This window comes from Meriones unguiculatus, chromosome 3 (genome assembly GCF_030254825.1).
Source record: "Meriones unguiculatus strain TT.TT164.6M chromosome 3, Bangor_MerUng_6.1, whole genome shotgun sequence".
Lineage (NCBI taxonomy): Eukaryota > Metazoa > Chordata > Mammalia > Rodentia > Muridae > Meriones > Meriones unguiculatus.
Genome location: NC_083351.1, coordinates 136,957,542 through 137,101,720, shown reverse-complemented (window position 1 = coordinate 137,101,720; position 144,179 = coordinate 136,957,542). Strand labels below are relative to the sequence as shown.

The 144,179-nt window shown below is 40.9% G+C and overlaps 1 protein-coding gene and 1 pseudogene across 7 annotated transcripts; one reads left to right on the top strand and one right to left on the bottom strand.

The window, feature by feature from the left end:
- Positions 1 to 46,561: 46,561 nt before the first annotated feature.
- LOC110563895 (high mobility group protein HMG-I/HMG-Y-like) lies at positions 46,562 to 46,851 on the bottom strand (annotated as a pseudogene).
- Positions 46,852 to 70,193: 23,342 nt separating this feature from the next.
- On the top strand, positions 70,194 to 125,808 carry Wac (WW domain containing adaptor with coiled-coil). 7 transcript variants are annotated; one of them, XM_021661122.2, is made up of 14 exons: positions 70,194 to 70,327; positions 71,255 to 71,291; positions 72,827 to 73,022; positions 102,799 to 102,905; positions 106,983 to 107,098; positions 107,637 to 107,755; positions 112,037 to 112,345; positions 116,394 to 116,639; positions 117,641 to 117,763; positions 118,578 to 118,726; positions 120,495 to 120,613; positions 121,348 to 121,534; positions 121,879 to 122,006; positions 124,818 to 125,808. In XM_021661122.2, the coding sequence occupies exons 3-14, from the start codon at positions 72,884 to 72,886 to the stop codon at positions 124,885 to 124,887; spliced, it is 1,812 nt and encodes a 603-aa protein (XP_021516797.1). In that variant the 5' UTR covers positions 70,194 to 70,327; positions 71,255 to 71,291; positions 72,827 to 72,883; the 3' UTR covers positions 124,888 to 125,808. The 7 variants fall into 7 exon arrangements, with proteins under 7 accessions (XP_021516797.1, XP_060236605.1, XP_021516801.1 ...); XM_060380622.1 differs by having other exon boundaries at positions 71,255 to 71,292; positions 72,810 to 73,022; XM_021661126.2 differs by lacking the exon at positions 70,194 to 70,327 and adding an exon at positions 70,736 to 70,912.
- The last annotated feature ends 18,371 nt before the right edge of the window (positions 125,809 to 144,179 follow it).

The window sequence follows — 144,179 nt, the reverse complement described above, 5'->3', positions numbered from 1 at the left end:
CATTCTTTCCTTTGAAGAATTCCCTTAAAGCTAAGGTGTTTATAAACAGAATATAAAATAGGAAAAGCAACCTCACTTGCATATTTTAAGCCCTTCCTCCACAAGATTATTTTACAAGGGTGCAACAAACATAATGCTGTTTATTTGGGGAGCAAAAAGTAATTTAAAATATTGAAAAGTACTCATTTCTTTGTTCTGTTTTTAATAGACCCAAGTTTTAAAATGAACTAAAGACGAATAAGAGAAAGAAAAATAAGCACAGATGCTGGTTCTTTGGGGTGGGGAAGACTTTCTAGGGGATGTATCACCACCCCGTGTGGTAAGAGCAGCTGAAGTTTAAACAGACTCGGTTTTTAAATAGGCAGAAGGGGGACTAAGGTTTTCTAAAGCTATCCAGAATTTTATTTTCAAATTTCTTTAACCGGGTTACATGTTCAAATTCTCAGCACCGAAGGATAACCTGGATTCTGCCCCTGTGCTATAGATATCTGCCTCAGCCACGTCAGTAGTCCAGGAGACAGACACCACATGTGGACTAAAGCACAGCGTTAAAGTTTTACTACTAAACTGGAATTAGAGCAAATATTACAAAACAGTTCTGCAAGAAACTGAAAATGAAGCATTTTTCTAAAATATTTAACTAACCTACTGAAGCTTGTAAACATTAAAGATGAATAGCGTGACACAGAGAAATGGGGTACTGACAACAAACATGATAGCTGCACCTGACCCGGAAACGCTTGCCTCTTCAAATGACTCATCTGTAGTAATTGCCCAAAAAGACACTGTATAGGATGTAGCTTGACATAGCTTTTCAGGGCACCACTAACAGGTATGAGCACAGTTCAGCAAATGCTAGTAACTCCACGGGTATGAACATTTCATCATAACACATGACATTTGTCTTTTCTTAACGTTTAAAAAGTACTGTGAGTAACAAGGGGAAGTCAGCTCTCAGGGCAAGCTTATCTATCCCTCCTCTCCATCACACCATCACATCTGTGTTTCAGCAAACACCAGTACTTTCAGATTTGTAGATTAAAGTTAGAGAAAGCATCAATATTATCTTCTGTAGCTTAAATATAATTATATTTAAATATAATCAAATAGAATATCCCTGTATTCTCCCTGTATTGTAGTCATCAGTTCACGTGTCTTCGATGAAGGCATAAGATTAATCATCACAGCAAATAATGCAATGGCATGGAAACTTCCGTACTACCTGTGATAACATTTAACTACGCTGGAGTGGCAGAGTATTGTTTAGCATTTGCAAAACAACAAGAACTAAATACCACTCACAGCTAGCCACTGACCCACAGTACCCATACCTTCCCACTGACCCACAGAATCCACACCTCGCCACAGTATCCGCACATATCAGGAGACACAGACTGACTGACTGACGTGTGTTTCTGAGTAGCAGCTTTTTAAAAATAACCACACAGGCAAGCTGAAGACCCTATTCATTTTTTTTTTTCTGCCACTTTCTGTCTTAGTTAGGGTTTCTAGAACTGACCGGAAACATCATCACCAAATAGCAAGTTGGGGAGGGAAGGATTTATTGACTTAGACTTCCACATTGCGGTTCATTGCCAAAGGAAGTCAAGACAGTATTCAAGCAGTGCAGTGACCTGGAGGCAGGAGCTGAGGAAGAGGCCGTGGAGGGGTGCTGCTCACTGCCTTGCTCCTCATGGCTTGCTCAGACTGCTTTCTCGTAGAAGCTGGGACCACCAGACCAGGGATGGTGTCACCCACAATGGGCTGTCCGCCCCCATCAATCACTAATTAGGAAAACGCCTTAGAGCTTGCTCTTAAGGAAGCATTGTCTCAGCTGAGGCTCCCTCCATGAAGGTAAGTCCAGCTTGTGTCAAGTTGCCACACGACTAGCCAGCACACCATCTCCTATCATCTGTGTTTCTAGATGAGTTCAGTGGCAGCCTGCCCTGGAGGCTGAAATGTGAGGTGCAAGTGTGTTCCTTCAGTTCTTGCTAGCTTTTTAAAAGAAGGGCATTCCCACCTGACTTGAGGCATATAGGGCCGACATCAGTGTGGATAAACATCATTAGCCACATGGCCTCTAGCAATCCCACTTTGTCCACTCATTTTTGGATTTTTTTTTTTTTTTTTTGTGTGTGTGTGTGTGTATGCTGTTGTTTCTGACAGGGTCATGTTTATCCCAGGCTGGCTGGAACTCTCGATATAGCTGAGGATAATCTTGAATTTCTAATCGCCCAGCCTCTACCCCTTAATGCTGAGATTACACATGTGTGACACCAGATGTAGTTCTTTTCATCTTGGGGCACCAAACCTGCTTTGTATATGCTCGCCAACCACTCTACCAGCTGAGCTGCATCCAAGCCCCAGCCAACTCATTCCGTATTTCCACCCCAGCACCCTTGCTGTGTACCTCCACATCATCCTCTCAGTGGTTACTCTTCCATCATTTCCTGCTTTCTTCGTCCACGATGAGGATGCTGGGCTTGATTGGCTGCACCAAGGTCCAGCTACTGAGACAACGTGGAAGCTCTCTCCTGTTACTATTTCACTGACTCAGTGTAAGGCGGCCCCGGGCTTGTCAACTACTGGAAGGCAGAGCCTAGGCTCCCCACTGAGGATCTCCTAAACCTCTTGGAAGATTGATATTGTGCCTTCCAGGTTTGTGATAGGACAAAGGTGGATTTAGCCAGCAGCTTAGGAAGATGTGTCTGGTTCCCCTAGCTTCCTCAAATTTCCTTTCTTCTCTTTAAGTTGATCGAACCAAGTTTCAGAACTGTTAATTCCTATCCTTGTTGAGCTGATTTCAATAAGAACCTATGTTCCCTTCCTTTAGCTTCTAAGTCCGTGGCTTTGTAAGGTGAGCATTTTCTTTCTCAGCCAGGTCTGCTCCTCGAAAACCAAAAGCACTCAGCTTTCAGACCATGCATTAGCTCTGGAGTTAAAAACCTCATTTTGAAACTCAATGCTGAGTGACGACGGCTTGTGAACACCCTTCCTCCAGGAACAACATGTAACATTTTTACTGATGGGAAGATAATAGAGTAAAAGAAGAGAAAAACATGACTTAATAGCAATACTTTCCCCTGAAGTGCCTATTTTACCCACTGCACTCTGTGCTTTTAGAATGCAATACCACACACACAAACTGGAATGTTTACACAAGCCAGAGATGAACAGACATGGAGCCGTGACAGTGAAGGTCCAAGTACCATCTCATTGCACAGAACTTCCTCCTGTGCCCACTGCTAGAGACCCTGATGATGCTGAATAATCCATTTCCTATTTTCCTTTGCAGTGGAAACACATGCTAGAAAGTGTCTACACAGGTTCCTGCCTTCTGAATGAAAGAGACCGGTAGGCATGGCTCATAACAAACCTCTCCTTTAGTCTTACCGTCAGCAATAGGAAAAATTCCCCATCACCCTCCAACCTGTGGAGGAAGGATGCCTGGAGAAGGACCAAGTGAAAACCTTCTGAGTCTTTTCTCTCTAGTGAAAGATTTCTAAGAACAATGGGATGTTTCTGAAACTCTATGGGAATTGTTACATTTGCCAAAGCCTTGAAGGGTGTAGAAGTGGTTATTTCACCTTAATCCCTATCCAATTCCTCCATAGATATACAAAGAAAAGATAGCTTATATGTATATAAATTGGCATTCCCAATGCCAAAACATAGCCTTCATCATTTGCATTTGAAAAGTTATCTATTTGTTAAAATATGCTGTAATTCTAAAATCAGTACTGATAGCACTTGCATGCTTACTTAAGGACACGTGCAGGATGGTCAAAAAACAATTTTAGGTATCCTGTGTATACATTTCTAGCTCAGGCTGAATAGGTGATTCTCTACTCTCTTGTTCCAGATCAACTACTATAATAAGCATCATTTGTGGCCTATGTAGTCTTATGTTTATTGACATTTCTGTGTTCTTCGTTGATTTTGCTACTTATAGTGGTACCCAAACAGAGAGATGTCAGGCTGTCTATTGTTCTTGGGTACAAGAGTGTTATAGGCTTGCAGAGAATTCACAAGGGTCCATTCAGGCATTAGTTACAATGCTGTTGGCCATGAGGTCCATGTTAAGGAATCAACACTATGTATGTCAAGAAAAAGAAGAACTGATCTCTGTTGTATATGTCAGCTTTTGGAAAAAATAAATTGTGTTTACATTGCTCCAGGGAGTATGATTTCCTACAGAAATAGAGCCAACAGGAAATATCTACAGTCTATCAGGAAATACTGTCTGTCTGTCTATCATCTAAAGAAAGATTAAAACTAATCGACTCCTGCAAATGTGCAGACTCAGGAGTCTAGGTGTAGGAGCACCGATGGTGTGATTCTAGACTCTCCGAGACCCAGGAGAGCTGCTGGTGTAGGTTCCCTTCAAAACCAGTGACAACAGAAAACAGTGTTTTTGGCCTAAGGACAGTGCGGCAGAGCAGGGAATTCTTCCTTGTTCGGTAACCCACTTTACTAGATCTAACTGGCACAATGGTAACAAAAAAACTTGCAGACAATCAGAGCCAAGCAGCTGGCACCCCATTGCCCAACCATGTTGACACATAGAATTAATATCACATGTAGGGTCAAGAAAATATGAAACTAGGGAGGCAGAGGCAGGTGAATCTCTGTGAGTTTGAGGCCAGCCTGGTTGACAAAGCAAGCCTAGGACAGCCAGGGCTATACAAAGAAACTCTGTCCTGAGGATATCTTAGGGCCCTGAAAATACCCAGTTACAGGAAGCAGCAGAGCTGTTATCACAGATTCTTTTCCTGAGTTCTCTTTTAGCTTCTAGTTGCTTCCGGCTCTGAGCTGCCTCTGGTTGGTAGGAAACATGTTTGGAAGCATTCTGCAACAACATATGAGAAAACTCACAGGAGAACAGGGAGACATAAGAGGAAAACAAGAGTACAAGAGTAACACAGGAGACACAGACAGTGGGAAAACAGGAACAAACAGGCAAAAGGAAGTAAAGCGAAGGTTTTCTTCCATCTCCATGACCCATATCTGGGCAACAACAGTAAATCAAACTAATATGATTTATCAAAACTCACATTAAGTCATTTAATAATTTTATAACAAAGGGCTTGATTGACTATTTCCCAAAACAGAAAGACAATCTCAATGGAAAGAGAAAGTCATTCCTATCTTTCATGTTCTTCTTTTGAAAAACCAGCAGAGGGCGAGCATGGTTATCAGGGACACAAGCGGTGCCCGCTGGCTGGTTGGAGCTTCTTCTACTCCTCAGGCCAAATGGCAATCTGAGAGCTTGGGCGTGAGCAATGTGGCTGCATATGCTGATTTGTCTTAACCATGGCATTACTGCTGTCAGGTTCAGTCTGTGGTACAGGTTCAAGCCCTTACAATATGGACCTTACAAGGTGTTCTGAATAGAGATGGGAGACACACAGAGGAAAGAACACAACTCACATTGTACCAATTAGGTTTCTGTACTCCTCACAGCCAGTTCCTGACTCCTCTCAGCAAGGAAGTATTGCCAAAGGCTGCAGAATGTAGTCAGAAGAAAATCAAGGGAGGTCAAGTGTATTTTCTCATACATCCTCAGTTCAAAATAAAGGCACAAAGTAGCACTGTGGAGATGAAAAATGACACTGTTGTAAACCTCAGTGTTATGACAAGAATGAGAAATTTCCACTAAAATTTAGAAATGAATAATCAGGGCATCCATGCAGTTTGGTTGACTGAAGGGCCTTTCTGGGTAAAGCCTTTTTTATACTACAGTTCAGTAGGTCAGAGATAGGGTCTATAAACCAAGTCAATGGAAAAAAATCCAAATTATTTACTTTATGTAGGAGCACAAAAATGAGTCATTGTGTAGGACAATGGCTGGAGAGTAAGCTGGTGCAAGTTTCAGAAAGCAGTTAGGCAACGTTTATCACAAATTAAACTGGTCATCCTACGTGCTTGCTTATTCTCTCTTTGGTCTGTAAAAACACCAGTGTTCACAAACATGAGCATCAATGGTTGGGGAGATGCCTCAGCCGGTAAAGTTCTTGCTATACAAGCATAGGGACCAGAATTCAAACTCCCAGAATCCACGTAGAAATCTGAGTACAAAGGCACATGGCTTCTACCACTGTGGAAGAAGGCAGAGACGGGTAGACCCTTGGAGCTTAAATTCTACCATCTGTACCGCTCCTTCACACATGCCGGAAGGGCTGGACATCCTTCTCACAGACCCCTGTTCAGCTGTGCTCATTGTCACTCTGTCCACAATGGCTAAGAAATGCAAACAACCTAAATGCGCTTCAGCTGGCGAATGAAAACATGGCACACGCTCACTATGGAACTCTAGTCAACTGTAAAGAAAAAAGGAAATCCTGAACCTTGTGGGTGAATTGATGGAACGGGAAAAGATGGTGTTGAGTGAGGTAAAGCAGACCCAGGAAGACAAACACACCTTCTCAGTCATCTGAAGTTCCTAACTCTGAAACTTCAGATGTGAGTACAATAATCAGAAAGAAGAGAAGCAAAAGGGGACTCTGAAGGAGAGAGACACATCAGCAGCATACAAGTGATTTAAAGGAGCCAATTGTAAAATGAGACTTAACTTGGGGAAGGGGAGGGATATAAGTACAGGAGGAAAGAAGAGAGAAAAAGAACAGCAACTATGTCTGAGAAAGTCACATGAATCATATTATTATGTATCCATCTAATACTACATACATTATACAACATTATGTGTACACATAATTTAAACAGAAATTTTCCAAGGCATGTCTAACTAAAACCCCAATGCCAAAATAAGAAGCATCCTTTTGAACTGTAGGTCAGGGTTGTCCAAGAGACCACAAAAACCTTATAGTTTATTGCTGTTTCCCTAGGCTACCCCACAGAGATGTAAGGTAAGTCTCTATTGCTGAGGACAACATGTACCTCAGACACAGGGGACCTGAACTGTAACATACTTAAAACTTTCATCCCTGAGGACCAGCTTTCATAGTACTGGAAGGCACCATGCAAACTTCCATCTGAGAAGAGCAACCGATCATTCTACCCAGATATGATGCCTATGAACCTAGAACCGTAAAGGCACAGTGGCATACGTTGGAGGTGACCAACAGCTCTCTAACTGGGCTTAAGGCTTGCTCAACAAACAGAAAATTGTGCCTACCTAACCTAGAGAAGTCATGGCTCCTGAAGGAGAAGCCGTAACTGCCACTCCAGTAACACAGCATAACTAACTGTATTCTAAGCATTTGTACTCGCACCCTCAGGTAAGCGTACTGCTCGCCCCTTTTCAGGAAACTTCTGTTTGCAACAAACACCTTCATAGAAGACCACAGCTGATAGAAGTGCAGAGAACGAGAGATCGTGCGGGCCCCAGTCCAGATTTACAGACTTACAACACAACTTCTGCACCCAGGACTCAGGGATCATTCCGGAAAAGGCAGCTAAGAGAGTGTAAGTGCCAAAGGGAAGGAAGAGATTGTGTGAAGAGCGGTGAGATTGTGTCCGCAAGAAGTATCAGGGAAGCCACGCCCATGGAGTTTCATCAACATGGCTGGCTAATGAGACCTGATCAATGATGACGTCAACGATAACGCTGGGATGGGGGTGCTTAGGAGGCCTACCGTAGGCGAAGAAGTACAGTCAACTAGGGGATGCTGAGCCGGAGAAACAGTATTTCCGTGGAAGAGCCGCCCGGTGGGTTATCCAGGATCCAGTGGTCAGCCCTGAAGTCATATGCATACAAGTCATATGCATATATGAACTGGGACACTTGCATTTACACATTAGGAATATATCTATAGCTATCTATATAAATCTTGGTGTACTATGGATCAGGAATATCAAGAGTATATACATGGACACATATATATATATATATTTACAACAATTAAAGGAAAAGAGGCCATGAATTCAAGAATGAAAAGGGAGTATTTGGGAGGGGTTGGATGGAAGAAAAAAAAAAGGAGGGAAATGATATAACTATATAATAATTTCAAAAAAATTAAAAATTAGATTGCAGTTGAACACCCATCATATAAAAATAAAATTTGGCAGGGAGCAGTGAGGTGGGTGATTCTCTGCATCTCTTGCCTTCAGTCTTCCATTGCCTCTCACCTGCTCACAAGTGTGACACGTCTATCTTTCTTTAATTCAAACCCCCAAACCACAGACTGTCTGCTCAATTCCAACAGTCCCAATCCCCAAATGAACTCCAAGCACCTTCACTGTGTGTTTACACTTTCTATTCCAGAGAGCCTGGGACATCTTAATAGTGAGTGTTTCCATTTTCTATCCAAGAGAGCCATCCCAATCTGTGGGCAAATCCTCTTCTGCTTTTCTAAGTACGAAAACATGCCCAGTGACATAGCCATGCCTAGCTACGCACTAGGAGACGGCAGCGATGAGGTTTGAACAGGAGCAGTGTACTTTATCAGGGGATGACTAATTCCTCCGACTGACTCTCAGGGCGTGAATGATTTTGGCCACTCACTCTTTTAGCTTCAAGTTCAAATTTTTCTCCTTTCTATTCAGATATGTTCCTTACAATAATCATATTCATCCTTCCTCGTCCAATTAGAACCAGATAGGTGTACACACCCATAGACCATTTTGGTAGGCAAAGTAAGTTTGTCTCGGCAAAGCCATCATGGGGCTGGGAGGGTGGCTCAGCTGCAGAATGTATGGTTAGCAAGCCCAAGGCTCTGAGTTCCGTGCCAGCATCACAGCAAACACAAAGTAAAAGAAAACTCTCAAATTGGTTTCTAATACTTAGAAAAATATTCTAAGTACTAAACTTTTATTCTGGCATCACTGTTCCTCTGTCTGGATGCCTGCTTTATACAATAAACATCTATAATATTCATAATCATCTCCATGCTTACCTAAACAGATAATATAATAAATGTTTAGAGTGGTTTTATATAGTGCAGTTTTTACATTAAAATAATAAAAATCTCTGCCTTCTCTTGGAATACAAGCATCACTGAAACATACAATAATCACACATTTAAAAATGTCCTTGATGATTAGTGATGATGGACCAACATGTCTTCCTTGGGAAAAAAAAAAAAGACAACAAAAACATCGCTGTTCTAGTCTAGCACCCATTTTAAAATCAGGCTATTTTTTTTTTATTCTTTGAGCTGCCTTTTACCGATTATTTCCCTTGCATCAGAAAAGCTTTTTAGCTCAGTGTAATTCCACTGGTTCACTCTTGCTTCCTTGTGCTTCTGGTGTCATAACTAATAAATAGTCAAGATAATGTTCCATGGCTTTCCCAGCGCTTCTAAGAGTCTCACAGCGGCACACCTCATGTTATAGCTTTGGTTCATTTTGAGTCAGCCGCAGCCTCCTCCCTCCTCTCCATCAGGTCCGACCCTCCTCTTCCCCCTAACACCCTCCCCTTCTACTCAGGAAAGGGGAGCCTCCCCACCCCATAGAAACTCACTCCAGCACAACAAGTCGCATAAGTGCATCCTCTTCCACTGAGGCAGCCCACCTAGGGGAAGCAGAGTCCATGTCAGAGACATCCCCTGCTCCACTTGCTGGGGGATCCACATGAAGACCAAGCTGAACATATGCTACATGTGTGCATATGGGCCCAAGTTAGTTGACTGTGATGGTCTTGTAGAGTTCTTGCCCCCTTTGGGTCATTCTATAGTTCCCTCCACTCTTCCACAAGATTCCCGTTGCTCCACCCAATATTTGGCTGTGGGTCTCAGTATCTGTTTCTATCCAATGCTGGGTGGAGCCTCTCAAGAACAAGTCTGCTAGGCTCCTGTCTGCAAACATAGCAAAGTGTCATTACTAGTGTCAGGAGTTGATTCTTGGAGTGGGTCTCAGGTTGGGCCAGTCATGGTTGGGCCAGTTCCTCAATCTCTGCTCCATATTTATCAAACATTTTTATGGTTGGTTGTTTTAAGAATTAAGGTATTTTGTTTAAATAAATAAATAAATAAATGGGAGAGGAGAGAGAAATTTCAATTATATTCAGGATCTATTGTGGTTAAATACGAAATGCAGTGATTTTTATTTTCCTTCAAAGATGTAATTGTGAGTCTGGAAGAGTTGTGTTAAAATAGATGTCTTAGCAATGCAAAGTCCGCCCATCCATGAACATGAAATATTCTTCCATTCATTTGTTTTGCTGGTAACTTATTTCAATGATGTTTTATAGTTTTCCATGTATAAGTTGTTTTCCTCTTTAAATTTTTCTCTCAGTATCATATTCTTTAGCAAAATTTTAATTAATTTAAAAATTAATTCATTGTAGTATTTTGTGCATGTCATTACTCTTTGTTCTTATTCATCTGCTATCCCATAGTCCTTCCCCGTTTCACGTGCTGCCCCTTTGCTGGTCTCTGTCCTTCTAATAGTCCATCAGCTGTTCCCTTGTCACACGAATGACATTATCCTCTCTTTTCCAACCCACCACCACGTTACACACATGCACACACACACACACACACACACACACACACACAGAGGGGTGGGGAGAGAACTTAAGATTGCAAACAAGGAAAAATATGGTCTTTGTCTTTCTGTGTCTAACTTATTTCACCCAACGTAATGATTTCTGATTCCATTCATTTGGGGGCAAATGATTTCCTTTTTACCTAAGGCTGAAAATAGTCACACTGCTGCCGCGAACAGGGTTTCAGAGCATGGTTGTGCGTGTCTCCGTGGTAAGCTGACTTAGGAGTGCTTATGTATGCCAGAGTAGGGTAGCTGGGTCATGTAGCAATTCTACTTTTAGGTGAAGTCACATTTATTTGTTCTCTCCCTGTGGACATGTGTCCATGTTAGCATGTGCATTGAGGTCAGGGGACCACTTGTGGGAGTCAGTTCTCTCGTCCACCATGTGGATCCTGTAGACTGAACTCACTATGACAGGGTTGGCCCAAGGGCCTTTCTCCACTGAGCACTGTCACTGGCCTTTCTGCACTGAGCACTATCACTGGCCTTTCTGCACTGAGCACTGTCACTGGCCCCCTATTCATACTTCTATGAGGAACCTACCCAGTGTCTTCCATGTTGCCTGAACGGGGTACAAGGGTTTATCTTCCCGCGCACCCTGACCAGCATCTGTTGTTTTCTTGATGTTTTGATTTGCATTGAAGGAAGGATAATGATAGTGAGCCCATTCATTGACTGGATGGTTTGTGGGGCTGGTATTTTAACTTTTGTAATCCCTTAAATATCTGGATGTTAGTAAGGACCTGCTTGATATGCAGTTGGCAACAGTGTCCTCCTCACCCCGTGGGCTGTGTCTTCACACTGCTGATGATTTCCCTGGTTGAGCAGAAGGTTCTAACTTCCTGTAGTCCCATCTGTCAACTCTCGGGTTATTTCCTGTGCTACTGGAGTCTTGTACAAGGGGTTTCCCAACCCCTTGATCTTAATGTTTTCTATTCCACATCTTCTAGCAATTCTGGGTCTTACGTTAAGGGCTTTGATCAGTTTCTATTTGATTTAATTTTAGAGTAAGGTGAGAGACAAGGGCTAGGGTTGCTCTTCTGTTATATGTACATAATCAATTTTCTCACCACTGTTTGTTCAAGAGGCTGTCTTATATTCTTCTTTTTCTTGCTATTGTAAAAGATTTTGTTTTATTTTCAGTAGCATATGTTAATTTTACTAAAAGTGGGTTTTGTGTAGGTGTGTGTCACTAGGGATGGAACCCAGAGCTTGTGTTCCACCTGTAGCCGGGGAGTGGGTTTCACTGTGACATTTTTGTGTGTGTAAATCATGTGGTTGATCATATTCACCCCATACTCTTATTCCCTCTTGGTCTGCTCCAGTCTCCCACTGGGCTTCTCCTTCTTAATAGTCATAAATGAGATTTTTTTCCCCTTAATTTCTGTTCCAGATCACAGTGTATACAGTTCATTAATTTCACCGGGATTTTTTCCTTTTTTCCCCCCTCAGTCTTGGACCCATAGCCTATGACTTCAGCCATGCTTGGCAAGTATTGCACTGCCAAGTTCAAGGTTTTCCTCTTGATCACATTGAACATAGGCAAGGGAGTGATTCCCAAGCTTTGCCTTAGTTCTCAGCGTCCTTTAGCTGGTGCCTCTTCACAGCCAACAGTCCCATCACAGCCCCTGGAATCTCTGAGCACTGGACATGTGTTTCAGTCATCTCCTTCCCCAGGGAGATGTGGGATCTGGGAGTTTTCTCCTGATCACCACATGCTAAGCCAGGAGAGAGTCAGTGCCACAAATCTCCCACTAGGCTTCCATGAAGCTGGCCTGCAGTGTGTATCCACATTGGCTTCTAGACTTCTCAGGAGGAAATGCCCCTGTTACAATAGAATCAGTGTCTCATGGGGTAAGGAGAGTGAGGGACTTCCTATCCACCATCTTACTGATATCTAAACCCCTTTGCTTTTCCCTTCCAGTTCCCTAACTGCTAACATGGAAGCCCTTTTCCCGTGCCACCTGTCTGTGTGTATATAAGCATGTTTGTATACATATGCACACATATATGCATATGTGATTCTGGGGATTGACCCACTGCCAAGCACATACTCTACTCAGGAACTACAAGGCTAGTCTGGAACTCACTGTTAAGTTCAGGCTGCCTTTGAAGTGCTGAGACTACAGGAATGAGCCACCATGTTCACTCAACACTTTAAGAGTTTTGTTTGTTTGTTTTCTAGACAGCATCTCGCTGTGCAGCCTTGGCTTGCTAGAACATCACTATGTAGGGGTAAACAGGGAGGTTTTGGTGAATTTAGAGTTCGAGTTTAGCAAGATGAAAGAGAGTTTAAGATTGGTTGAACAATGTGATACTGTCTGAACTGAAAAGTTAAATACTGTTAAGACTGGTTGTCGCAAATTTAAAAGGTATGGCCTAACAAATGTTTATAATTAGGCTATAATTATTACAGTGGTATTATTTAAGCCGTTGTCACAATTAATAAGACACAGACACCTGTTAGATTTTATAATTGCCTTATCTACCTTGCGCCAGGCAGATATTCTACTTACCATCCATCTCCCAGCCCCCATCCAAAGCCACCCACCTTAACCACTTCCATCTGGGCTGCCTTCCATCAATCATCCCAAGACACTTGCTCATATTTTTCATCTTGGTGTTTCCTCCATCCCACGACGTCCTTGGAGTCCTTCCTCCCAGCCTACGTGGTCCCTTTTCCATGCTAACCCATCGTGGTGTCCTCCTGCCACCTCTCTTCTGTCCCTGTTTTTTGTGATTCTCTTGAACCCAAAGCCTGGGAACCCATTCTGCCCTGCCCAGGTTTTAGGCCTTTAATCCACTGCTCAGGTGTGATGTCTCAGGCAGGTTTACACTCCAAGGACAGGTGTATCCAGGCAATAACCAGATCTTGAGGGCCAGTAATTAGCATCAATCTACAAGCACCAGAACAACCTCCGACAATTGGTGAAACACAATTTCACATGTATTTTATCACAGTTTTAAAATTTTAACAATCATTATCACTCCTATTTGAAGAAGTATGCAGACAAGAAATAAAAGTAGGGCTGGAGATATGGCTTAGCAAGTGTCCTTATTCAGGATTCCTGTTGCCATGATGAGACACCATGAGCAAAGAGACTTGGAGAGGAAAGTTTTTTTTTTTGTTGTTGTTGTTGTTGTTGTTGTTTTCCAGCTCACACCTCCACATCACAGTTCATCAACAAAGGAAGTCAGAACAGGTGCCAGTCAGAGGCCAGGAGGTTGCAACTTCCTGGCTTGCTCCACAGGGTTGCTCCACAAAGGTTGCTCAGCCTGCTTTCTTATAGAACCCAGGACCACCAGCTTAGAGGTGGCACTGCCGACAATGGGCTGGGCCCTCACCCACCAACTGCTAACTAAGAAAATGCCCTACTGTCTTTTATAAAGTCCTATCTTAGGAGGCTTTTCTTAATTGAGGTTGCCTCATCTGAGATGACGTTAGCTTGTGTCAAAATAACATAAAACTACCCAGCACAGGAAGTATGAGTGCTTGTGCCCAGGTGGATGGTGGCAGTGTACACTTTTAATCCCAGCACTTGGGGAAACAGAGGCAGGCAGATTTCTGGGATTGAGGCCAGCCTGGTCTACAGAGCTAATTCCAGGACAGCCAGTGCTACACAGAGAAACCCTGTCTCAAACAAAACAACACAAAACAAAACAGAACAAAAAGTTTCCACTCAGTCCTGCTGCAACTTGATGTGCTAGGGTTGGCTGGTACCCATGGTGGGGGGGCTCCCCTTCATTGACAAGGGAAAGGGACAAGGAGGAGAGGAGAGAGGGTCTATGATCAGGCTATAAAAATGATTAAATAAATTAATTAACAAAAGAGAAAAAATCTTCAAAAAATATGTTTCTCCTTTCCACCAAAATTAGAAAATAAAATTTCTCATTAATATGCTGAAAAAAGAGTGCTTGTGTACAAGTTCAAATCCTTAGCACCCATGTGAAAACAAGAGCAGCCATGCCTGGAATCCCAGCACTGTGGGGTGAAAGCAAGAGGACTGATTCGTCTTGCAGGCCACTAGTGCCATGCTTACTAGTACAGCTCAAGGGACTTGACCTGACTAGGCAGCAAAGGGGTGAGGAAAAGACAGACACTCAGACACAGAAAAGACTGTGATCAGGCAGCTGGCCTCTCTGATGCAGAAAGCCCAGCCCCCAGGAAGCATGTGTATTATATAGAGCTGGGCAAGAAGGCAGGGTTATTACATACAGATAAACAAAGAGCCGGGCTTAGTTAATCTCAGTAGAAGCAGTCTCTGTTGGAGAGCAGGGGGCTCTGGTGGACAGTTTCTGGACTTCACACCAATTGACACCTGAGGAAGGCTTCATCAAACCTCTGAGTTTCACTTGGTAAAGGCTTGGCCACTTCTGTGGGGCTTGTGCTCCTGTCAACACAGGATGCCTAGTTCAAGCCCTGAATCTTCCATTACTAGGGCCACCCTCATAGGTGCCATGAAGTTTCCTCTGCACACCTTAACTTCCCCCTATTCCAGTCACCTCTCCCCCCTATTCCTGTACTCCCTCTGCTCCTCCCTCCCCCACCTAATCCCTCCTGTTCCCATCTGTGCCAGGCCCCAGTCCATCTGCAGGATCTACTCTGTTTCCCCTTCCCAGGGTGACCCATGCAACTCCCTAGAGCTCTGCTTCCTACTTAGCCTGTCTGGGTCTGTGGATTGTAGCGTGATTACCCCCTATATAACAGCTAATATCCACTTATACATGAGTACATGCCATGCTTGTCTTTCTGGGTCTGGGTTGCCTCACTCAGGATGATTTTTTTTTTTTTATCTAGTTCTAGTCATTTGCTGCAAATTTCGTGATGTCGTTTTTTTTGTTTTGTTTTGTTTTGTTTTTTGTTTTTCCCCCTCTAACACCTCAGTAATATGCCATTGTGTAAATATACCACAATTTCTTTAGCCATTCTTTAGTTGAGAGATATCCTTTAGTTGGTTGTTTCCAGTTTCTGGCTACTATGAATAGTTTCTGTGAACATGGTTGAGCAAGCTGTTTTATTGTGTATTTCCAGTTTCCTTAGAAAAAAATTCAGGTGTCCATAGGTGTATGGATTCATGTCTGGGCCTTTGATTTAAGTCCATTGATCAACCTGTCTGTTTTTATGCCAATATCATGCCTTTTTATTGCTATTACTCTAGAATATTGCTTTAGATCAGGGATGGTGATACCTCCAGAAGTTCTTTTATTGTGCAAGATTGTTTTAGCTATCCTGTTGTTTTTTTTTCCATATGAGGCTGAGTATTATTCTTTCAAGGTCTGTAAAGAATTGTGTTAAAATTCTGATGGAGATTGTATTGAATCTGTAGATTGCTTTTGATGAGATAGCCATTTTTACTATGTTAATCCTACTGATCTTTCCATCTTCTGATATCTTCTTCAATTTCTTTTCTTCATAAACTTGAAGTTTTCGTCATGCATGTCTTTCACTTGCTTTGTTAGAGTTACCCCAATATATTTTATATTATTTGGGGCTATTGTGAACATTGTTGCTTCCCTGATTTCTTTCTAGGGCTTTTGTTTGTATAAAAGAGAGCTGATGATTTTTTTTGAGTTAATCTTGTATTCAGCCACTTTGCTGCAGGTGTTTATCAGCTCTCAGAGATCCCTGGTAGACTATTTGGGGTCAGTTATGTGGTATTATATCGTCTTGTGAATAGTGATGCTTTGACTTCTCTCTTCCAGTTTGTATCCCCTTGATTTCTTTCAGTTGTCTTATTGCTCTACCTAGGACTCCAAGTACCGTAATGAATAGATATGGAGAGAGTGAACAACCTTGTCTTATTTCTGATTTTAGTGGAACTGCTTTGAATTATATTTGATGTTGGCCAGACACTCGCTGTAAATAACCTTTATTGTATTAAGTATGTCCCTAGTGACCCTGATCTCTCCAAGATTTTTATCACGAAGGAGTGTCGGATTTTGTGAAAGGCTTTTTTTGGCATCTAATGAGATTATCATGTGATTTTAGTTTTCTTTCAGCTTGTTTAGATGGTAGATTTCATCGACTGGTTTTTATATGTTGAGCCACCCCCTGCATCTCTAGGATGAAGCCTACTTGATCCTGGTAGATGATCTTTTTGATGGGTTCTTGGTTTCAGTTTGTGTGTATTTTATTGAGTATTTGTGCATTGATGTTCATGACGGAAATTGGTCTGTAATTCTATTTCTTTGTTGGGTCTCTGTGTGGTTTGTGCATCAGGGTGACTGTGGTCTCAGAAATGAATTTGGCAGTGTTTCTTCTGTTTCTAGTTTGTGGAATAATTTGAGGAGTGTTGCTGTTAGCTCTTCTTTAAAAATCTGGCATAATTCTGCACTAAAGCCATCTGGCCCTGGGCTTTTTGGGTTGGGAGACATTTAATGATTGCTTCCATTTCTTTAGGGCTTGTAAGTCTATTTAAATTGTTTATCTGATCTCAATTTAACTTCAGTAAATGGTATCTACTGAGAAAATGGTCCATTTATTTTAGATTTTTCTGATTTTGTGGTATAGATTTTTAAATAATAACCTAACGATTCTTTGGATTTCCTCACTGTGTGTTGTTATGTCCCCCTTTGATTTTGTTAATTAGATATCGTCTCTCCATCTTTTAGCTGGATTGAATAACAGTTTGTCTGTCTTGTTAATTTTTTCAAAGAAGGGATGCTAGCTCACTCGAGCATGTGGCTCTGGAGGCTTTGCCCTTCTCCCCATTCCTCTGCCTTGCTGAAAAACTGTTAGATTATATTGCTAAAGCTAGCGCCAGGGTCCTTATTTGTCCCTTATTTGTCCACTTCCTCCCTCTGAGGCTGACTACCAAGCTATCAAAGAATTGAAGTCTAGCAATAACCCCCCCCCTTTGGCTCACCTAATTAACATGTCCAAAAAAATTAAACACCTCATTCTAACAAGGAGTTTTCCCGTGTACCTTTATAAACAGCCATTTTCCTATGAACCACATCTGTCCCCTCTCTTTCCAGAGATAGTCCTTTGTCCTGTGGGACAACCATCCCTGCTCCCTCTCGCTTGTTCCCTTTTTCCTATCCCTCATTCTCTATCTCCTGTCTCTGTCTATTATTTCTGCCCTTTAGCCCTCTGGGGCAAATAAATCTCCTTTTTGCTGAGAATTTGGTCTTGGGGGTCCTGAGACAATAACTATCCTTTCACCAACTTTTTGTTTCATTCATTCTTTATATTGCTGTCTTTGTTTCTATTTTATTAATTTCAGCCCTGAGTTTTATCATTTCCTGCCATCCATCCTCTTGGGCAAGTATTCTTTCTGTTCTAAGCTCTTAAGCGAGCTGTTAAGTTGTCAGTATGAGGGTACTCAGAGCTATGAACTTTCCCTTAACACTGCTTTCACTGTGCCCCATAAGTTTGGGCACGTTGTGCATTCATTTTCATTAAATTAAAAAAACTCTTTCATTTCTGTCTTTAATTCTATCTTGACCCAGCAATCATTCAATAGAGTTGTTTGGTTTCTATGAATTTGTAGGTTTTCTGTTTTTTAAACTTTTTGCCCTATCTATATCTATCTATCTATCTATCTATCTATCTACCTATCTGAAGCATCATAAAATCAGGCTGACCAGTGAAGGTCAAGATCAGTGCTCTGGGTGAGATGACAGTGGCTTTGATTATTGTGACAAAGGAAGTTTGGGATCTGTCCTAAAGAGCAGCAAGCACTTCCTGGGTAGGAATATTGGGAATGAGAAAGAAGAAATGGCCTTTGAACTAGACCTGAGCAATAGAGTGACTGAGTGTGAGATTCAGTGGCATAAAGAAGCTGGGCAAGAAGTCAGCTTATACTAGCCAGCTTCCACAGGGGTGGGGAATGCGTTGTTCCTCTTGGAGTAGCCTCTTATTCCACAGCTGGAATTGGTTTCTTTAGCTGCCATCACTCTGCTGCTAGCAGTCTCCCTGTGGATTCGTTAGATGGCTTATATGCCCTCATGGTCTCCCACACAGTATTACTTCACATGAAAGAACCCATTTTATAGTGAAAATGTAAGTAAGTGGGCTGGTGCTGATCTTACCACCACAGGCAGGTAGCATGGGAGAAGAGAGGATTTCCTGTCCCAGCTGTCAAGACCCTTGCAGCCATACCATCGTGTGTTCTTCAGTGTGCTGTGCCTTCTCTCTTTGCTAAGGGATGGAAGAGGCGGTGCATGGAGAATGTCTCAAAATTGTGCAGGCTAACTTAATGAAATAATTTGTCTCCTTACCCAAAATTCCACTGGGGAATGTTAGTACACAGAAGAACCACCTTTCACCTGGAGACAGTCATTCAACAGTGACCAACTAGGATATCCTGTAAAAAAAAGCAAAACAAAACAAAACAAAACAAAACCAAAACAACATTGATTGAGCCAGATTTGACTCTACTGACCCTTTCTCCAAACCACAACTGCGTGGCCAAGGGTGAGGATAAGCCAGACAGGAGAGTCCTGGGTCCCTCTACATGGAGATCAAGGTGGGGTATGGGCTGCATAGCTTTCCCCTTCTAGCCTGAAGCACTGTTTGCTCAGGAACTCAGAAAAGAGATTTTAAATCCTTTCTTTTCCTTCATGTCTTCCTTTTCTGGTTCACCTGTTCAGCAGGTGAAGGCAGTGCTGGCCAGTCCTGAGGTCCTGAGTTCTAGCCACGGAGCCCACATGGTGGAAGAGGAGAACAAACTACTGCAAACTGTTCTGTCAACTCTACAAGTGGGGATGGGGATGCGGGAACGAGAGAGGCTGAAGGGGGGGCAAGAGAGAGAGAGGAGCTGGCAGGAGACAGTTCTCACCCGCAGCTGAGCTAGAGATCTAACTCGGGCCATCAGGGAACAGCCATGTTCTGAACTAATATCTCTACGTGGCAGAAGACTCCTATGGTCACTGAGCCATCTCCACAGCCTAGTACATGGAGTTTCAAACATTTGGAGTCATTAGTATCAAGCACTCGGCCTTGAACAAGTCATAGCATTAACTTTTGTGCCACAGATTCTGAATTGGAAAAACCAGGCTCTAATGGTAAAAGCTACGCTGTTTAATCCAAGTTGGAACAGAAATTCTCAAGGCCGGAAGGGAAGAGTTAGAGAGGAAATAAATTTGATTCTGTGGCACGTGGGTCACTGGCTGATGGAACACTCAGAGAGGAAGGAGAAGCATGTGTAGTTATGCTGGGGCCACTGTCACAAAGGAGGATGGCCGCGGAGATCAGCTCTAATGCAGAGTGCTCCGAAGTAACGGCTGTTCCACGTCCCCACACCTTGCCCAAGGACAAGTGCAACTGAGGGTTTGGCATGCCTGGGGCATCTGAGAGGAGTGTGCGGGTCCCTCTAGGCCTGTACCAAGCCTCAGCTGTGCAAAGTCTCCCTGGTTCCCTGACCGTCTTGGGGTAGCAGTGTCTGCAATGTCTGGCTGCACCACGGGGGAGGAAGGAGCTTGATGCAATGTCCTCCGCAGCAACCTGTCGCGGAAGAACAGCCAAATGTTCTCTCTGCCTCCAAAGGGTCAGCGCTAGCTGAGGCAGAGCCAAGCCTGGCAAGGCTGTACCCAAGAGCTGTGCACAGGCCAACGAGGACCAGATGGGAGAGCACAGGCCCCACAGGACTCGTAAGAGTAGAGGACTACAAGAGAAACAAAGCCTCACCCCATTCCCTACCAGCACCCCTTTGTCTTCCAGCTCAACCATCAGTCCTCAGGGGTGCAATGAACAGAATTCACCGAAACGCCCCTACATAACTGCAACTGGCTCAGGTACAAGCATCGTGAGCCTTGACGAAAAATGAAATGGTGTATCGAGCAGTATCTCACCTCAAGCACCTGCCTAGGGTTTCGGGTTCTAGACGTAGGCTACTTCTTGATTTTAAACAAAAATGTAATCTTTAACAGTGCTGCCTTGGAGGCTGGGAAGATCTACCACACAAGGAGCTCTGGTGTTCCGATCCCCAGAAGCTGTGTAAAAGCTGAGCAGGGGTGGTGGACACCTGTAATCCCAGCACTCAGGAGGCAGAGGCCGGGGAGTCCCAGGGCAAGCAGGCTATGTGGACTATCCAGAATTGGCAAGCTCTGTGTTTGGCAGAAGACCAGGTTCAGTAAATAAGGTGGAAAGTGATCAAGGCTGAGGCTGACATAACGGTAAGCCCCTTCCCATGCAATTGCCATACACGAAACACGCATATGTACAGGCATGTAAGCCACACATACAGAGCAAAACAAGAAATAAACTGAAACATTTCGTTTCTAGTACTCCTTGGCATCCCATAATACACACAGAGGTATCTGCACATAGGGAAGTTCTGGACCTCAGGGAAGGCATTTCCATTGTGTATAAGAAAATAAAATAAAAAGGGCTGGGTTCAGGGGAGAGCCTGCACTTAGCAGAAAGAAGGTGTCAAGCTTGATGGTCAACGTAATTAAGTACCTGAACTCACCCGGTGTTGTATTTTGCAGCATCTCAGAGGATCAGTTCTCACGCACACTGAAAGGAAGGTAAGTATTTTCCCTTATGTGGTCTATGCTACTGAAGAACTGGAAATACCTTGCCGGTCAATAGAATCATCACGCGGCAGTGTCTACACTCCGGAAGAAGAGGCAAAGGGATTTCTAAGTTGTGTGTCAGTCTAAATAGTTCAAAAGCAAGAAAAACCCTCAGGACATAACTTGAAAAAATAGGTAGAGAAAAATGCAGACGGCATAAAACACACACAAACACGAACATGCACACACACCTCACAAACAAACATAAGTGTTTACACTAGTCTTTACAAGCTTGGTGAAGAAATGCTAAGACAAAGATCTGGAAAAAATTCATCAAACTGAGAAAGAGATGGATTATAGGTGATTTAAGTGAAAATAGAGCTATATCACTTTGTCATACTTTTTCCTTTTCTTTCTCTCCTCCTCTTCTTTTGATACAGGATCTCTGGAACTCAATGTATACACTAGACTCTCCTGTAACTCACAGAGTATCATCTGCCTCTGCCTTGTGAGTTCTGGGGTTAAAGGTGTGTGCCATCACACCCAGCCAATATTTTTTAAATATATTTTTATGTATTATAATTTATTCACTTTATATCCCAGCTGTAGCCCCCACCCTCATCTCCTCCCAATATCACCCTCAATCCCTCCCTCATCTCCTCCCATGCCCCTTCCCCAGTGCACTGATAGCAGAGGACCTCCTTCCCTTCCATGTGACCCTAGCCTAGCAGGTCTCATCAGAACTGTCTTTCATAGTCTTCCTCTGTGGCCTGGTAAGGCTGCCACCCGTCTCAGAGGGAGATGATCAAAGAGCCAGCCACTGAGTTCATGTCACACACAGCCCCTGTTCCCCTAATTAGGTGGTCCATTTGGAGACTGAGCTGTCACGGGCTACACCTGTGTAGAGGTTCTAGGTTATCTCCATGAATGGTCCTCAGTTGGAGTATCAGTCTCAGAAAAGACCCCTGGGCACAGATTTTTTTGGTTCTGTTGCTCTTCTTGTGGAGCTCTACACACTTTCAGGTCTTTCTATCTCCCTCTTCTCTAATAAGAATACCTGCACTTTGCCCAAAGTTTGGCTATGAGTCTCAGCATCTGCTTTAATACCCTGCTGGGTAGGGTCTTTCAGAGGCCCCCTGTGGTAGGTTCCATCTTGTTCCTTGTTTTCACCTTCTTTCGATGTCTGTCCCGTTTGCCTTTTTGAATGAGGATTGAACATCTTAACCCGGGTCCTCCTTCTTGATTAGCTTCTTTAGGTTGTACAGATTTTAGTGTGATTAGCCAATATTATAAGTCTAATATCCACTTATAAGTGAGTATATACCATGTGAATCTTTCTGCTTCTGGGATACCTCACTCAGGGTGATCTTTTTTAGATCCCACCATTTGCCTGCAAATTTCATGATTTCCTTGCTTTTAATTGCTGACTGATATTCCATTGTGGAAATGTACCACAATTTCTGTATCCATTCCTCCATTGAGAGATATCTGGGTTGCTTCCAGATTCTGGCTATTGTGAATATTCTGGCTATTACATGGTTGAGCAAATGTCCTTGTTGTATACTTGAACATATTTTGGATATATGCCTAGGAGTGGTATAGCTGGATCTTGAGGTAGCACTATTCTTAAATTGTCTGAGAAAGTGCCAGATTGGTTTCCAAAGTAGTTGTACAAGTTTATATTCCCGCCAGCAATGGAGAAGGGTTCCCCTTTCTCCAAAACCTCTCCAGCATGTGTTGCCACTTGAGTTTTTGATCTTAGCCATTCTGATGGGTGTAAGGTGAAATCTCGGGGTAGTTTTGATTTGCATTTCCCTGATGATTAAGGATGTTGAGCATTTCTTTAAGTGTTTCTCTGCCATTCAGTATTCCTCTATTGAGAATTCTCTGTTTAGCTTTGTACCCAATTTTTTAATTGGATTACTTGATTTGTTGCTGTTTAACTTCTTGAGTTCTTTATATATTCTGGATATTAGCCCTCTGTCAGATATAGGGTTGGTAAAGGTTCTTTCGAAGTCTGTAGGCTGTTGTTTTGTTTTGAAGACAGTATCCTTTGCTTTACAGAAGCTTTTCAGTTTCATGAGGTCATATTTATTGATTGTTGATCTTAGAGTCTGTGCCCTTGATGTTCTGTTCAGGAAGTTGTCTCCTGTGCCAGGAGCTCAAGGCTCTTCTCCACTTTTTCTTCTAACAGGCTTTATGTTGAGGTCTTTGATCCACTTGGATTTTAGTTTTGTGCATGTTGATAAGTATGGATCTATTTGCATTTTTCTACATGTAGACATCCAGTTAGACCAGTTTTTTGAAGATGCTATCTTTCTTCCATTGTATGGTTTTGGCATCTTTGTCAAAAATCAGGTTTCTATAAGTGTGTGGGTTTATTTCTGGGCCTTCTATTCGATTCCATTGATCCACCAGCTTGTTTCTATGCCAAGACCATGCAGTTTACTGTTGCTCTATAGTACAGCGTGAGATCAGGGATGGAGATAGCTCTAGAAGATCTTTTATTGTAGAGGATTGTTTTAGTGATTCTGGGTTTCTTGTTATTCCGTATGTCTTCTGTATACAGGAGGGCTACTGATTTTTTTTTTTAATTAATTGTGTATCCGGCCACTTTGCTGAAGGTGTTGATTAGCTGTAGGAGTTCCCTGGTAGAATTTTAGGCCTCACTCACGTATACTATCATATCATCTGCAAATGGTGATACTTTGATTTCTTCCTTTCCAAAATGAACCCCCTTAATCTCCTTTTATTTGTCTTATTGCTCTAGCAAGGACTTCAAGAACTATGTTGAAGAGATATGGAGAGAGGGCAGCCTTGCCTTGTCCCTGATTTCAGTGGGACTGATTTAAGTTTCTCTCTGTTTAGATTGACATTGGCTATAGGCTTGCTGTATATTGCCTTTACTATGTTTAGGCATGTGCCTTGTATCTCTGATCTCTCCAGGACTTTAAAGATAAATGAATGTTGGATTTTTATCAAATGCTTTTTCAGCATTCAAGATTATCACGTTTTTTTTTTTAATTTTAGTTTGTTTATGTGGTGGATTACATTGATGGATCTCCATATATTGAACCACCCCTGCATATCTGGGGTGAAGCTTACTTGGTCATAGTGGATGATATCTTTGATGTGTTCTTGGATTCAGTTTGTCAGTATTTTGTTGAGTATTTTTGAATCAATGTTCATAAGGGAAATTGGCTTGAGGTTCTCTTTCTTTGTTGGTTTTTGTGAGGTTTAGGTATCAAGGTGACTCTGGCTTCATATAATGAGTTTGGTAATGTTCCTTCTGTTTCTATTTTGTGGAATAATTTGAAGAGTATTGGTGTCAGCTCTTCTTTGAAGGTCTGGTAGAATTCTGTGCTGAAACCATCTGGCCCTGGGCTCTTTGGGATGGGAGACTTTTGTTGACAGCTTCTATTTCCTTAGGGAATATAGGGCTATTTAATTTATTCACCTGGTCTTGATTCAGCTTTGGTAAGTGGGATCGATCAAGAAAATTGCCCATTGCACTTAGATTTTCAAATTTTGTGAGTTCAATTCCCAGCAACCATCTAGAATGGGATCTGGTGCCCTCTTCTGGCCTGCAGGCCTACATGTAGGCAGAACATTGTAAACATAATAAATAAACCTTAAAAAAAATCCACAGCTTCATAAAATATTAGTAATTCCTTCCTAAAGGGAGACACAGAGGTGCATCTTCCAACGGCTGCAGGCGTTGTGGACCCTGACTGCCAACACATGTAAGCTTCTCTATTCGTTTTTGCTGCTTGTCCTCTTTAAAAAAACTGTTTTTTATTGTACAATCAATTGCCTTTGTAGAATCAATTTTCTTTGTTTTATACGTTTTGCGTTCTGCTCGCCTTCTGCCTTGTTCTGGGGGCAAGGTATAGAGAAGACAGAATGATTTCACAGGCAACAGGCTACCTGTCTCGGCTGATCACTTAAAGCAGCAGCACGGCTAGATGTGCCGTCTCTCTTGTTGTTGCCTGTCTGCACAAGTGTGATGCTCAGCTTCCCCACGGAACACTAGCTATGGCTTGGAGCAGCATGGCTTTGTGGGTGGGCAGAACAGGAAATTCGGTTACAGTCATTTTATGTCCACATTTCTGAAACCTCTGACTACCCATCAATCCTGTGCATGGAGAACCCACTCTGTCCCGTGGATTGGTGGGGGGGTCTCAGATCTGAGTCTCCCCCCTCATCAGATAGCTAGAGGCAGTCTGGCCGTGAGGGCACGCCTGGATGCTGTGCTCTCCTCTTCTCAGCTTGCTCTGTCAGCAGCTGCTGGGTCTGCAGAGCCCAGGCTATTGGAGGCTGATTTCTGGCTCTTTCCTTCCACTGTGTCCTGGGACTAATGTTCGGCTTCACAGTGGGGGAAAGGGCCTCACATGGAGCATTCTAGATCTTCTCTCTTGCCAACTCAGGCATCTATTTCCCATCCCTCCAAAGAAAAATAGTATGAATAGGGTTTTTGGGAAATTGAGCCCCTTATCACTATATGATAAAGCTTGGTCCAAGAAGGGAGTCATGGATCAGTTCCCAGAGTCTTGTTTCAGTTTAAACCTAACTGTCTCCTTGATACTCCTTGGGTATCGAGGAGTCTGTGGTGGAGGCTGGGAACAGTTCCTAGACTCCAGGCTAGATGACATTTTCTTTGGTGTATCTTATTATCATCACTATTGTTGTTGTAAGTATTATTATTATATTCACTCTTTTTGTAGGTCTTTTGAAGGACTTTTTAGAGGTCGTTTAACACAACACTGCCAATTTCAGCATGTGCCAACACCACTGCCAATGATCCCTCCCCATCCCACCAAATGGACAAAGTGGAATGTGTTCAGCCAGTTTCCAGCTGGCAGGCCTCTAGGGGATTTTCAGCTTGTTGCTGTTATTATGATGCTAGGAGTGTGGAAGGAGAGACGGTGGGGGGTTGAGAGCATTAGCTGTTTTTCTAAGAGGAGCCAGCATTCAATTCTAATTCTACACGGAGGCTTATAACTGTAACTCCAGTTCCAGGGACCAGTTCTCTTCTGCCTTCCTCAGACAAGGCATGTACTTGTTGAGCATGCACTCATGCAAGTAAATCATTCACATGGAGTAAATAAGTTTTGTGCTTAAATATACTTATGTGTCTAATATCTCTTTATTTCATAGCTAACTGTAGCTATAATCATTTATTTGGCGAGTTGTATTTATCAGTGATGACAGCAGTTTACCTAAAGTTTACCCCTTCTTAACGCTGCCTTAGCTTTTCAGTTAGGGTGTACTAAATAAGACTACCATCTTCCTTGCTGCACTCTGGAACACTCTTCACTGTCTCTTTCCAGCAGACCCTATGGTGATCTGCATCAACTAATGTGCACATCAAGCAATGTGACTGTCCTACCAGGAAGATTCAATGTCCTCACTGATGACTTCCTGTACATCCTCTTGTGGTCCTTGCGCCTCACACTGCTTCTTGCACTATTCTCTATGCATCCTGCCATTCCCAGCTGTTCTGAACCACACAAGTCTGTGGCTTGAGATCCATTTCCACCAAGACTTTTCATCTCTCAGTGATCAGTGTGAATAGGGGTCAGCCATTTGCTCATCAAAACAGAACATTGCGCATACACACACACACACACACACACACACACACTTATACAAACACACTTGCCAAAACCTTGAAGTATAAATGTCAGAAAACAGAAATAAGTAACATGTGTCAACCAAACCTTGAAGACCACTTGCTTGACAACTCTGTTATGTTCACTGAAATTCACACTTCCAGACCACTCTGCAGGCATTTTGAATGAAACCTTAGGGGGTAAAGTCCAGATATCCATGCTTTGTTGAGCTTCCTGAAGGTTCTTAAACTCATATAATTGTAAAGAGTTCTATCATGTACAAGAATTCTTATACTGAAGTTAAAGTCTTCATAATTTGGCATTTCATCTCTAGTCCCATCATGATTTTTATTTTTTAACTTAAAAATTATTTTATTTTACATGTTATGGCTGCATGTTATGTCTATGCACCATGCTCATGCAGAGCCTGGGGAAGAGGTCATCAGATGCCTCTGGAACTTGAGTTAAGGTTGTGAGCCTCCGTGTGGGTGCTGGGAATTGAACTGCAGACAAGTGGAAAAGTTGGCTAGGGCTCTTACCCACTGAGCCATCTTTTCCTTCTCCCCACCATGCTCCTCCTTAACAACCCCGTGTGTTTCTAAGCTGATTACAACACTGGCTAAATGGTATGCTATACCATTGATTCTTTTCCAGATAGATGCTAAAGTAGAAGTTGGAGAATGACCATGTTTTGTATGGCTTTCTTTTGTAAGTCTTCATTGAAGGGTTCTTGACAGCTCTGGTTTGGGGCTGTGAGGAAGATTTAAGTCGTGAGTCATCATCCCATGCCTCACTTGTGGTTCCCTTGGAGACATCTCCGAGCGGGTGGCAAACAAGACAGTGAAATCCATGTAAGCCGGGTGTCTCATGGCTTGTGGAACAAAACTCCTATTGATTTCTAATAGCTATGCAGCTTCACATGCAAGTAAGTCACAGAGATCTTAAGATTATTTGTCATTACAGTATGACCCGTCTTATTCTGCCCAATCAAACCAAAACCTCTATGCATTGTTTGTGTATACCTGAGTGCCTTGGGCTAACTTTAAGTAAAAAGTAAGAAGTATTCATTACTGGAGAAGTAGCTCAGTCCGTAAATAACTTACGTAGCATGCAGAAAGCCCTGGAGTCCACCACTGGTACTATATTAACTGGGCACAGTGGCTCACACCTATAACTGCAGAACTCGGAAGGTAGATGCAGGAACATCAAAGTTTCAAGGTCACTGTCAGCTACCTAATGTGTTCCTGGGCCAGCCTGAGACACGCGAGAACCTGCGTCAGCAAACAGTATTGTTTAGTTCCGTTAGCCTTGTATGCTTAGATTTTTCAGAAACCTACATTATTTAGGGTTCTTAAACGCTTCCAACCCACTGACCAAACGTAAGGGAGAAAGAAGGTTATTAGGAAAAGGGGACACGATTCCTTGGAGAGTTCCACTCTTTGTTGTCCAGCTACCAGCAGTTCAGTCAAACAGCAAACACCAAGCAGCAGCAGGAATGAAGAGCAGAGGCTTGGTTCAGCAGAAAGAGCAAGACTCCCAAGAATCGCCACTGGTCGGCGAAAGAGCCAAGGCCCAGCCAGAGGGCCAGGAGAAGAGCAGGGAAGAGAGGGTACCACTGCACAGCGTGGCAATGTGGAAAAGCTTCTACTTATATTCCCCGAGTCCCCACAGGGCTGTTTGTCCAGCTGGCAAAAACCATTTGCCTTGCACGGGACAACTTCCAGCAAAGCATCAGGAGCCATGTCTGCTTTCAGGTGACCAACATCACGCGCCCTCTCATGAGCTTGTTTTCAGCTGAGGATGAACTAAAAACATTTCCACACCCCAACTTTGGGACCAAGGCAAAAAATGCATAAAAGAAATAAAAACTTTCACTACACAACCTGACACTTATTAAGGGGCTGGTCTCTTAAAACCGTGTCCTCATTTTGTGGCGGTTGAGTTTATGCATGTGAGAAGGAACTCTATGTGCTGGGTCTGAGGAAGCAGGAGAGCAACAGCTTTGAAACAGGAATGGGGGCAAAGGTGAACTAGCCTGCCCCGTTCTGGGGCAGGACTGAAAACTTACTCTGCTCTCTTAGCTTCTCTTTATCCATGTCCCTGAAGTGACGCCAAAGTTCAAAAATTTTTAAATGTGAATTGCACACGTTTGGCTTTGTGGGGAGGGGGCTACTGAGAGTTGAATCAAAAGGTCACATATGCTGAGCAAATGTTCTGTCGGTGAGCGCAGCCCCTGACAAGATCCGTCAGTAAGTTTGCTAAGTCACTTATTAATGAGTCAGATCTGATGATCTTGTTCAGCTCTAGTGCAGCTCAGCTGTGCTGTACACCTAACGTTTAAACTCAGTGCGAGCCTTAAAAAATGACACCAACACCTCCACCTACTGAGAGTAAAGGTGTCTTTCCTGACATCCCAACCCAACCCTACTGTCTGCAGACTGAGGAAGGAAGGGTCTGTATCCTGGCTTCATTTTTTGTTGCTGTGATAAAATATCTTGACAAAGAGAAAATTAGGAGAGAAAGGAGTTTATTTTGTCTTACAATTTCAGGTTCTAAACTGATAATGTGAGAAGCCAAAGTGGCCGGAGCTAGACCCTTGATCCTGCCAGTCACATCTCATCCACAGTTAAGAACAGAGAGAAATTACACCTGCATCCCCTCTCAGCTCAATTTACCTACTTTTGTACACTTTGGGGATGCCTGCCTAAGGTGTGGTGCTGCCCACAGTGGGCTGTGTCTTCCCACATCGACTACCTTGAGATCCCATGGACACAGGCTGACCTAATGTAGATAATCCCTAGCTGGCATGCCTCCCCAGGTGATCTAGATCGAGTCCAGTCAGAAATTCAAGCTAACCAAGATCCCAGTCTTAGACTAAATAAAATGGAAAAGGAAAGCTGAGCTTTCTGCTTCCTGACCACAGACACAGTGTGATGATCCAGCTGCCTCACACTCTTGCTTGTATGACTTCCCCGCCTTGATGTATTAAGTCCAAAATCACCACACGGAGACCACCATTCACATATTCACTTAGCAAGGGTGTTTTATCTCCAAAAATTCTGCATGCAGGGATCAAACAATTTTAAAACAGAGTAGGAACTCTGAAACACAATTGTTCTCTTATCAGCAGAACAGAAATTCAAGTCCTCAACATGGTGCGTTAGGATGAAGGGGACTTCCTGGTTCCTCCCAAGGACTATTTCTTCTTTGTCTTTGGAGATGCATTCACAGTTTCCTGGATACCTGTCTCCTTTTCTCACCTTACCGTCTGGTACTAGCTCTGTGTTCTCTTTCATTACTTTGTTGGCTGTTTTATTTTTTAAGAACAGGATCTGTTGTGTAATACTCTTCCTGGAGAGACATGAACAGATGTCTATTCACCTCAGATAGAGAACCAAGGAGACTAGGTATCACTGGTGAACCATGAGTTTTATTGGGGCTACCTGAGGAGCAGGGATGACTCAAAAGCAGCTGCATCCCCAAAGCACATCCCTGCATGGGCAAAGACTCATGAGAGCTGGCAACCAGAAGTTCCCTGCAGAGCCGGCAGAAAGCACTTCTTCTGGGCATCTTAGTGGGCCTGAGCCTCTTGCAGTCAGCTTGAGTGTTCTCTCTTCCAGGCACATTGGTCAGTCTCTGTCTCCTATGCAGTCCACAGGAAGGGAGGAGCCTTGGGCATACTGTCCGTTCCAGGGACTTCCAGAGACTGCTGAGTGGTTTACTTCCTGAGTCTTAGGGACATATATGAATGTTACTGGTACGTTTGTGGCTTGTTTATTTTACTTTGCACAATGGTTCTCAGCCATTCTAATGCTACAGTCCTTTAATACAGTTCCAAATGTTGTGATGACTCCCATCCATGAAATGATTTTCATTGCTATTTTATAACAGTAGTTTTGCTTCAGAGAGGTGTCTCTATTCCTGAAACCATTGGGAACAGGTGTTTTCCCATGGTCACGACCCACAGGTTGAGAACCGCTGCATTAGCAAATGTCTTCATACTTTATCTACTAGGAGAAAAAGTCAGCATTTTCTTCCAAATCATTAAAGATGAACACTGTTCTTTTGCATGTGTTCCTATTAGTATTTTGCCAAGTTGACACACATGACAGCCATTTGGGAAGAGGGAATCTCAACTGAAAAAAGGCCTGCACATTATCAACCTATATGCAAGCCTGTGAGACATTTTCTTAATTAGGAATTGACATGGGAGGGCCTATTCCTGGTCAGGTGATGCAAGACTGTATAAGTAAGCAGGCTGAGCAAGCCATGAGGAGCAAGCCAGTAAGCAGCACTCTTCCATGCTTTCTGTATCAGTTTCTTTCTTGAGTTCCAGCCCTGACTTCCTTCAGTGATGGGCTGTGATGAAGAAGAGTATGCCGAAGTAAACCTCTCCTCCCAGGTTGCTTTTGGTCATGGTGTTTTATCACAGCATCAGAAATCCTAAGACAACACCATATTTTGTTTATTCATTTGTCTGGCAACTCGAGTTATTCCTGCCTTTAGGCTACCGTGATGACTGCTGCCAAGAGCATGGGTATACGGATATGGCTTCAAGATCTTGTTTTTAATTCTTTCCGTTAAACCCTAGAGGTAGAATTGGAAGATAATATGACAATATTGGTTTCCCCATTTTCGGGATCTCCCAAACTGTTTGCACAGTGGTTGACCTACTTTTCATTCCCACTGTTGGTGCACGTGGGAATTAGCCTCCCTGGTTTTTTATAGTGGTCACTGTAATGGGCATGAAGTAAGATTTCACTTTTGAGGCAAAAAGATTTCAGCTTCTAGCTTTGGTGTATCTGGGTCTCTGTCTCTCACGACTTCACTCTGGAGAAAGTGACCTCCTTCCTTGGAGGAATGACCTGAAGAGAAGGCAGCCAGTTGAAATGTTCTGAAGACACCCAGGCAGCCTGTTGAGAGTCCCATGCAATGAAGAAGTGAGGCTGTTAGCCAAAAAGATACATTGTATGAGTCAGTCCTGAGGTGTGTGAAACCCTGTGAGAGATCCCAGCCCAAATGGCAACAGAGGAAACACATTCTGTTTTAAGGCATAAGGTTTAGGGTAATTAATTATGTCGCAACAAATAACAACCAATAAAGCAAAGATTAACATACGGTGTCAGTCAACACTCTAACACGCATGCATTTACTGAGTTTGTCCAGGCATTGCTGTAGTCATTAATGCTGTCTTATGGAACAAAAAGAGGAAAGGTCTGCCCGCTGGCGCTTGTTTCTAAATGCAACAGGAGTTCAGATGTCTAGAAGCCCACATAAATGCCAGGTGGTCACAGAGGCCCATCTGTAACTCCAGCTCCAGAAGAGCAACAGCAAGCTGGCCAGAAGAATGGTCACACTGATGAGCTCGGGGTTTGGCTGAAAGACCCTGCCTCAGTGAATAAACAGAAGATCAATGGAGGATGAATCCCAACATCACTCCCCAGCCTTCACATGCATGCACACATATACATGTATTCATGCCTACATGCATGCACACGTAAACACGCATAGACATACATTCACCGAGTTTGTCCAGGCATTGCTTTAGTTACTGATGCTGCCACACAGAACAAAAAGAAGAAAAGTCTGCTGCCTCAGATATAACAGGAGTTCACACATCCACACACACTGATGAGGTGGGGGATTAGCTAGGCCACACCCACTAACCATCCTTCAGTAGAATTCAAGTCAGGGAGAAAAGACGAATTGAGTTCCCGCTGTGTGGCTGGTTCTAAATTATAAATTTTGTGTTTGTTATTCAATACTCATAACCCTGAAAGACATTACTTTAAGGTTCAAAACAAAGCTTCAGCTATATTACATGATTTGGGCACGGTCCCACAGCACAAAGAAACGGAGAAAAGATTTGAACCAAGTATTTTGTTCAAAGTTCAGGGAAAATGGTTTTTTGTTCTTACTGCCTGAGGTGGTTTTAATAGAATCCTTCATTAAAAAGTAACTATTGGGGGCCTGAGAGATGGCTCAGTGGATAAGAGCACTGTCTGCTTCCCCAGAGGTCCTAAGTTCAATTCCCGGCAACCACATGGTGGCTCACAACCATCTATACTGAAATCTGATGTCCTCTTCAGATAGAACACTGATACATAAAATAAATAAATAAAATATTTAAAAAAAGTAACTATGAAAGCCAGTCAGTGCTGGTGCACACCTTTAATCCCAGACCATGAAGGCAGAGGCAAGTAGATTCCTTAGTTCAAGTCCAGCCTGATCTACAGAGTGATTTCTAGGACAATTAGGGCTACAAAAAATAATTCTGTCTCAAAAAGAAAAAAGAAGTAACTATTACATTTTATTTAACACACATGACCTTGGGTGCTTTGTTACCGAAGCCTGAGCAGACTAATACAGTGTCTGTGATAGTTACCTCTATATTACTATACTAAAACACCATGAGCGCAGCCACCTATAGAGGAAAGTGTGTGACTGGCGTAGAGCTCCAGAGGATCGCTGAGTTTGAGGCCAGCCTGGTCTACAGAGTGAGTTCCAGGACAGCCAGGATTATGCAGTGATACTGTGTCTCAAAAAAAAAAAAAGAAAAGAAAAGAAAAAAGAAAAAGTAAAATATATATAAATAAAAATAAGAAACTTTAGAGTGGGATGGAGAGATGGCATGGTGGTTAAGAGCACTCGTTGCTCTACCAGAGGACCTGGGTTCGATTCTCAGCACTCACATGGTGGCTCACATCTGTCTGCAGCTGCAGTCTAGGTGATCCAATGCCCTCTTCTGACCTCCAAGAACACAGGACATGTAGTACACAGACACTCATGGAGCCAAAACATATATAAAATAGTAAAATAAGTAGGGTTTTTATTTTTTTAATAGATTCTTTCTCAAAAAAAAAGGAAGATTCTTACCAACACCTGAGCTGTCTATGACCTCCATGAGTGCTATGCAAGTGAGTGCCTACCCTAATACACATGAGAATGCACATGCATGCACATGCACACACACAATGCACATGCAAACAAAGCTTTTAAAGTTTTGTAAATGAAAGCGACTGCACACTATAATCTAGCAACACAAAGGAACCTTCCTCAAGACTCCAGCAGACGAAACCTCTGTGGGGTCACACCGCACTGCCGAGAGTGTGCATTTAGCTTGCATGAAGCCATGTATTCAATCTTTAGTGCCAAAGTAAGGAAGGAGACTAAATTTTTATCTTTGTTTGTATGCCTTTTTCAAACAGGGTCTCTCATCGCCCTGGCTGTCCTAGACTCACTCTGTAGGCCAGGCTGGCCTCGAAGTCACAGAGGTTCACCTGCCTCTGCCTCCCGAGTGCTGTGATTAGAGGCATGTTCTACCATGCCCAGCAGACAACTAGATTTCTTAATTGTTTTCTTTTTTTTTCTTTTTTTAGTCTCTCCCAGTAACAGTATTATTAGAACTGTTCATGAAAACGACAACAATAATTCCGATGTCATGTCACAAAGACACACAGGAGATGGCTCCAAAGCACTTTGACAAGCCAGATCCAGCACAACGTAAACTTCAGCGTCATAAAGTGTGTCAGTATACTTTGAACCACCTGGGATAATCCATATTTAGAATAATGGTGCTGTAGTGCCGGCAAGGTGGCTCAGCGGGTCAAGAGGCTTGTGGCCAAGACTCATGGCCTGAATTTCATCCTGGAAATCCAGCATGTGGAAGAAAAGGGGCAACCTCCATAAATTACCTTCTCATCTCCTCTCATGTGCCCAGGTGTTTGTGTGCCGCCTCAAAAAGTAAATAAATAAAGTGTAAAAAGTAGACTAGGTTAGTGCCAATGAGAGGAAGGTAAATCTGAGGAATATCAGGGGGGAAAGGGCCTCCTCTGAAGCCTTGCTGGAAATTGTGGCTTGTGGTTATACTGAATGTATTTTGCATTATGAGACTGGCTGTGGGCCTGTGGGGATAAAGGGTGGAGGACTGTGGTTTTAAGGTGATGTTTTTGGTTATCAGGTTGGCCTGGATAGTTACTACTGACGAGCTCCACAGTCACCAAGATACTTACCTGTGAGAGATCATCTAGGTGGTTAACTGAGATGCTCACAGCACACCCCCTGCCTGCAGCCCTAGAGTACATAAGAGAGAGAACTAGCTGAGCACCTGCGTTCATCTCTTCCTGCTCCCTGGCTGTTCACGTCCATGACCAGGTATCAGGCAACCAAGATCGGATGAGTGACAGAGCAGGAGGGCAGAGCAGCTAGAAGGGATGGGGCAGAGCAGTCTAAGCCTTCAGCATGCTACTCAGAGTGGAGTCCATTTCAGAGTTATGAATCATCTGTTTCTGGAGCTTTTTCATATTACAATTCACTGCAAGAAAGAGATCAAAACCTTGGAAAGCAAAACCTCAGATAAACTGGATGGTTGTATTTACAAGGCAGTACAAGTCAGAGCCAGGGAAATGGTTCAGTGGGTAGAGGAGTTTGTTGCCACCCATAATTCCCAGCACCCACATGGTGAAAAGAGAACCAACTCCCACTGACGTGTTCCTAGTTTATTTCTTTTAATGGATTTAATTCTATTTGGCAAGTCTCATGCGGAGTGGCGTTTCTAGTTACAGGCATGTATGTTTATCTCTACACGGTAATTTTAGTGCTTCTTTAAACTTCCGCTCAACGTTTTCCCCTACAGAATAGAAACAGCAACGGAGTACAGCAGGGGCCTGGTGTGCTCTGTGGAGCTTGAAACAGTTTTAGGAAATATTGTCTATAGATAAGGAACCAAAGTGGGCTGTGCTTATGTTTTTCAGAGATTTAACTAAATGGCTCTGAAAACAGCCCTGCCAACGTCACTCTATAGCTCTCTGCAGAAATACAGCAATGATTCTTAGAGCAAAAGCCATGAATCTGTTCTTTTAAGGAAGCAGACGTTAGAGAGTTGAGTTCCCCAAGTAACACCGTCAGATATTTTGTCAAAGCTGACATATAATCATGAAATAAATTATGGTAGTTGTGACAGCTAGGCTAGCAGGGCCAATTCCATACCCAACAAAATCAGTAACCAAGGGAAATTTGGGAAGAACAGGGCCCAAAATAGCCAAGCACAGTCAGCAAAGAGTCTCCAGGGAATAATCTCGACAAAGGTGACTGAATGCCAACAGAAGAGCCATCTAGCTCAAACAGCAAAACAGATTTTTTATTTTAGATTTTTTTTAAAAAGATTTATCAAATTATATATACAAATGCTCTATTAGCAATTATGCTTGCGTGACAGAAGGGGGCATCAGATTCCATTACAAATGGTTGTGAGCCACCATGTGCTTGCTGGGAATTAAACTCAGGACCCAAGTTAACCCGCTGAGCCATCCCTCCTGCCCAGGAAAACAGGATTTTACAAGGCAGTTAGAATCCCCCTGTCTGTGAGGTCTGGGCAGCTCCCAGCTTCCGGAGAGAATCAAAACAATGCGTCATGTTTGTATTTTTTCCGGGGGAAAAGCTGGAGATGAGCTCGGGAGAGTGGGGCTGCTCCTTTCCTCATCAGCAATTTGTAGCAGAGAAAGAAAGAATCCTGGCAGCCGCAAGCGGCGATGACGCTGTAAGGGCTGTGTGACTCCACCTGAGAGCCGCCTGCCGACCCGGAGCCCGAAGCGGTGAGGCGCACGGTGTGAAGAGTTCTTGGTGAGGCAGCGAGAGAGCTGGGGCACAGCAGAGCCTGAAGTGGGGTCTCACAGTGCCCAGGAGTCCTGGGGCTGACCTTGCTGTGGGCAGCCGTTTAGGAAAGCTGCCTGCTGTGGGGTGTCGGGAGCCCATGGTCCTTGGTGCACTGTACTCTCAGGAGATTCAGAGTGAGTGACATGGGATGGGTCCAGGTCCAGGCCAGGGTGGGCAGGTAGGTGGACAGGTAGATTGTCAGACTGCCAGAAGAGGTCCTTGAGCAGATACCCACCGAGGAGGAAGCTGGGCGGGAGTCCGCAGAGGAGCTTGAACGACAGGTCCAGGCAGCTCACTGAGCAAGAGGCTTATGAAGGGGGCTACCCATAGAAACCAGATACCTGAAGTATATGTGTGATGTGTGTGATCAGACACCAGATACTGAGCAGCGGTATGGCCAGCCCCTGGCACGCCATCTACAAATGCCTCCTGCTAATCAAACCCCACCATAATCCAGTCTCCTGAGGTAGGCTGAGAGGTGAGAACAGGTCTTCCCTTGGGTCCTCTGCAAGAGCAGCAAGCACTCTTGAGGACAGAGATATCACTCTGTCCTCAGCAGCCATCAGACTCCCAGAGCTGGGAGGCCTCCAGATGTGAGTGCCGGCAACTGAGCCTGGGTCCTCTGCGAGAGCAGCAAACACTCTTAACCACTGAGTGTGGATGTGGTATATGTGCATGTGATGTGTGTGTGTGTGGTATGTGTGGTGTGTGCATGTGATGTGTGTATGTGTGTGGTATGTTTGTGTGGTGTGTGCATGTGATGTGTGTGGTATGTTTGTGTGGTGTGTGTATGTGTGTATTCCAGGCTAGTCGAGAGGAAGGCACCTTCACCTGCTAAGCTGTTGTGTTGAGCCCAGGCCTGCCATACTTTGTTCAGTGGTGTGTAACTACCGGGAAGTAGTTCACTCTTCCATGAATAGCTTTTCATGAACTACACGCAGGCCTAATGAAGCTCTGCAGGTCATCAGAAACGAAGGCCACACAAAAGCAAAAGGAACCGACTGGAAGAGAAAGGAGGTGAGCAGGAGTGACAGGGAAGCGAATGAGGGTAACTTTAGAAGGCAGATATGAAGTACAGTATATATGAAAACCTCACAATGAAGCCTATTGTGTATAAGGTGGTCCACACTGACAAAGTTTTAAAGATAGAATACAAAGTCTACCTAAAAATGGAGGTTGACACAATGTTCTCTCTGACCGAAAAAAAAAAAAAAGTGTTCGACATCATTAGCCACCAGAGAAATGTAAATTAAAAGGACTTTGAGATTCCATCTTGCTCAGTCAGAATGGCTATCATCAAGAAAAGAAATGACAGCAAATGTAGAGAGGATATGGAAAGGGGGACCTGTCTTCATTCCTCAGGTACAGCCACTATAGAGGCCAGAGTGGAGGCTTCCCAAAAATGTAAAAACAGAACTACCAACTGGCCCGGCTGGACCGTTTCTGAGCATGGGCTCAAGTGACTGTGTGTCTTACCACAGAGGTGCTTATTCGGTCTTGTTCATTGCTGCTCTATACACGATAGCCAGAAAATGGAATCAGCCTATAAATCCACCCACAGGTGAATGGATAATGAAAATATGGTTCCTATATAAAATGGAATTTATTTGGCTATAAGTAAAAATGAGAATATGAAATTTGTAGATAAATGTGGACAGTCCAGGTTCAAGAAAACAAATCTCGCTTGTTCTCTCCCCTATGAGGTTCCTGGCTTCTAATCCTTCTGCAGATGTACCTATGCAGAAGTGAGTGTGTGTTCAGATCAGGAAGCGAGAAAGTGGGCTGCAAAGGGGGTAAGGGGGTTGGAGGGAGAAGCATTGAGAAGGCATTAGTGTATGCATCTTGCCGGGGCCAGCTGGGCAGAGTCGAATGGTTCTTGAGTTGGGTGTGAGGATTAAAATTAATAAAATAAACACACAGCACACAGGAAACTTTTTAAAGGTCCAGACTCAACAGCTTTTGCAAAAGGCAGACTGCTGCACCAAGCAGCAAGTCTCAAAAAAGTGCTGCCTCATCCTCTGCCTCCAGCCTCCTGACCACTTTAGTGTTTGAGTAGTTCCTTTTTGTCAGTCAAACATCTCAGAACAATAGGTTAATTTGCACAAGGAGCCTGAGGAAGAGGTGTAACCCTCACAAGCTATCCCACCTGTTGTCACAAACAAAAGGAGATGGACTTGCAAGTTCTCCTCTGCCATTAGTAAAGGCCTGCAAAAAACCATCTCTCTGCCGAGATTTAAATATCAAAGCAGGCCACTGAGTCATGGCTCCCAGACATGTCCCTTTTTTATATTATTAAAATTGGCCATAACTTAATAGTTATGGAGCAGAAGATTGTGCCTGTCTTAGGTTGTTTCTCTCGAAAGGTATATATTTTTTATTCATGTCCCCATTTTTGGGTCAATATTTGTACATGAATTTTCATACACCCCAGAGAAAACTTACCCGTCTTTGACTACCAACCTCTGCTAGGGTGGACACTGTGATATGATCTTGTGCAGATCAGCTCAGCTTTGACACACCAAAAGGCCTTCAGGCAGATTTTAGTTGTCACTGATAGGAGCAAGCCAAGTCCAAAGTAACACTCCAAAAGTGACTACCAGGTGACTCCCTGTGCAAACTACCACACCTGGGAAACATTTAGAGGAACCACAGTAAAAGGCTGTGGAGTAAACAGAACCATTTGAAAGCTTAACATCTCCAAGCAGCAAAACAAAATAATTTACATAGGCAGTTACAGGCCCCCCCAAGAGTTCCTGAAGCAAGTCTGTTTTGCTCTGCTGAAAACCAGAGCCAGATTAAAGTTTCACAGTTAGTTCTCTCTTGATTTTGTTGAAGTTTGTAGCAAAACAGTCAAGTCCAGTTTATTATATAAGAGGTTTTTCTTCATGATGTCTTCTCCCAGGAGCAGAAGGAAGCAAAAGCGGGGTCAGGAGCTCAGGTATAACGCAGCTTTTCAGTCTAGGTCAGGGCAGAATTTATGACTGTCTGCAGCGGGAACATCTTTCTGGGGAACAACTGCAAACCGTACCAGCCTCTCTGGATCCACCTGGCTCCCTCTGCGTCCTGTGGAAAAACACAAACATGCCCTCTTCCCCACATTAATACAGGGTCGGGGCCCTGCCATATTCCAGTAGTTGGATCTTTCCATTTTACTTGGGCAAAATTATCTTTGGTTTTAGGATGCCACAATCGATCAGCCGCAGAACGGCCTTGTGTATCCACATTCAAAAAATTTAAAATAAAGAGAGCATGATTAATATAATTCTGTGGTGTTTGGGGATATAGCTCCCCCCTTTTTATTTTTTGCAATTGGTTTTTAAGAGATCCATGGGCTCGTTCCACAATTCCCTGGCCCTGGGGGTTATAAGGAATTCCCAATTTAAGATTTATATTCATTTGTACACAAAAACGCTGAAAAGCTAGACTCATATATCCCGAGCCATTGTCAGTTTTTATAATGGAAGGGATACCAATTGCAGCAAAACACTTTAAGCAATGACTTATAACATGTTTGGTGGCTTCCCCTGTTAAGGGAGTTGCCATGATAAATCCTGAAAAAGTGTCAATTGTTACATGAACATATTTTAGTTTCCCAAATTCTGGGACATGAGTTACATCCATTTGCCACAAATGATTGGGAGTCAAACCTCTAGGGTTGACACCATAATGAGGTACATTAAAATGTTCAGGGCAAGAGGAACATGATCTTACAATTTGTCTAGCGGCTTCTCTGGTAATATTAAATTGTTTTCTTAAGCTCTTGCTATTTTGATGATGTAATGCATGAGAATTTTGAGCCAATTCTTGTTGAGTTAATCCAACCAAACGTGTGGCTAGATCTGCTAGATCATTTCCTAAAGTTAAAGGTCCAGGAAGCCCTGAATGAGCTCTAATATGTCCTATGTAACAAGGCTGCACACGGCTCCAAATACTTTGTTGAATCTCTCTAAATAGATCTTGTATTTGTTTATTAGCTGTATTAACATATGTTACAGTCTCTAGGACTTGTAAAGCTTTAGCTATATAGTGGCTATCAGTATACAAGTTGAAAGAGGTAGATGCCAAATTTTTAAAGACTGCAGCAACAGCTCGTAATTCTACAACTTGAGCTGAGGCTGGCAATGTTTACAAAACAAGTTTGTCCCTCTAGTACATAAACAGCTTTTCCGTTTGAAGATCCATCAGTGAATACTGTTGGACCTTGAGGTAATGGCTTTTGTTTAATTATTTTAGGAAATACAAAAGCATGTTCATTGGCAAATTGAAGTAATTTATGTTTTGGATAATGATTATCAATACGTCCTAAATAATGAGCAAAAGCTATCGCCCAACAATCTGCATTTTGAAATAACCAATCTACTTGCTGTTTGGTAAAAGGGACTCCAATTAAGGAGGGCTCACTACCAAAATATTTACGAGATTTTGAGCGAGCCATTTGAACTAAACTAGCCACTGCTTCATAATATGGTGTCCGAACTCGAACAGGAGATACAGGCAGGTGCAACCATAATAATGGTCCTTCTTGCCACAATACAGCAGTTGGAGTATGAACAGTAGCCAAAATATATGCACCCCATTCTTTTGAATAATCAATATATTGAACATGCTGCTTTTTAATAGCTAATTCTATCTTTTGTAAAGCATCACGAGCTTTTTTGGTAAGTTTCCTTTTTTGACAAAGGATTAGCCTCTCCTTTTAAAATGTCAAAAGGTGGTTTTAGTTCTCCTGTTGTTAATTTTAAATGGGGTCTTAGCCAATTTACGCTGTAACAAACAAAGCCCAGTTGATTATTTTAGTTGAAGTTCAATAAATTGGCGGACCCTTACCAGAAAGAACTGACAAATACCTTGCAGCCAGAGAGCTTTGAATTTTAGCTGTTATTAACCTAATTATTTGGATGAGTACTATTGTCTGTAACGTAGTACCCCAATCCTTGGCCTTTGGTCTCAAGGCTGCTTGGCAAGCACTGTTAGCATTCTCATAAGCCAATTGTTTCACTAATAACAATCCAGACTTTTCATCACGTATAAGTCTGTTTGCTGCTTGCATTAATCTTGCCACAAAATCTTGAAATAACTCATCAGGTCCCTGACAGATTTTAGACAAATCCTCCACCTGTCTACCTGCTTGTGGAAGCTTATTCCAGGCCCTCCGGGCAGCAGTATTGACCTGAGCATAAACGGCCACATCAAAATCCAATTGCTGTCCTATTTTCTTGTAGATTTCTTCTCCAGCAAGCATGTCATAAGTTATAGGAATTTGCTGAGCTCGATTAAGTTTAGCTGTAGCTTCACAATGCTCTGCAAAATCTGACTTCCATAATAAATTATCTCCTCCTGATAAGCATGCTCTTGCTAACTGTTTCCAGTCCCCTGGGCAGAGAGCCTCAGTAGACATGGATTTCAGCAGAGCCAGGGTAAAAGGCGCTGTAGGACCGTATTGGCAGCATGCAGATTTTAATTTTCTTATCTGTTTAAAAGGTATAGGAGCATGGACTCTCACCATATTACCGTGTCCATCGGGTTGCTCCAAAACTGGAAAACTATAAAACTCAGATACGTCTTCTCCATTCTGCCTGGCTTCTTGTAAAGAAGCTTGTAAAGCAGATACAGATGTTCGTACAGTGGACAAAGGGAAAGGTCCCCTTGCCTTCTGGGCCATTGAAACTTTAACATTCCCAGGAGGAGGGCCTAAGCCTTCCACCAATAATGGGATTGGAGTATGAGATTGAGCCTCATTTTCCTTAGTAGTTAATTCTCCAATTTTTTTGTTTATTTCCTCCAAACCATACTGCAGTCTTTTAATTTCTTTTTGCCAAGGCTTACACTTTTTAACATGCATATCCTGAATTGGAGGGTATCTCTCAGAATAGTGCTGATCTGGTTCTTCCTCCATCTCTGCAACCTCATTAGGTTGCAAGTCTTTTTCAAAGTCTCCTTCTGGCAAGAAATTATTGTCATCAGAAGGACAATACAACTCCTCTGGAGGAGCTGATGGTATAATAACATTTTCTCTTGAAGCCTGCCATCTTTCTAACCTCCTTCTCTCTGAGCCTGAAAGTTTAGCTTTCTCAGTTTTTTGTTGTTTATACAGACTACCTTTAATTAAGTTCCATAAAGAAAACACTAGGCTAATGCCTTGTCCCATTTTTATTTTGGGATTTACTCACCGCTCCCCTTCTATTTAATGCGAGCTCGCCAGCCAAACAGCGGTGTCCTTCACTGAATCCCTGTATCTCAAGCCCCACATTGGGCACCAATCTGCCGGGGCCAGCCGGGCAGAGTCGAACGGTTCTTGAGTCGGGAGTGAGGATTACTATTAATAAAATAAACACACTGCACACAGGAAACTTTTTAAAGGTCCAGACTCAACAGCTTTTGCAAAAGGCAGACTGCTGCACCAAGCAGCAAGTCTCAAGTGCTGCCTCATCCTCTGCTTCCAGCCTCCTGACCACTTTAGTGTTTGAGTAGTTCCTTTTTGTCAGTCAAACATCTCAGAACAATAGGTTAATTTGCACAAGGAGCCTGAGGAAGAGGTGTAACCCTCACAAGCTATCCCACCTGTTGTCACAAACAAAAGGAGATGGACTTGCAAGTTCTCCTCTGCCATTAGTAAAGGCCTGCAAAAAACCATCTCTCTGCCGAGATTTAAATATCAAAGCAGGCTGCTGAGTCACAGCTCCCGACAGCATCTGATGAAGACTGAAGTGGGATGGTCAAGATGGAAGGAATAAGTAGGGGTTAGAGTAGTAAACTAATACTAAAAATGTAAGAACATGTCATAAGGAAACTTGCGCATGTGACAGATCTGGCCTTCGGTAATGTGGGACATGATGGAGAGAGTGGGGATTGAGAAATTACAGGCTAAAAGACAGAAAACTCAGGATAGTTTCAAGAGGGCTATTAGTCAATACTGAAAGCAGCAACTTTATTCAACAGCTCCTTTTTACAGACAAAGCAAAACAGTTCACATCAGCACAAGGATGGGGTTCCTGGAACAGTCGAACTTGTTTTCTAAGTCCACATTCCTGTAGGGCAGACAGGGTCCAAGGTCTCACAGGCAAGTTAAAGAAGCTTGGTAAAACCTTCTCTTTAGTTCTGTTTCAAGGTAAAGGCCAGGGCGAAAACAGGCTTTTTCTGAATACTCTTTAACAAAGCAGCTTGCCAATCAAGCAGCTGTTCATAGCTTGAGAAAGAACTTTGGATTCCCACACATAGGCACACATATATGTACATACACGCACACACACACACTGCTAGGTATCTACTCTTTCATCAGGAGAGTTCCTGGAGTGTTGGGGTACATTGGGTGAAGGTGTGTCTCTGTGTATTCAGTTGTTGATTGCTAAACCCGCAAAGACCTAAGTGCTAGCTGATCTTGGTATTGTTCTCTATGGCCCGTTACCTGTCTTATATTTTGTAAATATTCGTTCTTCCTCTCTTGGCCTATTGGTTGTAATGGAGAGCATCAATAGCTGGGCAGGGAGTGAAGGGTGGAACTTCAGAGAGAGAGAGAGACAGACAGAGAGTCAGAGAGACACAAAGAGAAACAAAGACAGAGAGACAGAAAAAGTCAGAGAGACCTGGGAGAAGAAAAGAGGTGCAGAAAATTCACCAGTGGACACAAAGGTGAACAGACAGACAGAACAGAGCGAACAGAGTGTGCAGAGAGGTAGAGCTAGCCACACGAAGGGACGTAGTGCCAGGATTAGTTGGTTAAGCTAGATAGTCAGTTGGGAGACTGCCCAAGCTAAAAGGACCAAGCTTTAAACTATATAAAAAGACTCTGCCATTTTTACCACTAGCAGGTCCAAGAGCCCCACTACACTGGGGACTGGGAGATGGCTCATCAACTAAGAGCATTTGCTATTCTTGTAAAGAACCTGGGTTCAGTTCTCAGCACCTATGCTCACAACTGCTTATAACTCCAGTTTCAGGGTACATGACACCCTCTTCTGTCATCTTTAGGTACTGCATGCCTGTGGTGCACTCATACATACAGAAAAATGCTCGTGCACATAAAATTAAAATAAATGAATCTTAAAAGAAAAGAAAGTTACTTTCCCCTTGAATCTCTGGGCTACAGTTGTGGTGGTAATAGTAAGAATGTATCACAGGGGATAACTTAGTTTAGTATAATATAGTAACTATATATGGAACACGAGCTGACAACATTTTATATTAACGGATGGTTGTAAATATTTCGTCCCATGCAGCCTCATGGTCTATGTTGTTGAATTAATAGTATAGTTTTTTCTATTATTCATTCTAGCTCCCAAATAATGAGGCAGAGACCTGTTACATTTATAATAAGCTTTAAAGCACCATAGCCAGGCAGATTCTCAGCTATTCTAACCAATCTATGCTAGCCTGGCTACCTCCCAGGCACGTGACCTGTTACCTGTCCTCTAGTCTCACCCTGGCTTCTCCTGCTCCATCTTTGTCCTCATGAAGACTCCTTCCTTGCCCGTCTGGGACACCCTTCCCACACATACCAGGATTGTAAGTCCTGAAGTCCTGCCTTAACTCTCCTGCCTGCTCTGACCTGTTCAGCTCTCTACTGACCAATCAGAGATCACCGAGAACAAATGTTACACAACATTGAGACAGGAGATTCTTCAGTAGTAATGACAGTACCAGAATCTGTTCACATTTAGCTCCCTGCAGATCAGCCATTAACAATGGAATATACAGAGACATACATTAACACAATGTGAGTGGAAGCTACCTCTACGCTGTGTCTCAACTGCTCAGGCTGTTTTTGCAGGGCAAAGTAGTACAGAGGGACCACAGGTAAAGTGAGAAACAGAGTATACTTCAACAAGATTTTACTCACAGATGCAGCTCACTAGGATCAGGACCAGACATAATGTTTACTGCTTAAGTTGTTGTACTGCTTAATGTTACTGGTTAAGTTGTTGAAAATACTCAGGTTCTCACAGATTGCTTAACTGTGTTTATGTGTCATATTTTAACTCTTGCTTTAAAAACATGTAATGAATTAATATAAAGCGGAAGTTATACTGATTTTAGTCTTCAAAAAAATCCCTCTGGTCTTAGGCCATTTTGTAACACTGTAGCAATATGACAGACTGGGCAATTAAAAAAAAAAAAAGGCTCACAATTCTACAGGCTGTGACCAGCATCTTATGAGGGTTTTCTTGTTCTGTCAGCCCTTGCTAGAAAGGCAAAGACAACAGGAGGAGAGGGAGCTTGCTGTCTTTCTGTAGCAGGAACTAGTCCATCAGAAAACTCTTCCCATTAGACTCTATTTCCCAATGCTATCCCACTGGTGATTAAGTTTCCAACTCACGTCTCTTAGGAGACACATTCAAACCATAGCAACCCCCACATGTGTGTGTGCTAGAACCCATAATAAAAATTTCTGTTTGAACAATGAAGTTTGACTATTCTTGAGCAATGGCGTCAATTTACTGGGTAGAAAATCACCTGCAATATGTAGGGCTTAGAGCCATGGCTAATTATTTTCTCATAATTGTGTAGCTTAGCAGATTGGGCACCCTCACTCTACAGGGTCAGCTGAGTGAGTACTGGCCTCACCTAGGGAAGCTGAAGTGGCTGTAATGGTTCCTTTAAAAAAATTTTTTTTTCCAGAAAAGGCTAATTTTTTTTTTTTTTTTAATTCAAGTAACTGCAAATAGGAAAACAAAAGTAGAGTCCCAGGCTGGGACAAATAATGGCCACCCCCATCACAGAAAAAGGAGGGTGGTCCCTATACCTCTTTCTCATTAAAGTGGGGCCCCCCTCCTCTCTCTGCTGCAGCACCCCACCTTCCCTGGGGTGGGGTAGTCAGTAACCGGCCTGCGGTGCCCCCGCCTGTCTTTACTCTAGAGTGTCTTGGGGAGGACAGATGTTTGGCACTGGCAGCAGCTGCAATGGTGGTTTTCTAAGAATGAAAGCTGAATGCAAAACCAACACAACCGTCCAGAGGTGGTTTGTGAGCAGAGGAAAAGATAGAACCAGAACCTTGGGGGGCTTGGGGAAGCAAGAGGAGGGGGGCAAGGCTAGACCCTTATTGGTGGCTCACTGGAGGAAGGGATCCAGCCTGAAGCCTGTGGAAGCAGGAGAGGCAAGTGAGCGCCTCAGGTGGAAGCCAGGACCTCAGCGGTAACACCCATTTGTCAGTTAGGTCCTAGGTGGAGGATGCCAACATCTGTCCTGTTTCCGATAGTTCAAGGAGCTTACCCAACCTAGCGCAGGATCTAGGTAAGGTGAGGGAGACGCGGCTGGAAAATTAACTTGTGACAGTTTGGTGGGGGGCGCATGCTGGGATCTCAGTATCCCCTGTAGTGATCACACCTGCTGCTGCCAGGTCAGAACGAGATGGTCCTTGATAGCCACGGGGCAGGCGGCACTGTACGTGGTCACTGCTCCTCCTCCAAGGACTCCTGGAGATGCCCTCCTCTTCTTCCTTCTACAGTTTCTTGGGTCTGCTCTTCGGTTTCCTCCCTGGAGCTGTGGTAGCTTCCCGTGTCTTGATGGAGCCCTTTTTGTCGTTTCCCTTTGGTTGGCTCCGTGGTCCCTTCAGTTCTGGCACTTCACGGGGCTTCTTGGGAGGTTGCTTTCCCTGCCTTCCTGGGTGTTGCTTCTCAGTCCCATCCTTTTCCTGCTTGGAGGCTGGGGGCTGCTCGGCCGTTGAGCTGGACTAGCTCATTTTCCTTCTTTATGAAAGCAGTCAGAGTGACTGGCTGTGATGGCCTTCTTGGAGCTGGGCCGACACCAGAAACAGCCCAGTTCTGCAATGGCTCTTTTATTCTCTTTGGACCCCGGCAGGAGGAAGGTGAGTCCTTGTTCACAAACGCTTGCCAAACCTGTACATAAGCCATGCTTTCTCTCTCCGCAGCTAAGTAGAACGTATAATTTATATGTTTTTCACGGCCAATGAGGTAGCAGAGTGCCTACAAACTGGATGAAGGACAGGGGACAGTGAACAGGGGTGACTCAGAGAAAAGGTTCTGGATCTTCCGGCATTAAGGCACTTACTACCAAAGTTTTAGTGAGTACTCAGCTAATTACCTGCGGAATTCAGTCTGTCCCCGGGATGGCTGGAATCATGTTGTTTGTGCTCTCCTGTTGTAGATCTTTTTCAGTGTCACTACTTAGGGTGAATCTACTAGTTTAGTTCAGGCCAGTCGCTGAGCAGAAGGGAAGCCCATGAACACCACTGAATTCACAGCTCAGAGCTGTTGGAGTCACATCGCCAGCCAGGACTGTGTTTTAAATGCTTTCCAGCTTCCAGGTTAGTTCTACAGTGGCTTATTTAATTGGTTAGCTTAACCATACTCTCCACCTGCTACCAATAAGGAAAACAGCTGCTACGGTTCCTTGTTTTGAACCCTTGAGTACTTTTTCATGTAGGCCCTAACTCTCACCTCTCAATACCATGAAAAAAAAAAAAAAAAGCATCACTGATTGCCAAGTAAACCTCCATCCAGTTAAAGAATGAGGTTTTTTTTTTTCTTCAAAATTTTCTTAATCACAGTTCTCCCTTGTAGAAAGTCAACAGCTGGCTTTTCTCCTCAAGCTGTTCCTGCGTCAGAGCCCTGACACCCAGGTACAAAGCATGATTTATCTGAAAATCAAAAAGATTTTGGTGTGTCTTCTTGGTTTTCATCATTTCCTCACATAACTTGGAAGCTCACAGTGTATTTTCCTAGATTCCTCTGCCCTCCCTGTCAATCATTAGTCTATGCCCACTCAACCCGTTCGCCAGTGTACATCGCCACGCCTATTCCTAGTTTTCAAATAGAATTTGTAAAGTTTACAGAGGCCCTCTTAAAATTTTGGTTCTGCTGGTCAAACTGGTTTCATTCAAGCCTGACAGCCTGAGTTTGGTCCCTGGATCCCTTAACAGAAGGAGAGAACGGAGTTGGGCCTCCACAGCCCCGCTGTGGCACACACATGTACATCACACACACACACACACATGCAGATACAAGAATAGCAATAAAGAAAGACTGCTTATTAAAAATAACAAAATGAGGTTTTTATTATTTCTAAAAGCAGAAATATTGTCCTCAAATATGTATCCAAATGGTTGGGCATGGGTATGGCCCACCTGTGATACCCTGGGAGGGACAGGCAAGATTCTGAGTCTGAGTCCAGCCTGGGCTACAGAGTGAGCCCATTTCAAAAGGCAAAAGGCTTTGGCTCCATAGTAAAGCATACCACCCACGAGACCCTGGGCTTGAATCCTAGCACTGGAAGAGACTTGATCTTAGTTCCAGGCCCCTCCCCCAGACCCCTCCCCCATGTTCTAAGGTAAAGCCTAAATAGATTATTTCTTTCTTTCCTTAGTCCATAAAGTTATGAAAACATTCATGGCATGGGCATTTTTTTTAAGTTTCTGTTATTGCTTTTTTTGATGAAATTTAGTGATAACATGAAAGCAAAATCTGACCACAGCTGAGACATTCCTAAAAGGAGAAAAAAAAAGGTTTTGAGAGAATATGGAATAGGAACATTTTGTCATAATCTTATCCTTTCTATCCACTTTCTCCTACTTTCTAACTTTACCAAAATAGGCTTTGTTGTTACTTTTGAAGCAAACAATCACTAAGAGGCACCACAGACTCAGGGCTCCTGACCAGTGATCGCGGGGCTGGAGGTTGCCTTTGCTTGAGCTCATTGAAGCTCATTCATATGTGAAAACAAAGCAGCTCAACCAAGAACCTACTTTAGAAGAACACACAGGGTTACGTACCTTTTCCTGGGTACGTACATACGTGTGTGTGTGTGTGTGTGTGTGTGCGCGCGCGCAAGTATGTGAGTGTGCTCATGCATTTGTGTGCATGTGTGCACCTGTGCATGTGTGTATATATGCCCTCAAGTGTTGTGTGCTTGTGTGGATGCATGTGAGTGCATGTGTGGGCATGTGTGCATATGTGTATGTGTGTATATATGTCTGCATGTGTGTTTCTGTGTGTGTGTGAATGCATGTGAGGGCATGTGCATGTATACATGGTTGAGTGCGTGTGTGTGTGTGTGTGTGTGTGTGTGTGTGTGTGATGGTCACACAGGTCTTCTAAACAGATGAACTCTGGCAAGCTTCCCAGCAGACCAAACCTTCAGGATGAGTGATCGTGGTTTGTTTAACTTGTTCTGCTGGGAGTGGCTTCCTCTTTGTTTGGACAAGCTTGGGGATGAAGACTGAAAAGGCAGGTCTGGTCCCTGCCTGGCATCAAGCCTATCCTGCCTGTTGTTAGGTATGCTACGGTGTCAGGATCTTTCTAAGAAACAGGTGTCTGTCTTGTGTTGCCGTGTATAGATCACCATTTATTCTCTGTTTCTGTGTTCACAGACTTTCTTATCGTGGTGTACACCTGGGCCTTATCCTTGAACTAAACCTAAAATGAATGTATCTCCTTGATTATTAATTTGTTTCAATGTTGTTTTCCTTCTTGGTGTAAACCAAATGCTTGACATATGGAGGTTCACGGCTCCTGGCAGTTTTTGCTGTACTGCAGGAGGGTTTTTAAATTACTTAAATTAACTTAGGAGTCATCATCAGGAATTATAAAATCATCTATAGGGAATCTGCCCAACAGAGAGAGTAGCACCTATGGGGGAATAATATTAAGCTCTAGGCAGTGAGGGTCTATTCCTACTCAACTGCATTATGCTAGGCGCACGAGACAAGCACAGGACGGCAGTATAGCAACAAGAAGCATCCCTGAGGCAAAATCTCTTGGGGCTTTGCCTATACTGGGGATACAGATCTGGTGTAAAAAAATATTTATTGTGGAAAGGGGGAGGAGGAGAGAGAGAAGCAGGGCACCTCAGAGAGAGGCAGAGAGAATGACTACGATCAAAAACTCAAGTGACAACACATGCTGGAGAGGATGTGGAGAAAGGGGAACTCTCCTCCATTGTTGGTTGGAATGTCAACTTGTACAACCGAAATCAATCTGGAGCTTTCTCAGAAAATCTGGACTAGCACTACCTCAAGATCCAGCTATACCACTCCTGGGTATATATCTGAAATATGCTCAACCATACAACAAGGACGTTTGCTCAGCTATGTTCATAGCAGCTTTATTCATAATAGCCAGAATCTGGAAACAACCCAGATGTCCCTCAACTGAGGAATGAATCCAGAAATTGTGGTACATTTGCCCAATGGAATACTACTCAGCTATTAAAAACAAGGAAATCATGAAATTCCTAGGCAAGTGGATGGAACTAGGAAAAAATCATCCTGAGTGAGGTAACCTAGACCTAGAAAGATAAACATGGCATATACTTACTCATAAGTAGATATTAGCCAAATAATATAGGATAATCATGCTACAATCCACAGCCCCAGAGCCTGATCTACAAAGAGAGTTCCAGGACAGCCACGCCAGTCACAGAGAAACCCTGTCTGAAAAAAACAAACCAAGCCAAACCCAAACAAACAAACAAACAAAAAACCCAAAAACCAATGAGGGATCAAGAAGGGATCTCCTTTAAAAGGGGGGAAGTTCTGGTGGCTGGTGGGGATGGAAACAGGAGGGATAAGGTGGGGAATGGGGATGAGATGGAGGGAGAGAGTGCTGGGAGAGACAACTGGAATTGGGGGCACTTGGGGTGATGTGGAAACCTCGTGCAGCCAAAACTCACTGGAATCTATGAGAGTTACCCTAGTAATTCTAGGAGAACGCTCCTAGTAATGGGAAATACTGTCTTCTCTAACCAGTCAAAGTTTCCAGCAACAGGATTGGTATGCCCACAAATCAAACATCACCCTTGAAATCTCTCCCTCTGCCCAGGATTTATATTGACCTTGATTTCACATGAATAAAAGTTCCCACCTTCTCACGTCAAGACCATCTGAGCTTCCTCATTTATCCTCCTCAGAGTCACGTCTCTCCTGGCCTGCCCTCTGGCCCGATGGGCCTCTCCGGGCCTGGACCTCACCAGGCCTGTGTCTTAGCTACAAGCCAATCAGGCATGGACCTTGGTCTGTACTTCTACTAGCTCAGCGCAGCATCTTGACACTTTGGTATCTGCCACAGGCTTTGGAATGCCCAAGCCTCCACCACCACCTGTGTTCTCATGCTAAAAGAGATAAACTGTAACACTCTGTTAAAGAACAACAACAACAAACTTTTCTATATCCTGACTTAGGGTACTCAGACCTCACCCTAAGGCTCTCTAGCTGCCCCCAAGAGAAATGGAACCCCCCTCCCCCCACCCCATTCTCTGTCTGGAAGTTGAGCTCCAGGACCCCAACTGAGATCCAGCCCCACCCCCACCCCCACCCTCCCACCCCCCATGGAAAGAAAAAGGACCAACTAGCATTGAGAAAATATCTTGCTTTCCATTCCATTTGACAATTCTTCTGCCTCAACCCTTCTAGCGCTGGGATTATAGGCAGAAAGTGCTACATCTGGCTTTCCCATACATTTTTATGCAAAGTGTTCTAGTGTTTGCTATTTATAACCTCAACTGGTTTTTCTTCAGTGAGCCAATCATTCCTGAGCAGCACAGCTCAGGGGAGGTGGCTCAGTGGCACAGCGTGTGGTTAGCGTGTGAAAGGACCTGGATTCAACCCAACCACATTCACACTTGTTTCATAGTGGTTATAAAATGAGTCATGTTTTGTTCCATCTTTCTTTTCTTTTTCTTGAGATGGCGGTCTCGCTCTGAAACCCTAGATGGCCTTCAAATCAGCAGGCTTCCCGATTCAGCTTCCCAAGTTCTAGACTTACAGACACCATGATGCCCAGCTAAGAGTTTTGGTTCATCATTCATTTGCTTAGTTGCTGATTAATCAAGTGAGAGCAACATGCTTGGTATATATTAGAGAGCAAAAGAGAAAACTCCTGACCTCTGGAGTTTACAGTAGAAGTGGAAAGTAGACAGTTACAAAGCAAATTTTATAATATGCTAGAAAGCAACAAATGTTACAGGTAAAACACACAGGCAGCAGACAATGCAGACTCACCCAGGTAGATTTGGGACTTCAGGGCTTAAATGGCGACCCAGGTCTGACCAGGTGGAATTTAAGCAAGGACTTACAGGGCTGAGGGAGTTGGTCAAGTGGGCATAGAGCAGAAAAATAAGCAATTTGGGGGTCTGCAAAAATTTTAAATCCCTAAATTGTATTCTAAGGGTTGCCAGGAGGGATAACTGGAGATGAAAAAAAAAAAAAAAAGGTAGAGGAAAGCAGTTCATGCAGGACTTTTAGCTTTTGCTGAGTGAAGAGTAAGGAGCCGTTGACTACTGAGTGACACAGTGTGCTTTATATTTTACTTTCAAAGCACCACTGCTAGCTGGGTGGTGGTGGTGCACGCCTTTAATCTTAGGCAGGCGGACCTCTGTGAGTTCAAGGCCAGCCTGGTCTACAAAGTGAGTCCAGGACAGCCAGGGCTACACAGAGAAACCCTGTCCTAAAAAACGGAAAGAAAAAGAAACAGCAAAGCACCCCTGCCGGCTGCAGAGGTGGCTCTCCAGGCAAAGCCGGCTGCCATTTGACAGCCTGAAGGCCTGGGTTTAGTACCTGGAGCCCAAGTAAAAGCAGAAAGAGAGAATCAAGTCCACAAAGTTGTCCTCTGCGCTCCCCATATCCCCCCCCACACACACACAGGAAGGGAGGAAGAGAGAGAAGAGAGAGAGAGGCACAGTGGTCATAGTATAAAACCTATGTCCAATTCTTAGCAGTGAAAACAAGTAGCAGAATGCCCTGTTAGATTAGGTATATGGTGCAAAAGAAGGTGTCAGTTTGTTCCAAAAAGAAGGATGAGTGAACACAAAATGAAAAGCATATATCCAGAGGAAGGAAGCGGCTCATTTTGTTAAATCGTGCCAAGGGTCAAATAATAACAGACCTACAGAGCATCTGTTAGGATGAGCATGTGGGGACAGTTTGTGGCTATCATGAGGGCATATGCATCAATGACGGAAGAAGACCTGATTGGACTGGGTTCAGATACAAAACTTAGGAAAGGCTTTTAGAACAGCGTGGACAAGTTATTTCAAAGTGTGGGCTGCAAAGAAATAGAGAAATAGCTGGGCATGGTGGCTCACACCTTTAACCTAACACTCAGGAGGCAGAGGCAGGTGGATCTCGGTGAGTTCGAGGCTAGCCTGGTCTACAAAGCGAGTTCCAGGACAGCCAGGGATGTTACACAGAGACACCCTGTTTCAAGATAAATAAATAGATAGATAGATAGATAGATAGATAACAGTAAAAGAGTCGAGAGAAGTGAAGAGGCACTGAGACCTTTAGCACAACTACATTTCTTCATTTATGTGGGTTGTGTGTGTGCATGCTACAATGTGTGTGTAGGACAGAGGATAACTTTTGGTACTCAGTCCTCTCCTTCCAGTCCCTTTGTCCTAAGAAGTGAACTCAAGCAGTCAAGCTTGGCAGCAAGTGCCTTTGCCTGCTGAGATGGGGCTGGCCCTTGTTTTGTTTTAAAGATAGAAAAGTATCAATGCTGGTGGTGGAAGTGGTCTCCAGCCGAGGCAAACCTTGTTGGAGGGAAAATTGCACCTGAGTCCTGAGCCCTCAAAGGGGACAAGATCTGGGCTGGGCATCAGCAGGGATTTGCTTGTTGTTTGTTCTGTAAAGGGTCAAACAGTATTTTAAAATTTGTCAGCTATATCCCATCTCTGTGGCGAATTTTTCCAACCAACTATCTAAAATTATGAAATTCATTCTTAGCCATGAAAAACGGTGAACAGGATTATAAGTCACAGGCTACAGTTTTCGGGTTTCTAACCAGGACACCAGCAAAGCCATGGATTGTAGATGAGGACACAGAGAGCATTCATGGCCGGTGTTACCAGTCTCAGATGCTGATAAGGCTGTCTATGAACAGCAAGTCTCTTACTTGCTTCAGTTTTCTCTAGGAAATAAGGAAAAAGTTATTGGGGGTAAGATGGGAGTTAAAAGGGCTAGATAAACAGGCATGGTAATCAGTATCTTTAAAACATGATTTTCATGGGGTAGGGGAGGCTCACATACTGTAGTGCCCATGTGGGCTTTTAGGATCAAACTTATGTTATCAGGCTTGGCTGCGAACATCTTTATCTGATGAGCCATCTTAGCAGCCCAGAATATGATTTTAACTCCAGCACTCAGGAACCTGAAGAGAGAGTATTGTGAATTCAGCCAGGGTTGTAAAGTAGGTTCCAGGATGTCTAGATTACATATTAAGACTCTGTCTCACAGCAAACACACAAAAATGTACTAATTATTTGCAGAAGCAAATTAAATAGCCTGAGTCAGTGTGAGGGCTGTGTCTGAGTACTTTTGTCCTCACACATATGTTGGAATCCAAACTCCTAAGGTGGGGCTTTGAGAGATGACTTGGCCCTGAGGATGGAGCCCTCATGATTCTGCTGAGTAACGGTCTTGTAAGAGAGGTCTTGAATGGACAGGAGGAATGCAGAAAAAGGGAAGGACGAGCATAGAGGAAACATGGACAAAGTATATTATATGTTTCTATGAAAATGTACTCATGAAACCTAGTGCTATGTACAATGAATGCTTCTAAATGCTAATAAATGCTCCTTTTAAGGTCTTGAGAGCCTTTACTTCTAGAATCTGGAAAATGGATTCTTTCTGTCGTTCATTTTTCAAGACAGAGTTTCTTTGTGTAGTAAGTCTTGGCTGCCTGAGAACTCAGTTTGTAGTCCAGGCAGACCTTGAACGCACAGAGATTCACCTGCCTCTGCCTCCCCCTCCCAAGTGCTGGGATTAAAGGCCTGTGCCACCATGCTTTGCTACTGAAAATAGTTTACCAATAACCCAATCTAGTGATACTTTGATCAAGTATTTTGTACTATAAGAAATAAATTTCTTGCCCAATGAGATATCATTAGATAAATCCATTTGCTACCAAGACTAATGAACCGAGTTTAATCCCCAGCATCCACATGGCAGAATGAGATAACTGACTCACCCAGACTGACCAACTGAAAAACAGACAAACAGATATACATAAATAAATAAATGTAAGTAAAAAAAAAATTCCTGTTGTTTATTAACTACCCTGTTGGTGCTAACTAGGAAGGAAGAATGAATAAACTGGAGAGAATTTGATCAGCTGGCAGTATTTCAAACTGCATGGGATTTGTGCTTCTGAATTTAATGTGCATTTTTCCTTCCACTTCTGTTCAGCTACATAAAAGCAGAATGGAGTAGAGAAACACCAGCGTTACAGTTTTGCCTACATGCATGAGGAATCTGCAGAGGGAATTGAGGAGATACGTAACGGTGTGATCACTGACTGACCGGAATTTAAGATGGGACAGTAAGACAGTGATAGAATCAACACATCAAAATTCCCAAAGGAAGGAATGCTTAGGGTCTGGAGGTAGTTAGTAGAAATACAGGAGGGAGTGGCTTGAGAAAGCTGTGTAGGAGTCAGGCAGCCAAGATGCCTCAGTGGGGAAGAGTGCCAAGCCTGATAAACTGAGTTTGATCCCTGAACCTACAGACACGCCAAATAAACACATGTTAGAAAGAGTTCGGTGTATTAACTTGAGACATCTGAGGGCTTGCCAGTTACCAGGAACCAGATCTAACTGAGGAACGACCCTTGACAGTAAAAGAGGGGGCTGAGATGTAAGGAGGCACTGCAAACAGCATCAATGCGCATGTTAAAATCAGCAGGACAGTCACCCCAACCCTCGGGAGGCTGAAGCAGGAGAAGGTGGAGATTGAGGCCAGCAGGGACTACATAACAAGAGCTTGCCTCAAAGTGTGAGCAAGCAAGGGGAATCAAGGCAAGAGCAATAACGTGTCAGCAGTCACCAAGAAACCAGGTGACCTTGGCTGCCTGAAGGTTTCCTCGCTCTGAAATCTGATGAGTAACTTGTAACAATTCCTCCTCCTTTTTGTACACTGCGGGTGTCAACCTTGATCATGAACTCACTACTTGTGAGCTACTAAATGATGCTTTATAATATTTCGCTGAGGTTTTTTTTTTATGTTATCTTCTAAATATCACATTATTTATTTGTGTGCCATGTAATGTCTTCTTGTTCCACCATGCAGGTCCGAGGAATCAGCTCAGCTTGCTGGGCTTCATGGCAAGCACTTCTACTGATTTTATTGGGTTTTAATGAATGTGGAAAAACTCAGATTGGAGGCCATACAATGACTAAAGATGTTGGCTTAGGGGAGGCCACTATGATGAGGAAGAGCAAGCAGGTGAATGAGTTTATTTAGGAAGTCAAGCCATGGGGCCTGCAGTTCGCACTTTTCTTGGCACTGTGACCTCAGAAACAACGTGGGGAAGGTTGTTTGGGGCCATGGCTTCAGACTAGCTAGACATGTGTGGGCCTGTCATTCTAGCAACGAGGCTGAAGCAGGAGATCATTCTGGGTTTGTGGCCAACAGTAAGCAAACAAACCCCAAAAGGTTAATAGACAAGTTTTTTTTTTTAATTTTTCTGTTAACATTCAGCAAAACTTATGTTCTCATCATTTTAGTAAACAGTCCTATGACTTGAATATATTTGCACCACTTTAAGTGTGAATATTTTTTGTCACTCAAAGCATCAATCTCATGCCATGCAGTGAGTCTGATCATGTCTTCTCCTAGGCCCCAGCAGCTGCTAATCCATGTCCTGTTGCTATAGATTTACTTCTTCTGGACATTATTAGAACAAGAATGATATCACACACTATTTTGCTTTTGAATACCAGCTTGTTTTCACACAGGATGTTTTCAGAATTGACCCGTGCTGGAACACAAGGACTTTATTCTTGATTATGGTTGAGTAATATTCCATCTTTGCACTCACCACAAGTATCTCTTGATCGGGGTTTGCAGTTCTCAACTGTAATGAGTAAGGGTGCTATAAGCACATCTAAGCTTATTCACTTATTTTGCTATTTGGTGACTGGACCTAAGACCTTGCACATGCTAGGCAAGGGTTCTGTCACTGAATGACATTAGGAGGTTTTTTTTTTTAATATCTTTTTTTTTCTATTTTCTTTTATAGGTACTTAGAACTTCTAGATCATTAAGTAATCCTGTTTAAATATTTTATTTGTGTTATTTGCAATGACTTGGAGGCCAGAAGTAGAAATCAGATGTCTCTACTTCGTCTTCTGAGACATACTGTCTTACTGGGCCTTGTGCTCACCTACCACTTGGCTGTCTGCCCCAGGGCACTTTTGTTTATGATCTTCCTGCCTCCACTGGTTCAGGTTACTTATGGGTGTGACCATGGAGAGAGGTTTTTTGTTTTTGTTTGTTTGTTTGTTTTGCATGGGTGTTGGTGACCAAACTCCCATCTTCACATTCCTATGGCAAGCACTCCATCAACTAAGCTGTTTTCCCAGCCCCTACATCCCTTTTAAACAATGAATTGACTTACTGCTCATTTGTTTGTGGTACTGGGGGTTTAGTTGTTCACCCTTCAGTAGGGCTTATAACATTTTGATCTTCAGTCCCATCCCTTTTTCTGTAAATGACATAATTTCATCCTTCATTATAGCTAACTACAACTCCCTTGGATAAGCTGGGCCTGTGGTACCTGCCTGTAGCTCCACTCATGACTCTCAGCCACAGCGAGGACTACAGGCTGAACATGGCCTCAGGTGGTGACACAGGCACTCATATAAACTTGGTACCTCAGGCAGCAAAGCCCAAGGACACCACCGAGGCTTCAGTCAGTGGTACAGACTGTGGATATGCACATGGACCTCGGGCTTCCTCCCGTCCTGGGGCTGCAGCATGTTCCACAGATACCTAACATGGCCTCAGGTGACTTCACGGAGCATGGTGGTCTTTCCAAGAGGTCTAATTCAGAAACCTAACTGTTCCTCACCTCAGACCCCCTTCACTGCCCAGAGTGGCTGGGCAGCCCCTGGTAACATGTCCACGGGCTGAGTCTGTGTATGTGTAAGCTTACCACCTGCCAACCTTACTGGGCAATGTTTCACCTTTGACCTCAGTCCTCTCTCACACCCATCACACCGCTGTATCTGCAGGTCTGCCTCTATCCACAGCACACACATTGCTCCATTCCTCCATCTTTCCCACCTTTCCATCACACACACACACACACACACACACACACACACACACACACACGTTCATCCCAGGCTGGGCTGGCTGACTTCAGCTCCCCTGAATGTTGTTATTTTTGGTAAGAGTTTAAGGACTGAGCTGGAGAGATGGCTGAGCCATTAAAAATGCATGGTGGCTTTGCAGACATCACAAGTCTGGTTCTCCACACCAACGGTGAGTGTCTGACAACTGATTCTAAGTCCAGCTCCATGGGATCCAACACCTTTGCCTCTGTGTGTGCCTTTACTCATGTGTACATACCCCCATACACTTATAATGAAAATTATAAATATTAAATTTTATAAAGAGTTTGCAGACTTATTTTTTTCTTCCCTAAATGTTTGATGTCACTTACTATGGACTTTTTCAGTGCTGGAGGTTTTATTATTATTACTAATCCTCAGCCCCTCTAGTATTGCTTTTTCTTTTTGAGTCAGTCTTTTTGTGTGCACATGTTGTGTGTGAGTATCTGTGCACAGCTATACCTGTAAGTGTGTACAAGCATGTGCAGACCACAGGCCAACCCTGGGTATCATTTATTCTTTTTTGAGACAGGCTCTCTCACTGGTCTGGAACTAGCCAAGAAGGCTAGGCTATCTGACTATCAAGCTCCAGAGATCTGCCTGGCTCTCCTTCCCAGCTCTGAGGCTCCAAGCATGAACTACCATATCCAGCTTTTGTTTATTGTTTGTTTTTTGAGACACGATTTCTCTGTGTAGCCTTTGTTGTGATGGACTCACTTTGTAGAGTCCAGGCTAGCCTTGAATTCACAGCGATCCACTTGCCTCTGCCTCCCTGGGTGCTGGGATTAAAAGTGTGTGCTACCATGCCCGGTTCACATCCAGCTTTCAAACTGTGGGTTCTGTCACCAAAGTCAGTTCCTCATGGTTATAATCACCAACTGAGCCAATGCTTTAGGGCTTGAGTCAGCTTTGATAGTTTGTATACTTATAGGCATTTCCCCAGTAATGCCAGCCAAGAAATTTGCTTTATGAACATACAGTGGAGAGTAACATTTTCTTATAATCTTGTTTGTTTAATTATATATAATTAATGTGTATATAACTACACATATATGTATATACTTAAATTATATAGAACATCTTAACTTATACACACTCTCTCACACACAGTTTATTGAACTTTTCAATGAAGAAATGTTTGTTTTCATTGCTATCATTTTTCTACTATTTAATCTATCTCTGCTGCAATCTGTGTTATTTTCTTCCTTGGCTAGATATTGGTTTGGATTAGGTTGCTGACTATCAGCTTTTTCAGGTATTTGAGCTGTAAACTTTTTTGAGCACTGTTCTCTGTGTTCCACAAGTTGCAGTGTGTTTTACTTTCCAGTAGATCAATCCATATTCTGTTCTTTCTTATTTTCTTCTTTAATCTATTGGTTAAGGAGGTGCTCACTTTAATTCCATTTCACTATGGTCTGAGAAGATACCTAGGTATGAGTCCAATCTTATAAAACTTGAGGTTTTTGTGGAGCAATATATGCTTTATATAAAGATCATTCCATGTGCATATGTTTTGGGACTATCTTTTTCTATCTACTGTAGCTTGAATGGCTCTTAAAAATTCAGGTATTGGTGTTGGTGCTGGAGAGACTGCTCAGCAGTTAAAAGCACTTGCTGTTCTTCCGGAGGAATTGGGTTTGATGCCCAGTACCCACATGGCAGTTCATAACTGTCTTTAACTCCAGTCCTAGGGGAGCCAACAACCTCTTCTGGCCTTCACAGGCACATGTACCCATGGTGCACAGTCATAAATACAGACAAAAGACGCATACCTATGGAACAAAAGAATCTTTAAAAATTCAGGTGTTGCTATTTAATTCAGGTGTTGCTTATTTGTAGAAGGCATTAAAATGTAAGTTGTGAGGATTCCTCCCTGTATGGAGGAGTTTGGGTTCTTTTTGCCTTTCTTCTTTCCACTTTGCAAATAGGCAGTGTTTTTCTCCTGTAAAGGATGCGGAATAAGGTGCCATTATGAGGGCACAGCACAGTACTAATCAGACGACCAAATCTGCATACGAATTGAAATCGGGCTTCCCAGCCCCGAGATGTCCAGGAAGATAAATGTATGTTCTTGCTAAATTATCTAGTCATCTCTCGTACCCTGGTATCAAAATGCAAAAGAGCCCACAATACTGTCTTGTCACTTTTAATCCTCTTGTGCCTTGTTGACACGCACTACTAAAAATATTTACAAAGAAAAATCCATCCTGCCAATTTCTCTGTTGCAGTTGAGTGTGCTTTGCCATTTGCTCATAACTTTTTGTTGCTCAGTCCTGTCCTCACTCCTTTCTTCTATAGGCCGAGGGCTTTCATTATTTAATAATTCTTTTTGTAGAGCTCCTGACTGGTATTTTGTCTGCACTTATGTCGGTGTGAGGGTGTCAGAGCCCCTGGAATTGGAGTTACAGACAGTTGTAAGGGGGGGGGGTGCTGGGAATTGAACCCAGGTCCTCTGGAAAAGCAGCCGGTGCTCTTAACTGCTGAGCCATCTTCGCAGCCCCAGTGAAGCACTTTGTGGCTAATCATGTTGAATCTCTTCAGTTTCTTTCTTAGTAACTGCCCTAGGGAATCGTCTTAACTCAGTGTTCTGCATACCCACTTAGTTTGCATGGTACATAAAATCTTTCTCCTCTAGATCATCACCTTTCTAATAATTCTACTGACATATATTCCACCTTTATAAACTGTGTTCTAACACGTTTCTAGTAATAGTATATATTTGAGACATCTAGGAAGGCTTTTTTTCATTATTGTGCATCTGTGAAGTCTCTGTTCTGTTGGCCTAATGGTCAACTAGTATGTCTCAACAGATCTTTCCTTCAGTCTCTGGAATAAAAAAAAAGACAAGAAGGTCTTTGTCCGTAGGCTCCGTTTGCATTATAGCATGCCTTCAGGTTTCAGGTAGACGGCTCACAATGCCTCTAAACTTTTACTTCCTGATGTGAGCCCGAATCCTAGGCAGAAGTGATGGTTTAGAATTAGAACTTTTGGTCTCATGCAGCCACAAACTTACTCAAAATGAAAGATGACCTTGAACTTCTGATCCTTTTGTCTCCATCTGGCCAGTGTTGATGTTCCAACTCAAGCTACCGTGTTCAATATAAATTGGAACTTTAAAAGCTTCAATCCCTCAAAAATATTTCATGTTACCATTTTTCTCTGAGCCTTTTTTTGATGTGTCTATTTTTTTTATCCCAGCTATAATTCTTGTCTAGATGGCAATACATAATAGATGTGCTTTTAAATATTTCTGACAAACGACCTCTGAGTGAAGAGCCACCTGTGTATCAGGAACAGATTCAGCAATCTCTATATGCAAAACAACTCTTTCTGCATATAAAGAATCAGTAATTATATTAAGAGAGTCAGGAAAATATAATCATACTGTAAGGATTACATACAATTCTGAGTTTTGAACTGAGGTATATGGACCTTTGATCACCTTGCTTATCTTGTCTGACTTATTACCTGCCATGCCCATCTTGTTTGAATCACTATAGAATATCAGTGCCTCTGGAATTGGTGTGCTTTTTGCAATGCATGGAAGAATACAATTAGGTCTGAGTTTTTTAAACTGTATACATTTGCTTTTAGGATGTTTGTTATTAATGTCTCCCAAGAAGTTATTACAAACTCTTTGCCAACCTTCATTGATTACCTGCAATGGCATAATCTGACCATTAGTAAGAACTACTACTAATTTTGGCTGGGTCTGTTCTTGACAATTGTTATAGTCTTATTCTACCTTTTATAACTAATTCAGAAATCTTTTCTATATGTCTTCAATTTTTTACTTTGTTTATGTGCTAAGAAAATCCATTCTATAATATTCTTTCCTTTGCACAATGAGCCTAGTAGGAAAATGAGTTGAAAGAAAAATGACCAAAATACAATCAAGATTAGGATCAATGCAATCCACATATGCATCTTGCAGTCATTTTTCTACCAGAGTTAACTCTTTTATTGCTTCAGCTGCTAGACATCTTGGACTGTTTAAGTTTGAATCTTCTTGTAGTGTTTGAAAGAGATTACTTAACTCATAAGTACTTAATCCAATTGTAAACCTCAGCCAGTTAAAAATCACTCATTAATTTTTGAAAATTGATAAGAGTTTGAAATTGGAATCCAATTCCCTCTTAACAACAACAAAAACAGAAAAAGGTTGGAGAGGTGGCTCAGTGGTTAAGAGCAATGGCTGCTTTTCCTTAGGTCCTGAGTTCAATACCCAACAACCACATGGTGGTTCACAACCATATGTAATAGAATCCAATTCCCTTTTAACAACAACAACAAAAAAGAGTTTGAAATTGGTCCCTACAAATCTGTACATCTTACAGTTGAATTTATTGCTGACTGATTTTATAACCCAAATAACTAATCTCTTTGTATTTTTTGTGAGCAATCTATAACGCCCAGAATGGCAGAAGTCTTTGTGTTTCCTTACATATTTTCTCTAAAGTATCTGCATTAGAATGAGCCAAAAAAAAAAAAATATCATCCATGGGGCTGGAAAGATGGCTCAGAGGTTAAGAGCACTGACTGCTCTTCCAGAGGTCCTGAGTTCAATTCCCAGCAACATGGTAGCTCACTCTGATGTGCAGGTGTACACACAAGCAGAGCACTGTATGCATAATAAATAAATAAATCTTAAAAAAATACCATCCATGTAATGATACATGATAGATTGAGGAAATGAATGATTTCTGAAGGTTGTTGCACAAAATATTGACAGAAAGTTAGACTATTTAACATTCCCTGTGGAAGTAACTTCCAATGCTATCTTTTTATTGGATCACTGTTATTCAGACTAGTTACTAAGGAAGCCTTTCCCTATCCTGTTCATGCAAGTGTATTGTGAAAAAGCAACCTTTAACGTCAATTATTATTATAGGCCATCATCTAGGTAACAAAGAGGGTAAAGGAATTCCAGGCTGTAAAGGACCCATTGGTTGAATGACTCCGTTTACTGCTCTGAAATCCATTATCACCCTCCACTTTCCTGATTTTTTACAACAAACACAGGGGAATTCCATTGCCTGGTAGACTCTTCTGTGGAGTCTCCAGCTGCTCTTATACCAGTTGTTCAAGTGCCTGTAATTTTTCTTTTATTAGCCATTGCTCTTATCACACAGGTCTGTTCAATAACCATTTTAAGGACAAGGCTGTTGGTATTTCAGCTCAATCCCTGTGGTGTCCTGTGTTTGCACAATGGGCACAACTTGTGCTTGTTCTTATTCACTTGTATCAATACCTTTTCCAGGAGCACCTACCATATCACCCCTAATTTCCTTATTATCTGTCCCTGGGATTGCAGGAATATTAATTTGAATACCCAATTGTTGTAAAAGATCTCTTCCCCATACATTTATTGGTATGTCAGCCACACAGGGTCTCAACTTCTCTGTTTACCCTTCTGGTCTCACACATTTAATCCACTCTACACTTTGTCTTGTTTGAGATAATTTTCCAATTCCTATAAACTGTGTATAAACCTTCTGAAGTGGCCAATTAGGATTCCAAGACTTTTGGAAAAGTATAGTGACATCAGCTCCTGTATCTCCTAAACCTTCTATTTCAACACAACTCATTTGTACCATCAATGGGTCTGTGATCATTAACCACTGTTTGCCAGAACTCCCAAAGCTCCTGTTCTTTTCACTGGAGTGGCCTTGTCATTGATGAAAGGAAACAGTAACAACTGAGCAATTCTATTTCCTGCATTAATTTGCATCTCCTTTTCACATAAGACATAATTTTAATTTCTTCCTTTCAGTCCCCATATATGATAGCTGGATGAACAATAAATCCTTGAGAAGTTAATCCATTTCTTCCCAGGATTATTCCTACTGTTCCTGAAGGTAAAGGAGCATAAATACCAGTGGTTTTCTTGTAACATTCAACATTTGAGGATAGTGTTAAGAGGGGCCAGATCCAAAGCTGCATTGCTTCAGTAGCATGCATTAGATCATCAATACTTAAGTTATGATTTTCCTCCTGGCAGACAGAAGGAGGATAGCTCACATTGTTTCTTGCGGGGCTGTTGTGCTATATAATGTTTAATATTTTTACCCTATGTTTCATCACGATGGTATTATCTAACCATTATTAGATATTATATATCTAATAATATGACATAGACAGCTGTTAGATTTATAATTGCCTCATTCACATTGGGCTGGGCAGATATTCCTATCTACACTGTCTGAATAGTCTCACTATCCATCTCCCAGCCCCAACTAATGCCATCCTCCTTAACCATCCCGTCTTCCAACTATCATCTTATAAACACTTGCTTTTATTCTTTATCTGGGCCTTTTCATGCCATTATTGGAGTCCTTCTTCCCAGACCCACTGGTTTCTTCTCCAGGTTAACCCATAGTGGCATCCTCTTCTTCCTGTTTCTCGTGATTCTCCTCAAAAACCCTAGCCACACCTACCCCATTCTGCCCTACTCAGGTATAGAATGTTTAATCAACCAGTCAGGTATGTCTTAGGCAGATTTACACACGGATGGGTATATCTGGCAGGCAGTAACCAGATCTTACGGGCCAGTAATTATTAGACTAACCTCCAACACGGGGCCTTAAGGTGACAAGCCCCCTCATTCATTTTCTGATGGCAAAAGATTGCCTTGTGTCTTTTGAACTTACAATCCCTAAACCAATGTTTTCCCTTGCCACAGCAGCTACAAAAACCTGGAAACTTTTGCATTCCATTGCAGCCAGAAACTGCTTGTTCTCTTTCACAAATACGTTTTCTCCAGAGTCAGTGTGCCTGCTATTTTGAGCTCTGAAGCTTCTAGCCTTACAATATGACCAAATTCGCCTCAATTAAAACACGGGGCATTTTGATTTCCGAGATTTCTAGCTATGGCTTGTCCTATGATAATTGGCATGATGCTCCTGAGAGCCAATATCAGTTGTCTCTCTTACCCATTTGTCTACTGGGTCTGCTCTTGCTTTTAATGCTCTGATTACTCCCTTGCATTCTATTTTCAAAAGCCAAGATCTCCATCGATGACTGCTTGGTCTGATATGGCTCCGTTGACAGCTGTAGTCAATCGTTGCAGGAAGTCAGCGCTGCTTCTCCAGGGCCTTGTATTACCTTAGTAACGGAGGTGTTGTCTCCCCTACCCCGGGTGCTCAGCCATATCCCATGCTCTTAAAGCCGCAGTATGACATTTTTCAATTATGACGTTATCAGACCAGATTTGTTCTTGCAAATCAGCTGTGGAGAGCTGCTTGTTTTCATCCTGGCCTTCACCTCGAGACAGGGATAGGTAGGATGTTTTGCCAAGTTCATTTCCTTTTGCTTGTGTGAGGATCACACAGACAAGTGGACAAGGTAAACAAGTTTGACTTCTCGATGAACCCCTTCATTGTATCGAAGTGCTTTGCTCTGACTATAAAAAGGAATTGTGGTGTTTCTGCTGGCAGCCCTCTCAAACTGATCCCATGTGTAGTGTGTTGGTTTTATTTCAATCCTCACTCAAGAACTGTTTGACTTTGCTCAGGGGGCGCCGGCAATCAGCGTAACGCCCTTCCCCAAGCATTAGGTTTTTAACATTTATCGCCCTTGCTATATTACGTTGTTCCATTTCCTTTTTTTTAAAGATTTATTTATTATGTATACAATGTCATCTGTATGTACACCCGAACACCAGAAAAGGACACCAGATCTCATTAGAGATGGTTGTGAGCCATCATGTGGTTGCTGGGAATTGAACTCAGGACCTCTGGATGAGCAGCCAGTGCTCTTAACCTCTGAGTCCTCTCCAGCTACACGTTGTTCCGTTTTCAATGCTTTGTCCCTCTACCACAATAACCATTGCAACTGTTGACCAGCTTCTAGAACAGCTGACACCAAACCCTTTCAATCTTGGGGAGTAAGTCTGTTTTGCATAGCCCAGTTACTTAATACTTGTTTAACAAATGGTGAATGCGCCCCATACCACACAATACTCTTAAAAAAAAAAAAAACAACACTCTTGAGATCTAGCATGTCTATTGGACACTGTGTCCTCTCATCATAAGTCTCACCACCATCACTTGCAGGCATATACTGCACAAAGACCAGGAAGGCTGATGCTGCCTGTGTAGCTGCAGGCTCTGGTGTCACTCACACTGGGCTCAACTCTAAGCCTTCCACCCTGGACAGCACCCTGCTCTTCCTGGCCCCTTGTCCTGGGCACCTGATTGCAAAAGTACATGGAACAAGGCGAGTGGCAATCTGCCATCCAGCCTAGTTTGCTTCCCTCTTTCACAGTGAGAAATTCCCTAAGTCAGACACCAAGCCTGAACCCTGTTCTCCCACTGGCTCTTTTTCCTTTCCAAGCACTTCAAGCTCTCTAGGCAAACTCTCTAGGTGCATAGCCAGCTCTGGCAATCCTTTCTAACACAGGAGTATTAAGTGAACCTTCTGAGTTTTCAGCTTCCCCCCAATGTTTTTTAAAATGGAATATACTAAGACTACGAAGCAAAACCAGAAAACACCCTCTGGGAGCAAGGCAGGAGACCACCCAGCAGCAGGAGCCTCTACCTCCTTACAAAACATTGCCAATCCACCAAAACCTGATGATTCCTCCACTACATGAGAATAAGTTATCCATTGTGCCTAAGCCTCAGCTGGTGCCACATGTAGGCTTAGATTTTTCAACAAACCTACTTTATATACTGTCCTTAAACACACTTCTACCTCCCTTCCAACCCACTGACCAGAGGTAGGGGGAGAGGTTACTAGGAAAAGGGGGCTGTCCTGCTGAAGGTATATCCCGTAGCAAATTAAACAGAACCGTGCCATAGACCACTAAGAGTGTTACAGGACATTTGTTTATTGCACATAGTGTTGAATAAAGTATGTAGATTTTCTACCAGTTTCAGCTCCCAAATTATGACACAGGGACCAATTAGATGTATTAGTAAGTTCAAAAGCACCAGCTAAGCAGATATTTATTCCAACCTGATATGCTAGCCAGGCTACTTCCCAGCCATGTACCACATTTCTGGCCATTTTAGTCAAGCCTTGGCTGCTTCTGCTCCATTTGTCTGTCCTCATGGCAATCTCCTCCTTCCTCTCCTTTCTCTGGCCCCTACCTTAGACAACCTTCCACTGGGATCACAAGTCCTACTTCCTGTCCTCTCTGCCCAGTAATAGGCTGATCAGCTCTTTTTTTTTTAATTATTTTTTATTTTTATTATGTGTACACCAGATCTCATTATGCACCAGAACTCATTATAGATGGCTGTGAGCCAACCATGTGGTTGCTGGGATTTGAACTCAGGACCCTCGGAGCAGTCAGTGCTCTTAACCTCTGAGCCATCTCTCCAGCCCCCATGATCAGCTCTTTATTAACCATTTTTTATACAACATTGATACAGGAGTTTCTTCATAGAAATGACAATGCCCACGTCCGACTGCAGCTAGATCTCTGAGCACATGAATTAGCACAAAACCATCCACCAACATCATAGAAAACCTGTTAGCAAAATATAAAAGCCTAAATACTGTGTTTGTAAGATGAAGTTAGGTGTGTCCTCAAGGGATACAGTTTGGGTGTGCCTCCAAGGATAAGAACTCTCAAGAATGGAAAATTCCTGCCTATTTTAAGGCAAGATGCTTTGGGGTAGGGGGAATCCTGTGGTATTTATGACTTTAGGCAAAGTCACCTGGGTGGCCTTAAAGGTGAAATGCCCCCTACTAACTTGACTTGGAGCCCTCCACCATGATGGTGACACCATTCAGCCTGGAAAGAGTAAAGAGGAGCTAGTAATTGGACCTTTGATAGAGCTTTCTCTTTGGGCTTTCAGAATAACAAGAGAAGTGTAGCTGGCAGGATACAGGTAAAACAGAATTCTAGGAAAAAGCGCTAAGGAGCCCTCTTGGGTTTGGAGAAAAAAGTTTTCTAAGAAGCTAGTAGTTTAAGTTGTAGAATCAGGCTTATAGATATTTTCTATATAGTTCGGAAAATAAAGGTACCTTTCTGAGCGAACAGGTTTTTGTACCTCCTGTGTCTTTATTGTATAATTATTAGATAATTTAAATGGTATAAAGGAGGAAAGGAATTGGGAGTATTTTCCATGGATTTATCTCAGCTGGCACTAGGTACTTATTTACTTTTACAGGTGCTAGGAAGTGAGTTCAGGCTCTCTGGAAGAACAGCTAGTGCGCACAACCACTAAGCTTTATTTATCTCCAGCCACAGGCAAGAGATTTTTTAAAATGAGATAATACTTTGATTTACCCCCGTCTCAATAAATGAAACCTTTGTTAGATGTAGTAGATATTAATAAAATAATCATAGACACTGTTCTTTGACTAACAAGGTTAAGTCCCTGTAAGCTTCTGGTTTGTTTTCATCAAGTGATCAACATATGAGAATTTTATGTGTTTGTTTGAAGACATGTTTTGAAAATAATTATAAGCATTACAGGACACTCATATCCAAAAGCACTAATAATATGCCTGAATAAAACTAATCTAGCCCAGGTTTTCTTGATACTTACCAGATCCTTACTGTGTTTAAGAATCCTAGAAAGCTGCAGTTAGCTCTGGGCGACATTCAAATAACAAAGCCACCAAGACAAAAGCACAAGAATTATGGAAACCGCGACACTACATATATAATGGAAAGGACAGTTGTTTACAGTATGAGAGACCAACTAACGAAGCAGAGAACAGTTATCAGAGACGTTAATATTCCCAGATCTATGTACACTGAGGGCGACAAGTGACTTTTACGGTGTAACTACATTTGCAAATAGGAAGAATCACTCAGTCTGGGAACATTTCCTCCACAGCTCAGTTCTGTGCTATTTTATCAAAAGGGAACAAGGAATAACGATGCCAGTCCTTAGAATTTCTATGCAAGACCTGTATTACTTTTGTCCTCTTCCAACTCGGTGTTTGGGAGTGGACCGAAGGGCCCTTACGGGGGAGAGAGACTAACCCCATCCAGAGCATTTTGTGTTAATCTTTGCTACAAAAACGTTACAAATGACTTTTCGCTCTAGCCCTCCCCATCCCTTCTCTCTTATCTCACGCACCGACCTTTTTTAGTTACTGCCAACTTCCGTGGGCATTGAGCAGGCTTTTTACTAGTTTTCGTAACAATCTTAACATTTGACAAGTAGATCTGACAAGCGCACGTTATCATTCTTTTTAAATTTTTTTCAGCTGTGATTTCCAGATCTCTTCCAGCAGTACACGAATTAGACTTAACACAGTTGTAACTCGCTGGACACCAAAGAATCTTCTCCATGCTTTATTTCCTTGAAGTGCTATTTTTTTTTTTCCTCTGATGTGTTTTATCTTCCTCTCTTCTGCCTACTGAGATTCTGTTAACTCCACGTTCAGGGAAGGAATAACACACCATTCGACTATCTCCAGGAAAAGACTGCCACCGGTGTTTCCTCCCCGTGGATCCCAAATCAAGTACAGCAGCCTCACTTGGTGCGCCGCACGCTTGCTCCGCGCCCGCACTCTCCAAGGGAGAGGCGGAACCACGAGGGAACCGGGAGGTCGCGGCGGGAAGGCTCTGTTTCACCGTGCGGCCGGGGCCTCCAGTCCGCAGCGCCGAGGCCTGCGTCCCGGAGTCGCGCACCCCGCCGGCGGGGGGCCAGCACCAGCCGCCGCCGCGGCTCCGGGTCCCGGTGGCCGGCGGAGGCCGACTTCCGCCGCGGCCCGCCGAGGCTCCGCGGCAACCGTCCCGGCCGCCCAATTAGGGGCTCGTCGACCCCGCGCGGGGCCCGAGGGGCGGGGGCCGCGGCCGGCTCGCGGAGGCCACCCCGCCCCCGCCGCCGTTGCGCCTCTGGGCGCACGCGCAGCCGCCGCTGCCGCCGCTCCGCATTTAGTCCGAGATGGCGTCCCTCGCGCCCCGCGGTTCTCCTCCCGAAGGCGGCCCCCGCTCCGCGCAGCCCGGAGGCCCCGGGGCCCGCCTCCCGCAGACCCCCGAGCACGACTACCCCTAGAGCGGGGACGGGAGCGGGAGCGGCCGGATCCGAGCGTGAGGCAGAGCAGCGGCCGGAAAGGGCTCGGCGGGTCGCGGCGCGGGCGGCCCGGGCCTCGGAGGAAGAGGAGGGCGGGAGCGAGCCGAGGTTTGCCGAAGGCGGCGTTCTCGAGCCGCGCGGGGCGGGCAGGAGGGGGTGTGGCGGAAACTGCCGAGCGCTCCCGAAGGCGGCCGCGGCCGAGTTGCCCGGATGTAGTTGGTGGAACGGCGGCGGCGGCGGCGGCGGTAGCAGCGGCAGCGGCAGGAGGTGGCGAGGAGGACCCGGCGGCGGCGTGGGGGGGGAGGAGGAGGGCAGGCGCGGCGGAGCAGGAGGAGGGGAAGGTGCAGGAGGCGCTCGCTCTCCGAGGGGACCCCGAACGCGGCCTCTCGCCCCCTCCCCCCGGGCTCGCGCTGCCGCCGCGTAGTTGGCGCCGCTGACCCGGCCGATCCTGAGCGGTGCTGACGGAGGGCGATGGCCCGGGACCGCCGGCGCCAGTAACGGGGAGGTGTCGCGAGCCGCCGAGGCTGCGCCGAGCCCTGGTGCCGGGGCCGCTCGCCCGCCGCCCTCCCGCCCGCGCGCGCGCCCCCCCGCCCGTCCGCCCGCCTCGCGGCCGCTCTCCCCCTCCCCGACACACACACACAGCCGGGCATTGATGGTAATGTATGCGAGGAAACAGCAGAGACTCAGTGATGGGTAAATCGTCTTTTCGTTTCGGGCCGGGCCGCGGCGGAGGGCGGGCGGGAGGGCGGGCGTCCTTATCGGGAGCTGGCCGCGCCGCCATTTTTGTTGTTAACCCTGATCCGGCGGCGGCGGGCCGGGCCGGGCCGGGCGGGCGGCCTGGGGGGCCCGGCGGGCTCGGCGAGCGGGCCGAGGCCGCGGCCGCAGTCCCGAGCCGGGCCGGGGAGCCCGGGGAGCGTCCGCGGCGCGCAAAGCGGCGCCGGTACGTTCGTCGGCGGCCCGCGGGGAGGGGCGGCCGGGGCATTTGCTTTCTTCCTTTCCCGCGGTGTCTCACGCCATGGCCCTTGTGTCTTTCAGCTGTCACGACCGGAGGGGGGACTCGCAGCCTTTCCAGGTACCAGCGGATCCCGGGGCGGAGGGGTTGGAAGGGGTCGGAGGGGGAAGGGAGGGACGGCTACTCGAGCGCAGGCTTCAGAAGTCGCTGCAGGCCCTTCGGTGCAACAAATCTGAAAGTGGCACGGACTGGCCCGCTTAAAATTGGGTGTTGGGTTCCGGTAGCCTTCTCCAGAGTCGTCTCGGGACTCATGTTGAGCGGTGACCCGAGGAAATTCAGGGTTTTGTTTTGTCCTTTTTTTTTTTTTTTTTTTTTTTTCTCTTCTAAGAAAAATTGCAACCAGGAAGACCTGGCTGGGTTTGAGTGCTGAGGAGTCACTGTGATAGGTGACTTCAAAAGCACGCTGGCTTCCTAGTGTAGTGGGGAGCCGAAAGATAAGTGTGACGGATTTAAAAGTAGACGGATGGCTAGAGAGAAGTACCTGAGTGAGTTACGGTTGTATACGTACTCTTACAAGACACTGTTTTATTTTTTGGTTCCAATTCTCTTTCAAGGGAAGAGTTTTGGTTCTGTTTCAGTTAATTTAAACCTTTGGTCGCTTGGGTACTTAATGCTAATAGAGATGATTCTGGCTGTCTATTGTTACTGAAAGTTTTGCATGTAAAGTTTTAAAGATTTGCTGTTCTCCGGGCAGTAACTCTGATGACAACAGAAGTAAATACCTTATGCCTCTAATCACTTTTAAAGAATAAAAGAATAGGATCAGGTCTGGTCTTCCTCAGGGTTCTGTGGTTCGGGCTGGCTTCCAATTTTACTCTTGTCTTCCGAGTGCAGGATTACAGTCGGGAGGCCACTAGGCTGGCAGGAGAGAAAGCATGTTTCGAACCCGATAACTCGTGTTACTACTGTGCAGGAGCTTTCCCATGTCAGAATATTTGCATGAGTCAAACAGTATTGACGTCCCTCCCTCTTGTAACTACTCCTTGGGAAGGACTGATACCTTCTGTTTTTAAGACACCTGCGGAGTAAAACCGTAATTTTCAGGGCATTTTGAGTTAGGCTTAAGAAATGTTCATGTATCAGTTTGTTTGGGCACATAACATAATCTTACAGTTTAAAAGTATTTAAAGAGCTTAAAGTATTGCAAGAGCATGTAAATTATGGATAGCGCTTTATTTGAATCAAAAAACTGGAAAAACTTGTGTTTTTTAAGAATAAGGTTATAAAATATGCTTATTTTCAGATGTGCATGGATTCATTAGTCGTAGAGGATGCATGGATTGTAGTTTAAGCTCTCAAAAAGTGTTGTTAGTTTTGAAGATCTTTTTCTGGTGGATCAGCCTGCCAAGATACTTGTTTTTTAAAGTTTACATGATAAAATAGGGCGTTTTTCTTTTTTGGTGTTTTGTTACATTTTTTACTACAAGTTGCATAATAACACAAGCATTTAGATCTCAGAATAAGGGAAGTACTGAAAATGGGAATTCTGAGTTTTGATGTAAGTGAAGTTAACAAAAGTTGCAGTTTAAGTGGGAAATTGAGTTTAAAGTTTCAATTTTCTCTCTGTCTCCCTTTTGGGGGGTGATGTCTTACAGGCACTTAAGTATTCGTCAAAAAGTCACCCCAGTAGTGGTGATCACAGACATGAAAAGATGCGAGACGCCGCAGATCCTTCGCCACCAAACAAAATGTTTCGGAGATCCGATAGTCCTGAAAACAAGTACAGTGACAGCACAGGTCACAATAAGGCCAAAAATGTGCATACTCAGAGAGTTAGAGAAAGGGAAGGTGGTAAGTAGCTTTCTGGCCCAAACTATCCTATCTGTGGACTTCTGAAGAAAAGAGTGCAGTTAGCATGTTCAATTTAAGGAAGTTACTATGTGCTGATGTTGCCAAGTTTGAATCCAGGTTTGTTTGTTTGCGTGCTTGTTTTAATTCAGCAGTCACTGGGAAAACGAGGCTAGACAGTATTTGATGATGATGCAGTTACGAATAGTCTTCTAAATGTTTACTAATGATAGGAGAGTTTCTGAACAGTTTTCCAAGAAAGGAACTTTGAGTTTTTTAAGGATTTCTGTTTAGTTTGAAGTCATGGGTCCTTCAAAACATTTCGTAAGATGTTCAAAATTTAATTGTAATGATACATTTAAAGAAGAGGTTTATCAAGGTAACTATCACCATTAAAAAGTTTTTTTTTTTTTTTATTTTGTTTTGTGATTCAGGAAATAAGTTTTTATTCGACCCGTTTAAAATTTTATATTTATTTTTTCCTGGAGTCCTTTTGGTGTTTAAAAACAGTCCTTTCTTAAAAATTCTTATTTTGCCTTTTGAAATAGGCCCTAATATCAAGGCTGGCCTCTAATGAGCTGTACAGCTGAGGAAGATTAAGTGAGCCTTAGGTTGTTTTGTTTTGTTTTGTTTTGTTTTGTTTTGTTTTGTTTTTACAGTGTTGATAGCTTTTTGTTACCTGCTCAGACTGTGGTGGGGACAGGGAATAAGTATATTTTCAGACTGACTTTGCTCAATTTATGAATGTAACATTTTGCTTCTAAAACCTAACTTGTGGGACAAAATAATTTCACTAAGGTAATTAAAAGTAAGACTTTGCATTGCTCAAGTAGATAACATCTAATCACATAGTATTAATTGAAAACCAGAGAAGACCCATAGTAGAATACTGTAGTGAAAGAGTAGCATTAGCTTATTCAAGTGTTGGAGAATCTTGGATACTAAGGAGATTATTGTCAGTTTTATGGATGAATTTTCTTTAGTATTCCATGCATCCTAGGGTAATAATAACATCCACCAGTCACTCTTCAGTGCTCATTAAAATCTAATTGGGGGACAACAATAATTTGTACTTTTAGTGTGCTGTATTTTGAGCTGTTGACACATGGTACTTGATTGGAAGTCTTTCTTTTTTTTTTTTTTTAACAACTGGACCCAATTAGGCCATCCATTCTGAAATCCAGAAAGAAGTTAGTTTTACACACTCAAGAAAATATCCATAAATGATTTCATCTCCTTACAGTGAGGCATTGAGTTCCTTCAGAGTTGAAATGATCCTCACCAAATCCTTTTGCTTATTCATTCAACAAGTGGCGGGCATACGTCCGTCATGTGCCAAGAGTTGTATGGTCTTCAAGCTGTGATTGGTCCTTTGCCCTGAAGCTGGCCTTAGAGTTGTCACTTGGCCAAGTGGTGCTTTAGTTGTTTCTCTGCATTGTACTTTTCACTTTTTAATTCTCCTTCAGAAATGAACTCAAATACTGTTGGCATTTGTATCCTTGTTGTTAAGTTCCATGTGCAAGCAGTTACTCAGAATTTTCTCCCTGTTATTTCCTAAATTATAGTTCACTAGGTAATTTACTTCCACCTTTCTTTCTTTTCCTAGAGCATAACAGATACTATAACACCATTCTTTCATAGTCACAGCCCTTTACACTAGGAACCAAACATAACAAAATAATCTTTTGTTGTTTTAAATTAAGCTTTTGGTTCTTTGAGGTGACTCTCACCGGCTGGCATAGAATTTGATAATGGTAAGCCAGACTGATCGAAAACTCAGAGATCCATCTGCTTCTTATAAAAATCAGTCTTTATCCTAGCATTCAGAGTACATCTTTGGAGTTTATTATATCTGTGTATGTAATACTTTTTTCTTTGTCTTTCTTTGAGTCAGGGCCCTACTATTTGATTACTGTAGTTGCCTCAGCCTCCTGTGCTCTGGGATTAGAGAAGTAATCTACAGTCTCTGGATCTCATTGTGTTTATTATTCTCAATGTGTTTAAAAGCAAGAGAAGAGAAAGTCTTGAGAGAATCCTTAGAGTTGTAAATAATTTAAACAAAAAACTTCAGCCTGGTGTGGTAGCACACGCCTATAATCCCAGCACTTAGGGAGGCAAAGATAGGCAGATTTCGAGGCCAGCCTGGTGTACAAAGTGCTTCCAGGACAGCCAAGGCTACACAGAGAAACACAGTCTCAGAAAAACAAAATGGTACAAATACCTTAGGGTGTGGTATCTTTGTAGGGTTTCTATGAAACTTAGAACTTCAGTTTTAGAGTAGTCATCCATACCTTCGAGTACTTTAGATGTGATATAAGTGTGTGTGTACATACTTTGAGCATTGTCTGAATTGACTATATTGGTTCCTGAATTTGTGGGAGTTTAGTAAATTACGTATTTTCTTAAAGTTGGGAATTGGTTTTGGTAGAAAGGAAAAATGCGTATTTTAGAGAGTAAGTATTGCTTCTAAGGATTTAAAGTTTCTACCTATGATTTTTATCCCATCAGTTCTAGAAATGTTCTCATAATACATTCTCTGTGTATGTTGAACATGCCTCATCAGAAAGTCTGAAAGCCTGTCAAAATATTGAAAAGCCTTTTGGATAATATATGCTCAGCTGTTAAAGTCTATAAAGAGACACCCCAAACCTCAAAAGGTACTGAACATTGTGGGTAACACACTAATATCTTGAAAAATTAATCATACAGATCAGTGGAAATAAATTGCAGTTTTCTACATGTAACTTAATGATGTCCAGATATTTTTTATAAAATATAGTATTTAGAGTGGCCCTGTGTTAATCAGGGTACATTTTAAACAGGATTTTGCATTGATAATAGAAAGTTCTGAGCTGTTCTTGACCCTCATGTTGACACTGGAAAGTAGCACAAGTACCATCTCTGTTTTTACAATTCTACAAAAAAGGAAATAAAACTAATGATAGGTGAGTCTGGAAATCATATGTGTGCTGGTAAGTTCTAAAGTCAGGAGTATTTGATGTGGGATGAATTAGCTTAAAACTTGGCTTTCATCCTCCTGATGCCTTCATTAAGCTTTCCTTAGTGGTTAGTTCTTTAATTAGTTTGTACTATCAGAGTTGGTGCTGGACACAGTACTACTACAGCACATGTGTATATCTCTAGGACAGTTTGTCACATGCTAGTGTTTTCTGTTTAAAAAGATGTTTCCACTTTATATCATACCAAAAGTTTCTCTAGGAAGAAACTATCTCCCACTTAAGAATAAAACTTCTTACTTTTCTTTTTTACAAAGTGAGTTAGTATAGAACTTGATACACTAATATTTGCATTTTAATAAATTGATTGATAAATGATAGGCAATTTTGGTTAATGAAGACAAGTAGTTTTTTTTTTTCTTTAAAAGAACTGCTTTATAATAATGTAGACAAAAATATTCTAGGTGACAGAAATCCTCCTAGGTGAGTTAAAAAAACAGGAAATATTTTGTGATCAACACAGTAAGATTGAAAGATGAGCAATCTGACTTTTGTTTTTTGTTTTTGGTGGCACAGGGTTTCATTTATAGTGGTTTTAATCCCATCTTGATCATCCTGCCTCAGCATCTCTGATGCTTTTTTCTTATTTTTTTAATTTACATATGTGTGTAGGGAGCATGTAAGGAAGTCTGAAGTTTTTTCTTTCCTATCATATGGAGAATGGGTATCGAAATCAGTCCAGGCTTAGTAGCGAGCCCTTCCACCCCTCTAATTTTTTTTCACCAGCTCATCCCTAACTGCATTTATCTTTTGATCTTTGGCCAGTACTAGCTTTGAATTCCTGATCTTCTTGCCTACACCTTTCACAATTCTAGAGAATCTCGGTGATCCAAAATTTTTTCTTTTTTTTTTTTTTGAGACAGGGTTTTTCTTTGTAGCCTTGGATGTCCTGAACTCGCTTTATAGACCAGGCAGACCTTGAACTCAGAGATCTGACTGCCTATGCCTCCTGGAGTGCTGTAATCTTAATGTTTTATGTTTCAACTCTGTTACTTTTCCCTTAATTTTAGAAAACACCCAGGCATGCTCACAGTTTAAGCATGTGTACTTGTAAATCTTGATAAGCAGTTATAACAAGTCATTGTCACAAAGCTTCTTTTCATGTTCTATTTTATAATACAAACATTTGTATGGCCACTTTGTTTAAAAGACAGTTTTGTTTTATGTGTTTTTTTGTTTGTTTGTTTGTTTGTTTGTTTGAGACAGGGTTTCTCTTTGTAACAGCTCTTTGGGACTAACTTTGTAGACCAGAACTAGCCTTGAACTCACAGAGATCTGCTTGCCTCTGTGAGTGCTGAGATTAGATGCATGCACCACCACACCCAGCATTTAAGACAGTCTTAAACATTTCTACTTAGCTGGATGACAAAAAAAAAGAAAAGAAAATGATGTAACAAACTGAGGGCTTCCGCTTTATAAGTTATAGAAAAGTTAATGATGTTGTATTTGCTGAAAACAACTCTTCTGTATGTGTGTATGCAGTATGGTTTTGGGGTAGCATACCAGTTGACTGATGCTCAAATGATGGTGTGCCTTTGAGACAGACACTGTAACAAGTGGCGTAACACTGTCATGTCAGAGCCTGGTATTTCATGTGTTGAGTTCCTCTTAAGGGTGTCTGTGACACCTTATAGTTGCAGAGACCCTTTGCATTCTCATCTGATCACATAGCCACTCTCTGAAATCAATTCATTGTGTGTCTGGTCTACAGATGAAATTAATCAAAACCTTCAGGCCCTGCTGTTGATGGCAGCAAGCTAAAGTCAGTCTTCCGTGTACATAAAACTTTATTTCTGCCCTCAGATTATATTTGAGCCGAAGCCGTTACTAGTATCTAGAATATGGTATTTTTGTGCTCATTGCCACTTTCTATGGTGGTTCTACAAGAGCCCCAGAGTGGTGTCTTTTTTCTTTTTCCTTTGTAGTTATGTCCCATACATGAAGTAGAGTGATGTAGTTAAAGTGCTACTTAGTTCCTGCCACTCTGAGGCTTAAGAGGTTTTTAGTGACTTGAAATTCTTAGGCCTGTTCTTACTATCCTGAATGGGCTCTTGGATTTGTTTGTTTCTTTGTTTTGAAGACGAGGTCTTGTATGCCCTGCCTGGCTTCTGTCTCATGGCTGGTTTCCTGCCAGCATCTGTGCTGCAGTTCTAAGCCATGAACTGCTGAATAGTTACAAGTCAGTGCAGATACAAAGAGTGCTGTACTGCTTCTTTTAGAGTTAAAAGGAGGGTGCTAGGTAGTTGAGTAAATGGAGAGCTTATATAACAGGCTGCAGAGACTGAGGGCAATTGTTCACGTCCATTGTGTGCCATTTGCAAATATGGGGGTCCTGATTGATAAGAGGGTTTAAACATAAAAACTCAGTGAGATGAGTGTGGAGTAATGGTAACCAGATTTGGCTCCTTGTCAGGATTGCAAGAGCTTGCTACAGCTTATTTAATAACATCCGAATTTCTCTGAATCACAGCAATTACGAGGTGGAGCCTAGAAAATGAAATTGTAAATAAAACTGGTTTAATGTATGTATTTGTAATCTGTAATTCTAGAGTTTCTAACTCACGGCATCAGGAGAAATCTGCACAGAGTGGTTATTTGTAGAACACATATTCTATCTTAAGGACTTCTGGGTCACCTTCCTGTGTGAATGGATGGTATTAAAGTTTGTATGCATCTTCAGGAGCCCACATAATGTCTGTGGCAGAGGGATCCAAACAGTGTCTGGCAGTAGGGGATTTCTAAATGGTGTTAGCAACTTCATAGACCAGTGGATATACTAAATTTGGGTAATTATTGCCACTCTTGCTTTAGATAAAATTATTTTAAACACTAAAATCTCCCCACTCTTGAAGTTGACCTAAGATAGTTCAGTGGTAAACCTGAGTTAGTTCTTCTTTGTTTGAAAAACAGTTACACAAGTTAGTATATTTATACTGATTAAGGTGCCAGCAGTTGTTTTATAAAGTTTGTTTATGTGTATTTGCGCGACACTGAGATGACAAATCAAACACTTCAGTGTAAGCCCAACAACGAGCTTGATCCTAGAGACCTGTGGCAGAGAGAACCAAGTCCTGAAAGCTGTCCATTGACTGGTACACTTAAGGTGTGGCATGTACCTGCACTCACACCACACAGAGACACATACACATGCACACACAGCATACAAACAGATAAACTTTCAAAACATTATTAGTATTCAGAGAATACTTAGGATATGTGTGGTTGATAAATTAACATAGGCCTAGATTTTTACACTTTTTTTAAATTCTTAATTTGTATGACATAACGTTTTTTTGAAAAGTTCTTAGCTGTTTTATTCTCATAGAACTCTTGGCGAAAATAAGCAGTATTTTCAAAGTATGATCTCTTCTGGCAAAAATAAGCAGTATTTTCAAAGTATGATCTCGGGATTTTTGCTTATTATGAGGAAAGGATGCATAAAATATTTTTATTCAATATTTGTGACTTACAAGAATAATTTTCAGTCTTTATCAATGCCATAAAAGGCTGTGCCTGTTGGAGATACTTGAATTGTAAAGACCCTTGAGGATTGAGTAATAAAGAACGTTACTATTTTGGTGTAATGATAAAAGACATCTTTTTGTTTTGTTCTTTTGAGGAGAGTTTATCTTTTTGTAGTCTGGCTGTCCTCAAAGTTGCAATATAGACAAGGCTGGCCTTGAACTCACAGACAGATAGATCCTCTTGCCTCTGCCTCCCAACTGATGGGAATGAAGGCTTACATCACCAGGCCTGGCCATGAATTTAGTTAGTTTTTTTTTTTTTTTTTTTTTTTTTTTTTGGAGACAAAGTCTTAATACATATCCTTGGTTGGCATGGAGTTTGCTCTGTAGAGCAAGCTGGCTTTAGACTCAAAGATCCCCTTGCCTCTTCCTCCAAGTGCTGGGATTAAAGGTGTGTGCTTACCAGACCTGGCTGAAATCTTTTTTATATGACTACTAAATGTCAGTGTTGCCTGTACTTTGAAAACATAAAATTAACATATGTTGCCAAAAAATCATTTGGGCCTGACTTATTTAGAGACACATGGTCTTTAGTAGACTACAGTGACCTCGTCTGGCTCTCCACGTAAGCTTATCGAAACATGTAAAATATGAAAATGTTCCTTTGTTCATGTTGTATGGGTTTTGATTCAGAGTTCAAGAGTAATCTTTCCCATTGAGATCTATGTGATTTCTGTTTGCTTTTTTCCTTTTTGTCCCATGGCTGCATGAATTAGTTTTATTTGCCCTTTATGTCTATGTCTACATAAATTAGTTCTAAATCATTATTTTCTTTCTGTTGTGCTTTACTGGTGTTTTCAATTACGATTCTTTACATATCATAGATCTCCTATTTTTCTAGATGGGAATGAAACCAAGGCAAGGCCTCATGCCAGGCAGTTGCTTTACCATTTTGAGCTATACCCTTCCTTAGAAATAATTTGTCTGATGTTTGAAAATATTTTTTGTTGCTATGATTTCAATAAATAGATCAAGTCTTTTGCTTAATATCTTCTGTATTAATTTTTACTTGTTTGTAGGTTTCCTCATAATTGTGCAGTTAGATTTCATTTCTCAGTTTTTAAGGCATATTTTGTTTTGTGTATTCTATCTTTGAGAATACATAAAACAAAAAACTCAAGTTTTTTGTGGATAGTAATGAGACTGCATATTAGGAAGTGTTTTGTCATCAAAACCTAAAAAATACTTTGTCTAAACTACATTTATTCTGGCTTAAATTTTTTTAATTAATGAGTTGATATTTTTGAGCTAGTTTAGCTGGGTAGCTTTCCTGGAATTCATCTATGTAGACCAGGCTGCTCTCTCACTTAGGGTAATCCTTCTGTCTTCCAAGTGCTGGGATTGTAGGTGTGTGCCCAGTAAAATAGCATTTATCTCCAAGTTATTTTCTCTCCTACTGTACATCTAAATTAATTGATTGTGCATTGATGCAATGCAAAATCTGCTATTAAATGTAGATAATCATTGGGGTGGATGTCTCCTACTGGTATACTGTCAGTTGGAAGTTACAATTCTTGAGTTCAGTTTACTTAGTAAATATCTAGACATTACGTGTGTTTATGTTAGGTGAGGCTGTTACTAGTTTTCTAGGGCAATGGCAGCGTACTAGGAAGAACCTGACAAGTGCAAACGGAGTTTCCCTACAGTCCTAGAGTGTGTCCTTTTAGAACGTTGAGAACAGGTTGTGCTCCTTGTTGGAAAACTCAGTGCCTTGTTTGTCATAGCAGTAGATCTATTAGCCAGCTTGACCTTTAGTATCAGCTTGGTGTTTGCTGTGAATGATGGGCCCTCGGTTAGCAGTGAGGGAAGAAGAGACTAGACACTGATAAAAGTCCAACAGTGTCCTAACAGTTCTGTCAGGCCATGAAGTCATTCCCACTGCTTGATCTGCTTTTGCCTTTTCTGTCACCCTTCACTTTGTTTCTAATACAGCTGAGTAAAACTGTGTATGTACTCCTGGTACATGCTTTTATACTGATCTTTCTGTACCCAACTGCCATGTTGCAACTCTTGCCTCACTTGATTAAGAAGATAGAAGCTATTTGTTGTTGTTTGTTTTCCTTTGCCTATGTGTATGTCTGTGTACCACATAACTGGTGGTATAGAAGAGGAGGCCAGTAGAGGATGTTTGATTCTCTGCAACTGGATTTAAAGGTGGTTGTGAGCTGCTGTGTGGGTGCTGGGAATCAAAACCAGGTCCCCTAGAGAAGTAACCAGTGCTTTTAACTGCTGAGCTGTTACTCCAGATCCTTAGTGGTTTTTGCTGTTTCCATTGTAGGAAACCTTCTTTGATCCTGTCTCTGCTTTACATTATAGCTGGTTTTAGTTGGTTGGTTTGTTTAGTATTTTGAGACAGACTCTCAGCCCAGGCAAACCTTGAACTCACTGTGTGTCTTCTTGAACTTCTGATCCTTCTTCCATATCAAAGTACTGGGATTTTAAGTGTGTACCACTACCTCTAATATTAACTGAAAGTCCCATTGAATTAGAAAAAAATGAGAATACCAGTATGACATTGGCAAGCTTCATCCTTTCATATTTTTAAAATAAATTGACTTTTGAAAGTAAACCCATTGAAAGCATGAAAGCTGTCTGTATTCAGCAACAGCTTAATGTTAAAAGTCTTACAGAATGATTTCACTAATGTATGTTGCAAAACTACTTGGCAGATAAAGTCTTGAGTCAAATCTGAGTTTTCACCTGAAAAATGGTAAACTGACTTGCTTTCTGTTACACAATATGGTCTTTGAATTCACTGGTTTCAGTAGTTAGACCTGTTCTTGGTGAGACAGGATGAGACAAGAATTGGGTTGTATTTCAATGAATGTTACCGGCTCTCAGTTGGGTTTTTGGGAGAAGGAATATTTTGAGAACTGGTGACATCCTCCTTTACCATCAAGGTATTTGTGGCTCTTCATTCTTTCCTTTTTGAATATTAATGTAATAATGCTCGCTTCTGAAAAATATGCACACTGACTTTTCCAGTATTTTCTTGTGTAACCTTAAAAAAAGAAAGCAGTCTTATGGGTTTAAGAAACATTCATAGGTACTGTGGCTGTATGTATATCATGTTGCTTTTCTCTTACCTAGGTTCATAATTGACCAAAATCATATTGAGAAATTTAGGGTTATTGACTCATGGATACTTAAGGTTTGGTTTGTTGCCCTTATATTACTCCCTTCCTTAAGTTTTTGAGGATATCATACATGGGGATAATATATCTCGATCAAGTCCACCCCTTACCCTCTTAGTGTCTCTGCCTCTTATTTTTCCTCTCCACATCATGGGGTGATTTTAGACTCACTTAGTTCGCTTGGTACTGACTTGTATGTGCACAGGGTAGAACCATTTCCTAAATGGAGCATGTATACTCTTTCACACATTATGTTTCCCTAAAGAAAATTCTTTCTCCTGGAGCCATCATTTGCCAAAAGCTTCTGAGATAGGACTGGGACCGCATGAACTCCTTCCTCATTCATTTTGGGATTTTGCTGGCTCTTGTTCAGGTCTGTCTAGTGTGTGCATTCCCAGTCACTGAAGATTCATGTGTGCTTTTGTGCTGTGTTGATAGCATGTCTAGCAAATACTGTTTCACCATAGATAGCTACTCCCTTTGACTTTTAAAGTGTTTCTGTTCCTCTTTCAAGTTGATCCCAGAACGTTGGTGGCAGTGGTTTGTAATTAAGATAAACCATGTAGAGGTGACTGCTTCAGTCTCTTTATTGTCTGTGGTTGTAGGTTTCTGATGAGCTAAGTGCACTTACCTATAGGTATAAAGATAACTTAGAGTGGCAGTTAAATATACTGTGTGTATTTAGACAAACAGTAATAGGTTATCCTGGGGTGCTATGATCTAGGCAGCCACTGCTTTTGTGGGGTTTTTGTTGTTGTTTTCCTTTATGGGTGTGGATGCCAACTTAACAATGTCAGGTATGAGTTCTGTCCTGCATTAATCCATTTTTAAGAAACAGTTGGTTACTCCTGTATCACTATTGTGCCACTATTGCACCAGTGGTCGTGTCTTCCTGGTTAGTAATTATTGTAGCCTATAGGGGTCATGCTGGTTAAGTAAGTAGACTTCCCACCCCTCTTCAGCACAGAGTGAAAGCTAGCCAGTAGGTATGAAGATTCCACATTGGTACTACTATGTCCTATGACGAAGTATGTGATGACTATAGTGGAAATTTTGGTTTCTCTAAAAACTCCTATGTCAATGTTTTTGTCTTAATCCCAAGTATGGGATTTAGATGTGCTTTAGTTTGTCCATAGCTAATAATTGCCTTCTGCAAGGTGTGGTTTTTGCCAGCTGTTGACAGCCTGCCTCGTGCAGCATGGAGAAGGGCATGGTCTAGGGCTCTGAGGATATAAATATGAGAGCCCAGAAAGGTGTGGTGGTGGCGTGTGACAGTTTGGAAAAATCAGAGAAGGATGGTGTGGTGGTCACTGTGGTGGCATGGAGAACACCCGAGAGAAACATTTAAATGCAGAGGCTTAGAGCACACTGCTTGTTGGCGTCTCATGTTGACAGAGATTGGTGCAGCCCCTAAAAGACCCTAAACAGGAGGGAGAAGTAAAGGGGTCTGTGCCCCCTTTCCCTGCTAGCTTTCTCGCCTGCCTAGGGTTGGGGGTTGGAAGGGAGAGGCTTTAATAAGGAATACCAGTAAAACAGAGTTAAAAACCGAGTGCCATGGGTGTCTTCAGCAATAGGGGGTCTTAGCAGTGATATTTGGAGGGCAAGGAATGGTGTTGTTTATGGACCCCACTGACCAAAAACTCAAAAAAGGTAACTCGTAACTTGTCAGTGGGCTTTTTATTTGATAAGCTGTGTTTTGAGAGGAAAGTAATGTCTACAGTTTAAACCCACCCACTAAACCCACAAATGATACATCCACAAAAACATGGCAGTGTTTGTCTTTCTAGTTCTGTTACCTCCCTCAGTGATAATTTCCATTAACACCCATTTACTTGGAATTTCATGATTTTTTTCCTTTGCTAGATAAATAATTCCTTGTGTATGTGAACATGTTAATTATAAAACATTTATGCATGTATACTTATATGTAAATATTTTAGGAAGCTAAGATGTCCATATGGTATTTTCAGATGTATTTAGTGTCTTTCCCCTTTCATTCTTTGCCTTTCCATGATACCCCTTCAGCCCACCACATTCCTTTCTAGTTCCCTGCCTTCTGGGTACTTCAGATTAAACACTGAAGGCTACCTAGCATCTGCTGTGAGAGAATATGCATTGTTTGTCTTTCTCAGACTGAGGTACCTCCTTCAGAATGGTAATTTTCAATACCATCCATTGGCAATTTCATTATTTAATTTTTCTCTTCCAGGTGAATAATAACTTCATTGTGTGTGTAAAGCATATTTTCATTGTTCATCAGTTGGTGGACATCTAAGTGTTTTCCATTTCCTGGCTATTGTGAGTAGAACAGTGAACATAAGTGAGCATATTATCTCTGTAGTAGTATATAGTCTTGGGATTATTCACAGGTGTGATATAACTCTGGATCATTTAGTAAATCAATCTCTAGATTCTCCTGTCAGATGGTAAAGTCTTTGGACCCTCCCATTCTGTAAGCTTCCTTTTCACTGAAATGATGGTATCTTTTGTATATGGAAGGGGTTTAGTTTCATGGGGTCCGGATTATCAGTTGTTGGTTTTAACATCTGCAGTGCTAGTGTCCTGTGCAGAGAGTTCTTTCTTGTGATGTTAACATGAAACACATTCCACATTCTTAGAAGATTCAGTTATCAGGACTAAACATTATGCATTTTAAAACTGAGTGTTTTTCTTTATAGTAGTCCTGCCTCTTTGATGTGTTAGCTATTTAGCTCTTCATTTAGTATCATTTTTGTTGGTGTCAGTGGAAGAAGACAAGCATATGGCATACTCTTTGGGTTCTGCAAGACTCATTAGACAGTCTTTGGGTCTGTAATGTACATCTCTGATTATCACAGTTAGGAATGACCAGTGAAGAAGAAAACATTGAAAGGTTGCAGATCTAACTCAGTGAGAGAATGCTTGTCTGAGGATGCTCTGTCCACAGTATTGAGGGTGGGGACTGAGACTGCCAGAATTCTACCATCTGTGAGATGGATCTCTTGAATTTGGCAGTGTGTATGGAGGTGAAGACTACCAAGTGGAAAGAATACTAGACAGGTCTTAATTAAAATGAGGAAGTTAAAGCTTTGCTAGATTTTAGCATTTTGACTGAACACATAACCTCTTCATTATTATTTAAAAACTAGAGAACCAGATTGAAATTAATAATTACAAAACTCCTTTTTAAACTATGACTTAAACATATAGGATAAACGAAGCTTGCTTAAATATATGCTTTGCAGGGTTTTTCTGTGTATCCCACAAGCACATGCTAAATAAAACTCCCAGCCAGAAGTATAGTGATTTTCCTGGTTATATTTTGGTTTCTCTTGTTTTTGTGGAAATGTTCATTTAGTGTTTTTACTAGGTAGATAGAGAATGATAGACACAGTCACCTCTGGTTTTAAGTTTCAACTGAGGCACGCTTAAAGGCTCAAGAATGTTGTAGACAGAGCTCATTTTTACTCTTAAATGCCAGATAAACTTCAAAAAGACTGACAATCGTCTCTTTGGGATACACTCCTAATCCCAGCACTATAGAGGCAGAGACAGATGAATATTTGTGAGTAATATTACTTAATCATGTCCTTTTTCTTGAAGTATTACGGTTATATTTATATGTATGTTTATTTGTCCGTGTACACATACATGCACATAAATATATAACTGCAGTCTGCTGAGTCCATTTGGTGTTGCTTGTTTGCATGCGTTCAGGACAGCAAAGAGAACTTACTGGAGGTGTGGGCCCCATGAGAGTTCATCATGTCTATCGGGTTGTCATTTTTCAGGTCCTGTTAGGCAGCCATATTGTTGACGTGTATAGCTTCCTTTTCATTTCTAGGAAACAGTCTTACAGCAGACTTCCTGGTCCTACTTTCACAGTCTTTTCTGCCCTATCTTTGGATTTTTCTTGAGCTTCAGTTTGTGGATAGCATTGTACTTATTCCAATTGGGGCTGGCACCCCATGATCAGTTGTTCTCTGTATTTTTACTAGTTGTGGCGATCTGTAATGGTCTTACTCCTTCAAAGAGAAACTTTGAAAAAGGATGAGAACTACATTTATATTACCACAGAGATTGTACATCCAGGTTTATTCAATTATTTATGTTTAAAATAATATGGAAATGGAATCAGCTTCAGTGTACGATCACTGATGAATGGTAACATAAATACGTGTTTTATGTGCACAGTGGAGTTTTATTCTGATATTTAAAAAAGGAATTTAGAAGAAAATGGATAAATGTGGAAGCACTAAACAGTAACCCAGACTCGGGAAGTAAAATGCTACATGTTCTCTTTCATCTATACATCTTCGTTTTGTTTGTTTGTTTGTTTGTTTGTTTGTTTTCTCACTTCTCTGGAATTCTAGTAGATTTTCTTGGGTGGCCAGCATCTGCTTGCTTGTTCCTCCTCACTGTGTGACCACAAACTCAGACCACCATACCATGCTCATCTTTTTTGTTTTCACACGGATCCTGGAGTAGAACTAGGATTACAAAGCAAGTGCTTCTCTGGCTGAACCATCTCCTCAGTTCCCAGATCTTAACATTTTTTGTATGTATTTGTATCAGTGACTGGTGGCTACAGGTGGGTCATGAAACTGTAAGGGAGAGAGGGAAAATAGGCCTTCAAACTTGAGATTGGGAGGATCATAAAAGAATACCTGTGACATGAAAAGGGAGAAAAAAGTCTGTTGGAGATGGAAAGATGCATGGGGTAAGAATGTGTGTTTGGGGGTAGGTCTTGAAAAACAAGTTTTATTTTAAAAACATCATACAGAATCCTACTACTTGGTATGCTAATTAAATGTGAGTACCTTTAGCCTCAAAAATTCTGGGTAGTAAACAAACACTAAGTTTTGTTTCTGTTGCGTTTTCAGAAGTATTATGATGGTGGGATGGTTCAGAGGGCGAAGGCACTTGCCACCAAGCTTAATGACCTGAGTTCAGACTCTAGGATATTTATTGTGAGTGTATCTGACTCACAAATTGTCCTCTGGCATCCATTTGTACACAACAAAAAGTTACTGTAATATAAAAATTATTTTAAAACATATAGTTTTTATTAATTATTTTGAGGATTTTTACATGAGAAGGCTGTTCTTGTTTTATTTTTATGGCTACTTCCTCTAACTCCTTCAATCTTCATATGTATTTTTAGATTTTTATTTATGTGTATGAGGGTATAGCCTGCATGTGTTTTTGTGTGCCACATGCAAACCACATTGGTGTTGGGAATTGAAAACATGTTCTCTTCAAGAACAGCAAGTGGTCTTAAGTTCTGCATCATCTCTTTGGCCCAAAAAGAAATGTAAATCTTTTTACATTTATTAAAGTTCAAGAAAAAAAATGTTTGAGCATGTTATAAGTAACTACACTGGATTTGCATTATTTTCATCTCTATTCTGTTTTTCCTTCTCAATTTTGTGCTTTATTCTGGTTGTCTTTGCTTTATACACACTAATACACAGTCCATTATGTTGCCCTTATTTACATATGTTTAGGGCTGATCACTTAGGATCGAGATTAGTATGCTAACTTCTTCTTCCTTTGCAGCCTTTGACTACTTGAAGCCCCCTGTCTAGGATTTTACCATCTTAAAGTGTCATTTAGGATTGAGTGAAGAGGTGTGTTAACTTTCCATGTTTAATAGAATGCAAATGTGGTATGAATGTTATAAGCTGAATTTCATCATTGATTTAAGAAATGGCTTTTTTAAATAGGTAGGATTAGTATAAGTTTTAGGCCTCTGTAGCTTGGGAGAATGAATGGTTAAATTGTTCTTCATACACTTTTGCTTAGCTGACCTCAAACTGGCTGTATAGCTGAGGTTGGCCTGATCCATGAGCCACCACCTCATTGATTATACAGCCATGCACCACCTAATTTAGGTCTTGACTTTGATGTTTTTGTCTTTCTTCGTAGCATCTACTGAGTATCTCTGACCTGTTTGAAGCAGCATATAAGTCACTTTTTTCCATGTTTGCCAATATTTCTTGAATTGAATTCAATAGCTGGCATTTAATCCTTCCCCCTTTCTCACAATTTATTCTCTACGCTGCAGCTACTATCATTATATAGACCAGGCTGGTATGAAACACTAAATTTATAGTGCCTTCCTGTTGGTCTTGAGATAGAGTACAAATATTTCAAGGAGTAACTGTAGTAGCCTTTCTTACCCTTCCTAGCTCGAATTCCTGATTCTTGGTAGATATCTAGTCTTGGGTGTGTTAAATGTTATTACCTCTTCTGGTACCCACTGCACATTTGTTTGTGGACTTTCTCCCACCAGCCTAGGATTATTCAAAATATCAGTTTTGGCGCATACATAGTCTTTGGTGTATATTGTACTAGATAGATATACTGTGATATACTGTAATGTCTAAAACTGGGTGCTTGTTTTCCTGTTAAATGATGAATTGTCTTCCGTTTTTAGGCCTGAATACTTGTTTTCTCTTTTGCGTCTTCATTCAACTCTTTAGTCACATGTAGCCAGAGACTGTGTAAAATCAAAAACCCTCATCGCTGTCTGTTGTTGAAAATAAAATTGGTGTTGGACTATATAATGTTTATTATTAGCCCTATAATTATTGTGGTATTATTTAAACTGCTGTCACAATAATAACATAAAAACACCTATTAGATTTTATAATCGTCCATTTACCTTGGGCTGGGCAGATGTTTCCATTTACGCTACGTCAGTAACTCACCATTCACCTCCAGCCCCCATCCAATGTCATCTGCCTTAATTATCCTGATCTGGGCTACCTTCCACCTATAATCTCATAAATACTTGCTTGTATTCTTCATTTGGGCCTTTCCATACCATTATTGGAGTTCTTCCTACTGGCCCACATGGTTCTTTCTCCATACTAACCCATTGTGGCGTCCCCCTTTCCTCTTGTCTTCCTCCTGAGATTCTTCTCTTCCCAAAGCCCAGGAACCTTAGCCATGCCTACCCCATTCTGCCCTGCCTATGTTTTAGGCCTTTTAATCCACCAATCAGGTATAATGTCTTAGGCAGGTTTACACAACAATAATAGGTGTATCCAGGCGGTAAAAAGATCTTGAAGACCAAATAATTGGCATCAAAACACAAGGATCAGACCATCCCCCGCCAGCTGTTATTATGGCTAACCCAAGACTTAGCTTGTTTGACCCTCTTCTGTTAGATTCTCCTGTCTCTGGGGTTTTACTCTTCACTTCCAAGGTTTTAGGCACACTCTCCTTGTAGTCCTTGGAAAGTGTAAGTCAGAATCTGGCCTTAAAGTGGTGTTTTATGTTCCTTAAAAAAATACTTGGGATATATGCTGTCATTTCAGACTTCTGTGTTGGAGTGTTAGAATGCAGTAATCAGGAAAAATAGTGGCTGGTGTGTTAACCACATATTGTGTTTATCACAGGAACAGAACAGTCAAGTGCTTGCTTTCCCTAGAGCCTTTCTCTGCAAGGCACTTAAAAATGTTCCCCCTTTCCACAGAGGATTTAATGTATATAGTCAGAGACCTAGGTTTGTCAGTTTAGCAGTGTGTGTTTTTGTTCACCCAGTTTCACAGACACAGCCCCATACTTATTTATTTATTTATTTGTTTTAATTTTTGCCGTGGCCAGTAGCATTGTGATGTTCTTTTTCAAAGCTTGGTTTATGATTGCTTAGCTATCTAGAAATGCCACTACTCTAACATAAGACCAAGCATGTGGAGAATTGTGGGCAAGTAGGTGCTTGATGTATGCAGGTTTACCATGCTTCTAAGAGTAATGATGATGTTCCATACAAATTTGCAAACTACTTAGTACTCTTACATGACTAGGAATTACAGAGTTCAGGAATTAGGAATTTAATCCTGTGGTGATTATTGGTGGGAAATCTGAGATAGACATTAAGTTAAAGTCCAGAGAAGTAGTATTCATGGGGATTTTGGTTCTGTATCCTTCTCAGGTGGACATTTGCTGTGGATCTTTTATAGAAAGTGTATCTAGGATACCATATACATAGCACCTGCAGAATGTTGGTATGCCGTATGATATGCTGCAAGCAGTCGCTGTGCTGCACTGTTAAGGAAATAGTAGCAAGAAGGAGTCCGCATGTGTATTCTGTGTAACTCCCAAGTTTTAAAGATGTTTATGTGCATGATTGGAGTATGGTATGGTGTATATGTGTGGCATTCAGGACAGCATTTAGGGTACTGATCGCTCCTTCCACTTTGTATTTCAGGCACCTACATTATGTGGTAAGCAGCTTTACCTGCTGAGCCATCTTACAGGCTCCTCTTATCCCCAATATTTTAGCACTCTGATTGGTTGATGGCCGATTCCTCAGATAGGGAACTGCTAGATGCCGAGATCTGATTGTATCCTTCTCTTTTTCCTTGTTGTAAGCAATTCTAATGAGATATAATTAGGACTTATTTGGAGTTCTTTGCTTATTTGCCTTTTAATTCTTAGTGACATTTTGTCTCTTGAATCATAAGAGAACCTTGGAGTTACACTTTGATTCAAATGACAGATATATATGGTATTGTAAAATTGTCACAAACTCCACTCTCTGGAAAATACTCTTTTGAGTACTTGGCTTTCACTGGGAGCTTTCGTGTATTTGTCAATGATTTTGAACTACTTTCCATTAGCACTGTTTCTTGCCTAGATGTCGATTGTAGTAAATCTGTGTTTAAAAAGACTGCTAAATTAATAGTAGTTTTTTTTTTGTTTGTTTGTTTGTTTGTTTTTAAAACTTGTGTGGGAAACGTCCTAGATTTGTAATGTTTCTACCTTTTTTCAAAAGATTAGCGATTTATAGTAAAGCTCTCGGTTTTTAAATATTCAGTTGGCCAATATTTAATTGGAATGCTTTGAAAATATCCAGTGTGATGATTTGATAAATGATAATTGTATAGTTGACAAATTTTTATACTCATTACTGTGTTCTTACATTAGATCCTCAGAGCTTGTTACTATGTTCAAACTGAAAGTTGGTGTTCTTGGGCCAACCTCTTGCTAACCTGGCCCTACCTCCATTTTTTTTCTGTTCTGTGAGTTCACTTAAAGTTTCTACATAGAAGTGGTATGTCATACAGTTTTTTTTTCCATCTTACTTTACATAGCAAAATGTTCCCCAGGTTCATTTGTGTTGGTACAAATGGCAGGGTCTGCCTTTGTGGGTTAGGCGAATAAGACTCCTTTGTATATGTGCACCGTATTATTAGTGACTACTTAGGACCATACGTTTTGGCTCTTGGAAGTAATGCCTCAGTGAACATGAGGTGTAGATAATCTGACTTGGTTTTCTTTAGTTGTTAGTGCATAATATAAGTGGATAGTTCTTAGATATTGTAGGTATTCAGAACCTTCCAGGTATTTCATTCTCTCCATGTTTTTTTTTTTTAATCTTTTTATATCTTTTTTTCACTTTTTGAGACTTTTATTCATGAGTACTGTTCATTTCCAGCCCTTCTCTCCCCTTCTAACACTCCCATGTCTTGGACTCCCTTTCAAATTCATGACCTCTTTGTTGTTACATACGTAGACACACATGTACATATGCTCCATCTATTTAGTGTTTGTATGTGATGTGCTTAGGGCTGCTCGTTTGCAGTTGGATAGCCTATGTGGCCTGTTGGGCTCCTCCCTGGAGAAGGCTTTTGGCAACCGTAAATTCCTTTGAGCTCTTCAGATAGGATTGGTCTTTGCGAGACTTCTCCCAACCATACCGACGTGTCATCTGGTGTTGTTCAGGTCTTATTGAGGAATGCAGCTTTTCTGTCAGACATAGAAGACATATTTGTTGTAGTGGAATCCTGGAGCTCTAGCTATTAAATTTGTTTCTGTTACCTCTTCTGCAGTGTTCCATGGTTGAGGAGGGATGGGATCTATGTTTACCTCTGGGTATATGAATAAACTATTTAGAGTGCATATAGACGGTATGCTGATTTGGAAACTGGCTCTGTATTAAGATTTCTTGAAGTCTGGAAAGTGAGGACTGGGTAATAGCCTGGACTTACAGGCATAAATATTTTTCTTTGGAAAGAGCCTTAATTAAATCCACTTAGACAATTGTTGGTTGCCCCAAGATACACTTGCTGCTTTTGCACCTTGGGGAATATCTTTACTTTTCTGGTCATGATTGTGGTTCATAGGCATCACTACTGGTAGGGCTATTTACTTTTCTTCCTTGGCAGCATGTATAGCACCTTTGGATCCTTTGAGAACTAGGCCTCAAATAGGAGGTTCCCCAGTCAGTCCGAGTTTGATTCCTCTTAAGCTGTGTCACAAGTATGTGGTGTCTTCAGCAAAAGCCTTTTGCCTTCAAGTTCTGAGAGGCAACCAAGGGTGAGGGCAGAGGCAAATTGTTTTGCTGGTTTCTTCAAACCCTTTGACCAACAACTTGAAGCGAGGTTCTCTTTGCCTGGCACTGTGTTTTTATTACTATCTGTGGTTTTTCTGTTATCACAAGTGGGGTAGTTTTTTTCTGTGTGTGTACATAAATGTGTCTTTTTAGGACGTTTCCCTATGTCTTTTCGAATATCTTTAGTGTCATTTTTCCTGCCCTCACCCTTCCTCTTGTCCCCCTTTCTAGAGCCCCTTCTACCCCACTCCTACCTCAGGGCCTTCTCGATTTCCTGGTTTCAGTAGTTAGTCAGGTTATGTGCTTATAAATACTACAGGGTGCAGTGCACAAACAGGAGAACACAGTGTTTGTTCTTCTGGTCTGCATTACTGGCCTCAATACATTTGTCCCATGATTTAGATATTTGGACCTTATCAAGTACTTGGCTCAAAGTCGTTTTTCCCATTTTGTAGGGCAGCATCTGCTGCTGCCTCTGCACAGAGGCTTTTTTGTGCTGTGATCCTACTTATTTTTTATTTTGTTGTTTGTGTTCTCAATTCATACTCAAAATTAGCACCAATGCCAGTGAGATTCATCCATATACCTTGTTTTAGAAGAGTCAAATAGTTCCCAGTTTCATTTAAGTATTTAACCTTTTTGTATATGTTTCCTCCTTTCCTCTGCTTCTGTATATTTAGATTTCATGTTTATTTAAAGTTCGTTCCTTTTAATGTATTCTCAGTAGCATTGTCCATGATTTTTTTTGTGTGTTTGTTTTGTACATGTCTTAGCAACAGAGCCATACTGATTAGATTAATGTAGTTTTGTTACATAGTTTTAAAATTGAGTGTGATAACTGGAGCTTTCTTCTTAAAATGTTTGTTTGGTATGTTTTATGGATGCATTCAAATTTTAGAAGATTTTATTTTTTTGTGAAAGGATGATTGGAGTATAAAGATTATTCAAGTTGAAATGGTCTTTGTCTAATAAACATATAGTTCTTCCATGAAAATGTATTATATAATCAAATAAAAAACAGATATATAGCTTATTCTCACTCTTAACTACTCTGGATAGGGCTTTTATGTCACTGTGTTATCTGTGTCGTTCCCCATCTCCTAGTCCTTTAGGGTACACCCTCTGGCTCCCAGAACTCAAGAAAGAATGCCTACTACAGTCCTCATCAGTCAAGCCCAGGTCGTTCTAGTTTACAGTGGCAGATGCCTTCTTCAGTGTCCCTCAGCCTGATTTACCCACTGTTTCTCTTCTGTCCTTCCAACAGTTCACCAGTCCTGTTTCACCCGCCACATTTAGTTCTCTCAAGGGCCAAGCAAGTAGGATAGCTCACTCTAGAGCTGGGTGTTCTTGGTCTGTAGGCTTCAGTCCAGTAGCAGTGTGCTCTGTTCTATTTTCTGGATTTCCTTCTGCTAACCACCGTGTTCTGACTCTGCATGCATGGAATCTTTGCTGTTTTCTGACAGGAACTGCATGATATAACTGACTGAGAGATAAACCATTGGCCATGACTTAATTTATTTCCAGTGCCAGCAAAAATCCGTACTTAGACAATGTAGTAGCTCTACAGTGAAATTAGTAACATAGAGTGTCACTTTTACCTTTATGAAAGATAATTTTTAAAAACTGAAAGAATAACTTCAAGATGGTCCAGAATTCAGAAAAATATTTTATTTTTCACCTTTGCTCCCTTCACATTTTTCCCTTCCCTTACCTGGATGGTAGAGTTACTCTAAGAGACTTTCAGCTGACATCAAATTGATTAACTAGATTCTGCTGGATGGTTTGATAGAAGTTAAATATTTTTGAAAGAATCATTTAAAACAGGTGTGAAGAATGACTCTTGGAATTTGTGCCTTAGCTGGTTTGCTGCAGTCAAAGTGTTGGAAAAATCAGAAATCTGAGGTTTTGCTGTTTTGTTTTTCTTCCATCAGACTGTTTGGTTTAGCAACCAAATAGAGATGTTGTCTAGGTAGATTGGTAGCTAGAGTCTGGAATTGGAGGCAGGGCTTTGGGGTGGATTTACTAATGCAGAGATTTAGAACTTACAGGAATCCACTTAAGACTCTAGAAAGAGAATGGTTAGTAGGGGTTAGCAGAGATTTTTTAAAAGTCAGATACTAAATTTTACTGTTGTAAGTCTTTGCCGATATCATCCTGTAAAATACGGTAAGTCAAATGAATTTCGTGTATCTAACTGGGTTGTGATACAGCTAACTAGGGTCTACAGATTGATGAGAGATCCTACCATGTATTCATACCCTGGGAAAAGAAAGTATTTGAAGTATAACCTAGGCTGAATTTAGATTGCTTTCACACCATTGTGGAACTACTGGTGGCTGAGGAACTGGAATTTATACTTTAAAACAACCATGGGTAGGAAGGGTGTGACCAGATTTAAGGAGTTTGTCAATACCAATTGTACCTAAAGAAGTGAAGGCTAGGGTTTTGCCCTCAAATTTAAGTTCAAGGAAGTTAGCCCAGAAAGTGAGGCATTACTGGTGGAACAAGAAGAGTGCATAGGAAGATTATCTCTTGGAGGCCCAGTGAGGGAAGCACTCTGAAAACTGTGAGCAGGTCAGCCTATGCCAGTGAGTGGATTGTGTCAGAGCCAGGAACTCAGAGGCTTGTGGTGTGTGTTCTCCAGTGAGAGGAGCATGAGTGGACTTTGGCTTTTTGACACCCCCCCTTCCTGTGTGTATGTGTGTTAAGTGAAAAATAAGTACTTGCGTCCCTGTGAAGATTCTCATAAGGTATTAAAAAAAAACAACTTGTTTTAATGATGTCCATCATTTCCTAGCTTTGTGTAAGCTGATAACTTAGGCCTGTCAACATATTTGCCCTGTTTAATGGTACCGTGTATAAGTGAAAAGTCTATTGGATTTAGGAATAAGGAAAATGCAGAGGTTAAAGGTTTTTTTTTTTTTTTCTTTTACATATATTTATTTTGTGTCCATGGATTGCATCGGTTTTCCTTTCATGTAGTGGTTAGAACACAACCTGTTGGGGTTTGATTCTCTCTTTCCATCCTGTTTACTTAGAGGATCAAAGTCAGGTAATCATTGCCTTTACCTGCTGGCCATCCCAGTGGCCTCAGATTTTTATTTAAAGTGAGATGTTGTCTAAACCTGTCTTCCCAGCACCTGGGCAACTGCAGTTGAGGCAGGAAAAGCTTCCTAGCTTAGCTATGCTTCTGTAGGCTGTGACAAAACCCCATGAGTAAAAGCAGCTTGGTGAGGCCAGATGTCAAGTATCACATATCTTGTTTCCTTCTAATGTGTGGAGCCGGTGGCTTGAACTAAATTTTTAGCCTTGGCTGCAGTTGCCATTACTTGGATCAGACAACTTCTTAGCCTTTGCTTTTTCTCACATTTATTGTGTATGTGTAATAATAAGGTGAAAATGTCAGGATAATTCACATGTGGATCTGAGGATCTTGCCTGTCTGTCCTGTTAAGCATGAAGCACCTGTAGATTTGCCTGGCATCCAAAGACTTTCTGCATTCCGGTATACCTGTCATTCAGTTCCACAGTACACAACCATATGGATTGCTTCTGGGTTTTATCTATTAGCAATTTAACCACTGTAATATATACTGGCGTCTTTGTTGATCATGTGTGCATATGTTCAAAAAACCCTCAGTGTTATCAGCATCAAAATGTTTTATAATTATTACTAATGACATAATTTTGCTGTTTTTCTCTGATCATATTGTTCTGCAGGTTATGCAGATACTTAAACATTTTTCAAGGGAAGGAATTCATTACTGTGTGTTAATTAAAGCAGAATTATTTGTTTCTAGTGTGGAATAACATTGAGTGTACCACATTTGCTTCTCATATTGCTCATAAAAGCTCTGAATCTCTTCTTGGAAAATGGGTGTTGTAGAGCAATTACAGTATATGCACATAGATTAATGGCAGTTTAAAATTTTTAACTTCTAAGGCGCTTGAGCTACTGTTCTCAGAGGTGCATTTTGTTGCTGCACTTATTTTTACAATAAAATGTAAGCAAAATGGAGGACAGTCCAGTGTCAGAATTTATAGCAAAGTGTATGCCTAGACCATCGCTGTGCAGATTCCTAAAAGGAAGAATAAAATACAATTCTAGACTTTGGTCTATCTTGAGCATCTTTTAAAGACTTGAAAAGGTGCTCGGGATAGTTCATAGTTACAGCAGACTATGAACTAGTTCCCAAAGCTGGCTGTCAGAATGAGCTAAGCAGTTGAAAACTGATGTGAAAAATGCCTCAGATTATCAATAGACTTGAATTAGAAAAATTCTCCCCCTTCGTGTGTTTGGGAAATTAGACAAAGCTGTGCAAATGATTGATGTCTTTTATTCTGTTGGTTTGTCATAAGAACTTCAACATGGCTGGAGAGATGGCTCAGAGGTTTGAGAGCACTTGTCTGTTCTTCCCCAGGCCTCTGCTTCAATTCCCAGCCAACAACATAGCTCACAAGTGTCTGTAACTCCACCTGCAGGGGAGCTGACATCCTAACACAGACATACATGCAGGCAAAACACCAGTGCACATTTGAAAAAACAAAACAAAACTTCAGCATGAACTGGGCGCTGTGGCCTGTAATCCCAGCACTTGGGTGGCAGAGGCAGGGTGATCTCTGTGATTTCAAGGCCAGCCTGGTCTACAAAACCGAGTCCAGGACAGCCAGTGCTACACAGAGAAACCCAGTTTTGAAAAAATCAAACAAAAGAACTTCATGTAATTGTTCAAAGATTAAATAATTGGGGTGTGCAGAGTGAATCAAGTGTGCCTATGTAATAATATAGAACAAACTGTACAATGAGCATTTTTGGGGTTAAATTAATATGTGCTCTATAGTGGAGAGTTTGTCAGTTGGTATAAAAGAAAGCACTAGTAAAAGAAACAAGCAGTTGCTAACTGTAGAGTTAGCACTTACTAAGTGTGTGGCCGCACTTACTAAGCCAGTACTTTTAGCTGCTTTCAGCATTCTCTGTTACTTCCTTGCCCCTTCTAGAAAAACGGCATAGTTTTTACATGTGTTGTACACTCAATCTGTATATTCTATAATCTCTACTACAATTCAGATGCTATGCAATTAAAATATATTCATCACATGTTATTTAGTTAAGTATATCTAAAATATCGATGAGAAATGACAGTGTAATATTTTGCAATTTTTGATTGGTTCTAGTGTAAATATATGTATGTATGTGTATATTGTATGTGTATATATACATATATACATACACATATATATCACATATATATGATATATATAATAAAGTTCAATTCACGGCCTTTGTTTCAAGTGTTCAGTAACTGGTGGCTACCTTAAAGTTACCAGTGACCCAAAGGTAATCACTGACTATCACGCACAGCCCTTGTTAATCTGTCTTGTAATAATCTGTTTCTTCTCCTCATTGAAGAGACACCTTCTAATGAAGATGTGATATGAAGCCCTTCATTTGTTTTCTGATCTGTCCCTTCTCATTTAAAAGACATCCTCTGGTCCATTGTCATTTTGGCATCTAGTTTGTACTAGTTAGCTGCTTAGTATTTTGTAAATTTCCGTGTAACCAAAAGTTAGCCTGGCTCATGCGTCGAAATTTTTCAAGGCAGAAGCATGAAGCATCAGTATTTAAATAACATTTAAATAGCAGAAAGCGAAAGCTATCAATCCGCTGCTGAACAGTCAAGAGTTTAGCCTGACAGCAGTATAGATTCATGTTATATCCATGTTATGCTTCTTGGAGTAAATATTTAAGAGGGTATAACTTTGCTTTTCCTGTAACTTAAATTATAAACAGCAAATGTTGTACCCCCACTCACAAAATTACCCTGTATAGAGTGTAGAAATCTTTAAGGTGCTTTACTGTTTTTAGTTATATATTTTTTTTAATTGGCTTAAGTATGATTCACTTAGAACCCAGTCTTATCTACTAAAGAGTGGGTGAGGCGTTATTTATTTTTTTTTAAAGATTATTATTATTTATACAGTGTTTTGCCTGCATGTGTTCCTGCAGGCCTGAAGAGGGCACCAGATCACATTATAAAAGGTTATGAGCTACCCTGTGGCTCACCATGTGATGGGAATTAATTAAACTCAGAACCTTTGGAAGAACAGCTAGTGCTCTTCAACTCAGCCATCTCTCCAGCCCTGAGATATTTCTTTAAAGCTGAAATTTTATTAGTAATATGCTAGAAGCATAGAGAGGGCACTAGACCATATAAATAGCTTGGTTTCTATTTGCTGAATTGGATGAAACATTGTTGAAATTCTCTCTGTACATAAATGTTATCTCTCATTCTTCACGTGAAAGATCCTGGGTTTCTGGCTGTAATTGAGTTGAACTTTTGTGTATGGTTTTTGCTTTTGGTCATGTTATTTCCCCAAACACTTGATTCTTTGTTTCAATAAGAAAAAAATGTTTTTCCTTCTCATCCTGAAGATATATAAGTTAATTATGGCATTTGATACAGAATTTTTTTTTAAAAAAAATTGTGCTCAGCACAATTTTCAGGTAGGACTCAAGTCAAATGGGAGTCTGCTCTTCTGCATGTTGTATCACTCGAGTTGGAAAGGCCAATATGCAGAAGGGAAAAGCTCACATAAAAGTCTTTTTCCAGGGGCTGGAGAGATGGCTCAGAGGTTAAGAGCGCTGGTTACTCTTCTAGAAGTCCTGAGTTCAATTCCTAGCAACCACATGGTGGCTCACAACCATCTATAATGAGATCTAGTGTTCTCTTCTGGCGTGCAGGTGTACATGCAGACAAAATACTGTATACATAATAATTTTAAAAATCTTTAAAAAAATCTTAAGAAAATTCTTCCAACTGCTTTGCTAAGTTTCGGCTTTTATTAGTTACCTTTGTTAAGTTTATCCTTAGTGTAGTGTTATTGATGCTTATGGTGTTTGATTTTTGACATGCCATCTAAAGATCAGTATTACTTGACCTAAAAGCTAACTGATAATCTCTTGCCAGTTATGAAATACTTACATATTTTAAGTGAGTAAGCTTATAAGTTAGTGGAATATTTGCCAGTATTTGAGTTTTCACTGATAATCACTAAAGTATATGAATTCTTGGGTCTTTGCAAGACATCATGTGGAAAATACTGTGTCCATAGACTTAAACCATTGTGTCTTTAGCAAACCTCTTACTTGATCCTTCTGTAGATTTAAACATAGCTTTTTGTTTAAGAAAAACACCTACATGTCAGAGCATCTGTCTACCCTGGTGTTCATTTCAGACAATAGCAGTGTTTTTTTCTTTCCTTGTTCTTGCCATTATTGTCTGAAAATCCATGGGAGCAACAACTTGATTAGTGCAGGAAGACATTCCAATGGCATGTACTGATACGTAATTTATCCGCCAATGGAAATGTTAGCATATATCTAAGAGTCTCTTAAGAACTTGGTGTATTAATTAGTAATAAAAATTGTAATAATCTCTTAGTACAGTGGTTCCCAGCCTGTGGTTTTATGACTCATTTGGGGAGGGGTCAAACAATCCTTTCACAGGGGTGGCTGCCTAAGACCATTGGAAGACACAAGATATTTACTTAAAGATTCAGAACAATAACAAAATTGGTTATGAAGTAGCAATGAAAACAATTTTATGGTTGGCGGTCACCACAATGTGAAGAACTATAGCATTAGGAAGGGTGAGAACCAGTGTTGTAGGGCCCTTAACATCAGCCCATTGTAGTAGATGTGTTTTGAAGACTCAGGATCTAGTTTGTGCTCCTTAACTATGATGTTGATTTCCTAGAGTAGAAAGAGCCACGGGATGCAGTGTGGAGGAATACAGGGGCTATGCTTCCCAGTGTCTTCTACCTAGTAGCCCATGAAAAAATACCCTTTATTCTTTCAGCATCTGATTTTGATAGTAGGTTGTGGAATGCTGTCTCTTGCAAACTCAAGTTAGATTTAAATGTTAAACTAGATTGGAGTACTTTTACCTGTACTGTTGTCTAGCCCATAAACAATTTAGACTCTTTAGTGGGAAATTGATGTTCACCACAAGCTGTATTTCGTGCACACAGCTTAGATATGGTGAGAACCTGGTAGTAGATAGAGTTAGGAAAATTTTCAGGATTGTAGTTCTCTGGTGAATACATTCTGTTGAGACAAGATTGTACTGTTTATGTAGCTGCCTTGAAATTTAGAGATTTGCCTACTTCTGTCCAGCTCTGGCCTTAATTTTAATTGGTTTCTGATTTTATTGTATTGTTGGATTTATTTATTGGCTACTGTTTCTACAAAAAGTGGTTTAACAGCATCTAAGATAGTAAGTGTAATATAATAAGTAGATGAAAAAGCCACCAGGCATCTCTACTTTGAGTCCTATGGGCAAATTTATTTTTTTGTTTATTTGATTAACCATACCAGTGCTTCAGTAATTCTTATTTCTATCTTTTGTGACATCGGTAGCTTTTTTGAAGATTTTAGTCTTTTCATAGCTTCACTTATTCAAGGATCCATATCCAGAAATTAATCTTGGCCATAGCTGTTGGTGGCTACTGTTTGTTAGTGCCCAGTGTATGTATATTACTTTCCAGGCCAAGTTTATCTGTTTCTGCTCTCCAGTGAAAGATTGGCAGTGTACTCCTTCCCGTTTTTCAGTTCTAGTTTTGAATAGATCAGCTGTTTCTGGTCAGTTTCTTTCGTATTTAGATTTGTGTGGTTTGGCCTCTTGTTTCTCTGGTGGTAGCACTTAAATCTGTTTGTTGCCTTGGGTGTGAGTGACAAGCCCGCTATACTCAGCAACGTTCTCACCTCTCTACATTGGCCTTTCCTAAAAGAAGAGTGGGGAAGCTGTTCATGTATGTTTGTTGGAATGAGTAGATTATTGCTAAGACTCAGGTTACTTTTAAGAACTAGGTAGAGTTGGCCCTGACAGGAGGAAACATCTGATTTCTTCTTTACTAACTGGAAAATAGATTACTTCCTTGGATTTTAAACTCTTAAAAACTTGACGTTATTTTAGCTTTAAAAATTTTCAAGAGTAAAATTAAAAAATTAAAAAAGTTTAGGTATTTGTAAAAAATCAGAATATTTGAAAAATACTGCAAACAGCAAGTTCTGTGTTCTCTTGTTCTTTACCATTTGAGTTTTCATGCTCCTTTTTCATTTTCTTGACATTACGGTTCCCTCCTTTCCTTCATTCCTTCCTTTTTGTTTTATTTTAAGAAAGTCTCGCTGTCTTGGAATTTACTTACATACATAAGAATGGCTTCAGAGTTACAGAGCTCATACTACTTCTGCCCATAGAGTTTGGGGATTAAAGACCTGTGCCATCATGCCCAACTGTGCGGCCTTTTTTTTTTAAACTTACCTACCTACCTATCTACCTATCTGTTTTTTCAGACAGTATTTCTCTATGTAGCCTTGGCTGTCCTGAACTTACTTTGGAGCTGGCCTCGAACTCATAGTGATCTGCCTGCCTCTGCCTCCACCTCCCTAAGTCCTGGGAATAAAGCCTTGTGCCACCATTAAAGCCAGGCTGCAGTCTTTATTTATTTTTAAGCCATGTCTATCTGTAGTAGCATCAGACATTTTGTGTAGTATGAAAAGCGGGAGTTAAGCTCCCTGTTACGGTGCACACCTGTGGATTGTACGCCTACAGTTTCAGCAGTCTTTGCTGAGGCCATACAGATTCAGTGCCAGTCTGGATTAAACAGGGGTTATATGTTTTTGTTACATTCATAGGCTATGATACTCAAATATTTATAGTGGAGTGGCTTAAAAAAAGGATGAATTACAACTTGTTATTCTTTGTTCTTTCTATTTAAGGGACCAGTTACTCTCCACAAGAAAATTCACACAACCACAGTGCTCTTCATAGTTCAAATTCACATTCTTCTAATCCAAGCAATAATCCAAGCAAAACTTCAGATGCAGTAAGTATTAAAATGCTGGCGTTCAATTCGTAAAAGAGCTGTCAAAATAAAATAAAACATACTGCAAATGTTCTTAAATTTTTCTTTTAATTTTTAAAATGTTTGAATTAGAGTTGAGCTTAATGCATTTGTTTTCCTTTGTTATAGCTGAGGTACAAATTATATCAGACCAGAACTTTTTAAAATTATGTAGGGTTTCTTTTCTTTTAGTGATAAATTGCTCATTCTCTGTTCTGTACTTTGTACTTTACTAGCCAGTGAGGATGACAACCTGGTCCTCAAAGGCAGGGAAAAAAAAGTACCATAATTTTAAATACTTAGACAAGCTTAGATTAATGAAGTAGCTGGAGACTTTTTAGTGTTGTCATTTCAAATGAGAGTTCTAAAGCATTCATTTAGCAGAAAAATACATTAGTCATATATATGCTAAGTTGTCATACAGCTAAGATAGTGTAGCTCATTTTGGTAGAACTTGTTGGTGTGGTGCTGACAGAAATGCTAGCAATTTATAATGTTAAATTTTGGGGGATTTTATTTTGGGGGATTCTTAAGATGACCTCCCATCTCTCACAAGTTGAGTATAACATAGCCGGGTGAAGATACTGGTCATAAGAGTTAAATCAGCACTTTAAAAGTAGATATATGAAATTCATGGACATGATGGTGCATAACAATAATCAGAGAACTTGGGAGCCCGAGGCAGGAGACAAAACTGGGGTGATTAGTAAGAACTTGACCTTTTTTTTTTTTTTTTTTTTTTTCCCTCTTTTAAGCATGACAAGGATTTTTGGGAATGAGGAGGAAAGGGTAGGAACTGTCCACAGGTTAAAAAGCCAGATGTGAATAATAAAATAGTGTCTGTGTTACTAAAGAGAGTGAATTTCATACAAAAGCAAGTGAAGAACCAATGAAGCTTATAATATAAAGCAACTCTAGATTTGAAAATTTATAAGTTATCAAAAGTAGACTATTGAAACCACAGGAAGCAGTATAGAAAGTAAAGCATTTGAAGAGCTGGAAAGATGGCTCAGAGGTCAAGAACAAGTGCTGCTCTCTCAGTGCACCCAGGTTCAGACCCTAGCAGCACCACTTTTGACAGCTTACAAGAGATTGCCACAAGCAAGTCCCTCAATTCCAGGGAACCTGATGTTGCCTTTTGGCTCTTTGGGAATCTTCTCTGCACATATTGTACATTTTTGCATGCAAACAAAACATACAAAATATGAATTTTAAAATATTTTTTGAGAACTTCAAATAAATTTCAATAAATTTTACCTGGGTGATTATCATGTTTTAGTTGGCATTTAACCACGTCCTCCCCTACCCCTCTTTGGACAAGTAGGGTGGGATGTACATTTCTATAGAAAATTGGAACAGCAGGGGTAATACCTAGTTGAATATAAGATTATAAAATATGGAGTAATTTTAGATAATGTGTTGGGACAAGTTAGGAAAGAAATCATGCTGGTTATTTTTAAACCAAGAACTAACTGCATATATATGTGGACTTTAAACAAGGGCTCTGACTTTACTCCTTTTAAAAAAAAAAAGTGGGTAGAGCCTTATAAAGATGCTTCAGTAGTTAAAGGCCAGGCTAACAACCAGAAAGATGGGAGGGGGATTCTAATTAGAAACAGGACAGAGGGCTGCCACTACAGCTCAGTAGGTAAAGGCATTTTCTGTGCAAGCCTGAAGATCTGAGTTCAGTCCCACAAAGGAAAGAAGGAAAATTGAAAAGGGAATTGACTCTAGTGTCCTCTGACCTCTATATGCTTACCGTGGCATTCCTGCCTCTGCCCATCATGCACAAGCTTGTATGTGTACACATAAATGTAAGAAAGACAAAAGCACAACACTATGATTGAGTCCCGCCACCTCTCTATGTATCCTACCCTGATTTTGTGTGGTTGGGAAGTGCTATAAACTCAGCCTTGACTTTGCATTTCTCTAATAGCCCTCTGGTTATCAGCTATGTTGCTGTTCTTATTTTGGAGCATTGAAGTGTTCTGGGTCACTGTGTAGCTCTACCTGGCCTGCAGCTTATTATGTTGACCAGGCTGGACTAGAACTCAAGAGTTCTACTTTCCTTTGCCTCCTCCTGAGTTTAAAATTATGTGGTGCCTTGCCTGCCTCTGTAGCCAATTTTGTTTAGAGACATTCTCCTTAATATACAGAAATTAAATTTAAGAGTTACTGGGACTTCATGAAAATATTAAACAGACAGCCATGCTAATTATTTAATAAGCTGTTAGTAACTCATGAGATAATTTTGGTGTTAATTACATTTTGGTAGTCTTAGGGAAGTTGGTAGTGTGAACAACTAATGGAGATATTTTTGGAAAAGAAACAACCACATTCACGTAAGAGCTCTAAATTTGAGTTTAAGGAGAGAATAGATAGGTGTTTTGGTGTAGGTCCCTTTTGTGGAGAGGTTTGAGGTGGTTTCACTGTGTCACCCTGGCTGGCCTGGAACATGGCGGCCTCAAAGCCTTAGAGAGCTGCCTGCCTCCCCGAGGTTCCTTTTCAAAGTCAGGCGTTCCTGTGCACTTTTCTTATTAGACAGTTTATGTGAATTTGTTGTGTATCATATTGAAGATAAAAATGTTTTATCTTAAGTTGATTTAAATTTAATTAATTTAAAACACCAATCAAGCCCATCATGTGTTAGTATGTGTAACTACTAATATAGGGGGGGAAGATATTAAAATCTACTTATGATTTAGTTGAAGTTTCATAGATTTGTGTGTGTGTGTATGTGTGTGTGTGTGTGTGTGTTCACAGGTTATCACAGGTCCTGCATGGCTTCTGGGTATATACCTGTTTTCTTATGATAGATGAAGGAGGAAGAGGCCACACTTATTTTAGTAATGTTTGGAAGTATTTGAATCATGTGAAAGAAATTCAGGTTTCCTCAAGTGTTTGTGATAATACCTGAAAACTGATTTACTTACGTGGCTACATGTTAAGCTTACTTTGGAAATGTGATGTGTGTGTAGGACTTGAATTGTTAAGGCGTTTTTGTAAAGTCAGAAAAGTTGGCTCTTGCCATTGCATATTGGCATTAAATTACACCATTACTTGAAAGATTTTTTTAATATCATTTTTATTTATATACAGTGGTGTTGTACCTGCTTCACACATGTGTCTGTGTGAGGGTGTCAGATCTTGGAGTTACACAGTTGTGAGCTGCCATGTGGGTGCTGGGAATTGAACCCAGGTCCTCTAGAAGAGCAGTCAGTGCTCTTAACAGCTGTGCCATCTCTCCAGCCCTTGAAAGATCTTTAAATTAACTGCATAATAGAAATGGGGTTGAGGTGATAATTCACTTGTTTGCAGTCAGGAAAAGTTTCTTGCAGCTTGCTTGCTCTGTGGAGGGAGCTAGTGCACTATCCAAGCTGAGATTCGGTGGCAGTATACCTCAGAGCTGCAGATTTACTCTACAGCCTGTGGGGATTGCATATTCTTTGACCATTCAGGTTTTTTCAGAGATTGCCTAAATGTAAGCAGTGGTGGGTGGGGTGTTTGCTTGTTGTTTTGCTCACCACCTCCAGCACTCCCCACAGAGTCTCAGGGTAAAAGAAGAGTGGGGCCTGAGTGTTCTGACACAGAGTGTTTGTAAAGGAGCCAGAACAAAAACACTTCAAAACTTGGAGAGACCTTAGGGTTGCTGGACAGGTTCTTACTTTTTTAACCTGTCTTTTTTTTTTTTTTTTTTAATCTTCAACATCAGTTCCACATAACCACGTTTCAGACTTTCTAATTTCATCATGTTTTTATGCATATGTTTTATCACATATCTGCATGGGATCAACTGAGAAGTTTGGAAGAGAAAGTATTAGTTGTGGAGCTACTTGTTTTCTCCATTCTTTTTAAATTCAAGATCTTAACTTCACGTTCATATGCCTAAAAAAGTCATACTGTAAACTTTCAGATACTCTTACACATAAAGGTTTTAATAGACTCAGTGATCCAAAATAGATATATACGTGTATGATTAGTATGGAAATTATTAGAATTTTAATATTTTATGTCAAATGATTAAATGACACTTTGTAATTTTTTAAATGTATTTTTAAGCCTTATGATTCTGCAGATGACTGGTCTGAGCACATCAGCTCATCTGGAAAAAAGTACTACTACAATTGTCGCACAGAAGTTTCACAGTGGGAGAAACCAAAAGAATGGCTCGAAAGGTATTTGCTTTAGACCTAGTAATACTCCCTACATACTTCTGCACATTAGCATTCTACGGCATTAAATACTATCTTTAGGTTCTGTACAGTGAACCCCTTTATTTCTTTTTTATGATCTGACTTCTTTGTTGTCTTTCATGTAAAGTATTTTTTGGATATCAGGGCAACCATCTGCGGAGGCCTGTGAACATTCAGTATAGTTGATAAAATACTTAATTGCAATACAGGTCTTTATTTTATTTTTAAATAGTAGTCTTTATAATGATAACTTTTACCAGTTGTAGAATTATTGTTTGGAGTTTAAGCTATGGGTTTTAGTAGTGAGAATAGCTGGCAGTTTTTTCTCTTCATGAAAACAGGCTTAGTCTTCTGTTTACCCAAATCCCATCTTCCCAACCAGTTTCAACTGGAATCATGTTCCTTTTATTTTATTTACTGTCTTGTGCAGCATTTGGCAAGAAACGCTATTACAGAGACTAGGTACTTAAGGTAATTTTTATTCATAAAGCAATGTTTCTTTTCATTCTTTTACTTTTAGAGAACAGAGACAAAAAGAAGCAAATAAGTTGGCAGTTAATAGTTTCCCAAAAGACAGGGATTACAGAAGAGAGGTGATGCAGGCAGCAGCCACTAGTGGGTTCACCAGTGGAAGTGGAAGTAAGTGTTTTTTGTTGTCTTTGAAACAGTGTTTGTTTGTTTGTTTTTCATTTATCAATTCATAAGTTCCATCTGCATGTGTAAATTGACATGAAAAAATACGGGATTTCTATATGCTGAACATCATCTCGGCTCCCTGTGTTTCTTTCCTGGACAGAGAAATGGGTGCAGAGTGGAATGGTGGTGTACCTGTTCTCTGCATTCGTGGTAATACAGAATTGGTACACAAATATTGCAGTTCTTAAAAAGAGGATTGGGTTATAATCTTAATATGGAAGGAGTAACTGAGTCCTAGTCATACACATTGACACCACTGTACTACTGACATTTCTTTGCTAATGAGAAGCAAATTGGATTTTGATTGATATTACAATGATGTGGGAAAATTTAAACAACTCTTCTGTTTTTCATTTTCACAATGTTAGAAAATCGTATCAGATATTTCCATTAGCATAAAATAAATTTCATGGTAGATCATTTGCCTGATTGTGTCAAGCTCACATAATGTACACTAAGGCTTTTCTCTTGTTTCTTTGCAGTAGCTTTTGTGTGGTAAATGTGTTTTCAACATATCTTTGATAGTATTTACAATAATATTGTTTGGATTCCAACCCCATTTTCTGTACTTAGACATCTATTTCACTGTTGAGAGATCTGTATAAGCTGTCTTCAAGGCTTTGCAGAAACATTAAAATCTTTCAGAAACTATTTTTCAATCCTTGACCCTTGATCTCTGAGACAAAATCGTGGCCATACCATAGTGTTTTAGCGAGATTTATCTAGTGCTGTATGCAAGTGATTCTCAATAAGGAATGTTGATTCTTTAATGGGAAAAAATTATCTACAGTGCAGTTTTAGACCAGCTACATTAAATCCTCAAATTGTGCATAAAATTATACTTAATTTTTAGTGACTTTTTAATGTATTAAGTTAGAGAATTACAGAACATTGTATTTTAAGACATAAAACGTGGGGGTTTAATTCTCTGTTGCCTTTTGTCTCAGGTAACTAGCTGACTTTGACCAAACAAAAAGGAGCTGAAGGAGCCGAGGTTTTAATTTCGAAGCAATTAAGTAACATACAGTTTATTGTTACTAGTACAGTTAGTGGGTAGGGAACATGGACAAGCGACACATGGACATGAATAGAACTTTTAAAATAAACAAAAATGAAAATTTATTGCTCTTGTGTACTAGAATTAGACGGTGCTGAATTGGAGCAGGAGGGTGTCATTAGTATTAGGCTAGTAGTTTCCAAAGGGCAGCCTGTGTCTCCTGGTTTCCGGGAGTGTTGGGTGGTGGTGATAAATTTCAGCTGATTCATATCTGCCCCTTAACTGAATTCCTATGTGTACAAGTAATGAGCTCATCGGCCTGTAGCTGGATTCACAGCCTGTAGCTGGATTCATGGTTCTATACATTTTTGTTTTCTAATTTCTGAAGTTTTTCTATACTGATCTTTTCAAGTCATTCTTCTGATAAAGGTAACTGCTAAGATCTAATTGTAAACAAGGAAGGGAAGATTTCTGGGTGTGCTTTTGTATGTTGCCATATCTTCAAACTCTAAACTATTGACAACTTAGTAAGGCATGTATATAGTTTTATAAGCCTAATATGGTGTGCAATTCTTTAGTTACTATAGTAGGGAGGCAAGCACAGGTGGATCTGTATAAAAAAACTTAGAATGTGAAGCTTTCACTCTTAAGACTCAGGAACATTTTGAGGTACATGCTTTGTTTACTATATGTGTGTGCATAGAAATCAGACATGTTTATATTTACAACCAAAAACGAGATTATTTATTGTTTTAGCCCACTTGTTCAGTAGTGTTTCAGGGATTTGCTTCTGTGTTTATAATTTTGCGACTGTTAAATTATTGCCTGTACCGTTCTGATTCATTATAGCATTCAAAATAGTCTGCTGTCTGAATTATTGGGTGGCTTTCGGCCATTTCACACTCTTAATGATTCATGTTTGCCCCTTTACTGAAACTAAATTCCTCTGTGTTCAAGTGATGAGTCAATCAGTCTGTGACTAGAGTCATGGTTGTATATTTAAGTAATGATTGAGAGAACTTTACTATATTGGATTTTATTTTTTTTCTGTTGAATTTCTCCACTAAGTTATAAGGTGCTGTAGAAATAAAATTGGTATCCCATTTAATTATTTGATATTGTCAAAAACTGTTAGGTGTTTATTGCCATTTGGGTAGAATTATGCTTGGAGTGGGGCCCCTAAAGAAAGGAAAGAAGTGGGGAGATTCTTACAAAGAGATAATGGAAATGTTACTACAGTCTGAAACTCGGAATTGTATGGATAAAATTTTGGTATTAGCTGCATCTCCCCCCCCGTCCCCCCCCCCACACTTACTAGTGTTGTCTCCTCTAAGCATAGAGAAACCTCAATTGGGGTTTCTTATAGTGCTAGTGACGTTTTGGATCAGGCAGTCCTTCACTGGAAAGACTGTCTTGTACTGTTTTTTTTTTTTTTCTTTTTTTCATAATTTATTTAATTTTATTTCATGTGCATTAGTGTGAAGATGTCAGATCCCTTGGAATTGGTGTTGCAGACAGTTGTGAGATGTCTTGTGGGTGTTGGGAATTGAACCTGGGTCCTTAGGAAGAGCAGACAGTGCTCTTAACCATTGAGACATCTTTAGCCCCTGACTATCCTGTATTATAACTTGTTACTGTACCTGCTAGATTAGCTAGTCACACCAACCACCGTGGCATTTAGAAATGTCTGGAAAGCAGGGGTGCAGATAGAAACCCTTTCTTTAAACACCTTCTGTTTGGCAATGGTAGTAAGCAGTTGAAGCTCCGTCTTTCCCAGTTCCCACAATCTGCTGTCTTGGATTTAACAAGTATTTGAAGTATAATTTCATCTGAACATTTTGTGTTTAAATCATATACAACTAAAGGAAAATTTTCTAGGTTAAGAAAATACAAATTAGAGGTAATTAAGTGGTAGGGTTAGGCATGGTGTTATTTCTGATGCACTTGTCTTACAAAGTTTTGGTTGTAGTAGTGTTATGTCCATACAAGGTGGAAGGAAATGTATTGATGTGTCTGTACAGGATGTTGAATACACACGATGGTCGCAGTGGAATCTGCTTTTGTTATTGGCACAGTATGTATCATACTGAATTTATATATTAGATAGAGTTGGAGAGTTTGTTTTGATACAGTTGTGGGCTTTTGGGTGGTAAGCCGCTGTCTTGGGGACACTGGTGATTTCGAGTGACAAGTTGAAAACTGACAGATTGAGAAGTCTGCTTTTGTACCATCTTGATCTTATTTAGAAGAGCTGTATAGTAGAAAAAGACATACTTACCAGTGGCCATCCTTTCCAAAACTGTCATGATATGTCACACTCTCTTAAGAGTGTTTATTTTCTTGGATGTTACTTCGGAATATTAGAATGTATTAGATTATGTTTGGAATATATTGTCTTTTAGGTTTTTTTACTAATGACTTTTGCCTACACAATTGTTAAAATTTTCCTCCTTTTGTACTACTTTGTAGAAGCCAAGTACCAAAATTTAAATTGTTGCCGGAGTTTCAGCTATTTTCTATACTTGTTTTTGTTGTTGAGTTTAAATGCTTCTGATGGAGATAAGCATGTTTTCATGCTTATGCCCATATACATATCTTGGACTTCTCTTTTCAGAATATCATGTGAAATATTATTTTACTTTTGTCAGCATAATTTAAAATATTTTATTGGTTTTGTATGTGACACACAATTCAGCGTATGTTAAACCATCTTGTATCACTGAAAGACCAACAATAAAACACTTAGAACCCATATTAGCTCGCTGCTTTAGTATTAAAAAACCTGAAATGAATGAAGCCAGTGCTCCTTTGTAATTGAACCTCTGGATAATTATTTGAATCTGTGATCATTATTTTAAAAGAACCAAATGTTTGACTTTTTATTTTTAGAGTGTTAATTTTCATTTTTTAAAGTAAAATGTTAGAACTATTTAGTAAATTTTGTTTTTGAAATATAGTTTAGTTTCAAAGAATCCGTTAAAACAAATTGGCCTATTAAATCTGAGAAGAGATTAATATTTATAGTTGTTAAAATTCATGCTGTATTGCTATTTCTATGCCAGTGTTAAAATTGCAGCCACTAACGGGTTTGCAGTTTTATGAAAAGGAAAATAAGTACAGGTATGTTGCTCAATTAGCTGATGTTCATGACACGGGATTCTAACAGCGTTTGTTTTTCTTCCCCCTTCTGTCATTCCAACATCTCTTTTGCGAACTATGAACTACAGTGGAAGACAAGCATTCCAGCGATGCCAGTAGTTTGCTCCCACAGAATATTTTGTCTCAAACAAGCAGACACAATGACAAAGACTACAGACTGCCAAGAGCAGAGACTCACAGTAGCTCTACGCCAGTCCAGCACCCCATCAAACCAGTGGTTCATCCGACCGCTACCCCAAGCACTGTTCCTTCTAGTCCATTTACGCTTCAGTCTGATCACCAGCCAAAGAAATCATTTGATGCTAATGGAGCATCTACTTTATCAAAACTGCCTACACCCACAGCTTCTGTCCCTGCACAGAAAACAGAAAGAAAAGGTATGCCGGTCCTACTAGATACTGCACGTTGAACTGTAGTTGCAAAATACTCTTTTCTTTGGCTCAAATAAGACTCAGTTATAAATTGTTTCAGTCTTTTAGAGTGTTATTAAGTAGATTCAAGACTAAAATTAGTTTAGGTTTCTTTTATTTTTATAATTCTCAGAACCCAACATTTTGTTTTCTTTTTTGTTTTTGACACTGAAACCAATCAGCCCTCACTTCTAATGAGACTGTGAACTGAGAGAAAACATTGCAACACAAAGTCCCTTCATACAACCTTAGCATGCTCAAAAGATTAAAACGTGGCCACAGCTGGTTGGGGTGGTAGACAACGTAAGCAGCATTAAAAGCCCCTACATGTAAGGCTTTCACAATTCAGGCTTCAAGCTCAGGAAATGGGCTTTCAGTCTCAGGGAAGTAGAAGGGAGTCTGAAAACAGTAGCACTTACATATATATTAGAGAATGGTGATCACATCAGGCTGATCTGCTGGTCTGGTAGAGTGCTGAATTAAGTGATCTTTGAGTAACTTCTTTGGTTGTGTGTTTCTGTGATGCTCTGTCCTCAGGCCTTGACGAAGTCTAAGGCATTTGTGGTTTGTTGTGCATGGTGGGACCAGGCACCTGGAATAATGGTAATAAATGTGTTAGAGTTGGAGAAAAGCCCGCCTTGACCATTGTTTTAAAGTCTACTTATAATAGAAGCGTGTATGTGTTGTGCATCTAATTAAAGGATCTCACAGTAGGTGTAGTTCTATTTAATGTTGCTGTAGCATTTGAGAGAAAGCAGTTTGTGTTTGCTTGAGGGACAGAAGTGTGGGGAACCGTGAACCTCATCAGTTTTTAAGAAACAATGCCAGTGTCAGGGTGAAACAAAGGGCTCAACTGGGAGTTTTTTGCTGTTTTTGGTTTGTTCTGGTTTTTTTGTACCTGTTGAGTTGGCATTGGACATTTCTTGGTTAGCCTGTCTTAATATACAAACAGGAAGTAGCAGACAAATATAGATATACCAGAAATGCAAAAGTGTTTCTTTATCAAGTAGCACCTAATGACCTTTCCTAATTGCTCTAATGTCTCTTCTAGTTGAAAGTCCTTCTAGAGCTGAGCTTCACAAAACAAGCAATAGATTTGAGTCCTTACGTAACTGCAGTCAAGTAAGCCCATGTTAGAAGAGTCCAGTGAATTTAAATTATTAAGTTTTTCATTTAGTAAGTTAAAGGTGTGGCTTGTTTGAAGTTAGTTTTCTAACGCAGAGCAGCTATAGAAGCAGAACTGCTCATAGAGCTCATGTGAACTCTTAGCACAAGTTAACAGACCAGTTCAGAAATGGAGCAGGTAGTCATTCATTAATATGCTGGTGAGTCAGTCCCTTAGTCTCAAATCCCGTATTTAGTTTTATGGTGTCCCCAGACTAAGTAAAGTATGAGTGAGCCTGGACTTAACTGTGTCTTTACGCAGGAATGGCCTTTCATTGCTGACATAAAAAGGACATTAACTGGCTAAAGTGGACCAACCTCAAAGCAACCTGCTCGTTGTTTTAAAGTACCTTTAAGGATACTAAATGTTTTTATAAAATTGAGAGGTTGATTTAGAAAGAGAGAGACAAATAATTGTTGAATAAATATATTTATATATAGTAAATGTTACATGTAGTTCACATTTGGTCAACTTAAAAATGTTTCTAAAGTTAAAAAAATGCTTACCTTCTTTCTCCCATGTTTTTTGTGGCACTTGAAAGGTGTATTGGAAACAGCCTTGTAAAAAGAATATTAGAAAGTAATTGCATATAACACAAGTAAGGAATATATCAGAAATGCATGTTTACTGCTTACAAGCTGGTAAATTTCACTGTTAAAGTTCTTGATTACACAGAGCAGCATCAGAACAAAACCAAAATCTTTTTGTCTTCACCCTGCCTATTAGGTGATAATTTTAACACTGATAGAAGAAGATGCCTGGGAATATAAGTACTGATTAATGATTCATGGAATAAATAAAATTTCTTTGTTTCTGAGGAAAGTAAAAGAAACATGCTTTAAAGGGATAAGAGCTAAAGAAAGTCACAAATTTTATGTACAAAAAAATAATAATGAATACAAATAAATATAACAGACTCAAGTTAAACCACAGTAGGTGACAACAGATTTTCATGAGGAGAAATTGTTATCATTTCAGTAATGTTTCTTTCATTTGTCTATGGATCCAAACCAGCAAAGCTGGAAGTAGATGATAAGCAATCTGATAGTCTCAGGGCTTGAAAAATACTTCACTACTAAATGTACTTGAGATAGGTTTGGGATTTATACATTAGAAAGGTGCTATTCCTAGTTGTTTGACCATGGAAGTGGTATTGTGAAAAGACTCAGCAAGTTTGAGGTGATTCTCACCTCCTCTAGGGTCATGAAGGTTGCTGGTTTAATTCTTAGAGTTAAATACAGATGTTTGTGAAGGTTGCTGCATTAGTTCTTAGAGTTAAATACGGGTGTTTATGATTACGTTAGTTAACAATGTAATTCCCATGTGGTACTTTGGAGTCTTATACTTGGGACTCTTGGCTTCATATGTTGTGCCTTATCAGTCATAATATGCATATAATTATTAAATGGGCGTGTAGAGAAAGGAAGGCTTTTTTTTAGCAAATGTTACTGCTAAACAGTGTTAATACTGTAAGAAAACTGAACATTCTCAGTTGTCTAATCTTCTGTTATCTCACTGCCCATATTTCTAAAGCCCTTTCCTTGGTTAAGGTTGCATTCTTGCTAAGCTTGACTTACTACCAGTTTTGAGCTAAAATAACAGTGCTTAGTTGTTATTGAATGTGTATGTATAGTTACATACATGTACACATATACACATAGATAAACCTTGTCTAGATGGCATGAATTACATTTAGTGTGCTTTAGTTTCCTTCAGAAAAGTTCAGTAAATGCTTCTGTTACTATATAAAAAGCTAGTATATTGGTAGGCATAAATTTTGTCAGTGTGATTAATCTGTTTTTACTATTTTTTATTATTTTTTGGTTCACTTCAGTTTCTTGAAATCTAGTTGTTTTTAGAAAAAAAAATTGTAAACATTCTGGTTTCCTAGTACTATTACACAGGGTCTCACTAATGTAGCCACTCTTAACTCATAATTTTAAAGACACACACACAGTCACACAAGTTAAATTGGTTTGTTATTAATCTGCCAGGATATATAACTTGGTAGCTGTGCTCTCTTTCTTAAGAGAATGCTAATGTCTTCAGGGTTTATAATTCTAGTTTATCAAATACAATAAAGATTAAGCTGTTGGTACTTTGTGGTCAGGTGTATTGAATGTACACATAAGAAGTGAACACATTTACACATAAGTTTGGGAGGGAGTAAGGGTGGGGGCTACAGTTGGGATACAAAGTGAATAAACTAATTAATATAAAAAATAAATTTAATTAAATTTAAAGTGTGACGGCTTTCCATACATGGCCATCCATCTTTTATTCCCAAATACTAGGAAATGGGATTCTCCTTTATTTTTACTATTTATAGATATAAATGTTCATTGTAAAATTTTGCAACTTAACTACCACAAAATTTGTCCATAGTCTTCTCATTCATTATGTTTGTAGCTCATTTTGGTCATGACTGGTATGGCACCTACCTGATACCTATCTAGGAAGGCAGTTGTCTCTTGGTTATTGCTGTGGCTTATAGGCAGTTTTGACCTTAGGTGATCACAGTACATAAGTAAAGTCCTGTAGCCTCCATCAAGTTTTTTGCATTGTGTGCTTGGTGCATAGCATTTAGCAGTGTGATTTTCAAATTGTGTATGATCATTTATCAGGTATTTAAAAGCAACTAGATTCATGTTCCAGTTTCTCACTGATAGATAGGTGTGTATAATTATCTACCTCATTGCATTACAGCCAGACATGTATTTCCTGAGGATCAAATAGAGTTTATGTTAGGTGTGTAGCACGTGGATTATGCTGCTGGGATAGTGTTGGGATATTGTTGGTTTAGTTTCTGATGTTTAGGCATTTTTTAAGCCTTATCTCCCTTTTATTTAGAATCTGCTTCAGGAGACAAATCAGTATCACATTCTTGCACAACTCCTTCCACATCTTCCGCCTCTGGCCTGAACCCTACGTCTGCGCCTCCAACATCTGCTTCGACAGTACCTGTTTCTCCTGTTCCACAATCACCAATACCTCCGTTACTTCAGGACCCAAACCTTCTTAGACAGTTGCTTCCTGCTTTGCAAGCCACACTACAGCTTAATAATTCTAATGTGGACATATCCAAAATAAATGAAGGTAAATGGCTATCCTTACAGTTTTTGAGCATTCTATTCTGCTCTGTATAAAAGTTACTTCCAAAATTCTCCATTCTAGAATGATTCTTGGTTTTCTTTTCAATTTCTGTGTTGGGGTTTCCTGCTTCAGAATTAATACCCCCGATGTCCTTGGTCAGACAAATGTTTTAGCAGTGTCTGAATGCAGTTTTAAAGTCTGTCATTATAAAGATCATCTCCATGTATTTTCTCTATTTCATCTCTATGCATTTCCCTGTAATAGTACTGTTAAGTAATTTTTATTCATCTAAAAGGTAGAGCCTTCTGAAACTGGTTGGTTCTGTTGTTTAGTCTCTACATTTTGGTGGTTTTATTTTATTCCGGAAACTAACTGTAATTCCTTATTTTTATGTATAAATGTTTTCATATAAGCAGTCTGAAATAATTTAAACCCATCTATAAAAAGCATTCTTAGGCATCAAAAATACATGATATTCCTAAGTGCCAGCTGTTTTGGTATCCCTCTAGAAACCATGGTGAGTGCTGCTGTACAGGGCTTTATTGGTCAGGTTGTTGAAAACAGCAGCTTTTTCTTTGATTGCCAATAACAGACTCAAGGAGATAATTGGTTTACCTTTGCTGTGAACGTGCTCTCTCCCTCCGACCATTTCAAGTCTTTTTTTTTTTAAATAATTTATTTAATTTTTATTTTTTTGTGCATTAGTGTAAGGTGTCAGATCCCTTGAAATTGGCATTAGACAGTTGTGAGCTGCCACGTGGGTGTTGGGAATTGAACCCGGGTCCTTTAGAAGAGCAGACAGCGTTCTAAACTACTGAGCCAGCTCTCCAGCTCCCCATTTCAAGTCTTTATGCCGATTAGTTTACTGCGTGTGCTGTGCTTTCAGTTTGAAAATTCTAAAAAAACTAGTTTGTCTTTTTACTATTGTCATTGTTACCTCTGAATTTCAAGTTAGTGATGCAAGATGAGCTTGCTTGTTTTGATTGGGGTTTGGATGTTTGAAGTCCTTACAGCAGCTGTGACACAAGCTTCCCTGCAGTCCATCATCCACAAGTTTCTTACTGCTGGACCATCTGCGTTCAACATCACCTCTCTGATTTCTCAAGCTGCCCAGCTTTCTACACAAGGTACCCTTCCTCTTGGATTATTTAAAAAATTCTCTTTCTCTTCTGCTTTGAAATTAAGGGAAAGTTTATTTTCAGTTTGAGAAGATATTTGTTATGATAATGATTTTGTTTGACTTTTACTATTTGTATGCTCTCAGGTATGTTATTTCCTTTGCTTTAGACTTTGGTATTCACCTGACTTATTAATGTATTTAATAATACATTAATTTATTGCATATATTTTAATCAGAATATAAATTATTGAAAAGAAATTTTTCCTCAATGCAAAAAAGCAAACTATATATATACTCAGTCTTTTTTGAAATAACTCAAATAGTTGAGGAGGTGGAAGTTTGTTTGTATTATTGTTGGATGACTTTTGACTAGAGGAAGCAGAAGTAACTTTTGCCTCTTCGTTAGTTTGTGTCTATTCTCAAATTATGCAAAAGAGGTGGTGCAGTAGTACAAGGGTTTGAAAGTCCACAGACAAAGCAGACATAGCGTGTTGCAGAATCGAGGTTCAGTGGTAGAGGGCCATAGCCCTTTGTTTAGTCTCATGTGGCAAGGAACTGGACAATTCCTGCACCTAGGAGGAGAATAAGTACGAACTAAGGATAGTAAGGGTGCTACTGTGTGAGAATGAGTTCCGGCTTAGCTTTCCAGTGTGAGAAGGAAGGAAAGTTGCCTTTGCTGGGCTTTGTTACTTCAGTAAGGACATCAGCTTATGATAGATTCAGCTTTTTATCTTTGGAATGTGTGGAGCGACATAGCAGACCTCACTACATACACAAAGCATGTGGGGTCATTTGAAATTAATGACATCGTTCTTTTACAGCCCAGCCATCTAATCAGTCTCCAATGTCTCTTACATCTGATGCTTCATCCCCAAGATCCTATGTGTCTCCAAGAATAAGCACACCTCAGACTAACACAGTCCCTATTAAACCTTTGATTAGTACTCCACCTGTTTCAGCACAGCCAAAGGTATGTCATTTTTGTAAGAACTGTGAAAATGGCTAACTTTCAGCAATTCTAACATTTTAGAATCTGTATTTTTGGGAAATGTGCTTTGAGGTAGTGGTAAAATAAATGCCAGGTGACTGATACTACAGGCAGTAGGGATGAGCTGCCAGCAGGCTTGAATCTGAACCTTTTTGTGTACACTTTGTGATTCATTTCTCATTATTTTTAGGATTGTGACATGGAATTCTGTACAAACATGGTCTGTAGAAAAGTTAATATTTTTAAGAGTGAACCAGCTTCTCTGCTAAGAATTAAGTTATATCAATTTTGCACCTGTCACATTTGATTCTTGATCACAATTCACTGTGGGGTTTTTTTTTTTTTGTTTTTTGTTTATGTGTTTAGGCTCATGGGTACGTGGGTGTGGGATCATCAATTTTTCTCGACCTTATTTATTGAGGCAGTGTCTTTCAGTTGAACCCAGAGATCATTAATAAATCTAATCAGGTTAGCTAATTCAGTCTGAAAATCCTGTCCCTGTAGTTTGAGTGCTGTTGCTTGGCTGTAGTTTGGTTGGCTACCATCCTAGACTACCATTTATGTAAGTTCTGGGGGTCTTGATCCTGGGGTAGTTTGGCTGGCTACCATCCTAGACTACCATTTATGTAAGTTCTGGGGGTTTTGATCCTGGGGTTGGCATCTCTAGTATATGTTCTCCATTGAGTCATCTCCCCACTTTTTTCTTTTTAATTGAGATACTCTCCCTCTTAATAAGTGAGGTTTAGGGTTGGAGAAATGGCTTAGTGGTTTAGAGCACTGGCTGCTCTTCCAGAGGACCTGGGTTCAATTCCCAGCACCCACATGGCAGCTCATAACTATCTATAACTCCGACTCCTGGGGATCCCACCCCCTCACACATTGCAGACAAAATACCAATGTACATAAAGTAAAAAGAAATATGTTTTTTTAAAGTGAGGTTTGCAGCTTAGTTTGTATAAAAATTGTGGCCTTTTTTGTTTTATGATAAAGGGAAGAAAGTTTTATGTTTATGATAAAGGGAAGCAGGAATTATTGTAATTCTAGGACATCTGAATATATGTGTGTGTGTGTGTATATGTACATATATATCTTTGTCTAGGACATCTGGTGTGTGTGTGTGTGTGTCCAGATGTCTGTCCTCCATTTTCAGCCATGGGCCTTTCTTGTTTTATCTATAGGGTAACAAAAAAAATTTTTTTGTTGATTTCTCAATTGAATACATATACACACTATACATACTTGCAAACTCATGTTGATATGTGCTTGAAATCAAGAGTATTTGTGTTCCGGTATATCTGATGTTACAGAATTCATAAAGAGAAATGCTGTATTAGAAAACTGCTGAATAATAGCTATTATTTCTGGTATTAGTAATGTGCTTTCATGATTTTCACTATAGGGTTTTATAAGAGCTGATGGGTCAAATTTTAACTTTTTGGGTCAGAGAGAGGGCTAAGTTGTTAAGAGTAATTACTGAAGCAAGATAGGAGTTTGGGTCCCAGCACTCAATTTTGGTGGCTCAACAGATACCTAGAACTAGCTCCAAGGGATCTAACACTTAAGTAAAGCAACTCTGATTTTGACTTTGTGAAAACTGCTAATTTTGTGTTTATTAACTAGATGGTGTGGGTATATGAATTGTGACAATTATGTTAGTCCCTGTAGGATGCCATCAGTATTCAAGTTTTTTTGTTTATCTAATTTTCTTGCAATTTGCCTGTGTGATACTTACCAGATTTTGACATTTTAGGTTAGTACTCCAGTAGTTAAGCAAGGACCAGTGTCACATTCTGCTACACAGCAGCCTGTAACTGCTGACAAGCAGCAGGGGCATGAACCTGTCTCTCCTCGAAATCTTCAGCGCTTAAGGTTAGTTGCTGTGCGGTGAGACTATGTAGTTGTTACTAATGTGGCATCCTGTGCTGTTTGAGCAGGATATACATGATAGTACTTCACAGAAGAGTGTCATTGTTCTATGTAACAGGTCTGTGGGTGACTTTACTGAACAAGTCACACAGTTTACTCCTACACTCTTTGTAGGCAAGATAAATGTTGGGTCGAAAGTTTAATGGGTGGGAAGGTGTCCCCGCTCCTACCCACTGGGAGGGCCGCCTGGCTACAGGAGGTGGCAACTTAAGGCTTCTTAACCCTGCTGCTAGGAATCTTTGTCGCTTTTTTGGTCTCGCATTATCAATGTGTTCACTCAGAGTTCTCAGTGAAATGCCTTTGTTTTGCCTTAATGTATTTCACTGTTTCAAGAACAGTTTGATACTAAACAGACACATACTTAACACCTGTTAACTCGACGTCTAGAAAATATTCATATGTGCCTTATATCTGACTATTGATTTTGCTCTGAGATCATTCTGCTCTCATTTGGAGTTTCAGTTTCAAATTTGATAGAAACCCCATGTTCCAAAGACTCTTCTTAAAAGTGCATTGAGTAATACATGATATTCTTTGGATTACCGGTTTTATTTGATAATTTTAAAAAACATTGTTTTGCTAAGAATTGAGATATTTTGAAATTAATGCACATTTTTTCTAATGCCATCTAGAAATTTCCTTGCAGCCTCCTGTGCATTCACTTGTTTCTCTTGCAGCAGCCAGAGAAGTCCGTCACCTGGTCCAAATCATACATGTAGTAGTAATACATCAGCTGCAGCTGTGGTACCACAGAATGCATCTGCTCGCCCTGCATGCTCACTAACACCTACTCTAGCAGCGCACTTCAATGATAATCTCATAAAACATGTGCAAGGGTGGCCTGCAGACCATGCAGAGAAACAGGTATGGCTCTCCCTTTTTCTGCCTTGCCTCCCTCCTCCCTCTTTTCTATTTTTTCTCTTTTTTTCTTCTGTGTGGTGCTTATCTGAAACTTACTGTGTAAATGTGAAGCCGGTGTGAAATTTACCGTCTTATCACTTCCTCCACTAGAGGGCTGGGATGACAGGTATGGGCTGATTGAAACTGTATCTTTAAGAACTCCGAAGAGAAAACCAAAACACTCTTCACCATTGAAGAATCTTGTGTTTAGACATGAACCAAGTTTTATTCTGTGCTTTTAGTGTAAGTTCTTTATAGTGTATGTAAACATGTTCGTGTTTTATGTGAGCTTCATTCTTTAACTACAGGCATCAAGATTGCGAGAAGAAGCCCATAATATGGGAAGTGTTCACATGTCAGAAATATGTACTGAGTTAAAAAATTTGAGATCTTTAGTTCGAGTATGTGAAATTCAGGCAACTTTGCGAGAACAGAGGTAGGTTTTTCACTGTATTATTTGTTTCCATATAATATATATGTATATTATAATAACATTAATAGCTTTGGGTTTTGAATGGGTGAGTTTAATAAGCATATCAGAAGCAATAGTAAAAAAGGAAGAACAGCAGGTAAATCATAACAAAAGATCAAACCAGGTGATGAGTTCCTGACAAATTTTTCAGACATAGCAGTGTGCAGTCTGGGTGAGCTTCTGTTTTCCATTCCCACCATGGGAAAAACAGTATCACCTGTACTGGGAATGCTCACCTAGATTTTCTTGAACTGTTTATCATTTTCTTAGTCACATGAGTGGGAACTGACCTGCCTTATGAGAAGGAAGATTCAGGAGACTTGAAATAAATGTTCTGGTAGCTTCAATAGCACATGACAACGAATGTAACGTGTATTACCTGTGTGTGTGTGTGTGTGTGTGTGTGTGTGTGTGTGTGTGTGTGTGGCATCTTCTCAGTTGCTTGCCACCTTGTGGTTTTGAGGAAGGATCTCACTGACCTGAGAGGTTAAATTTGGCCAGCAAACCCCAGAGAGCCTCCTGTCTCTGCCTCCCCAAGGCTATGGAGATCACAGACACATGCTCTTCCATCTGCCTTTTTAACATGTGTGCTGGGAATGCAAGCTCAGATCTCTTAATTTGTGCAGCCTGACATTCTTCTAGCCTCGGAAACACGCTGTTGTTTTACAATTATGTATGGTGTTTTTCCTACCCATATCTGTCAGAAGCACCTTTTAAGATTCCCCCATGAGATACCTGTGATTGGCTAGTGGCAAACCCTTAATTTACTTCCTTCAGCATTATCCAGATGGATGTTAACTGACTTCATAGCTTTTCCAGTTTGTTTGAGTTCTAACAGAAGAATTATTTTGACCCTTATTTACCTGCTACTTAATTTTCCAGGAAGAAAATCCAGTCTTTCTAAAGCTTAGTGATTACAGTATCTAGTTTAAGTTGATCAGCCTCCTGTTTTTTATTCATTTAAGGAAGTAGTTTGTGACTGGTCAGTTTCTGTTGGAGGGTTCAGAGTCTCTCCGTGTAATGGAACTGCCAGCATCGTCCCTGTGCTAGGGCTTTCATATAATAAAAGTGTGGCTGGAGTACAATGCTTCAATACTTGCAAAAGCCATCTGATATTCAAGAAAGGGGCTGCATGTGGGAACCATGTGCAGCTGTTTATACTGTATAAGATGATGCTTCATATTCGGGTAGGGCAAAACAAAGGTATGAGGAGACTCGCTTTGCTAAAAACACTGCAGTTGCAGTATTGGAATTGCTCATTTTCTGAGCTTCATAAGGTTAAAATTAACACAAAAGGCTGGGTGATTTGATGTGACAGTTGCTTGATTAGGTTGTTATTGTTGCGTTTTAACCCTAAAGAAAGGATGGCTCATGAGTCAGCAACTTCAAATGAGATAAGCCTGCAAATAGGAAGATTATGGGAAGAACCATAGGGGTGTCTACTTCAGGAAGGTGATGTTCACCTGCTTTTGGTTCAGTTGTGGGAATAATGAGTCAAAACAGATCTTCATGATCAGTACTCACAGGCTGTAGAAGTATTTCTGTACTTTAGCCTGCCTACTGAGTGTTATGGTGTCTTGGTTTCCCGTGTTGGCTTTATTGGGGTTTTTCCGCTTAGGTTTGTGGCTCTGTACACTTTGATTTATAGCCATGCTCCACGAGGACACATCATTTAAAAATGACATGTTCCTGGCACCGAATTAGAAATGCCCCTTTCGATTTCAGGTTATGTATACAATTACATGATTAAATTTATATTACTGTTTATACTCTTAGATATCTGGGAAACAAAGACAGTGCTGTATTGTCTATCCAAGTGTAGTGCATCTGCAATCTTAGTGTTCTTCCCTGTGCCTATTCTGTTTATCTGGCATTTCACATAGATAGGATATTAGATAGCACAGGTATATTTGAAACACATGCAACGAAAGCAGACTTTTTAGTGGTATTATACCGTATCTATATACATCATAATTTCAAGAAAATGCTCATTCTTATTCCCAAACCATAAATACATGGTTGTGATTTGTGCAGTTAAAACTTGGAATCCCGATAGCTTTTCTATTTTTGTTAATCTGGTGATGTTTCTTACTTTCGAGTATCTGTTGGAATTCTTTCACCCAGGCTTGTTTAGGAAATAGCTCTGGCCCTCAGACAGTATTGCGACGTAATAGACGGGCACCTGACTTTCAGTTGTTCTTAATATATCTTACCACAGTTTAAAAGTATAGAAGAGAGAATGCCTAAGGAGTAATTCTGAGGATTCCCCATACCATGAGTCACACCTTAAAGTGCTGATTTTTATTTTTACATTATATAACTGTATGTATTTACTCTTCACACTGTGGTATGTCTTTGTCTCCAGTGTGTGATGAGTAACCTAGTTTTCACTTTCAAAAATCGCAATTTTGAAATAATACATTGTATTTTGCACCAGTTTCATGTATCCACATCTACAGTGATTACTTTGTAGTTCATTGGCCTCTTGTCTCTTTAATTCTGATCTTAACTCTAGTATAAGCAAGAATTAATGCAACCACGTAACTCTTAATGGTTATACTACACATAAATTTCAAATCATTCTGTATGTAAATATTGAAAAATTGCTACAAAATTAAGAAAAATTTCAGGTTTCCAGTATTTTAATGTATGACTTGTTACATGCTTTTACTTTTAAACTAAGATGTTTTATTATTCAGTTTAACTAGTGACTCATATAATACTTACATAGTTTTTTGTAACATACAAATCTTAATTTCTGCTTTTATTTTTCAGGATACTGTTTTTGAGACAACAAATTAAGGAACTCGAAAAGCTAAAAAATCAGAATTCCTTCATGGTTTGAAGATGTGAATAATTGCACATGATCTCATACAGGAACTGTAAATCTGTTGCCCGGTCATAACATGTTGAGCTGCATTTAAGTGGACTGTGGACCGTTAAGCTGGGCAATGGAATGACACGGGGACGGGGGTCTGTGAGAGTCAATTCAGGGGAAAGACACAAGATTGATTTGTAAATCCCTTGAAATGTAGATTTCTTGTAGATGTATCTTCACGTTGTAAATATGTTTTGTAGAGTGAAGCCATGGGAAGCCATGTGTAACAGAGCTTAGACATCTGAAACTAATCAATGCTGAGGTGGCTAAATACCTAGCCTTTTACCTGGAAACCTGTCTGCAAAATTAGCTTTTTTAAAAAAAAGAAAAAAATTGGGGGGTTAATTTATCATTCAGAAATCTTGCATTTTCAAAAATCCAGTGCAAGCACCAGGTAGTCTGTGTCTGAGGATACGATTTTGAACCTTATGAGCAGTGTAAAAATATCATGAGACAGCTGGCCAGCACTTGCATCTGATCAAGAGCGGTGCTGCTCCGTTTGTTTTGCAAAGAAATTTTTTTCGTTTTCTGTATGTTCCATTCCCTCTGAAGTCCTTGGCCTGATTTTATCCATTTTTTTAAAGGTGCCCCCTTCCTTTCTTAGGGCACTGTTGCTGTGGCACTTTTCTATAACCTTCTCATTCCTGTGTACAGTAGCTGGAAGTTGCCGTGATCGAGCATAACCCAGTTTGTATAAATTATTGAAATCCATTTGCACCCTCTAAGGATGGACTTAAAAATACTGCTGGGCGAGTGTGCTGAAAGTACATTGACTGCTCAAATATAAGGAAGTGGCCCAATGAACATGGTTGTGGGAGGGGAAAGGAGAAACAAAGCTAGTCAGATGTGAATTGTATCTGTTGTAATAAACATGTTTAAACAAACAAATTTTGTTACTTTTTTTTTCTTTCGGTCAGTGCATACTAGAATTTGAACAACATGGGAATTCTTTATCAAAACTATTCTTGTTGAATATTTATGTCTTACTACAATGATTCCTTAAAGGGAAGCTTTGTTTAAAGCATATCAACAATAAATTGTGTAAAAGATATTTAATGAATGTGAAATCCAGCAAGAATTAGGAGTCATTTCCCAAGTGGTGTCATTTGTTCAGCCTGGTTTACCTGTTTTGCTATTGTGACACTTCATTTTGAAGGCTGTTGTAGCTATCTCTTCAAGTCTGGTGCTGACTGCTCTTAGCATCACAGAATACTCAGTTTGTGTCATTGAGTTTCCTGCTGTTACACAAAAATGGTGGGAAAGCTCTGCTTTGTATAGTGCTTCCAAAAGTATATCAAAATAAAAAGCTATTGCTACTATAAAGCTACCTTGGCTTCCCCTCTCCCCATTTGCTGAAAAATATTAGTCACTTGGCCTTAGCATGACACTGCCAGTGTTGTAGCGAATCAATCATAGACAGTTTTGTAAAAAAGTCTTTTAACCTGAAAATTGTAACATCTGACATACACCTTTTGTTGCCATTGTTAGGGCAGAAGTAGGCTTCCAGATCTACCATCACCAAAGGCTGATTGTTTTACACCAAAATCAACGCTAACTTTCTGAAATACTGAAATCTAAATGTTACTTCATTGCTTTGACTATACTTAATTATGTTTAAGCTACAGAAGGTGGTATTGATGCTTTCTCTAACTTTAATCTACAAATCTGAAAGTACTGGTGTTTCTGAAACACAGATTTGATGGTGTGATGGAGAGGAGGGATAGATACCCTTCCCTGGAAGCTAACTTCCCCTTGTTACTCACAGTGTTTTTTAAACGTTAAGAAAAGACAAATGTCATGTGTTATGATGAAATGTTCATACATACCCGTGGAGTTACTAGCATTTGCTGAACTGTGCTCATACCTGTTAGTGGTGCCCTGAAAAGCTATGTCAAGCTACATCCTATACAGTGTCTTTTTGGGCAATTACTACAGATGAGTCATTTGAAGAGGCAAGCGTTTCCGGGTCAGGTGCAGCTATCATGTTTGTCGTCAGTACCCCATTTCTCTGTGTCACGCTATTCATCTTTAATGTTTACAAGCTTCAGTAGGTTAGTTAAATATTTTAGAAAAATGCTTCATTTTCAGTTTCTTGCAGAACTGTTTTGTAATATTTGCTCTAATTCCAGTTTAGTAGTAAAACTTTAACGCTGTGCTTTAGTCCACATGTGGTGTCTGTCTCCTGGCCTGCTGATGTGGCTAAGGCAGATATCTATAGCGCAGGGGCAGAATCCAGGTTATCCTTCGGTGCTGAGAATTTGAACATGTAACCCGGTTAAAGAAATTTGAAAATAAAATTCTGGATAGCTTTAGAAAACCTTAGTCCCCCTTCTGCCTATTTAAAAACTGAGTCTGTTGAAACTTCAGCTGCTCTTACCACACGGGGTGGTGATACATCCCCTAGAAAGTCTTCCCCACCCCAAAGAACCAGCATCTGTGTTTATTTTTCTTTCTCTTATTCGTCTTTAGTTCATTTTAAAACTTGGGTCTATTAAAAACAGAACAAAGAAATGAGCACTTTTCAATATTTTAAATTACTTTTTGCTCCCCAAATAAACAGCATTATGTTTGTTGCACCCTTGTAAAATAATCTTGTGGAGGAAGGGCTTAAAATATGCAAGTGAGGTTGCTTTTCCTATTTTATATTCTGTTTATAAACACCTTAGCTTTAAGGGAATTCTTCAAAGGAAAGAATGTTTACTCTGCCTGCCAGTCTTGAAGTTCCTGCTTCAAGCTACTGTTTTTAGGTGCTGGGTTTAAATATCCAGAGTTCTTTTCAATACCTGTGAATATTGGCTATATTCTTGTATTTGTACAGAAGTGTACAAAGTGATACTAAAAATAATAAAGATGTTTTGACTCTATTGTGCAGTTATTTCAGAACTGTGTGAAAACAGACCTCAGGGGAAAAATTCTGTCTTCCTGAAGGAAATTGCAAACACGTGTTACAGACAGCTGTTTAAAAATGTTAGTAGTTGGGTTTAAATGATCTTATCCGGTCTGTAAATTTCTGGAGCTGTAGGCGTGCAGGCCTACCCAGGGCAGTGCTCTTACTGTGTGAGAGTCCAGAGTTTGATTCCCACATCTAGCTTACCCCCAAAGGTGGGCAAGAATGAGACTGTTGTGCTTTGCTGTCTGCTCCAGGTCTCCTAGCTTTGGGTTGTCTGAATTGTTTATGCCTTGAGTGGAGAAATCAGTTATGCTCAGATGACCTTTGACCTGGGTTTGTGAGTTCCTGACAACAGTCAATGTAGATACTTGCCTTGATGAGGTGAGTACCTAAAGTGTCCTTTGAGTAGGTTCTTAGTTGCTCAAGACGCAGGTCTTGCCATTCATAGCCCACCCACTGCTTTCCTTTCAAAATGCATTCAAAGTTTGGTTCTGTTGCTCTCCTCCTGTCTCCTCCAGGTCTTTCTATCTCCCCTTCTTTCATAAGATTCCCTGAACTCTGCCCAAAGTTTGGCTATGAATCTCAGCATCTGCTTCCATACCCTGCTGGGCAGAGTCTTTCAGAGGCCCTCTGTGGTAGGCTCCTGTCCTGTTCCCTGTTTTCTCCCTCTTCTGTCCTGTTTGCCTTTCTGAATGAGGAGTGGGCATCTTACCTAGGGTCCTCCTTCTGGAATAGCTTCTTTAGGTGTACAAATTTTAGTGTGTTTATCTGTATTATGTGCCTAATATCCACTTATAAGTGAGCATGTACCATGTGTGTCTTTCTGCTTCTGGATACCTCACTCAAAATAGTCATTTCTAGTTCCCACCATTTGCCTGCAAATTTCATGATTTCTTTGTTTTTAGTTTCTGAGTAGTATTCCATTGTTTAAATGTACCACAATTCCTGTATCCATTTTTCACTTGAGGGACATCTGGCTGGTTTCCAGGTTCTGGCTATTAAGAATAAAGCTGCTACAAACATTGTTGAGCAAAATCTGGGCCCAAGGGTCTCTTCTGAGAGTGATAATCCAACCCAGGACAATGTACGGAGATGACATAGACACCCCTGTACAGATATAGCCATGGCAGCTCAGTGCTCAAGTGGGTGCCCTAGTAAGGGGAATGGACTGACTCTGACATGAACTCACTGGCTGGCTCTTTGATCACCTCCCCCTGAGGCAGGGTCCAGCAGCCTTATCAGGCTACAGAGGAGGACACTGCAGACAGTCCTGATGAGACTTAATAGGCCAGGATTATATGGAAAGGGAGGTGGACCTCCCTTATCAGTGGACTGGGGAAGGTACATGGGAGGAGAAGGAGGAGGCAGGGTAGGTTTGGAAGGGGACAAGGGAGGGCACCACAACTGGGGGGGAAAATTACAATAAATTAAAAAAATTTTAAATGCTTTCAAAGCTGCGCAGTACTAATAGTCCACTCAGCTGCCATCAGTCATGATTCTGGCACACCCTATCCTTTCTGTTTTGGATTAGGTTGCTGCTGCTCATTCTATGCTTCTATACAGAAACTGCCCATTAATCTGTGTCTTTGCCTGCTTGGGAGGCAAACCACACCCCGTCTGTGTAGAGAATCTGCTCAGTGAAGTCTGAAGCTCTTTGTCTGGATTTCACTTCAAGTCTGGGAAGAGCTCCTCAGTGCTCTTGCATCTTGCAGGCCGTGTCCACTTCATAGAAGTAGAAATCTTGCTGCTTAATCACAGTATGTCTGTGTCTCCCCTCTGGTTCTCTTCAAAGCAGCACCACACGGCACCCATACACGAGGACAGTTCCGACGACATCAGAAGGGAAGGGATTTGTTTTAAGGTGGTTTGCCTCTGATCTAACACTGAAGAGGAGGATTTCCTAACACTGCTCTTCCCCACTTGCCTGCCCGTTTCTTCCTTTCTCCCATGGTACCTCCTGCATATGTATTTCACCCCATTTCCACCCAGCCACACCAAGAGAGCTCTTGTTTCATAACTTCCCCTCTTTCTGTTTGGTTGTGAGCCTAGCCCTTAATGGCCAAGCCATCTCAACAGTGCTGGTTACCCCCTTTAATTCTGTATTTAGTAGTTGCATATGGGTATGCATGTGCCCTGGCAAACATGTGGAGGACACCATTGTATTCTCCCTCTGTGTGGGCATCAGGAATTGAACTTCGGTCATCAGGCTTACGCTGCAAGCACCTGTACCCTCTGCTCATATTTTTTTCACCCTCCACTTTTTATGCCAATAGTCAGATAACCTGCCTTGCAAACTGTGACCTCTGCCAGTACAGAGGGGAAAATTATAATTTGAATATTTTTAAATCTATTGCCAATTAAGCTTAGTAGCATTTTTCTATCCCAAATTTTCATTGCATTCATGTGTGTGTGTACATAGAGGTCAGCAGACAAATAAGGGGAGTGGATGGGTCCTAGCCATCCAACTGAGGTTGCCAGAATTGGCAGCCAGTGCCGTTAGCTGCTGAACCATCTTGATGTGTGCTCTTTCACTTTCTCCTTCTGGATGTCTGCAATATGTTGTAATCACAGTCTCCCCCACCCCCTTGCCTTCTCTTACTCCTAATCCACACCTATTGACCCCTTCTTTTCCAAACTAATCCAGCTCTTTCCTGATCCATGTGTCCCAGCCTTGTGAAAACTGTTGTTTGTAATTGGGATTGGCATGCAGTATCCATGCAGTATCCTCGTAAGTGCTCCCCTGTGTCTGGTCCTTCCCCTTCCCTTGTCCTGAGCCTCCGGATGGGAGTGGGTGTCCTAGTTAAGGCTGAGCATTCAGCAGTTCCTTTCCCTGAGCACTTGATTAATTATGAGTCTTTGGTTGACCATTCCTCACTGCTGTAAGAGATTCTGTGTCAAAGGTTGTGAGTTAACACCAATCTGTAGGTTAAAGATATGTACTGAACAGTTGACATGTCCGTTCAGCTAGAGCTTCCGGACCTCCCGCACCATTGGCTTGACACGTTTATACTATGAGGAATGTACTCCCTCCCGTGGAGCAGGCCTCCAATTCAGAATTGTTGATTTACCACGAAACAGTTTTCCCATGATTGCACCAGTGCAGTTTGAGTTCAGTAACACCAAGTCTCTGTACAGTTAGGAAAGAACTCCATGGCTCCCCTGAACCCCAGCAGCCTGCCTACCGCCTTCCAGCAATAATGTATGCCAGGCATAAAGGAGAAAGCGTCCAGCTCAGTTCCAGCTTGATTGATCCACAACCTTCATGCAAAGGGGGTGGTGGTTCCAGCAGTAGGATCTTATTCTCATTTCTGGAGTGACCAGGAACAGTAGCAGGAGTCTGTGCTGTCTCAGAAGCAGCCCAAGGCTCAGCGACAAGAGACACATAGAGGAGGTGTACCTTCCTGTGAAATGGAGTTTTCATTTAAAGGCGTGGTTTCAGGGGTCCACAGGACTAACACAGTATACACCCCTGTTAAAACTTTTTAAATTATGCTTTTTTTTTTATTTATACCGTCCTATGTCTGTCTGTACATCCTTAGTTTTGTGTACCTTTCCACAACCTCTACAACCTCTGTCTCATGTTTGTCACTGACAAAATATAAATTTCACTGGTATCTGTTGTCTTCATTTTATCTCCAATTAATTTGGATTTTTCATCTTTCTGGTTAATTAGACTAACGGTTTGCCAGTCTTGGTTATTTTTGTTTTCAAAACTATTTTTATGCATTTTCTGTTTTTATTTCTATTTTATTAATTAATGCCTTGAACTCAAACATTTCTGCCTGTTTTGGGGGTTTTGTTGGTGTTGTTTTTATAAATCCTTGAGAGTGAAGGACCTTTACTGCCTTTTATATATTAACTTTTATCTTCCTAGTTTGATGAATTTGTCAGTTCTAGGGTGTTTTCTATTGGGAATATTAGACTCTCCTTTTGAGGTTCCCCCTCTTTCCTGGGGCCATGGGCCACAGGTCCTCAGGAACAAGGTAGCAGAAGCCACACACTGGGGATTCAGTGGCTCCAGAGCACAAATGATAACCTTCCGGGACCAGCTGCGGGGAGACATCGGTTTTATTTGGGATGAATAAGGGTTATATAGAGCTTTGGGTAGGGGGATTCCCAGGGTGTGTGAATGTCATTGGGTGAGGGGCTAAGTTACTGAGAGGCCTCATTAGCATGGAGACAGATTCCAGGAGTCCCGGGGACTTGCTGATCAGGTTCTACTTGGAGCTGGACCTGAAATTTCCCTAAGGACTACATGGCACCCCTCAGGCAGAGGGTGTGGGCATCCCGGCTCCCACAGGCAGACAGGAGGGAGCCTCTCTGACAAAGGGAGTCCTCCATTTTACATCAAACTCAGAGCCTTCCAGTAATGGTGGACTGGGCCCTTAGCAGCAGGGTTCTGACATCCTTTATGGATCCCTCATTTGCAGTATGGATACCTTGACTTCCTTTCCTATTTGCAACACTCGCACTCCCTTCTGTTACAGTGGGACACTTATTTCATATTAAGGGAATCTGTTTTCATTTCAACCCCCTTAACATGTTGCCCGAATGTTTCCACACAAACGCGCGCACACATACTCTCTCACCCACATAGATGACCTTTATTAGGCCGAGGCATGTTTTCTTCATTCCCAGTCTCTTCAGGATTTTTATTACGGTGCCCTCACCCGAGGTCCCTGTGTGTTGCCTTCCCAGTAATAAACTGCTCTATCCCAGTTTCTAGAGACACTTCCACTAGCCTGCTCAGAACTGAAACATGTGCCACATAACTCCCCCGTGATGGCTAAGGAAACTCAGTGTGGTAGCAGCCAGCCCTTATGTGCTGTTGACCTTTGCCTGGAATGCTTGTGAGATCCTAGTGGCCTGCAAGTGATGGGAGACCAGGATAATGATGTTCCTGCTGTGAGGAATAGCCGCCTGCTCTTTGCTGTTGTACACATATAGGAAACTTACTGGTGTGGAACCGGGATGAAGTAGTCTTTCGTTACTGTATAATGGGAAAGAGAAGCAAATGAGGGCAGTAAAATAATTTTCTTGACCGGATGTGGATCCCATGCATAACTGTGCTGTCTGCCTTTGGCATCTGCCTGTATAAACACTTCCTTTAGCCCCATAGGCATTGTATGCTGTTTGCTCAAAGGCTGCGGCCACTCTGCTAGCAGTCGGAGTAAATTCATTTCATCTGTATTCGAACTGAGTCTATGTCTGTGGTCTTTCCAAATGGACTCAAACCACCCAACGTTATGAAGGGAAGTTGTTGGATTCTCCCGAAGTCCTTGCTGACTAAGTCCATTTCTGTGATTTATTTCATTTGTTTTGAGATGTGATGGTCCATCTCAGTATCATTAGGATAAAACCAGCATGATCATGGTGAGTGATGTGCTCTTGAATTACTACTTTATTGAGAGTTTTAACATCTATGTTCATCAGTGTGATTTGTCACTCAGTAAAACTTATCTGATTCTGATTCCAGTGTGATGCTGTCCTTGAAGGAAAAGATCAGAAGCCCTTCTTCCTCTTCTGTTAGAATGATTTTTTAAGTTGGTTTTAGTTCTTCTTTAATTGGTACAATTCTGCAATGACTCCTTCTGCATCTCCATTGTTTTTATTTGGAAGAATTCCACTGCATCCGTGTCACTGCGTGTTATAGGTCTGTGTAAATAGTTTGCCTCATTTTAATTGAAGCTTCATATATCATATACACATAGAAATACATCCATTTATCAGAATTTTCTTTTAGGTAGAATTATGGTTTTTAGGATGATTACGTGGGTTTCACAGGTACCTGCTGTCTTCCTTTCATCTCCAATAAATTTGGGTTTTCTGTCTCTTATGGTTAATTAGCCTAAGGATATGCCAGTCTTGGTTATCTTCTTTGGTTTGTTTGTTTTCAAAGACTGCACTCTTGATTCATTCTTTGTTTTTCTTCATTTCTATTTTATTGCTTTATGCCCTGAATTCAATCACTTCTGTCTACTGTTTGGGGCTTTGATGTTGTTTTTATAAAACCTTGAGAACTTGAAATGTATCTTTCTAAGTCCTTCTTGGTTTTAAAGTTTCTGTTGTACACTCAACTGTTGATTTGATAGGCTTGTCTTTGTATGTGACTCAGTTCCTCTCCAGTGCAGCATTCACCTTGCTCTCTTTTTTTCTATATATTCAATGATTGACCATAGTAAGACATGGGGAGTTTGTTATCATGTCTGCTTGGTGTTCCAGGTGACCCTGATATCTAGATAGGCAAATGTCCCCAGTTTTGATAGCTTTTCTTCTATGATTTTTATTGAAAGTATTTTCTATGCCTTTCTCATGTATGTTTCTCCTTCTGTGCCCATAATTCATAGATTTATCCATATTCTCTTCATGCATATTGAAATGTTTGCTTTTCTGTTGACAAATCCAGTATGTTCAAGCCCTGGAACATTGTCTTTTTTATCAGTAAGCCTTTGCATTGAGCTGATTATGGATGTATTGAATTGTTCAGTTTGACTTCTGTTCCAGTTTAGTTTTTCTTTGGTTTTTCTATCATTTTATTATAGTATCTTGACTTTTTTTTTAAGCTGGTTTTTTATGTTCTTTAAGAATTCATTCAGAAGTTTACTTCTGTCCTATTTAAGTACATTCAAGAGTTCATGTTCTCTTTAAATTCCTTTTTTTTTTAATATCATTTATGTGCCTGCTTCTGTATGATGCATCTCTCTGTTTGTGTGTTTGTGCGTGTGTGTCTGGTGTGGTCATATGGAGGTCACGTGATTTATTTTCCCACTGAGCCATTTCATTGGGTTTTCTTTGAATGCTTTGAACATATTTATAAATGTTCTTTTGGATTGTGTCTAAGTGATTTTCTTAATGGCCATTATTAGAAATTGGCAAGGGTGGAGGAGATTAACTTGCTTGCTTCTTTTTATTCCTTGTGGTCTGCACTGGGCCCTGCACACTGGAGCTATTCTGAAGTTGTGTCCTTCTGGTACACATGAATGACAGGACCAGTGATTGATGTTTTCTTAGCATTGCTCTTCTTGGGCTGGCTACGTGATGTTTGGAGTTTGGTCATGAGGATGATCAGTACTCATGAGTAGAAACGCTGAAGTGATCCTCACTTTCCAAGGGGAGGGCAGCCTCTAGCCTCTGGAAAGGGGTCTCTAGGGTACTGAGTGCTAGGACCACAGTTTTGTGTTGCTTCTGACCTGAGTAGCCCTGTGTTCATCTGAGCTGTGTGTGTGCGTAGACACATGGGTCCTGAGGCTGCATACTGTGGGGCTGTGATGTAACACGGAATCAAGCCTGTATGGATCCCAGCATGAACCTGGAGAAGTGCAAGCGGATAGAGTCATAGGTCATAGTTTTCTTTTCTTTTTTTTTTTTTTAGGTCATAGTTTTCTGATCTTGCGTTGAATCATCTGGAGTTTCCACATATCCTAGCAAGACCTGGAGATCTTGTTCAAGATGTATAAACCACCACAGATACTTTGAGATCCTGTGTGCAATGCCTATGTCAGGGGATCTTGGTCACTCACAGCATTTCCATCCCTCCTTTCCACATTGCAGTTTTCCCAGTCTTTTCACTCCCTTGCAATGTTTTCTGAGCCCAAGAGGCTGTGGCATAGCTAAGGGGTGAGCACTCAACTATATATTATTTCTAAACATGAGCAACTGCTGGTGCATGTTCTCTGCTACTTGCAAGTGGTGGCTTCTGGGGGAAGAGACTTTTTCTTTGGAATGTGGCTACTGTTAGGCTGTCTATGCTCCAATAGATGGCTCCACATCCTCGTGCATGAGAGCAGCAGTAAGTACATACATATTTCACACACTCTGGAGGGTGAAAGGGGGAATTGGTTAGAGTCTGGGAAAGAATTGGAGAGGAGAGTTCAGAATCGATATGATCAAGACACATTATGTACATGGGAAACTGTCAAAAAATAAAAATATATATATTCCCAGAGAAGATTTCAAAGACCAAAGTAAAAACAAAAATATTTTTCCCAGACAATGCTGTTGCAGATATTAAAGGACATACATAATTAATTTCTTAATTCTGCCTCTTACGTATTAAGAAAGACATTAAGAACAATTAATTCATTTTATAGTTAGTATTATCAACTTGTCCTTTCAATGGGAGCATTCTCACTTTGCATTTAGTGTCTGGAGTAAGGATACAAAGGATAGTACTATGAGAAGTCTTACCTGGATTGCTCTCCTGTAAACTTTGCATTGGTTCTACTCATACTCAAAAAGTATTGTCTTCCTGACATGTTGAAAACGGGGAAGTATATACAATGATCTTACTTTTGACATAAATCTATTGAATGCATTTAATTCTTGAGTTTTAACAACAACATAATCCCTTAGTCATTAAAGAAAAATGAAAGCTCAGAGATGTGTTGAGTGCATCATTGGTCCAGTGGGCTGCATATTTTCAGATTCACCTGATGAGATTGCCTTGGTGGAATGGGTAGGAATCTGAGACCAGCAGAGCTTAGGGTCAGCCAAACCAGGGCCTGTTTCATGCTCCTGATTCTTGTGTGATTCCTGCCCATGTAGACCCAGTCTGCTCTCCCAGGGGCCCATGGTTGCAGTGGATGTCTGCCCTGCTTTCCTCAGTGCCCTTGACTTCACCTGTGTAAGCTGCTCAAGCCCCAGCATGCCAGCTTCTGTCTTCAGTGCTGCTGTTGCTTTGGGGTCCCCAGGTCTTCTGAGTCAGATTAGGAGAAAGTCTAGGAGGGGACTGTGGGGAAAAGCATCTGTGTGGGGATTGCCGGGGCGTGTCTGTGAGGGGATTTCCTGGGGCGTGTCTGAGGCTGCTGGAGGTCTGTCTGTGAGGGGCTTGCTATACCCTACGTTTAGGAGAGGATTCCTGTACCAAATGCTTGGGCTAGGGCAGCAGATGGTGGGCTGGCACCTGTGCCTATGTGCTGGCGCTATTGGTATGCTTGGCTTTCCCTTCAGGGAGGCTGAACACTCAAGGTGTTGGTCATCTTTCCTTTCTCTTCTGAGCCTCACCCTCAGGACCATGTGTTTGGTGATGTGGAGTGATGATGTGTCGGGCTTGGTGACCCCTGAATCTAGCTGCTCAGGGACGCTGCTAGAACTGAAGATGGATCTCAGAGACACAGAGGCCATGCTGCTGCCTCTGCAGCTGCAGGAGGGGAAGGATGTGGGGAAATTCCTGGGGGCAGCCAACCTTGGTCATACAGGTGAACAACGGAACAGAGCTGAGGGACAGTTGGATAACCAGCTGCTGGCTTCAAGAACCTTCTCCAGACCTGGCAGCCTTCCAGACCCTTCCCTTTGCCCACCTGTCACCTGAACCCTTCTGCAGGTCTTGCTTCCTTTGCAGGAGCGCTACTCTAGTCTGTTCCTCAGGCATTCAGAATATTTTCCAGTTCCACCTCAGAGGGGAAAACAGAGCAGAATTCTCTTAACATAAGTTATGTTAACCATTTTTTAAAGATTTATTTATCATTTATACAACATTCTGTTTGCACTCCAGATATTACTATAGATGGTTATGAGCCACCGTGCAGTTGCTGGGAATTGAACTCAGAACCTTTGGAAGAACAGTGAGTGTTCTTAACCTCTGAGCCATCTTTCCAGTCCATGCTAACCATTTTTTAGAGCTAAGTCCCTTCAGGTCTCATCAGTATGCTTATGCATGTATGAAATGTGTCTTTGTCTCCTGTGCAATTGGGGATGGGCATGGAGATTCAGGATCATTATGATAAAACTCTGCTAGCTAAGCATTTCTTTGTTGGATAAAAGAACAGCAATAGACCAGCCCTTTTCTTGTAACTCATTAAGAGTCTTTCTTTTTTGTTTTTAATAAATGTATTTTCCATATCCCATTTTTAGGAGATACTTACATCCTCCTAATCCTTTATACCAAACTCCTGCTTATGGGAGACTTAACAGCTAAAATCCACATATACACAAATACATACCATAGTTGTGTGTTGGGAATTTAGTTACGTCAGTCAAGGTGATTTTGGGGCTGGAGAGATGGCTCAGAAGTGAAGAGTTCTGGCTGCTCTTCCCAAGGTCCTGAGTTCCATTTCCAGGAACCACATTGTAGCTCACAACGTCTATAAAGAGATCTGGTGCCCTCTTCTGGTGTGTAGGCCTACATGCAGGCAGAACACTGTATACCTAATAAATAAGTAAGTAAATAAATAAATATTTTTAAAAGACTATTTTTTTTTTAACCAGCCGAGGAATATTTCATTGTGTGAATGTATCACGTTTTTGTCTGTTCATCCATTGAAAAGCAACTTGGTTGATTTTGATTTGTGTCTATTTTGAATCGAGCAGCAATGAACTCAGGTGAAGAAGTGTCTCTGTGGTACTATGAATCATCCTTTGCAATGTGCCCAGAAGTTGTACAGCTGAGTCTTGAGGTAGATCGACTCTTGGATTCCCGAGGAAACACCACATTGTTTTCTATACTGATTGTACAAGTTTGTACTCCAGCATACAATGGGTAAGTGTCCCTCTTACCCACATTTTTAGCTGCATGAGCTATTATTGGTTTTGTTTTGTTCTGTTGGTATTCTGGGTATGCTGGCAGGCTCAAGATGAAATCTGGTAGTTGTTTTGGTTTGCATAACTCTGATAACTACAGATGTTGATCATTTGTTTAAGTATTTCACAGCATCTTGACTTTCTTCCTATGAGAATCTTATGTTTTGATCTACAGTGCATTTTTAGTTGGGTAGCATGGTAAGTAGTATATTTTATAGTCAAATATTACACATATGAGATGTAATGTAAGGTAAATTTTGAACATGTTGCAGCACAAAAAGAGATTACAGAAAAAAAATATCTGGCTAGCTGAAAGAACATAAAGCTGGGAATAATACCCCTTTGTTACCCAGTTGGAACAATTGAAAAACTGAGATGATCAAAGAATGGGCTACATTAAGAGTCTTCTTTAATTGAGAGAGTGATTGAATTAAGAGGGAGAAGAAATACTTAGTCACTTGCCAGAAAGAATGGAAAAAGGGGGGGGGGGACTGTCTTTCCTATACTTTTTAAATTTTATTGCAATTTATTCACTTTTTATCCCAGTTGTAGCCCCCTCTCTCATTCCCTCCCAATCTCATCGTCCTTTCCCTTTCCCTTCCCATGCTCCTCTCCCAGTCCACTGATAGTGGAGATCCTCCTCCCCTTCCCTCTGACTCTAGCCTATCAGCTCTCATCCTGGGCTAGCTGCATTGTCTACCTTTGTGGCCTGGTAAGGCTTTCCCCCCACCTCAGTGGGAGGTGATTAAAGAGACAGCCACTGAGTTCATGTCAGGGACAGCCCCTGTTCCCCTTACTAGGACACCTACTTGGCATCGCGCTGTTAGGGGCTACATCTGTTCAGGGGTTCTAGGTTATCTCCATGCATTGTCCTTGGTTGGAGTATCAGTCTCAGGAAAGACATCTGGACCCAGATTTTTTGGTTCTGTTGCTCTCCTTGTAGAGCTCCTGTCCCCGCCAGGTCTTTCTATCTCTTCCTTCTTTCATAAGATTCCCTGCACTCTGCTATTACATGAGATTTTTAGCTCTGAGATCTGTTTAAGACGATGAGAACAGACCTCTAAAAATGTCCATTGCTCTCTGTATGTGTGAAGACTGCAGAATAGAAGGGTCAAATCACTTCAGGGTGATAAAACAAATAACTAAATAAAATAAAAATCAGAATATGATCAACCATTTATGAACAAATTTCATGTGAACCCAAGTGTTGTTCCATAATATCTGTGGTTCATAGTTCAAATAGAATTGGAAAGAACAGCAAAAAATTGCAAATATCCCCAAGAAACTATTCTCATACATATGAAATACTCTCAACATTTCCATGTCAATGACTTTGTCCACAATGATACATTTGGTGGGAGTACAAACTTGTACAACAACTTTAGAAAATAATCTGGTGCTTTCTTAGAAAATAACTTTAAGTTTCAATATAAAATAAATTAAACAGTAGTTAAACAAAAAAACTTAAATTTCTATCAATATACAGAAAATTAAACAAATTAATGAAAATTCCCTTAAATTTCTATCAATATACAATAATACACACCAATTTAAAATATTTGAGACTAGTAGACTGTATCATTCCTATTTCCCCCATCAATAGATAAGAGAGGAAGATAAGAGAAAAAGAAAAATAGAGGGGAGAAATAAAGAGTTCCCTGATTTCAACCTTTACTTTGTTTCCTCCCTGACCATAACCAATAACAACCTATAACCAAACACCCTAGAGGACAACAACCATCCATAACACATCAATCAACCAAAACCACACACTCATTACTTCTTTCTGTCTTGGGGCAGAGACACCTTTTAGGTACCCTATGAAAACTGGGATATTGGCCAAGTGCAGGGAAACCTAGCTGTATCATTTTCTGCCCACTCTCTGTGGGATTGATCATTTGGGCTAGCTCTTTTGAAGTTGATTTGCATGCAAATTCTTGATAAAACAGTAACTAAGGCAATCTGTGTGGCTGAATCACCTGGGCTATTTGCTTTGTGAAGATACTCACGTCTCTGCTAAGACGAGGTCTTCCCTAGTCAGATGTAATCTTTATAAGTTTTGTTGGTAACCATATTTTGTCATTCCCTGTAGATACATAAGCCTAACTGTATCCCCATCTCAAAATTATGACAACTTTCCATTCTAATGTCAACACATGCTTATAGTTTATTGGTTGACCTAGTTCCTCAGTTTTTTCTATAACCCGGTGTCTTTCAGCTGCTGCTTTTCCTTTTTCACTAAAGTTAAAAAAATTTAGAGTTAACAAAGCATTATATATTCTGTCCCTGGGGGTTTTACTCCTCCTTTTTGTTTAGTAAGCATCTCTTTTACGGTACAAGTAGCTCTTTCTACAACAGCTTGTTCTGTAGGAATGTGTGGTGTAGCAGTAATGTGCTTTATATTATAGCATGCAAAGAACTGCTTCATCTTACTGGACACACATGCAGGAGCATTATCAGTTTCGATTTGTGTAGGCCTCCCCATAATTGCCATTATTTCCAATAAGTGTGTGATTACACAATCAGCCTTCTCAGAACTTAAAGCAGTTTCCCATTGAAACCCGAGTATGTATCAATGGTGTGGGGTACATACCTTTGCTTTGCAAATACTGCAAAATGAAACGTAGCCATTTGCCAGATTTTATTTCTTTGGGTACCCCTAAGGACACTTTCAGCATGTAATGGAGCTTCGTTATACAGAGAACATGTAGGACATTAAAAAAAAATTATTTCTTTGGCTTGTTGCCAGGTGATAGAGAATTTTTTATTTAAACCTTTATTGTTAACATGATGTTTCTCATGAAATTTTGAGGCTTCTAAGCACATTTTCTATTAGTAATTGATCAATTTTCTTATTTCCTTCTACCTTGGACCGGATAAGCCTGTCTGAGATCAAATATGAGTAATATATAAGAGATAATTTCTACTTCTGACTGTCTGTTGCAATTGCATAAATAACAAAGTTTATTCTAAGGTATCAGGAACAACTTCAGCAGTTCCTACATGCAAAACAAAACTATCTCCATACTGAGAGTCAGTAATTCTATTAAGAGATTCAGGAAAATCTAATACCCATAAGGATTACATGCAATTCTGATTTTTGAATAAGTTATATGGGCTTTTGATCACCTTGCTTATCCTGTTTGAATTATAATCTGCCATTCCCATTTTCTTTGAATCAGTATAGAATGTTGGTGGCTCTGGAATTAGTGTCTCCTTTGCAATAAGTGGAAGAATTAATTAGTTCTTTTATAAACCGTAGACATTTGCTCCTAGGATACTCGGTATTAACTTCTCTCAAATAGTTGCTACAAGCTCTTTGCCAATCTTCATTGATTACCCACAATGACATAATCTCAGCATTAGTAAGAGGGACTACAATTTTGGCTGTGTCTGTTCCTGACAATTGATGCAGTCTTAATCTATCTTTTGTAATTAATTCAGAATCCTTTCTATATATGTCTTCATTTTTTTTTTTACTTTGTTTATGTGCTAAGAAAATCCACTTTATAATCTTATCTTTCCTTTGCATAACGAGCCCAGTAGGAAAATGAGTTGAAAGCAAAATGACCAAAATTCAATCAAGTTTAGGATCAATTCAATCCACATATGCATCTTGAAGTCTTTGTTCCACCAGAGTTAACTCTTTGATTGCTTCAGCTGTTAGACATCTTGGACTGTTTAAATCTGAATTGCCTTGAAATGTTTGAAAGAGATTACTTAACTCATAAGTACTTAATCCAATTATAGGCCTCAGCCAGTTAATATCTCCTAGTCATTTTTGAAAGTCATTAAAAGTTTGCAACTGCTCTCTATGGATTGGTATCTTTTGTTGACCTAATTTATAAGCCAAGTGACCAATTGAATTTCCTCTTTGTATTTTTTTTTCTGGTGTAAACTGTAACCCGCAGTATGGCAGGATTCTTTGAGTTTCCTTAAACATTATTCTAAAGTATTGGCGTCAGAACCATCCAACAAGGAGATGGCAGGTCCAATTGGACATGGTATCTGAACAGCAACTCAGTAATGACAGCAGAGCTACCAAAAGGCCATACTGTTGAACCTAAAACCCTGACATCTTTGTTTCTCACATGAGAGGAAAGCCCACAGGGAAACGTCCAGTCACCCAGCAAAGCTCTAGGGCTCCCACCCAGGAGGGCCACAGCCCTACCACCTGCCAATTCCTACTATCTGTGGGTACCTTCCTGGTACCAGAAGCTTAGAGCTCAAACCTCGGGTGCTCACTGTCACCATTCTGGACACAGGACTCTGACCTCTGGCCTCCTGACTCTTGGGACCCAAAGAAGTAACCTCAGACACCCTCCAAGGCTCAACCCATTTCCCTAAGGAGACCAGCAGGACTTCTGAGCTCACAGGTTCTCTAAAAACACTGCATCTAGCAAGCACAGTGTCTGAGCTCAGTGCCTGGGCTCACTAACCTCAGAGCAAGAAAGCCAGCAACAAAGAAGCTGACTCCAGGACTTCTGTTGGTGAAAAGGGAATCCCTGAGCTTCTGAGGGATCATACATCTGAAGAGAGCCTCAGGATAGCCCTGAAAACTACCCACCAGTCTGCGATCTTTCCCACCAATCTTGCAGGAAGGCCTCCTGCAACAACATCCAGCTTCCTGCCTAGGACTCTTTCCACACCCCAAGAACTCCAGTCAACAACAGGATCTAACAGCCAATGCCAGAGACAACAATATGGCTAAGGGACAGCATAAAGGACATGATCAACAAAAGCCAAAACAATATGGCATCCTCAGAACCAAGTTATCTCAAGACAAGCAGCAACCCCTAACAAAACTGAAACACAAGAAAATGACCTTAAATCTATGTTTATAAAGATGATAACAGAGTAAATGAATGAAATACATAAAGAAATACACAAAGGTACACTCAAACAGCTTGAGATTATTTCAGTCTTCTTGTATCTGTTGAAACGTGCTTTGTGACCAAATATATAGTCAGTTTTAGTGAGGTGCTGAGAATAAGGTATATTCTTTTGTGTTTGGATGAAAAGTCCTGTAGATCCCTGTTAGGTTCCTAACAGACAACCATGGACTACAGCTGGACCTCAACAACAGAAGCAGAAATAGCAAAAATCTTATACATGCATAAAAACTGAATAACTCTCTATTCAAAAAACAACTGGGTCAAGGAAGAAATAAAGAAATTTAAAACTTTCTAGAATTCAATGAAAATGAGGGCACAATGTACAAGAAAAATGAAAGCAGTACTGAGAAGAAAGTTTCTAGCACTAAGTGCCTTCATAAAGAAGTTGGAGAGATCTCATACTAGCAACTTAATGGTACACCTTAAAGAGGGGGGAGAGAGAAGAGGCAAACACACCCAGGAGTAGATAGCTGGAAATAATCAGACTCAGGGCTGAAATCAATAAATTAGAAACAAAGAGAACAATTCAAAGAATCAACGAAACCAAGAGCTGGTTCTTTGAGAAAATTAACAAGATAGACAAACCCTTAGCCAAACTAACTAAAAGGCAGAGAGACACTATCCAAATCAACACAATAAGAAATGAAGACGGGCACAAAATGACAGACACCAAGGAAATCCAAAGAATCATTTGTTCTAGCTCCAAGAGCCTATATGCAACAAAATTTGAAAATCTAAATGAAATGGACAATTTTCTTGATAGATTCCACTTACCAAAGCTGGATCAAGATCAGATAAACAAATTCCTCTACCCCCCCAGGAAATAGAAGCAGTCATCACAAATCCCCCACCTGAAAAAAGAGAAGGAAAAAAGCCCAGGGCCAGATGGTTTCAGCACAGAATTCTACCAGACCTTCAAAGAAGAGATAACACCAATACTCCTCAAAGCAAAATAG

Excerpts from the sequence above, each read along its gene's own strand:
- Wac (XM_060380619.1), top strand. The coding sequence starts at position 70,872 with ATGGTAATGTATGCGAGGAAACAGCAGAGACTCAGTGATGG. Across the intron at positions 107,099-107,636 it reads CCAAAAGAATGGCTCGAAAG|AGAACAGAGACAAAAAGAAG; the intron begins GTATTTGCTTTA and ends TTTTACTTTTAG. Across the intron at positions 120,614-121,347 it reads CGAAATCTTCAGCGCTTAAG|CAGCCAGAGAAGTCCGTCAC; the intron begins GTTAGTTGCTGT and ends TTTCTCTTGCAG.